This window comes from Manis pentadactyla, chromosome 2, assembly GCF_030020395.1.
Source record: "Manis pentadactyla isolate mManPen7 chromosome 2, mManPen7.hap1, whole genome shotgun sequence".
Lineage (NCBI taxonomy): Eukaryota > Metazoa > Chordata > Mammalia > Pholidota > Manidae > Manis > Manis pentadactyla.
The window spans coordinates 163,518,768-163,662,946 of NC_080020.1; the positions used below are offsets into that span (position 1 = coordinate 163,518,768).

General features: G+C 40.6%; 2 protein-coding genes across 2 annotated transcripts; both read right to left on the bottom strand.

Annotated features, from left to right (window-relative positions):
* Positions 1-1,319: 1,319 nt before the first annotated feature.
* KCMF1 (potassium channel modulatory factor 1) lies at positions 1,320-87,450 on the bottom strand. The gene is made up of 7 exons (XM_036931031.2): positions 87,266-87,450; positions 38,449-38,616; positions 25,232-25,371; positions 11,611-11,712; positions 9,471-9,645; positions 7,322-7,604; positions 1,320-3,428 (listed from the first exon to the last, which is right to left on the bottom strand). The coding sequence occupies exons 1-7, from the start codon at positions 87,279-87,281 to the stop codon at positions 3,167-3,169; spliced, it is 1,146 nt and encodes a 381-aa protein (XP_036786926.1). The 5' UTR covers positions 87,282-87,450; the 3' UTR covers positions 1,320-3,166.
* Positions 87,451-138,209: 50,759 nt separating this feature from the next.
* Positions 138,210-139,317, bottom strand: TMSB10 (thymosin beta 10). The gene is made up of 3 exons (XM_036931149.2): positions 139,163-139,317; positions 138,767-138,881; positions 138,210-138,492 (listed from the first exon to the last, which is right to left on the bottom strand). Exons 2-3 carry the CDS (start codon positions 138,864-138,866, stop codon positions 138,458-138,460), a joined length of 135 nt encoding a protein of 44 aa, XP_036787044.1. The 5' UTR covers positions 138,867-138,881; positions 139,163-139,317; the 3' UTR covers positions 138,210-138,457.
* Positions 139,318-144,179: the final 4,862 nt, after the last annotated feature.

The window sequence follows — 144,179 nt, forward strand, 5'->3', positions numbered from 1 at the left end:
AAACTTGGATGGAGGATATTGGGATGAATTTTTGTGTTACTTCTGTTTTTCTAATTATGTAATCTGCTGTCCTAAGCTACACTTCTTTGAGGCCATCAGGAAATGGGCTTTCTCTTATACTACCTGAGTCTAATTATCAACAAATAACTGAACCCTTCAAACTAAACGTTCGAAGACTCCAATTCTCTGGGTTTAAGGAAAAACCCAATCTAAATCCAAATATTTCACTGTAGCCAAATGCAGAAGTTATATCTTACGACTGCAGCCAGGTATTTCAATTTGTTCAAAAGCATTGAAATATTTCAGGCAACGAAATAAATGAAAAACAATGAGGAAATCATGCAGTAGATTCTGTTTCAGTCAAAACCCAGATCTTGTTCTCTGTGATTAAATATCCAGGACTATGAAGCCCAAGGGTATCTTAAACACAAAGTTGAGCAGGAATTACTTTGGGATTTTTAAACACACTGCATATTCTATCCCAGAAGTTGCACAGAAATAGAAAAATATATATAGTTTCAAACATTCTCTGTAGGTCTTCCTCTTCACTGTAACTTTTCTCAGGTTCTCTGTATGTCGTGACACTAAACTTCATCCAGAACACTATGAGCAGAAAGATTTAAATGATTTCCAAACTGGAAGTAAAGATAAGCACTACAGACTTATGCCCCAGACACTCAAAACTGAGCAAAGAACAGAACTACTCGGAACTCAGGATCTTGGCCTCAGATATTTCAAAGTGCGGCCAAATAAACAATGATATATCGATCTTGTCTCCGCTACATCAAAGTCTTTGAAGTTTTTATTCAGCAATTCCAATACGTTAATTCAGCAACTAAAGAAAAAGGACACAAGAATTTGAAGGGCTTAAATACATTTTTTATATTGATAGTCTGTGTCTTTCTACCCTAAAATAATACATCATTATTGATTACATACAGGATGAGGTGAGGTATTTGTAAAATATCTGGTAAAAAATAATATACAGTATTCTGCATGAGATGGGATCTTATGAACCCTTAGGTCTTCTGAAGTGTTAAATTGATCATCTAAATTAAACTGCCCTAAAAGGACTTACAGTTGTTCCCTCAAACCATGTCTAAAAAGAAAGATGTTACATTTTCCCAGAACTCATGCAGAAAAGGGAAAGATGAACATAATTGGCAATTATTGTTTCTCACATCCAACATAATGCATTCACACAAAACCATGATCTCCAACTTCAGCATAAAAAGAAAAAATATATACTGGATTAGAGATACAAAACCTCTGAATAATAGTTAGGCTAACTCACCGACAGCAAAGAAATTCAAGTGGTCAACAGTCTTGAAAATGCTTTATTGAAATGTGTGACTTATGTGCAGAAGATGTGTTTGAAAAGACCACAGCTTGAAAACTGGTTTTCGAAACGACTCAACAACCAATTGAAAAAAAAAGAAAATCCCTACTGGACATGACTTCTAGTATAACCAGAAGCCTGGTGTAAAATTTTCCTTTAAAACATTTTCCATCACAGAGACTAAAGAAAACAAAGCTATTATTTTGGAAATTACTGGAGTCTGAAGTTTCAGAGGAGAAGCAACAGTTTTTTTAGACATGTGGGGTGACTTTTTTTTTTGGTTACGTTTGGATGAACATGGACTTCACAGTTCTCGGAAGAACACCCAAGGGTGTTTGAGTCGATATGCTTGTTGTGTTGGAGAAACGGAGAAACACAGACGGGAAAGGAAGAGCACAATGGGAGAAAGAGGAGACTGAGAAAAGGGCTCAGAGAAAAGACAACTGGAACAGCACATGATTAGGTTAAGTCTAGTTATAAATTTATCAGAAGCTGTGCGCACCTTTTTAAAAAGTCCTAAATTTACATTCCAAAAACTGCTCCCCCAACCCCAAACCCGCTGTCCCTGCCTTGGAGCTATTGTGAAAATCTATGCACAAAAACTGAAAAAGAAAATAAAAAATATCCCAGCCCCTTCAAACCCCCAAACAAACCCCAAAAAGCTGTACATTTTATTTTTACACATAGGATTAATAATATAGGCATATAGGTGGCATGATTCAATTAAAAGGCTTTACTTTTTATGCCAGAAAAAACCCAATAAATAAAAGGTGCTCAAGTTAGCGTTAAGAATTTGGTTGTACTGTATTGACAAAATCTGGGAAGGCAAATCCTCAAGGCTCCCCTGATACTGATCTGTCTCAGCAAACTATGAAGCAAGTACATAAATAACGCAAAATATGATTGAGAATGTGAGATTTCCAAAAACAAAGACAACATAATTCAGGTTAACTTTGTTCAACAGTGAATAAATGAAATTCATCTACACCTGAATAAAACATATTTAACAATTGAAAAAAATTTAAACAACCACAAAAAGTAACAACTTTAAACAAATAGGAACAGGATTTGTTTTTAGGGCACACAAATGCCCTGCAGCAGATCCCGACAGTAGCTTTACTGGTGTGTCTTCTACAGATGAGTTAGAGAGACAGGCTGAGCTCCATACGGACAGGATGACTAGCACGGCCACAGGACAGTCACACAGGGCGGAGAGCAACACCTGGCCACGGCCCCTGGACTCGCTGCAGAGCTGGCTTTGTGCGCAGGAGGCACACAAAGGAAGGTGATTCAGGCGGACATTATTCAAAAGCTACTTGGTCATGTAACTCCTGCCGTGTAACGATTGAATAATGCTTGGGAAAGCTTTGGGCTTGTATTTTTAAGTTTTACTCCTTGTATTTAATTTTTTAAATAACAAGGTCACTAAAACTCATGCACGCTGCAAAAAACCTCATGCAGTAGTTAAGGTAAACCATCCAAGCAGTTTTTATTCATTAATATTCATAAATACACACAGCAGCTTCATTAGAGATTTCAATTTTCCTCTTCAGTTTGAATGTGGAATATTAGGAGAGCCTTTTGCATGTCAAGGAACAGGAAGCAGAGATCACCCCTGCACTGCTACCTACATTTACCTGCTAGAAGTAAAAATTAGTTAAGTGGAAATGATTATCATATATATTTCCTCTCTTCCTTTTGAATGTACACAATGTAACAAGAGTGACAGACCTGAAATTACAATCACCAAACAAACCCAAGATAGTTGTTGTCCACTTTCATTGGCAAATACAGCACAGAGGACATTGTCTGCGAACAGGGATGTCATCAAAGAGGAGGTGGTGGAGGCTCATTTCCTTTATTACTCTCTTTTAAATTTAGGTTTTCTAAAGCAACATCTAAAGGCATAATATCTACACAGCCCATAGCACCAAAATCGGCCATTTCCCCCCGTTCATCCTCGTCCGAGGACGAGCTCTCTTCACGCACTAAAGTGGACAGAAGGAGCTCTTGGACAAACAGGCTGCGGTCTGCGCGCTCACTTTCCATGGACTGGCGCTCTGTTTCAGACATTTTAGGATCATTCAACCTGTGTGAGTTAAAGAAAAGACCTTATTGGTAAAAAGTCAATGAATAATGGCACGGTCAATTCTGACAATGTCCTACACACTGTGAAAGCACGGGTGGCAAAATTCAGAATCTGAGACTATTATTGGAACATCTTGTTCTAATTTATCACCTTAATTGTGCTGAGATGAATTCCTCACACTTGTAGCAACAGTTACTCTGAGGTGCAAATCTATGCTTTACTTGGAATCAGTGAGAAAAACATATTTCCTCAGAGAAAATTATGAAAATTTTTTCTCAGGAAAACAAAATTTCTCACAGGTAGTATGCTTGGGGAAATAGTGATTTCCCTAACCAGAATTTCACCTGTGGGTAATAAAAAGAGGAAAAGTAGCAACCCTAGTCACATAAACAGAATCTATAATAACTAGAATATTGAAATGAAAGAAAATCCTACAAGTTTTCCTAATTTTATCTATTACTTCCATCTAATTCTTCTTGAAATCAAGGTATGTCCCAAAGCCTGAGAGGGCACCACACACACACACACACACACACACACACACACACACACTCACTCACTCACTCACTCACTCACTCACTCACTCACTCACTCACTCACTCACTCACGCACGCACTTCTCCTACCATGAACTGGGCAAGCAGGGCTGGCCTGCGGTCTCATGGCCCATATGCTCATCTGACACTTGCACTATGAGATCTGCGTTATGGTGGGAAATTTGGTTCATTCTGCATGAAGACAGGAGAGATATTGAGAGCTGAATTCTTACTAACCTGTTAAATGGTTTAAGCAAAATTCTGCTTTAATTCAGTACTGATTTGATTTCTTTACATTTTCAGTAGACAAAAAAAGGGAAACCAGATGGAGCACTCGGGTCAGGAAAAGCACCAAACCACGGAGAAGGTGGTGACAGTGAAGAAGAAGGCACGAACAACAGTTGTGTCTCCCAGAGAACCCAGGTGTCCGTAGAGCCTGTGCTCCCGGACCAGCGGGCAGCTGCTCTCTGCTGTCCTGCCTAGGCTGAAGGCACAGGGGCATCCCAAATAACAGGGCAGGGCACGGACCGGGCACCTTCTATGGGTCAGGCTCTGTTCTAAGTGCTTTTGTGTATCTCTTTTAGCAGCTATGAGCTGGGTCCCACTGTTACCAACATTTCACAGAAGAGGAAACTGAAGCAGAGGTTAAGAGACTTGCTAAAATCTCATAGCTGTCAAGTCAAAACCACTGAATGATTAGATCGATGGCCCAGAAAACAAATTAAAAGACCTAAATTTCAAAACTTGAAAGAAAACAAAGGATCTGGAAAGTAATTACATAAAAGCCATAAAATCCACAGTGAAGGAAAGGATTGATTATGTTTATGGTCAAAACCAAACTAAGAATATCACTAAGTATCTAATGGAATAGGAGATTGACCAATTGATTACATATTTTCAATCAAAAACTATAAAAATGTAAGAACTGAGACACATTCCACGTCCTTTGCTTTGGAAAAGAAAAAAGTATCTCAAGACAAACCTATTAGAGAAAGATAAAGGATGTACAGAATACTATGTACACAGTCAGCAGGCCAACTAGAAACACAGACTGAGGCCCTCAGCCCTTTGGAGAGCATGTACTTCCAATATTACTGCTCCAATTTTTAGGAAATAACTGGGAAAATATTTCATTCCTAAGGAGTAGACAAAATCTGGTACTAGGGGCTAGATTTCCTGATGGGCCAAACTTTGTTTGGGAACTAGAAGTAACTGTGAAGCTTGTAAGGATCTTCAAACTGAGGTTATTAGCAAAAACAAGCTGGCTTCATCACCAAAGACTAGCATCTGACAAAGGCACTTAGCAACTGCTTTCTACAAGGTCAGTGACTTTGGACCCCAAGGAAGCTGTGTCTTGACCATCAGTTCCAGGGCAACATGAACAGGAATTGCCCTGGTCAGAGACCAAAGACAAGGTTTGAGCCCTACATATATCACCTAATAGCTGCTCAACCTGAAACCAGGCTTTCCTCTTGAGGACTCACAAAGCATGTTAATGTATTTGAAGTTCTGAGAAGCCCAACAGTAAATAAACTATTTTTGTTTCTTAGTTTTGCCCAAACTTATTCAGTAGGGAAAAAAATCGAACGTAAGTAACTACGTATGTTCCTTAGAATACATAAAGTTCCAGGGAATATTTTTTGGGAAATACTGCCTTAGCTAAGTCATGAGCCAGGATCAAATGATCCAATGGAAGATGTGGAAAGTGGTTTGCAAGTTGCAAGGTACTGAGCAATGTACAGCAGCAGATGACAGAGGGTGGCTTTCAGGAAGCTACAACCAAAACCCAAGGAAAGCACTCAGAGGCTACAAATACCATGCCCCAGGAACTGGGTGTCTAGTATCAAATAACTACACAGAGAAAATTCCCAGATCAAGCCCACTGAGTTTGGGGTTTGAAAAAAAGAGAAAGAAAAAGGGGTAAGGGTGGAAAGATGTATTTTCCAAAGGGCACTAGCAAGACATTCATTCCACCCACAGGTAAAGGAACACTCAGGGGATGTGCTCTTTGGTAGGTCTCCTTTTTGAGGGGGGTACCTAGATCTAGCAAGTTGGTCTGTCCCTACAGGTAAGGTTACATGGCAGCACGGTCAATCCATCATCTGTGGCTCTGTGATTTATGTTGAAGCAACATTTTCTGGTAATAACTAGAAGAGTTACTGACTTTGCAGAGATAATCCAAAGGTAAATTTCCTGCTTGAAACTTCCCCTTTAGATCTATAACAAATGACAACTTGGCTATATTACAAGCCTGATAGTGAGCCAGGCCATACATGTGCCAGTATTTCATTTCATTCTCAAAATTCTCTCTATAGAGACAAAACTCATGGAATATTGATTGTAAATATTTTGAAGGTCTGGAGAAGTAAAGTGATTTGTTTTAAGTCCAAACTACTAAGTGGCAAAGCTGGGGCTCTAGGCAGGGGTCCTGTTTACAAGGGTATGCAAACATTTCTTCTGCACCCACAATATATTATTTACAAGTACTCACATGTGCCACTGTACTAACAGAGATATTTTAAAGTATGAGATAAAAGAAATATATATAGAAATAGTATTTTCTTATAACATTGTAATTGTCACACACATTACATTTTGGAGGTAATTGATAGATTACACTGATTTTCTTCATCTTATAGTTTTTACTTTCGGTTCCTCTCATTCCACTAAAAACCCTTATTAGTCCAGGTTCATTACCTGCTGAGCCTAAGCACTCATCATGACTTTTAAAATCCTTTCCATTCTTACATGTCACATAAAATGCCAGTGAGCTTTTGGCAGATAAATATACTCAGTTGCTAGCAGTCGTTTTCAGAAGCAAGTAAGAACTCTACTCCATCCAGTAGAGACATTTACTGAGTATTTTTTACACCATGGAAACTTCTTTTTTTTAATAGTTACTTTTGTGTGTGCCAACCGTAAGAATTTAAACCTTGCTTCTTTAGAAATTCTCAGGAGAAAAATCACCACTATGTCATGAAATCCTCTCTTGCAGGAAACTGAAATTGGCAATAAAAAAGAAAGCAATGTTAATTATGATAAATGTACCTAATATGTCCCAAATATGTAATGCCATGGTGATTAAGTTTTATGGGGCAAAATGGAAAAGAAGTTCCTGTTAGATGATGATAAACTGTTAGAACAAGACCACCAGCATTCCTACTTTACCTAGTTACTGTTTTTCATATTCTTGGGGAAGCAGTCAATGTGCAGTTTTTATTAGACCTCTGTGAGTTTTAATGGCCTGATCAAAGGCAGTCTTTAAAAACATATATAAGCACAAAAGAGATCATTTCAGATTGTGTACTGCTAATAAAACCTTACTTCTCAAGTAAAGTTCTACTAATAAGTGAGCTACCTTGTTAAAAGAAATTGGGAATTCTGGAGAGTCTGCTGAGTGCTTTCTGTGCTAGCTGGGTTGGCAGTTGCCGTGGACTGTGTGACGGTGGTGGTGGCGCTGCTTGCGTTGGCGCGCCGCGTGGCGTTGCGGGCTGTCTCCAGCTGCTGCCGGGCTGCCTGCGCGTGCTGCCGTTCCAGCTGCAGCTGCATCTGCAGCTGTTGTAACTGAGAAGCGGAAGGGCCAGAAGAATTAAGCTGTCCTCCTGCAGAACGTCTCACTCCTGATAACTGAGATAAAAGCTCTGCCAATGGAAATGAAGATGGTTAATACCCACTTGAATACTGCAGATTCACTGTCTTACCAGAGGAACATTAAAAAAATGATCAATAAGCAGGTATAGTAACCCAGAGCTTCAGCTTGCAGCTCAGTACCTTTCACAGTGCTTCCTGGAGGCAAGAGCTGTTGTGAATGGAGAATGTAAACTATAGGAGTACTAACCTACCTGCAGTTCTCTTTAAGCAAAACAAAATGGAAAGTTTTTAAAAAGTTATTTTCTCATGGGACTAATTTAGTTATACTTTCTCTCCATATTTTAGTAGATTATAAAGTGGCACCTATTGGTTCAATCATACTATCAACATGAGCTCCATGAAAGCAGAGATCAATTCCACTGTTTACAATAGTCCCAGCTCTTAGAACAGTTATCTGCCACATAGTAGGCACTTATTAGAATTAAACCTGAGAGACCTGGATCATTTATTTCTGTGTCCCTTGCATACTCTCTCTGCCTCCTCTCTCTGGCACCTTCTGGTACTGCCACTTGAAAGTGCCAGAGTAACACTGGTGAGGCTCAGTAAGGCTAACTGGCTCCTGACTGTACACCTACCTACTCAGTGGCCTGTTATGATCCAGATGCTCGTACTCACCAAGAGCGTGTGGGCTTGCCCTTGTGTTTTCATCTAAGTAAGGTGCAGTAACTGCCTCTTCCCACGTGGAAAATCTGTCTAGCTTACATGGAATTGATGATTGCCTTGCACACATTCTCAGGTTAGCAAATGCTCTTCATTATTAAAACTCATTAACAAGGTACGTTTCTGTTTTCTTGCTTACTGTTGTTTTATCCCAGAGGTCCTTAAACGCCATTCTCTCAATTCCATCACTAAAATAATTTTCACTGACAGAAAAAAATTGATGTAATGGAGAGAACTTCTCAATTTTGAGTTTTGCTCCCAGAATTAGAGCCTGCCACCAAAGACGCAAGTAAAACATTTCCTTTGGGTGAACAAATATGTTAAAATCCCCCAAACTGAATTTATTTGGTTTATTGAGATCCAAATGTCCAAAGTACATTTGTAACTAAGATTTTATAATAGGCATTTAAAATAACATTTTATGAATAACATGATTCCTAGTTTCCACCACAGATTTACACTTAACCTGTGTTTCAAGGTGTTGTGCAGGGCACATCATGGCTTCCAGGCACATATCCCACCACGTGCACACATTTCTTAACTGTGCAGTCTCCCAGACAGGTAAGACAACCTGTCTGCACCTGCTGCATCTTTCAGAGTCTCAGGCTAAAGTGATTTCTGACAACTTATTTTGATTCCCAACCCCTGTGTCTCTGCTGCTGGCTTCCCAGGTTGGCCATGCATTAGACTCAGTGACTTAGCTAAGAACTACATGTTCAAATATTAGGGTTTTTTTCCAGTAAGATTTTCCTAAGCTATTAAAATATGTTGTTTGAGTATCTTCTACAACAAGGCAAGGACAGAGTTCTAACTTCACTTTCTTCCATGAGAATGCTTAATTTTTTAGTTTTGTTGATTAGTTTTCTTATCTGTGTACTTGTGGAGGTCGAAACATGGAATTTTGGTCCTTCAACTCTGAAATCTTTTATAATTTTCTTGGGTTTCAATGGAGGCCACAGATATAACATAGAGCCATTTCTTACCATTGTATGCATCTAAGTACTAAAAGAAATGCCAAAATAATATGAATTACTTATGTTGTCTTCTCTTTAAGTATTTTATACTTATAAAATTTGGGAGAATTTTGTGAAGGAGTATAGGAGCATGATAAGAGACTAAAACCACAAATCCCACCCAAAAATTTTATAGTGAGTCCCCTCCCTGGCCTTTCCCTTATTAATGTGAAACTAACTTACCAGCTATAGGATCCATGGCTTCCCTATTGCTTGGAGAATATGAACTCTGAGAAGAAGAAAGTCCACCAGTAGAACTGCTAGTAAAGTGCATGTTTGATCTACGAGCACGGGGACCTCCTAATCCCCGGCCAGGGTGAAACATTCTACGTACATGTCGAACACCACTCGACTCATCATAACTCCAAAGTTAAGAAAAGAATCCAAGTATTTCACAGAAAGAAAAAAATACACCACTTGAGCCCTTGTTAGATAGGCATGCAGATTTTCCTAAACTGTAAGCACTGAAAAACAGCACATTTAATTTGGAATGCTAATATCACATCTATGAGGGCTAGTAACTCTAAAGCAATATAGTTATGTGTATATTGTGTGTGTATGTTTAAAGGGAAGAAAGTTTCTCCAGGTGGGAAGAAATTCCTTGCTAGGCTCCAGCTATAATAACCAGAGAAACACTGCCAGACGAGGTGGAAGGTGTTGCCTGGTCAGATACCTGAGGGGAGACATCCTCTTACCCTGGACTCAGTATTGAATTTCATATGTTTATAATGAAGTAACAATCAGCACCAATTTTCATATCTGGGGAGAGTTGTGCTAATTCATAAGCTAATCAAATCTCAATTATCATCTTTAACGAGAAGGAAGAGCATGAATAATTTAAATTCAAAGTAAAAGAATCCCTTTTTGGTTACTAATCTACCTTCAAATTCTTTTTAGTGCTGCTAATCAGAAAACCAGATCTGAATTTCCTATATAAGTGGACACACAGAGAGTAGCCTCACATTTATTATGTCAAACTTCCAGCTGTCTCAGCCATCTTATACAGCTAAATGTGAGGCAAACTGAAGAAGGTCTCCAGTAGCAAATGGCCACCAAAACTCATAAAGACAACCTCATTTTCATACACTAAATGTGTGTAGAAAAGCCAGATATTATAGTAGGAAAGAAGTTTCTTTCAAAGCAGCAAACAGAATAGCTATATAATGCAGATTAGTTTTTTGCTGGCTTCCCAGTTTTGTGGTTGATGGTTTTGGAGTGATTTAGGATAAGAGTGAGTGGCTCCATTAAGCCCTCAGGAACTACCATAATGTGCATTTTTTCACTGTGGTATTCATGATTGTGGCTTGGGTTCTACAGGATGTGATGTTATGATTACTGCATTTTGTTTTTAAAAAGCAGTTGGGTGTAAAAAAGGGCACTATAGGAAGAGTTCCATTTGATAGTAAAAAACAAAAAGTTCTGAAGCTTAAGAGGCTTGGAGAGAAGCCACTTCCCCATGTCAAACAAAATTACCCTAAGAGCATGTGAAATACCTGACAAATTAGTACGTTTCCAGGATAACTGCTATGCCAACATTTTGTTTTCTAGAACTTAACGGTAATACTCATTAGGAATCTAAAATGTCACATACGCCTTCTCTTATTACATTTTGCTTATTTTAATCTTCTTTTGGTAACTAGAGACTCATAAAAAAGAGTCTCACAAAAATGGATGTAGATGATTTACAATAGCCAAAAAATGGAAGCAAGGTAAGTGTCCATCAGTAGATGAATGGATAAAGAAGATGTGGTACATATACACAATGGAATATTATTCAGCCATAAGAAGAAAAAAAATCCTACCATTTGCAACAACATGGATGGAGCTAGAGGGTATTATGCTCAGTGAAATAAGCCAGGCAGAGAAAGACAAGTACCAAATGATTTCACCCATATGTGATGTATAAGAACAAAGTAAAAGCTGAAGTAACAAAACACCAGCAGAATCACAGAACCCAAGAATGGACTAACAGTTACCAAAGGGAAAGGGACTGGGGAGGATGGGTGGGAAGGGAGGGATAATGGGGGGGTGGAAAGAAAGGGGCATTATGATTAGCATGTATAATGTGGGGGGGAGGCATGGGGAGGGATGTGCAACACAGAGAAGACAAGCAGTGACTCTACAGCATCTTACTACGCTGACAGTGACTGTAGTGGGGTTTTTTGGGGGGACTTGGTGAAGGGGGAAGCCTAATAAACATAATGTTCCTCACGCAACTGTAGATTAATGATTAAAAAAAAAAAAAAAAAGCACACACACACACAAAATAACAAAATGAAAAATTATCAACAACTCTTTCCCTTGTTGCCTCTTGAAAGGATATTAAATCTCTAGGGGCTCTGTGTTCAAGTGTAAGATGAGCTGCAAAGTCATCCGTGACATGATTAGGATCGCCTCCAGGTAATGCTGCACATATTGGACAAATCTGAAATAGAAGTAAAGAAAGCAGCATTAATAGATGAACCCTGATCAGACATTGTTCCGGATGAATATTTTACTCTAAGTTTTAACCAGGCAAAAACACAGTAGATACAGAACTAGTGAAAAGCAGTGGAGGCTTGAACAAGAGCTACAGCACATCAAAGTTGTTTTTCACAACTAAACAGTCTCTCACGGTCAAATTTGAGCTCTGGCAAAGCCTTCTAACAGCCTGGCAGACTCATTTGCATAGTCTAGCAAAATAGTTTCCATAAAAACTTTTAAAAATATGCTACCGAGTGCACATTCATGTCTGACTAAGTCCAGTCTTTAATGGTAAAGACATAGCTTCCCCAAGACAAAGACTGACTTGAGAAACAATCTTTAAATAAGAAAGCAAAGCTCTTACTAAAATGCAACTGCATAAACTTGTATACTTTGAATGTGATATGTTAAGACAGACAATGATTATTGATAATATGTAAATGCACTCTATAAATTCATGAATGGGACTTCCAAGGGGAAAGGACATAGGAGGTAGGACATAAGATTGTGATCCGGTCTAGATTAGGGAGTAGAAGACCAACGTCCCTTGGGCCTTAAGGGCAGGGGAATGAATGAGAAAGTAGGAAAAAAGTGGTAGGTACAGGTACACAGAGCTCAGGGGAGGCTTAATAGGTTGGGAATGTCATTTCTGTAACAGTAGTTTCAACAGAAGTGGTGAATTAGGGGGCAGGACAGAGGAAGGATAGAAAGAATGAGGAGCTTTCAGAGGAAAGGCCCTCACTCTTCCAGCAATCCAAGTGGGCAGATGATGGTCTAAGTGTGGTAGCCAATCCTTGAAGTAAGAACAAGTTTGATATTAGAGAACAGAGCCAAGAAGAAAGGTCTGATGCAAAGGAGCATGACCAAAGGGAGCCCCAGAGATGTACAGTTCATGTTTCAGGCTCGTGCCTCTCTAGGGCTAAGAGTTGAGGATAGGATATGTGATTCATCTTGCCAATACGTGTGTCACATGCCTAAATTCTTTCACCTGGAGTAAAATTCAGGCAATGGGTTGCCCTTATTGCCTGCTTACACTAGAGAGAGAGATGAGGAAGCAACAGAAAGGTGAGAGACTGGAAGGACAACTGGAACACTGAGGGGAAAGCAAACTGCTCTGATTCCTAGGGCCTGCAAAAATACGCATCTTCTAATGATTAGAAAGTAGCAGTTCCCCGAGTCTGATCTGTCCCCAGTTCCTCTTATCAGCCCAGTCAGCTGTCCTGATTTGAGGCACACCTTGCAGATACTGTGGGTTCATTTCCAGATGACAGCAGTGAAGAGAATATTACAATAGAGTCAAATGAATTTTTTGGCTTCCTATTGCATACAGCAGTTATGTTTACACTGTACTGTAGCCTATAATGTAGCAACATTATGTTTAAAAAAACAATGTATATGCCTCAAGTAAAAAAATAGGTTATTGCTAAAAAATGCTAACCATCACCTGAGCTTTCAGCAAGTTATAGCCACAGTTGCAATCCTAATAAATATCATAATAATGGAAAAGCTTGAAATTTCATGAGACTACTAAAATGTGACAAACGGAGACACAAAGTGAGCAAATGCTGTCAGAAACGTGGCGTTGAAAGACTCACTCAAAGCAGGGTCACCACAAACCTTCAATTTATAAAAAACACTCTACCTGAGAAGTGCAATAGTAGTACAATAAAAGAGTGCATCTGGACTCTAGGAACATCCTCAAGAAAACCTAAAGATGCTCATGAGAAATAACATTAAAGCATGACAGTGTGCAAAAGAAGTAGGGAGGTCACAATGACAAATGGAGAGACAAATGAAGAAGCAGACACATGTGTGCCTGTCTTAGAAGTTGCCAGAAAGGTGGCTGGACATTTTTTCTTTGTCAGAGACAAAGGCAATTTTATTTGTTCACAAGTTTTCAGATTACCAATCCTCTACTAGAAATTTAGGTTTTGCTGTCTACCTTCCTGTGCTGTGACATTGCCAGGTAATGTCTGATATACTTTTCTGACTTTTTGTGTGTTTGCATCTTGCCTAGCTAGATTGTAAACTCTGAGAAATAAAGGTCAATGTGATTTGTTTCTTGTTTATGCACTGTGACCAGACTTGCTTAAAACAAAAAGACCAATAAGGTTTGGAGAAGCAGGAACAACCTCCAGTTATTTAAAAATAAGACAAACAAGCCAACTTAGATATTTTTGAGACTCTTCACTTTGCAACAACGAACAGGAGCTGGAGTATGTATAATTTTATTACAATTTGGTAAGACTACATGTGTAAGATTTTTACCTGAAAAATAACCACCAAAAGAAAAAAGCATCTTCTAAGATATTTCCTTTTAGACTGGCTTTTAGATCAAATCTATGCACAACTTGAACTACACAAACATAGCTGCAAAAATTTCAGAACACTGAAGACGTATGCAAATGGTCTTAGATGAGAAAAGTCTTCTTGAGAATATGCATTCCTATAAGGAAGACAGGAATGGAAAGTACAGATACCAAATGTACTAAGAATGTCCTACTAAGATTGATGAGCTCCTACAAACTAGAAAAGCACCTTTGAGATGGGAACATAAAACAGAAATTGAAGATCCTTCAATATTGTATATTAAGTTCAGTTCTGTAACTCAAACTCTTTTATTTCATTATAACAACTGTGCTGAGATAACAGGATAAAGGTACTCAGAACTGCGTCTTTCAGAAATAACACAAAAACAAGCTTTTATAATGACTAGGGATAAAGAATTACCAAAGATAAGGAATTACTGGGGGGAGAATCACCTAGTTTGGCAGCTGGCACAGAAATATCGAACTGATTTAAACCAAGGGGAAGATGCTGCAGCCTGGGCACCTTGAAGCTTTACATTTTATAGCTGGCAAGCTAATTCACGTTTTAGGGTTAACTTCGGTAACTCAAGGTTGTACTTTCTGAGAGGTAATGGCGGGAAGAGGAAGACAGAAAAATGAGAGCAAGTGGGGCAGGGGAAACAGGTAAGAGGTAGAGGTGGTGGTAGGGGTGGGAGCAGGGAAAGACAGACCATTCTGGCACTTGAGGGACACAAATACTGCTTAGTTTTGTTCATGTCTTACATATAATGGTACCTAGTGTCTCTTACAGGACAGGAAAATTCCACACAGAGAATAGGCTATTAACCCTAAAATTATGAGTTTGTCAGCATTAACATTTATATACTTGCATACCACATGACACAGTAGTATCTATTACTCGAACAAGAAAATACTGTGTAACACATTAGCTTAAAATTGTGACAGCTTGTCAACATTAAAGCTTACTGAATTTCAGGCTTACATCAGTGTTTCCTAAATTTGGCTAGGGATATAATTCATCTGGAACATTGGTTAAAAATATAGTTTCCTGAGTGCCTGCCTGGAAACTGAACCTAGGAAGTTTGAGAATCTGTATTTTAACAAGAGTCCCACATTTCTATAATTAGGTAAGTTTGGCAAATACACCTTAAATATATAATGACATTGAAAAATAATAAATATTTACTCTCTTTTGTGAAACACCAAATGTTGGTACTTACTACTTCTTCCCCCAAATTCTTAATCACAAATGGCCTTGCTATTCTCAGTCTTGTCTTTGCTATCACTCAAATCTTCCCCTTCTACATCATCCTGCCACTGAGGGTCACCATCTGTCCTACTTTTTATCTGCAGCCCTTCTGGAAGCCTCTACCAATGTACTAAAATGGTATCTTGTGCCAAAGCATAATGGAGCTTCCATTTTTCGACATGATTCCAGTGCACAGCTGCCAGTGCAGAACCTTAACACAGGTGGTGACTAATGTCTAGGACATACTTTCTGGTGTAAATACCAAGTCACTACTGCATTTATAAATCTTTTTCTCTGTGACAGGCTATGCCCATAAAAAAGTCAACAATCAGCATGCTTGGGTTTTGTTTTTAAACAAGAGTTCCACACATTCTTCCCCATACTCAACCAGTCTACAGTGAGTTCGGATTTCCTCCAGCCTCTTCCCTGAACATTTACACCCACAGCAGACAGCATTCGTAGTGCCTTAGAAACAAGAGGAGGAGTGAAGTCCCCATGATATGATGAATTTTTTCTCCTTTTTTTTGGATAGGCTTCACAAGTTTCTTGCCCATTTTGTTTGCTGCTACAGAAAAATGTATTAAAAAAAAATGCCTATCTGATCCAGCATATAACCTGGCTTTATCTGAAGCTAGTCTGCAGCATTACAGAGAGCCTGGTTTTTCACCACAATCATTCAGAAGATGCTGAGAAGCTAGGCTGATTCTTCATCATGAGGTTGATCCACTTTGATGCATCCTTTTCTCAGACCACAGGAAACTGCCCCTGAACTCGCATTCTGGGGTAACATGCTTCCAGTTAACAACAAACACCTCAAGTGAAATAACTGCCTTGGAATTGACATTTCTTGACCAGGTTTCTGGATCACAGACTTGATAAATTTATTTTATACGACTAATTTTCAGATTCAAGAGAAACATTTTGCTTTTGAGAATATCTCTTCAAAAAATGATTTCCCTGCATCGTCTTCTATTGCTACTTTCTGGTGACACGATATGTTCACCACATTTCTCTGGTAACCATGGACTTATATGGCAACATAGCTTCTTTGTAATTTCTGCCCTTGTTGTGATTCATGCTTGTCCACATAATCATCATGACTAGGTAGGTTCATCCTATTTCAAAAAAACTACATAATCACTCAAACCCTACCCCAACCCCATTCTACCTTTCCCAAATTATAGCTTAGGTGGCAGGATGATAGAGAAAGTAATGTTATTCCTCTGTTTGGGTGCCAAAACTTTTCTTTATTGTCCACAAAACCAAGGGGACAAATATTCTGGCTTTAAAGATTCTCTATTATCTGGCCTCAGTTGGCTGATATGATTCTATTTCTCACCATCTCCTACGACAATCACTGCCTCACCACCCCTCCCACCTTCTTTCTGAACACCATGTTTTGGTTCATGTTGTCTCTTTCCTCTGAATAACACCATTCCTTCCCAGTCTGTCCACTTTTTGAAATCACACCCATTTTTCAAGGCCTACCTCAAGTCACAAAGCCTCTCTGACTCTTTTTGCATTATACACCCACTGTGTCAGACGAGCTAGTTTGGTTTCTAGACAAGTCATAAACTCTGTATGGGCAGAGGCCATGTTTTAAATTTGTTAGGCTGACATCCAAGAACGTGATGACTTCAGAAAGTAGTGTCTCACACTTTACATATTAAATGTAAATGTTCTTGGTTTACTATTTGGAAATCATGAATATTTGTCTTGAGAAAAGCTAGTGTTTCCCTTTCCAAGTTGTCCTTAATAACTGATCCAGGAATGATCTAGAATAGCTTTTTTTCTGACATTATTCTTATGAGGACAAAGAAATGGGTATACTAATGTTCCCCTTCCCTTTCCCCTTTTCGCAGCGGACAACTCAGCTACTTTCTACTCAGGAACCCACACTTTCTCACCTACGAGCCCTTCTGCAGCCTCTTCCTGTGTCCAGTCATTATGTGAAAATTCCTTCCCCTTTTCTCATTCCTCTTCTCTATTACAGCTGTGAGTGAAGCTATGCAGTTAATCATGGCTGAAAGATTAAAAAGTATTGCTCTTCTATCTGAGGAGTTATAGGTTCTGAAGCAAAATTAAGATGTAGTGGAGAACCTGTCCACTGCCCTAGCTCAACTTGACTTCAGAAAAGCTCTGCTGACATCTTCACCCTTATGTGAATTTTCCCAACCACAAGCACAGAAAGTTAAACAGAATTTCAAGTCAAATAATCTTCCTGTGTTGCTTAACACATACTAACATTCTAGTCTAAGGTTATGTATAGGTTTTCCTAAGCTAGCTTTGAAATCAAAGTTCGCCACATGCATGTTCTGCCAACTTACGTGCTTACTGTGACGTTAATAAGCACAAGATGTTTAAAGCACATCTACTAAAATACAGCTTCTTTTTAAGTTGGGGTCTTCCTTTTTCATGATACAATTAAAGCTATGTAAGCTTAAATGAAAACATGCAAGTGAAGCCTTGTGCTGAGTGCTTTTGCAGACTGGGGCACCTTCGGAACTGCAATAAGCAGAGATCTCTTGTGTTACTCTGTACACCTGCATCTTGATTTCCAGTGAAAGGACCTGTTGTGCTATGTGAAGTCCAGGAGAGCTGGTGAAGTCAGTAAGAGTTCTGACTGGTTAAATCTGTTAGACTGTATAATTTTGTTACTATGGATTAACTAATTCATAAAGTATTTACTGAGTATCAAGTCAGTGTTAACTTAATATCCTGGGTTATAAAAATGATCAAGAGATAAGCATAGTGAAATTATTAAGAAGTGAGTTATGGTGAACCCGCCACCATTAGAGTTTGTATGAATTTCACCTCTTTTTAGAAATTGGGGTGTATTTCTCATTACTTATTTAAATTGGGGTATAATTCATATATATGTATGTATGTATCAGCCAACTGAGGCCAGATAATAGAGAACCTTTAAAATCCCCTCTGATGGACTCTTACACCTGGCTCTAGATATATCCCAGGCTTGTTCTATAAGGCAGATTTTTTGATCACCTGCAATACAATGGGTGCTTTTTGTGTGTGTGTGTGTGTGTTTTTAAAATCAATTTCTTTTACTGAGAAGAGATGTCCCAAAAGGAGCTATTAGAATTTAAATCCAACACACACAAAAAACCTTTACATGCATTATAAATCAATCCTTATACCAAAAAAAAAAAAGTTAAAGTTATAATGAATATTAGACTGAATAGTGGAGTTTTGCTTTGCGAATACAGTAAGCACTAGTGAAAATTTTATGCTACATGATCAATAAATAGCTTTTGGGCCTTCTAGAACCATCTGAGTTGTAGCTACTTGAACATTAGTCATCTATTTTGCCAATACAGACATAGGTCCTTTCATGACTTGAGTGAGCACACTGTTAATCGATTAAAATCCAACTTTTTGTTGTGCAGTGGAGCACTGAAACTAACTAATAATTAAGGATGACTTACTTCATGTTGAATTTATTTTTCTCCTCAGTTCCAGTCTCCCTATTTTAATGCTTAGGTTGAACCTGTCACCTGCTTCTGAAGAACAGCATGTGGAATGTTATGGAGTTTTTATATACAAAAGTTTTAATTTTCTTGCAGTTTTATACATGATTTAAAAGTCCTAAAAAATTAAGTTCTGGTTTTAAACAGGTTTCTCAGACAGAAATTTACATTACCTGTATATGCTAATGTCCCGTGAATCCACAAAACTAGAAAAAACATAATTTAGCCACAATGAAAAACAACTCCAAAGGAGTCAGAACTATGCCATTTCTTTATCTTGCCCATAATTCACTCTAGCTGTGATTATCCATGCTTATCTAGAAGACAAACGCCAGTGTTAAGTTCTCCTTTTATGTCTAACGTGGGGAAGGGTCTACTTGTAGACTTTGAGAAAGAAAAAGAAATGGGAACCTCTTATTGCTTAAAGGTAGCAGTAAGAACCTGAAAGCTGCAGGGGGACAGAGGTAGGGGAGCAGTGCCCAAAAGCGAGAAACAATTTTCATGCAGAATCTAAAATGAACTCTACCTAATTCAGTGGGTGTATGTTGTTTATAATGAGTTTAAATTAAGAGTCCAGCAATGACATACAACATACAAAGCTTGTTTTTCTTAAAGGCATAACCAGTTCGTCAAGGGAGCCCGAGTTTGGTAGAGCTTCCCACAAATAAATGATCTCAGCTATGACTATTGAGATTAGCATCTTCAAATAACTTTCTTAACCACTTTGTAAAATCTGAAGGCAGGAAGGGAAGAGAAAGAGTGGTAGGAGGAGAAGAGACATGGCTGTAAAGTCCTTAAAGAACTTCAGGGCCACCTTACAATTTGCCAAAAGTTGCCAGACAGCTCCCATCTTTAATTTACTTCAATACCACCATTCCTACAAATCTTCCTGTAGGCCCTGCAAAACACTTCTGTGGACTGACTTGAAATTAGCTCTCTGGACAATGAACTCGACAAACCAGTATTTCACAGGACAAAAAAGAAACCAGATCAGTAGCCAAAGAAAAACGAATTCAAAATGAATGTTTCTAACACCTGCTGGATATCATGCCCAACACTCCCCTTCACATTAAGCATGCTTCCCATTCTGAGAGCTGCCTGTTCACCCTCAACTACAGGATTAATTCAACACAGAGGGAAGTACAGAGCAATGAAAATCCTACCCAAAGATGATAACAACATACTCTCAAATACTAGGCATGGACACCTTGGAAAAGCTACTATTACATCATTTTCATAATAATCTAAGAGATAACTCTCTTGGTTTTCCAATTGATTCCTTATAGAAATATCTTTAAAAATGTTATATCTCACACACACACGATTATCCTAGAATAAATCTCTAATCCCCAAAGTGTCTCCTATCATTTCCTTCCCTGCTATCAACTAAAAAATCTGCTGGGATGTTGTTAAAGTCTGTATCACCCTTAAAATAAAAAGTAGTACTATCTGTTTAAACAAGTAAGGGGCTCAAAGTAACTATTATTTATAAAACAGAAAGTGTTTTGAATCAAAAGTAATGAAAAGTACAAATGGTAAAAGTAACAAATCCCGATCTTCTATAATCTTTAGCTAAATGCAGTTGAGTAGGGGCAATATGGTTGCCTATACCAACTGTATTTTTCAAATTCTGTGTATTTCTCCACCATTATTAAATAAAATACTGTTGATAGTTCACAGAAAAGCAGACAGCATCCAACTGCATTCTTTGATAAGAAAAACATAAGCAGTAACAGTCAACCAAAGCCTATTTTTTTATTTTAAATACTTGGTTTTTAAATGCTTACCTGATTATAAGGGTAAATGGGTAATTATAATATTTTTAAAAGTGTATTACATAGAAGATTTGTAAAAATTGTGGCTCATTCCACTGGTACAGCTCCTAATAAGAAATATATATGCTGGGAAGTTAGCTCTATATATTATTAAAGTGGTCTTTCAATGAAATAAAGATATTGGAGGAAGTCAAGATTTAACAGTTCTATAGACAATTAAAAAATATGTCACTTGCCAGTCTTCATGCATAAATCATATCTATCATGTTATTCTGGTTTGTAATATATTTGAGCTAATACTTTCTGCTGGTTTAATTTACAGAGCAAATGCATCTAAATGTTTATATATAAAATGCCACAATGATGGTAACTTGTATTCTGTGCTCTATGGCTTCTTTTAATTGACACTTAAACAACTGTTTACATATTAAATAAGTTCCCAGCTAAAACTGATTACTCTGAATCATTAAAAAAAAAAGGACTTAAAAGTCTTTTTATGTCATCATTTTTCTCCATAAGATTTATTGTCTAAAGTCAGACAGACTATGGAAAATTTCTAAAATCATTCTTCCTCCTTCATATTTATTTATCAAATCAATATAACTGGAATACAATAAAACTATGCTATTATAAAATTCAAGCTCAATTTATTACAAACACATTTAGGTCTTCATTAAAAAGGGAAGAAGTATATCATTAACATATACAAAGATCACTAAAAGCTGGAGACTTCCTTAAACCCTTTTCTGGACAGTAATGAAAACAAAGAGTAAATAAATCAAGCAAACAACAGAAAGCAAAAAGGTTGCCATGAATGAACTATTAGAGGATGGCTGCAATTATGAACAGAGTAATACACTGTAACAGATTTCTAGAAGTGAGAAGAAAATGCTGATGAATGAAGTGCTTTTATTTTTATTTTCAAGTATAATGTTCTTTTTATAAATTACAAGAGATTTATTTACTAAACAACTGAAAGATGACTAATTACACATCATCAATTAAAGGTAAAGCATATGTCATTTAAAAACAACATAAATCCTGAAGGCTTTCTAATTTATCTGCAGGGCTCAAAGGTAAGATTTAAGAAAGACTTCAAAGGAGTCACTCTTAAAGGTCTTTTTATGTTCAAACAGTTTCCCACTATGTTTCTTTCACAATCTTAATGCTTCCTCAGCAGATTCACATATGCAATTCCATTTGAGCTCTACTGCTCACTTCTACTACCAGGTTGATGGACTTTGAGAGTTACATACTGTGTTACTTGCCCATTTAATTCTTCCCACAACCAAACCCCAGTTGGTTGTCCCAGTGTATCAAATCTCATGATAATTATGTGCTTAATTTCAAAATCACATTGTTTACCATATTTGGTGTTCACATAAAGATGTCTCAGATCATACCCAGTCTGCTTTTTAAATTTTTAACTAGTAATCACCTTCACTATGCATTCCATGTCAGATGTTGTTTTTCACAGTATTTTATTTTGAAGGGTCCTCCACACCCTCAAAGTCCAAAGCTTTTGAGTACTCTTAAATTAATTTTAAAAACAGAGGCAAACCTTAGGTTGGGGTCTTTAGAGTGCCCAGTTGAAGTAGGAGACAAAAAAAAATATAGACAGGGACTACACAGTTGTTTTAAAAATCAGCCTTCAGTAGACCTTACTAGCTCTGTCAGGTATTAGTAATGCTTACTAATGGTGACAGTAATATGTGCAGTGATACATCCTCCTGTCCCCACATGTTCCAAAGGATGCTGGTTAGAGGAGTAAGATCCTGAAGTCCTATACAAAAGGTACAACGTGGTGGTCTAGAGGACATACGCAGGCAACCCAAGGGAAAAGCAAGAGAGCACATGAAGCATTTAGGAAAAAAAACAGGAACAGGAATAGAAAAGGAGATACAGTCATTTATTATGTGAATATAATCTCCCAAAACAACATGAGTCACTTCTAAACTCTAGAATTCAGAAATGTTTGATTTAACTATGACTTTGGCAAAACATTAGGGGAATGCGGGATATGTAAGAGGGGAACACAGAGTACTATCACACAGACATTTCCACATAATTATAACATATTAGAGCTGACAACATACTTCACGTATGTATAGGAGGCATCCAAAATATTTAACAACTGGCATGGCATAGGCACCAATCCTTCAGAATAGACACGGGACAGTGAATTGTATGTAATACCTGCTAAATGCCAGCCCTGCTAAATGCCAATCCTGGCTCTAGGACGTGACTCACATTATTTGAAGGAGAAAAATCCCTGCACCTTCATATCAAAGAGTCTTGCTCGCTGGCTATTTTTCACTTTGAAATGTCAGGGTGGGGAAGAGAGGAAGATGCAGCATGCAAGCAGACTAAGAGCTGACAGGGAAGGAAAACTCCTTAAAATATTTCCCAAGTACCAATATGAAAAACAGTATGGCCACGACCTCAAACTACAAAAGCCCAGCTATGAGCTGAGAACTTGATGACGGCACGTAACTGAACAAACATGAGAGACAGACCATAAAACCATTTGTACATGATAAGTATTTAATTTTTAAACTGTGTAAAGAGGAGGTAAAGAAGAGAGGAAACAAATTTTTAATATTTACTTCCAGGAAAAAAAAAGGGCAAGACAGCCGGGGAATGGTTCTTGTTTTAAAAAATAAATAACCAGCTTTTCATTCATGGAAAGGACTTATATATTTCTACTGGATTCTCCAGTTTTGGATGTGGAAAACTGGGTAGTTGTCCTGCATCAGTGGGTGATAAAAGGACTATATGAGGGCCTATCAGCTAAGATGTGAAGAATGCCTAGTTTACAAATAAGGGAAACCCCTTCTTATTGTAGCTTGGTAAGGTAAGTACCCAAATTTACAAATTAAATCAAAGAGAAAATTATTTCAAGGCTTCCACAACAACCAGGATGTAGATATAATCAAGTCAGCATTCCTCACACTGGTGTCTGGGACTGGGTCAAAAGGAAGCAAAGTCACCTTTACAGAATAAAAAGAACGAAGTAAGAACAATAGTTAAATGTGACAATAGTGTTCTAAGGCTCCCCAAGGTGCAAGATGAGGGCATTTCTGAGCTGTCTGTAAAATGTGGCTTGAGGAATAGATAATGTAAATTTACCAAAATATTTGAACTATATCCAATAACAACTTTAAGCATCAAACTAGCAGTGTAAATGAGAATGTAAGTGAACCTGCATTACTCATAGCTGTTTAAGAGCAGAGCTAAGCAGAGCAGAATAGGACAGTGGTAAAGAAAGGACTCTACAACCCAGAGGGACTCTGGTTGAATTCAAGCACCTGGTTCTGCCCCTTAATAGCTGTATATCCTTGGACACACTATATTTCTTTAGTTGTAGTTAATATTTTTTTAGTATATTTAGGGGATTAGTTGATACAATGTGTAATTGCATATGCCAAAATTCTCCAAATTCTGTACCCACAATTCTATATCTCATCTCCTACTTTATTATTACCAGTAATATTATTACCAATAATAAAGGGGCAAAGGGGACTCTTTTGGGTACACTTAATCATTTCTTAAAGCTGGATATATGCTGACTCAGATGTCAAGTAAAATATCCAAAAAGCTATCAAGGCAAGACTTTCTATGTGTACTATTCTGGGTCCTTGGTTTTTAGTCACTGGAAAAAAAAATCAGAGTAGGATGAACTTCTAGGGGACTTAAGAGTTTTGAGCTATGAAACAAGAAATCTGATCAGATGAAAACCAGGACAGGTCAGTGGTAAGTTACAATCAGATGTGACAATGTGTTACTCCTTAATATCTGATCAAAAATTTAAAATATTTCCTTGGGAAGGTATACCTTATAGAAGAAAAATTAAGCAGGTATATAGTAAGAATACTACAAAAATGGATGTGTTGCAGGTTGAGTGCTTTAATTTTCCCAGAATGCATTTAGTGAAGACTCCTGAACTGGTCAAGACTCCACATTGTGCAAATTTTAGCAACAGGGCAAGAAAGGCTAATGTGGACAAATTAGGGGCATCATCTTGCATACATGCAGCCTTCCTAGTATATGTAAAATTTGCTTCTAAAAGATAATTTTAATAATTTTTATGCAAACAGTCTTAGTACACTTCGCAAGAAGTAGATGACAGTGACCTAGCTTTATGTTAGAAACAATATACAGGTCTACCTTGTTCACTGTGCTTCGCTTTACTGCACTTTGCAGAAATTCTATTCTTTATGAATTGAAGGTTGTGGCAACCCTGCATCGAGCAAGTTGAATCAGCGCCATTTTTTCAACAGCATTTGCTCACTTTGTGCCTGTGTCATATTTTGGTAATTCTCACATTCAAACTTTTTCATTATTATGGTACTTGTTATGGTCATCTGTGATCGGTGATTATGACTTGCTGAAAGCTCAGATAATGGTTAGCATATTTTAGCAATAAAGCATTTTTTAAATAAGGTATGTAACTTTTTAAAAAACATAATGCTATTGCACATTTAATAGACAACGGCATAATGTAAACATAACTTTTATATACACTTGGCAACCAAAAAATTCATTTGATTTGCTTTATTGAGACACTTGCTTTATTGCAGTAGTCTGAAACTGAACCCACAATATATCTGAGGTGTGCCTGTACTTTACCACATTATTTTAAACCCAAGACTGATTCACATACCACTTCTGTTGATGTTTCTGCGTGTTCAGAAGTAACATGTTCTTGAAGAGATGTCTCCGTATAGCCCATTTTTCCACAATAGGGACAAGTAAAAGATTGTGGCTGCTCTACAGAGAAAGCTTCCCCACCATAGTACAAATCTGAAAAATAAAGTGGAATTGCATTGAGAAATAATTATTATTAGTTTAATATGTAAAATAAAATCATACAGTACTATAATGTTAAACAAAAAACTGTGCTTGAAATCTTCATCAACCACCTCCCTCTGTCAAGGAATGTTTAGGTACCTATTCACAGCTGAAACATCCTTATTCTCAGGGACTCCCTGATATCCCTCCAAAATTCCTTCTCTATATAACTACTAGAGCCGTAAGAGAAAAACCAAGCAAACAGCTTTTTATTCCTTCATTTAATTTTGAAACATCTCTCATTTCACATCTGGTTTCAATTTTATTGTAACTTATCTTTTCTTTATCTCTCTATATACTGTGACAATACCAATGTCAATACAAAGGCTCAGCAGAGTGTATCAGGTAAGAACACAATGACTCAAAGGGAAAGAGCAGATATGCCAACTCCTCAGTGCAGCTATTAGTCTGTAGAACTACCATTCTTGCACCAGGAAGGACCTAAGCATTCATTTCCTGTATATGCTCACTTGAGTGGAGTACCATCACAACATTTGCTGCCTACCATGGTTAATAAATAACGGACCAATTAGTGAGAACCTGGGGCAATAATGTGTTTGCCTCATTAGTACACCTCAAGGAATAAATAATTTACTCCATCAGTAGCACAAAAGGAAATCCAATTGAAAGTATATTTAGTATATTAAGTCATTTCACTACAAAGAACTATCTTGTTATTTAACATGAAACGAATGCCTAATTTAATAGGACATGATAATTTTTGTGTGAAGAGAAAATTAAATAAAGTATTTGCTAAATGATAGATTTATTCACATTCATTATTTTTTCTCTTTTTTAAATTAAGGTATCATTGATATACACTCTTATGAAGGTTTCACATGAAAAACACTGTGGTTACTACATTCACCCATATTATCAAGTTCCCACTTTACCCCATTGAAATCACTGTCCATCAGTGTAGTAAGATGCCACAGAGTCACTACTTGTCTTCTCTATGCTACACTGTCTTTCCCATGACCCTCACACACACCATTTTCACTAATCATAATATCCCTCTATACCCTTCTACATCCCTCCTCACCTACCCTTTCCTATCCCCCTCCCCACTTTGGTAACCACTAGTCCCTTTTGGGGTCTGTGAGTCTGCTGCTGTTTTGTTCCTTCAGTTTTCCTTCACTGTTACACTCCACAAATGAGGGAAATCGATTGGTACTTGTCTTTCTCTGCCTGGCTTATTTCACTGAGGATAATACCCTCTTAGCTCCATTAATGTTGCTGCAAATAGTAGGATTTTTTCCTTCTTACGGCTGAATAATATTCCATTGTGTATGTACAACAGCTTCTTTATACATTCATCTACTGATGGACACTTAGATTACTTCCATATCTTGGCTATTGTAAATAGTGCTGCAATAAACATAGGGGTGCATATGTCTTTTTGAATCTGAGAACTTGTTATCTTTGGCTAAATTCCTAGGAGTGAAATTCCGGGGTCAAATGCTATTTCTATTTTTAGTTTTTTGAGGAACCTCCATACTGCTTTCCACAATGGTTGAACTAGTTTACACTCCCACCAGCAGTGTAGAAGGGTTCCCCTTTCTTCACATCCTCACCAGCATTTGTTGTTCTTAAGTCTTTTGGATGTTGGCCATCCTAAGTGGTGTGGTGATATCTCATTGTGGTTTTAATTAGCATTTCCCTGATGATTAGTGATGTGGAGCATCTTTTCATGTGCCTGTTGGCCATCTGAATTTCTGTGGAGAACTGTCTGTTGAGATTCTCTGCCCACTTATTTTATTTTTTATTTTTTTATTTTGGTATCATTAATCTACAATTACATGAGAAACATTATCTTTACTAGACTCCCCCCATCACCAAGTACCCCAACAAAACCCATTACAGTCACTGTCCATCAGTGTAGTAAGATGCTGTAGAATCTCTACTTGTCTTCTCTGTGTTGCACAGCCCTCCCTGTGTCTCCCCCCACATTGTACATGCTAATCATAATGCCCTCTTTCTTTCCACCCCCCCATTATCCCTCCCTTCCCACCCATCCTCCCCAGTCCCTTTCCCTTTGGTAACTGTTGGTCCATTCTTGGGTTCTGTGATTCTGCTGCTGTTTTGTTCCTTCAGTTTTTCTTTGTTCTTATACTCCACAGATGAGTGAAATCATTTGGTACTTGTCTTTCTCTGCATGGCTTATTTCACTGAGCATAATACCCTCTAGCTCCATCCATGTTGTTGCAAATGGTAGGATTTTTTTTCTTCTTATGGCTGAGTAATATTCTGTTGTGTATATGTACCACATCTTCTTTATCCATTCATCTACTGATGGACACTTAGATTCCTTTCATTTCTTGGCTATTGTAAATAGTGCTACGATAAACACAGGGGTGCATCTGTCTTTTTCAAATTCGGCTACTGCATTCTTAGGGTAAATTCCTAGAAGTGGAATTCCTGGGTCAAATGATATTTCTATTTTGAGCTTTTTGAGGAACCTCCATACTGCTTTCCACAATGGTTGAACTAATTATATTCCCACCAGCACTGTAGGAGGGTTCCCCTTTCTCCACAACCTCATGTGTTGTTGTCTTTTGGATGGTGGCCATCCTTACTGGTGTGAGGTGATATCTCATTGTGGTTTTAATTTGCATTTCTCTGATGACTAGTGATGTGGAGCATCTTTTCATGTGTCTGTTGGCCATCTGAATTTCTTCTTTGGAGAAGGTCTTTTCAGATACTCTGCCCATTTTGTAATTGGATTATTTGCTTTTTGTTTGTTGAGGTGCGTGAGCTCTTTATATATTTTTGATGTCAACCTTTTATCGGATCTGTCATTTATGAATATATTCTCCCATACTGTAGGATGCCTTTTTGTTCTATTGATGGTGTCCTTTGCTGTACAGAAGCTCTTCAGTTTGATATAGTCTCACTTGTTCATTTTTGCTTTTGTTTCCCTTGCCTGGGGAGATATGTTCATGAAGAAGCCGCTCATGTTTACGTCCAAGAGATTTTTGCCTATTTTTTTTCTAAGAGTTTTATGGTTTCATGACTTACATTTAGGTCTTTGATCCATTTTGAATTTACTTTTGTGTATGGGGTTAGACAATAATCCAGTTTCATTCTCTTGCATGTAGATGTCCAGTTTTGCCAACACCAGTTGTTGAAGAGGCTACCATTTCCCCATTGCATGTCCATGACCCCTTTATCATATATTAATAGACTGCATATGCTTGGGTTTATATCTGGGCTCCTTAGTCTGTTCCATTGGTCTATGGTTCTGCTCTTGTGCCAGTACCAAACTGTCTTTGATTATTGTGGTTTTGTAGTAGAGCTTGAAGTTGGGGAGCTTAATCCCCCCAGCGTTATTCTTCCTTCTCAGGATTGCTTTGGCTATTTGGGGTCTTTTGTGGTTTCATAAGAATTTTATAACTATTTGTTCCAGTTCATTGAAGAATGCTGTCGGTATTTTGATAGGGAATGCATTGAATCTGTAGATTGCTTTAGGCAGGATGGCCCTATTGACAATATTAATTCTTCCTACCCAAGAGCACAGGATGAGTAGTTTTCAGGGTACAGGTCTTTTACTTTCTTGGTTAGGTTTATTCCTAGATATTTTATTCTTTTTGATGTAATTATGAATGGAATTGTTTTCCTGATTTCCCTTTCTGCTAGTTCATCATTAGTATATAGGAATGCAACAGATTTCTGTGTATTAATTTTGTATCCTGCAACTTTGCTAAATTCAGATATTAGTTCTAGTAGTTTGGGAGTGGATTCTTTAGAGTTTGTTATGTACAATATCATGTCATCTGCAAACAGTGACAGTTTGACTTCTTCCTTACCAATCTGGATGCCTTTTCTTTGTGTTGTCTGATTGCCAATGGTTAGGACCTCCAGTACTATGTTGAATAAAAGTGGGGAGAGTGGGCATCCTTGTTTTCTTCCTGATCTTACAGGAAAAGCTTTCACCTTTTCACTATTAAGTATGATGTTGGGTGAGGGTTTGTCATATATGGCCTTTATTATGTTGAGGTACTTGCACTCTATACCCATTTTGTTGAGAGTTTTTATCATGAATGGATGTTGAATTTTGTTAAATGCTTTTTCAGCATCTATGGAGATGATCATGAGGTTTTGTCCTTATTTTTATTGATATAGTGGATGATGTTGATGGATTTTTGAATGTTGTACCATCCTTGTATCCCTGGGATGAATCACAGTTGATCATGGTGTATGATCCTCTTGAAGTACTTTTGAATTCGGTTTGCTAATACTTTGTTGAGTAGTTGCATCTATGTTCATTAGGGATATTGGTCTGCAGTTCTATTTTTTTGTGGTATCTTTGCCTGGTTTTGGTATTTGAGTGATGCTGGCCTCAGAATGAGTTTGGAAGTGTTCTCTCCTCTGCTAGAGAATGGTTATTATATCTTCCCTAAATGTCTGATAAAATTCAGCAGTGAATCCATCTTGTCTGGGAATATTGTTCTTGGGTAGTTTTTTGATTACTGATTCAATCTCATTGCTGGTAATTGGTCTGTTAAGATTTTCTGTTTCTTCCTTGGTCAGTCTTGGAAGGCTGTATTTTTCTAGAAAGCTGTCCATTTCTTCAAGTTATCCAGTTTGTTAGCATATAATTTTTCATAGCATTCTTAAATAATTCTTTGTATTGCTGTGGTGTCCACAGTGATTTTTCCTTTCTCATTTCTGCTTCTGTTTATGTGTGCAGATTTTCTTTATTTCTTTATAAGTCTGATTAGGGGTTTATCTTCTCAAAGAACCAGATCTTGGTTTCATTATTTTTTTCTATTCTTTCATTCTTCTAAATTTTATTTACTTCTGCTCTGATCTTTATTATGTCCCTCCTTCTACTGACTTTGGGCATCATTTGTTCTTTTTCCTGTTTCAATAATTGTGAATTTTAGACTACTCATTTGGGATTGTTCTTCCTTCATTAAATAGGCCTGGATTGCTATATACTTTCCTCTTAGAACTGCCTATGCTGCATCCCACAGAAGTTGGGGCGTTGTGCTGTTGTTTTCATTTGTCTCCATATATTGCTTGATCTCTGTTTTTATTTGGTCATTGATCCATTGATTATTTAGGAGCATGTTGTTAGGCCTCCATGTGTTTGTGAGCCTTTTTGTTTTCTTTGTACAATTTATTTCTAGTTTTATACCTTTGTGATCTGAGAAGTTGGTTGGTACAATTTCAATCTTTTTGAATTTGCTGAGGCTCTTTTTTGTGGCCTAGTATGTGGTCTTTCTGGAAAATGTTCCATGTGCACTTGAGAAGAATGTGTATTCTGCTGCTTTTGGGTTAATGTTCTACAGATGTCTGTTAGGTCCATCTGTTCTAATGTGTTGTTCAGTGCCTCTGTGTTCTTACTTATTTTCTGGTGGTTGATCTGTCCTTTGGAGTGAGTGGAGTGTTGAAGTCTCCTAAAATGAATGCATTGCATTCTATTTCCTCCTTTAATTCTGTTAGTATTTGTTTCACATATGTAGGTGCTCCTGTGTTGGGTGCATAGATATTTATAATGGTTATATCCTCTTGTTGGACTGACCCCTTTATCATTATGTAACGTCCTTCTTTGTCTCTTGTTACTTTCTTTGTTTTGAAGTCTATTTTATCTGATGCAAGTACTGCAACTCCTACTTTTTTCTCCCTATTCTTTGCATGAAATACCTCTTTCCATCCCTTCACTTTTAGTCTGTGTATGTCTTTGGGTTTGAAGTGAGTCTCTTGCAGGCAGCATATAGATGGACCTTGCTTTTTTATCTATCTGGAACCCTGTGTCTTTTGATCATTGCATTCAGTCCATTTACATTAAGGGTTATTATCAGTAGATAAGTACTTACTACCATTGCAGGCTTTGGATTCGTGGTTACCAAAGGTTCAAGGGTAGCTTCTTTACTATCTAACTTAACTCACTTACTATGCTTTTATAAACACAGTCTGATGATTCATTTTTTCTCATGCTTCTTTTTCTTCCTCCTCCACTCTTTACATGTTAGGTGTCTTATTCTGGAAACTTTGTGTATCCCTTGACTGACATTCTGAATAGCTGACTTAATTTTGCATTTAGTTAGTTTAGTTGGTCTACTTCCTTTGCTGTGGTTTTATTTTCTCTGTTGACAGTTATTTAGCCTTAGGCATACTTCCATCTAGAGCAGTCCCTTTAAAATACACTAAAGAGAGATTCAAGATGGCAGCATGAGAGGTGAGATGGAGAATTCCTCCCCAAACCGGAAACAGTATGAAAATATACTTAATTGCTACAACTAACCCTAAAACAGCAATAAGAAGGCTGAACCAGATTGCATGCAGACCTCATGAACAGAGGAGACCTCAGGAACAGAGGGTAACGTAGGAAAGCCTTTATCACGTGGGACCCAAGCCCTTCCCCGACCCCAGTTCATGGGCAGGAGGAAGAGAAACAGAGTGGGGAAGGGGGTGGAAGCCTAGAACTGCTGAACACGGAGCCCTGGAGGTCTGCTTTGGGAGCAGAAACCTACAGTGTGTGATGTTCTGGACGCTGGGAAGCTTAGACAGGTAGAGTGCTTGAGAGACAGATTGTGGCCATTTGTGGAGGAGGGGATCCACACCCAGCCGTTCTGGGACAAAGGAAAGGCAGACAGTTTGAGAGGCTCCCTAGTAGTGAGAGGGCTGCTCAAGGAGCGGGGTTTGCAAGGAGCCTGCTGCATGGGGGAGGAGAGAGCTGGACAAGGTTGTCTGGGTGCGCTCTGCCCAGCTGGTTGGGAACTTTGAGGAGCTTCAGGTGCCCCATCCCCTTGGCTGCCTGCTCAGCTCCAAGGCCACGCACTGTGACATGCAGCTTGCTGCACCTTCCTCCTATCCTGCCGCACTGGTTTGCAAACTGGCAGTCACTCTGCTGGCATCAGGCCAGCCAGAGGGAGGCCCCACCTACAACAGCTATAGACACAAAGCACAGAGGCTTACACCTGTGTGCTTGGCACACTGGTTCTGACACTTGAGACAGGCACCGCAGATGGGAATCAACAAACAGGTCTTTTCTCCCCCCAGGCACCAGCTCCGCTCCCCTGTGACTCCCAGCCTCACTCTAGGGGCTGAGCAGCTCCAGAGACTGGAGCTTCTGTGCACTAGTGGGCACCACATACAAATAGGAAACGTCAAAGGAACCTGGTTCAGACCAAAATATCACAAACCCTAGAAAAAGGGCCTAATGAAACTGACTGAAAGAGAGTTCAAAATAAAAATCATAAACATGGTTATGGAGGTACAGAAAAGTATTCGAGAACTCAGGAACGAATTTAAGTCAGAGATTTAATCATTAAGAAATTCCATATCTGAAATGAAACATACAATGGAAGGATTTAAAAGCAGATAAGATCTAGTAGAAGAGACGGTAAATGGAATAGAAATTAGAGAAGAGGAACACAAAGAAGCCGAGGCACAAAGAGTAAAAAGAATCTTTAAAAATGAAAGAATATTGAGAGAACTGTGTGACCAATCAAAATGGAACAATACTCGTATTATAGGGGTACCAAAAAAGAAGAGAGAGAAAAAGGGATAGAAAGTGTCATTGAAGAGGTAATTACTGAAAACTTCCCCAATCTGGGGAAGGAGATAGTCTCTCAGGCCATGGAGGTGCACAGGTCTCTCAAAACAAGGGACCCAAGGAAGACAGAAGCAAGACATATAATGATTAAAATGGCAAAGTTCAAGGATAAAGACAGACTTTTAAAAGCAGCTAGAGAGAGAAAAAAGATCACATACAAAGGAAAATCCATCAGGCTATCATCAGACTTCTCAACAGAAACATTACAGGCCAGAAGGGAGTGGCATGATATATTTAACACAATGAAGAAGAAGGGCCTTGAACCAAGAATACTATACCTGGCAAGGTTATCATTTAAATTTGAAGGAGAGATTAAACAATTCTCAGATAAGAAAAAGTTGAGAGAATTTCCCTCCTACAAACCATGTCTACAGTGCATTTTGGAGGGACTCCTATAGATGGAAGTATTCCTAAGGCTAAACAGATGTCACCCAATGGATAGACAAAGAGCCCAGAATGATTCATAACATACAAAGAATGGAGGAGGAAGAAACAGGAGGAAAAAAAAAGAAGAACCTTTAGGTTGTGTTTGTAATAGCACACGAAGTGAGTTAAATTAGACTGCTAGGTAGTATGGGAATTACCCTTGAACCTTTGATAACCACCAATCTAAATCCTGCAATGGCAATAAGTACATACCAGTCGATAACTACCCTAAATGTAAATGGTCTGAATGCACCAATCAAGACATAGAGTCACTGAATGGACTAACAAAAAAAGACCAGTCTATATGTTGCCTACAAGAGACTCACTTCCAACCCAAAGACATACACAGACTGAAAGTAAAGGGATGGAAAAAGATATTTCATGGAAATAACAGGGAGAAAAAAGCAGGAGTTGCAGTACTTGTTTCACAAAAAATAGACTTCAAAACAAAGAAAGTCACAAGAGACAAAGAAGGACATTACATAATGATAAAGGAGTCAGTCCAACAAGAGGATATAACTATTATAAATATCTATGCATCCAACACAAGATCACCTACATATATGAAACAAATACGAAGAGAATTAAAGGGGGAAATATAACGCAAAGAATTCATTTTAGGAGACTTCAACAGACCACTCACTCCAAAGGACAGATCAACCAGACAGAAAATAAGTAAAGAGACAGAGGCACTGAACAACGTATTAGAACAGATGGACCTAATGGACATCCACAGAACACTCCATCTAAAAGCAACAGGATACACATTCTTCTCAAGTGCACATGGAACATTTTCAAGAATAGATCATATACTAGGCCACAAAAAGAGCCTCAGTATTTTCAAAAAGATTGAAATTGTACCAACCAGCTTTTCAGATCACAAAGGTATGAAACTAGAAATAAATTAAACAGAGAAAACGAAAAAGCCCGCAAACACATGGAGGCTTAATAACATGCTCCTAAATAATCAATGGATCAATGACCAAATAAAAAGAGATCAAGCAATATATGGAGACAAATGACAACATTAATTCAACAACGCAAAAATCTGTGGGATGCAGTGAAGGCCATGCTAAGAGGGAAATATATTGCAATACAGGCATTCCTCAGGAAAGAAGAACAATCCCAAATGAACAGTCTAAACTCACAATTAATGAAACTAGAAAAGGAAGAACAAATGAGGTCCAAAGTCAGTAAAAGGAGGGACATAATAAAGATAAAAGCAGAAATAAATAAAATAGAGAAGAACAAAGCAAAAGAAAGAATCAATGAAAGCAGGAGCTGGTTCTTCGAGAAAATAAACAAAATAGATAAACCACTAGTCAGACTAATCAAGAAAAAAAGAGAGTCTACACACATAAACAGAATCAGAAATGAGAAAGGAAAAATCACCATGGACACCACAGAAATACAAAGAATTATGAGAGAATACTATGAAAAATTATGGGCTAACAAACTGGATAACCTAGAAGAAATGGACAACTTTCTAGAAAAATACAACCTTCCAAAGCTGACCCAGGAAGAAACAGAAAATCTGAATAGACCAATTACCAGCAAAGAAATTGAATTGGTAATCATAAAACTACCTAAGAACAAAAGTCCTGGACCAGATGGTTTCACTGCTGAATTTTATCATTTACTGAAGACCTAATACCCATCCTCCTTAAAGTTTTCCAAAAAGTAGAAGAGTAGGGAAGACTACCAAACTCATTCTAGGAGGACAACATTACTCTAATACCAAAACCAGGCAAAGACGCCACAAAAAAAGAAAATTACAGACCAATATCCCCGAAGAACATAGATGCAAAAATACTCAACAAAATATTAGCAAACTGAATTCAAAAATACATCAAAAAGATCATCCATCATGATCAAGTGGGATTCATCCCAGGGATGCAAGGATGGTACAACACTCGAAAATCCATCAACATCATCCACTACATCAATAAAAAGGACAAAAACCACATGATCATCTCCATAGATGCTGTAAAAGCATTCGACAAAATTCAACATCCATTCATGATAAAAACTCTTAACAAAATGGGTATAGAGGGCAATTACCTCAACATAATAAAGGCCATATATGACAAACCCTCAGCCAACATTATACTTGATAACGAGAAGCTGAAAGCTTTTCCTTTAAGATCAGGAACAAGACAAGGATGCCCACTCTCCCCACTTGCGGAATACAAAATTAATACACAGAAATCTGTTGCATCCTTATACACTAACGATGAAGTAACAGAAAGAGAAATGAGGAAAACAATTATATTCACAATTGCATCAAAAAAAAATGAAATATCTAGGAATAAACCTAACCAAGGAAGTGGAAGACCTATACCCTGAAAACTATAAGACACTCTTAAAAGAAATTAAACAGGACACTAATAAATGGAAATTCACCCATGCTCTTGGTTAGGAAGAATTAATATTGTCAAAATGGTTACCCTGCCTAAAGCAATCTACAGATTCAATGCAATCCCTATCAAAATACCAACAGCATTCTTCAATGAATTAGAGCAAATAGTTCTAAAATTCATATGGAACCACAAAAGACCCCAAATAGCCAAAGCAATCCTAAGAAGGAAGAATAAAGAAGGGGGAATTATGCTCCCTGACTTCAAGCTCTACTACAAAGCCACAGTAGTCAAGACAATTTGGTACAGGTACAAGAACAGAGCCACAGACCAGTGGAACAGGATAGAGAGTCCAGATACTAACCCGAACATATATGGCCAATTAATATTTGATAAAGGAGCCATGGACATACAATGGGGAAATGACAGTCTCTTCAACAGATGGTGCTGGCAAAACTGGACAGCTACATGTAAGAGAATGAAACTGGATCACTGTAATTTACACACAAAAGTAAATTCGAAATGGATCAAAGACCTGAATGTAAGCCATGAAACCATAAAACTCTTAGAAAAAATATAGGCAAAAATCTCTTGGACATAAACATGAGCGACTTCTTCATGAACATATCCCCCCGGGCAAGGGAAACAAAAGCAAAAATGACAAGCTGAAAAGCTTCTGTACAGCAAAGGACACCATCAATAGAACAAAAAGGCATCCTACAGTAATGGAGAATATACTCATAAATGACAGATCTGATGAAGGGTTGACATCCAAAATATATAAAGAGCTCACGCAACTCAACAAACAAAAAGCGAACAATCCAATTAAAAAAAAATGGGCAGAGTATGTGAACAGACACTTCTCCAAAGAAGAAATTCAGATGGCCAACAGACACATGAAAAGATGCTCCACATCACTAGTCATCAGAGAAATGCAAATTAAAACCACAATGAGATATCACCTCACACCAGTAAGGATTGCCACCATCCAAAAGACAAACAACAACACATGTTGGCCAGGTTGTGGAGAAAGGGGAACCCTCCTACAGTGCTGGTGGGAATGTAAATTAGTTTAACCATTGTGGAAAGCAGTATGGAGGTTCCTCAAAAAGCTCAAAACAGAAATACCATTTGACCCAGGAATTATTCCACTTCTAGGAATTTAACCTAAGAATGCAGCAGCCGAATTTGAAAATGACAGATGCACCCCTATGTTTATTGCAGCACTATTTACAATAGCCAAGAAATGGAAGCAACTAAGTGTCCATCAGTAGATGAATGGATAAAGATGTGGTACATATACCAACAGAATATTAATCAGCCATAAGAAGAAAACAAATCCTACCATTTGCAACAACATGGATGGAGCTAGAGGGTATTGTGCTCAGTGAAATAAGTCAGGTGGAGAAAGACAAGTACCAAATGATTTCACTCAAATGTGGAATATGAGAACAAAGGAAAAACTGAAGGAACAAAACAGCAGCAGAATCACAGAACCCAAGAAAGGACTAACAGTTACCAAAGGGAAAGGGACTGGGGAGGATGGGTGGAAAGGGAGGGAGAAGTGGGGGAGAAGAAAGTGGGCCTTACAATTAGCATGTATAATGTGGGGGGTGGGCACGGGGAGGGCAGTGAACACAGAGAAGACAAGCAGTGATTCTACAGCATCTTACTACGCTGATGGACAGTGACTAATGGGGGGTATGTGGGGGAGACTTGGTGAATGGGGGAGTCTAGTAAACATAATGTTCCTCATGTAATTGTAGATTAATGATACCAAAAAAAAAAAAAAGAAAAAAAAGAAAAAAATTAACTCAAAATCGCTCAAGACCTAAACATAAAAGCTAAAACAATAAAACTCTTGGAAGATGACATCATTTTAAATCTTCATAATCTTGGATCAGGGAATGGTTTTGTAGACATGACACCAAAAGGACAACAAAGGAAAGAAATAAACGACAGTATTCAAAGTCAAAACTTTTGTGTTTCAAACCACACCATCAAAAAAGTGAAAAGACAACACATGGAATGAGAGATATTTTCTGCAAATTATCCATCTGATAAGGAACTTGTATATAGAATATATAAAGAACTATTAAAACTTAATAATAAAAGTACATTACCCAATTAAAAAATGGGCAAGGGATCTGAACAGACATGTCTCCTAAATATATACAAATGGCCAAATAAGCAGAAAAAAAGATGGTCAACATCATCAGACATCAAAGAAATGCAAATCAAAACCATGAGATAGCACTTTTCACCAAGTAGCATGGCTATAAACAAATATAGTTAATAATAGGTGCTGCCTAGGTAAGAAATTATAGCATGAAACATTTATACTTTTTCTTATGGACTGAGAATGTTGTCTTATCAGTTGTAGAAAAAATCTTTCTGATAACTATTGCAAGAATATTTGTGTACTGTTAGCAAGAACAGTGTTTAACCTTATTCTGAGGCACACTTCCATTTCATACCTGATCAGTTCTATATATTCTAAATGAGTTTCATAACAAATAAACTATGATTAAGAGAAAGAATTAGAATATAGAAGATTTATGTTATTTTTAATGAATTTGGAGCCACTGGGGTTAGTTTTAGAACATTTTGCCTTTACTTCTTCACAAACACATACATAAAATTCTAAATGATAATCGATTAAAATGTTAACTGAATACATACCAAAATCTACCCTTGTTAATATGCACTGCATTGGGTGGTCAGTTGTATGTCTTGTTGTTGTTGCACCACTTTCATAACAAGATGCACAAAGATCGTAATCGTAGCAAATTAAACACTTATATCTGCGACCTCGAAAATTTCCTTTTAAACATGCATCACAGCTGACACCTATAAAAAAAGAAGAACACGTTAATTAGCAGTTGTACAAGGTCACTCTCTATTTCACTTTTATAAATTTAAAGTGAACATTTAACCCATACTGCCTTTCCTTAATGTCTAGAAATGACTTAGTAAAATGACTGGAGAAATTCCCAACAATGCGGCAGATTTGTTACCCTGATTTACACTCTTAATTTAAATAAAATATTTAGGAAAGTGTAAAGATACCATTTAGAATGCCTTTATGAGCTAGCAAATGGGTAAAAATCAAGTGAAAGAGGAACTGGTAACTGGAATCACTAAAGGTGGTGGGCATTTATTTGTCAAAGGAGGTAGAAATCTGAGCTTAGATTTTCACAGCATTGCAGGACAAAGCACAGGAAGTGAGGACTGAGGTCTGTGGAAAGTTTGAGTGTCCAACAGGCAATGCCTCATGAAACCCAGACACTAACATACCCTCCATGTATTAGCAACCTAGAAATCTTCCCCGGGGATTACGGAACTTGCCCTAGTGAAATTTCCCTCTTCCTTGGGCACAAACCACCAACACCTCCTGAAAAATTGTAACCACAAACCAGTCCAGTGCTCTTAGAAGTGCACAGACCCAATCAGACTACTCAATGCTTCTAAGTGGTTCTCAGGTTAAGAATATAGTTTAATGTGGCCCTAAATTAGCATCAACACCATGCATCTGACAGAAATAAAGCTCTTAAGGATGAGAGTTCATACACAAAATATACACAGAAAACAAAGCACCACCAGAAAGTAGCAGAGAGCAGAAAAAGACTGGCAAAGGGTTTATATCTGAACTGGCTACCAAATAATACTTAACAGGTTAAAAGGAATAAGAGAGAAAGCTTGAAAAGCAGCAGCAACCAACAGATTTGTAAATGAACTGAACATCTACATGTAAAAAAAATTAAAATTTAAAATTCAGTGGGCAGGTTTAATAGCAAGAAAAGCCTTTTATGTGTATGTCATACGCTTGTTTATGCAGAAAACCCAAATACAACTAAATTATTAGAATTAGGTATTTGAAGCAATGTTGCTAAATACAAAAGCAATTCAATGAAATAGTGATTGTACTTCTTAACTCCAAAAAAGATAGAAAAAAATGTATTATTAAAAAATATGCCATTTATGATTCCATTTTTATGAGGCATCTAGAGGAGTCGAATTCACAGGAAAAGTAGTAGAAGAGTGTTTACGAGGGGCTGGGTTGGCAGGGAGTAGGGAGTAGTATTTAACAGGTATAGTTTCAGTTTGGGACGATGGAAAAATTCTGGAGATGGGTAGTGGTAGCAGTTGCAAAACAATGGGAATGTACTTACTAGCAGATGCAAGAAGTTAAAATGATAAAAAAAAATAGTAAGGAGGCACTGAACAACACATTAGAACAGATGGACCTAACAAACATCTACAGAACTCTACACCCAAAAGCAGCAGGATACACATTCTTCTCAAGTGCACATGGAATATTTCAAGAATAGATCATATACTAGGCCACAAAAAGAGCCTCAGTAAATTCAGAAGGACTGAAATTGTTCCAACCAGCTTCTCAGGCCACAAAGGTATGAAACCAGAAATAAATTATGAAAAGAAAACAAAAAAGCCCACAAACACATAGAAGCTTAACAACATGCTCCGAAATAATCAATGGATCAATGACCAAATTAAAACAGAGATCAAGCAATCTATGGAGATAAGTGAAAACAACAACTCAACAGGTCAAAACCTGTGGGATACAGGGAAGGCAGTTCTAAAAGGAAGGTATATAGCAATACAGGCTTACCTAGAGAAAGAAGAACAATCCTAACTGAACAGTCTAAACTCACAATTAATGATGCTACGAAAAGAAGAAAAAATGAGGCCCAAAGTCAGTAGAAGGAGGGACATAATAAAGATCAGAGCAGAAATAAATAAAATTGAGAAGAAGAGAAGGATAAAACAATAGAAACAATCAATGAAACCAGGAGCTGGTTCTTCAAAAAATAAAACAGATAAACCCTTAGCCAGACTTATAAAAAATAAAAAAGAATGGACACACATAAACAGAATCAGAAATGAGAAAGGAAAAATTACTATGGACATTACAGAAATACAAAGAATTATTAGAGAATGCTATGAAAAACTATGTGCTAACAAACTGGGTACCCTAGAAGAAATGGACAACTTTCCAAGACTGACCCAGGAAGAAACAGAAAATCTAAACAGACCAATTACCAGCAATGAAATTGAATTGGTAATAAAAAATCTCCCAAAGAACAAAACTCCTAAACCAGATGGCTTCACTGCTGAATTTTATCAAACATTTAGACCTAACAACCCATCCTCCTTAAAGTTTTCCAAAAAGTAGAAGAGGAGGGAATACTTCCAAATTCATTCTATGAGGCCAGCAAAACTCTAATATCAAAACCAGACAAAGACACCACATAAAAAGAATATTACAGACCAATATCACTGATGAACACAGACGCAAAATACTCAACAAAATATCAGCAAACCAAATTCAAAAATATATTTAAAAAGTCATCCGTCATGATTAAGTGAGATTTATTCCAAGGATGCATGATGGTACAATACTCAAAGAAAATCCATCAACATCATACATCACATCAACAGAAAAAAGGACAAAAATCACATGATCATCTCCATAGATGCTGAAACAGCATTTGACAAAATTCAACATCTATTCATGATAAAAGCTCTCAACAAAATGGGTATAGAGGGCAAGTACCACAACATAACAAAGGCCATATTTGATAAACCCACAGCCAACATCATACTTAATTAACAGTGAAAAGCTGAAAGCTTTTCCTCTAAGATCAGGAACAAGACAAGGATGCCCACTCCCCTCACTTTTATACAACATAGTACTGGAGGTCCTAGCTATGGCAATCATACAACACAAAGAAATAAAAGGCATCCAGATAGGTAAGGAAGAAGTCAAACATGTCATGTTTGTAGATGACATGATATTGTACATAAAAAAAACCCCTAAAGAATCTACCCCAAAACTACTAGAACTAGTAACTGAATTTAGCAACATTGCAGGATACAAAATTAATACACAGAAATCTGTTGCATTCCTTTATACTAATGATGACATAGCAGAAAGAGAATTCAGGAAAGCAATTCCATTCACAATTGCATAAAAAAGAATAAAATACCTAGAAATAAACCTAACCAAGGAGGTGAAAGACCCTCAAAACTACAAGACACTCATGAGTGAAATTAAAGACAACAATAAATGGAAATACATCCCATGCTCATGGATAGGAAGAATTAATATTGTCAAAATGGCCATCCTGCCTAAAGCAATCTACAGATTCAATGCAATCCCTATCAAAATACCTATAGCATTCTTCAATGAACTAGAACAAATAGTTCTAAAATTCATATGGAACCACAAAAGGCCCTGAATAGCCAAAGCAATCCGGAGAAAGAAGAATAAAGCTGGGGAGATTATGCTCCCTGACTTCAAGCTCTCCTACAAAGCCATAGTAATCAAGACAATTTGGTAATGGCACAAGAACAGAACCACAGACCAATGAAGCAGAATAGAGAGCCCAGACATAAATCCAAGCATATACTGTCAATTAATATAGGATAAAGGAGCCACAGATATACAATGGCGAAATGACAGCTTCTTCAATAACTGGTGTTGGCAAAACTGGACATCTACATGCAAGAGAATGAAACTGGATTATTGTCTAACTCCATACACAAAATTAAACTCGAGATGGATTAAAGACATGAATGTAGGTCATGAAACCACAAAACTCTTAGAAGAAAACATAGGCAAAAATCTCTTGAATATCAACAGGAGCAACTTTTTCCTTAACATTATCTCCCCAGGCAAGGGAAACAAAAGCAAAAACGAACAAGTGGGACTAGATCAACTAAAAAGCTTCTGTACAGCAAAGTACACCATCAGTAGAACAAAAAGGCATCCTACAGTATGGGAGAATATATTCATAAATGACATATTCAATAAGGGGCTGACATCCAAAATATATAAAGAGCTCACATGCCTCAACAAACGAAAGGCAAATAATCCGATTAGAAAATGGGCAGAGGATCTGAACAGACACCACTTCAGAGAAGAAATTCAGATGGCCAACAGGCACATGAAAAAATGCTCCACATCACTAATTAATAGGGAAATGCAAATTGAAACCAGAATGAGATATCATCACACCAGTTAGGATGGCCAACATCCAAAAGAGAAGGAACAAAAAAATGCTGGCAAGGATGCAGAGAAGGAGAACCCTCCTACACTGTTGGTGGGAATGTAAATTAGTTCAACCACTGTGGAAAGCAATATGGAGGTTCCTCAAAAAACTAAAAATAGAAATACCATTTGACTGAGGAATTCCACTCCTAGGAATTTACCTGAAGAAAACAAGATCCCAGATTCAAAAAGACATATTCACCCCTATGTTTATTGCAGCACTATTACAACAGCCAAGATATGGAAACAACCTAAGTGTCCATCAATAGATGAATGTATAAAGAAGCTGTGGAACATACACACAACAGAATATTATTCAGCCATAAGAAGAAAACAAATCCTACCATTTGCAATAACATGGATGGAACCAGAGGGTATTATGCTCAGTGAAATCAGCCAGGTGTAGAAAGACAAATATCAAATGATTTCACTCATTTGTGGAGTGTTAACAACAAAGCAAGACCGAAGGAACAAAACAGCAGCAGACTCACAGACTCCAAGAAGGGACTAGCAGTTACTAAAGGGAAGGGGGTGGGGAGGGAGGGAGATGGGGATTAAAGGGCATTATAATTAACACACATAATGTAGAGGCGTCACAGGGAAGGCAGTATAGCATACAGAAGACAAGTAGTGACTCTACAGCATCTTAGTATGCTGATGGACAGTGACCGAAATGGGGTGTGTGTGGGTGTGGGGGGACCTGATAATACAGGTGAATGTAGTAACCGCAATGTTGCTCATGTGAAACCTTCATAAGATTGTGTATCAATGATACCTTGATTAAAAAAAAAAGAAAGTCCCGACCTCGCCTGTGCCTTCCCCAGCATCTGCTGATATGTGCTGTGCACCTACCATGCCCATGCGGGCAGAGCGACAAGGGTCAGGCTCATACTGGGGCTGCTGCTCCTACCCACACAGATTTATTCAAATCAAACAACCCTTGCAACACTTTCAAGTAATTCCTCCCAGAAGTCCTCCACTGCCCCAAATCCAGCCAATGCTACCACCAAGGCATCTGATGGTGCCCTGCAGTCAACAGTCTCCATGAACTCATTTTCCCTTCTGTATTGCTACTGTTATGGGAATCAGGCCAAGAAACATCTATACTTTCTGATCTTCTAAACCCAAACCAAATGGCATCTAGATGTCCAGTGTGACAAGACAAAACAGGCCTTCGCTGAATCTGCTAATTCCACATTTTATTTTATTGACACAGAAAATATTGAGGATCCCAAATTTGATTGGTTTGAAGAACATGTGAGTGTCTGACTACAGGGTGAAGGTCAGTATTAAATCTGTTGGAGTTTCATGTACAAGATGAAGAGAGACAACATCCAAAATTAAGAATTTCCTTAAATGTGGCTTAAGAATGGACACATAAAACTGGTACTGTGAAAATGAGAATAGATTTTATCTTATTCAGAGATAAAGGATGTGGAATAGAGATTCTGTTTTTTCATTTGATTCATTAAATCTGTAAGGCCATAAAAGTTAGGTAATTGAAAAGAGCTTCCATAATCCTATCTATATGTACATTAGAAGGAACTTCTAGGCATTGCTGTACATCCTCAGTGTGTTGTTTCAGCACTGCCAATTTAATGCTGATGTACTCGAGATGAAGTTCGACATTGTTAAGCTATCACTGTTCTGTTGGGAATGGAACCCTTTCCTCAGAGGTTTGGATTTGACACTGCATTTGATTTTTTATATAGTAATTAACATGTGCCAGGGCGATGATGGATTGAATCTACTCCAAATCCAAGCATAATGAGTAAATTTTGCTCATACACTTACTATCTATTCCTATTCAACAAGAGCACCGGATTTATTTAGCTAACCTGGTTCCAAAGAGTAGAAGTACACTGAACTCAACTGATTTCAAAATGCTTTTTATTGCTGCATATACTGAATACTTTCTATAATTTAAAAAAATTATCTGTTTTGAAGGTAAAATTGAAAAATCCTGAAATAAAAAAGATAAATATGTGAAGGAGCTGAAACTGTAAATCAAGTATTTGGGAAGTGAAGACTGGAAGCTTATATAAATTTGGAAAAACTTTTATACTCTTTCTGTAAATACTTTAAAAAAAAACACGATGAAGCAGAAGAGCCATATTTAGAATACTTTATGTTATCAGTCAATATTTTTAGATAGTTAGAACACGGTCCTAAGCCTAAAAACGGGCTTGATTCTGGAAAGTAAATCTTTTCTTCAGAACCGCCTCCATGCACGGAAAGCTTTTTAAAATACGCACTCCCTAAAGTCTTTTGTTTGCATGGCCATGCACTGATGCTTAGATGTTCCAATATCTAATGTGGCTACAGTAGTCTTGATAACTAAAGTTATTTTTTTCCATCTTTAGAAACCTACACTGGAACAACCATATCCAACAGATCTCAAGCTACTTGTGCGTGTGAATGAACATTCCCTTTGTTTCATACCTGAATGCTGTAGGTCTTACTTTGGACTGTATATTGTGTTTGTGTATTTATGCTTTGATTCATAGTAACTTCTCATGTTATGGAATTGATTTGCATTGAACACAAGCTGTAAATTTTAAAAATGGCTGAGGGAAAAAAAAAATTAAAGTCCCTATAGAAAGTATTTTACCTTAAGAGACACAAGAGTTCAAATACTGTGAAATAAAATCTCACCTGAAGAGGCAAGACTGGAGAACCTCTAGGTGTTAGCATTGAGATCTATCGGATCAAAAAAATGTTTAGGTTTCCTTTATCCTATACTATATATACCCTGCAAAAACTGAGTTAATCTAATAACAAAGTACACAACTTGTCCTTGAATAATCTAGCTTTAGCCATACTGTATCATAAATAAATTCAGACAATCACCAGTTTGTAAAATTGTAGCTAACTAGCACAGACTACATAATAGTAAGTTATAGTGGGATATTTGTGATTCCCTATCTGAATAAGTTCGCCTAATAAGGTAAACAAAAAAAAGCAAGGGAATATAGTTTAAACTCAATTTTGACATTGGCATAGGTGAAATAAATGAAAAGAATGGTGTGTACCTGACAACTCCTATCTATAAAAGGTTTATCTCAGCGCATTCATATTCTCAACATTTACCTTTGTATTCAGCAGTTCTGTAAAATACATTAAAGCTATGAACTAAAATCAAAGGAAAGCATGCCCTCTAGTGGGAACAGGTATTTAAAAAGCCGTTAAAATAATATGTAAAGTCTTTTTCCCTTTACTTTCTAATGTGAAACAGAGGCTATTTATTTATTTAAAAATAAAAAGGCCAAAGGTTGACATAGCTTTTTGTTTTGCTTTAATGAAGCTTTTAATTACGGAATAGGGAGTTGGTGGGAAAGGAAGGTCAATAAAAGGCAAGCTATCTGTGAAGAACTCTGAAAAACACAACAGAAGTGGGCCCCACCTGAAATGTGAAGGCCTGGGATTTTACAGCAACTGTCACTGACAATTTATTTTGACTTCTAGATGCCACATTTTGGGGAGAAGACTTCTTTTTACTTCAGTGAATATCTAAGTATTATCTTGTCAGGGCCCATGCATCATGTTAACTTTTTAAAAAAGTGTATGTGTGTATATTATATGTGCTATACAATAATTTTAGGAGGGAGACATGCACAGAGAACTATGCCACTAAAATAGCTTTATAATAATAAAGGACAATTCCCAAGAAGAGGCTCTTTGCATTTTGGTGATTGAAAAATCATGTTCACACTTTGAAGAGGGTCTCAGATGAACCTGAAAGCAATGATGAAATGAACTACTGTAACTCAGTGAAAAGCAGAAGTAGCCAGAATTAAAGAAGATGGCCAAAGGATATTTCTAGAAGCAAAACTGCTGCAGGAAGGAATTTAACACAAATTTTATAATGCTTCTTGGGAAGCATTATAGCTGGGAGCCTAGATCTGGAGTAAAAAGCTTTTCCCTCTCCTATTAAAGAATCACAGAGAAAATACAATCATGCCTTGTAAAAAAAACTAAAGCAACTCTAGGAGTCTATTCCTTACAAAAAAAGCCCTATTATTTTTAGAATCAGCAACAGAACAAAATCTGTATTAAATATACATGTAACTCTACACATGGTTATTTAAAAAAAATCTATGCCATACAGTTAAAGAGAGACTTGAAAGGAGAGAAAATAGGGTAGAGAGAACCCTACAAACACATCATTCAAGAAAATATCTACAAGGTAGAGAAATTCCAGGGCTGAGAGAGGCTATACAGTTGGGGGAGGGCAAGATTCTGAAGAAGGAGAGCAGGGTGCCCGAGAGGAACATTAGCGCAGGGAAACACGGAGAAGCTTGGTTGAGTAGGTTTTGCAGTATGTGCTCTTCACACTTAGACTTGCTTGAAACTGTGATACATTTACCTGGCAATTTAAAACAACCTTTCTGTACTGGGACTCAGCTTTTTGACTTTTACCTTAATGTTTTTGGGTGGAATTCTATGAGTTCTGTGTAACAAGGAGCATCTAGCTATCCTTTCATTATTTACTGAATATCTACTATGTCCCAGGATGCAGCAGTGAAGAAAATATTTGCTAGGGATATAGCAATGAATAAAAATCTTTGCTACACAGAGCTAACTCTAGTGGTATTAGCAGTATTTCCATCATTATTGTGTGCCAAACAGTTTACATGTATTTATTGATCTTGACAACAAAGTCATGAAATATCTGGAAACTGGTAAAACTTCTTTTGTGGCTATGGACGATCCAAAGCTAGTTCAAAAATGCCCATCTTAGTGAACAGAAAGGCAGGGCTTGACATTTTATTTAAGAAATTCCTTATGCATTTTGTCAAAGAGAGGAGTTAAATTCGTCTCTAAAAGTTTTTAGTATAGAGGACGTTGGTCCACTTTGGAACAACTGGTTTTTTTGCCTTTATTTTTTTTAACTGACTTGCTTGCTTTCATAGAAATCCATTCCTGGCCTGTAAATCGAGCCTATCTTAGTAACAATGGACTGCTCATGAGTGAACCTAGGAAGAGCCTTTCAGAACCTCTGATCTGGAACTAGAGAAGATCTTCTATTGCTCAATCTACTATTATACTCAGCCATGATTACAGCTGTTTTCTGACGCATACATAAAATGAAGGAAGAGGAGGTGTGTATAAGGAGTGCCTGGGACAAAGCAGGAATTCAACGAGTATCTGTTGAATGAATCAAGTGAATGAAAAGGGAAGGGGATATTTTCCTAGAATAATAAGAGTTCAAAAAGAGAGTGAGGAAAAGGGATTAATGTGTGTCTCTAATAGACTTCTTGATGTAAGAATGACTGAATGATGAAAGTAGAGTGGGGGACAGGGGAGCTAAACAACAGGTACTTGTTTCCTATAGAAGAAAAGGAAATGAAGTAGGTAAAAACGTACCAAATATTTCTAGGCATCAGCCACCATTTGGCAACAGCCAAGGACAGCTTAGTCGCCAGCTGTAACAAATCATGGGGTTTTTGGGAAACCAGTTTTTGCCAGCCACCATTTTATACATAAAAATAAAAATAAAAAATAAAACCCCAGTATTTTCACATATATGTACAATTCCCTTTCGTCATTTGAAACAATGCACACCTGCACAGAAAGTACTGCTCTGTTTTGAAGGCCCTTCAGGCACGTCTATGGGGGTAAGACAGAGTCCCAGTTCTCCTAGAAGACCAGTGCCCTCAGAGAGAGTGATGACATTTACGACAATATCTAGGGATAATGTGATCATTTTGCAGAGAATTATAAAGAATACTAGTAAAAACTACATTAAATTTAAAATCATGGGGGCTAGTCTGAAAAAATTAAAACACTAAAAAAAAGATGTAACGTAACAGGCAAATCCCCCTCCCCTCCCCTCAACCCAGGGCTGTTCCCTCAATAACCAATGCGTGTTTAACTGACCTTGATGCCTCAGGCATCTGCTAAAGGCTTGGTCACTGAACTTTTGTTCTTTTTTTACAGATGAATAAATGGTGAGCCACAGGCACTAAGTAAACTGCTCCAAAAGCACACAGTCATTAAGTGGCAAATCACTGACTGACTCGTAGAAGGGTTACCAATGGAAGCATGCCTTCTGACAAAAGTAAATCTGTTTAAGGACTTTTTATTTACTATGGCATAGAGATATACATTTAACATCATATTTATAGTTTTTCCCCTTAAGTCTATTTTCTGAGACATTAGTTTGACCAATCACATAACTTTTCTAAAATGAAACCCTGAGGTTGAAGAATTACTTTTGAGGTAGGTACTTATAGGTATTTATCTATTTCCAGAGGTTGATAATCAATCATAGCTCTCCCTAAAGTCACTACTTTGTAAGTTCTTACTCTAAAGTAGTATTTTCTCAACTTTTTGAAAACCCATGCCCTATATTGGTAAATGTTTAAAAACATTACAATCTTCCTTACTTAAAATATCAATAAGCTAGAATCAATGTCTGGACTCTCTTTCAAATCTCAGCAGAACAACAATCATTATGACTATCAAATATGTTACTTTTCATTTTTGGTCTTTTCAAACATTTGAGGAAATCTGCCATACATACATCTTCAGAAAAGTAATCAACAAACTTTGGCACATGACATAACTACATAATGAAATATTAGAACCTGTGCTCCAATGAGCTAGTAGGCTTACACATTAATGTGTTAAGTCTCCACAAAGACGAACTGTGTAAGGATGTATACCATATAACCACTTATGTAAATTTTAAAATACACAACACAATACTCTATATGATTGTGGACACATTCCTATATGAAAGTCATACTGAAATGTGGATGGGAAGGATACACACCAACTGCAAGAAATGATAACCTCTGGGAGGCAGGGAGAGAGGGAAGGAAACAGAATGGAATCAAGATGGGTACAAAGCAGAATTCACCTGTATGTGTAAAGCCTTCTTTCTATGTTTAAATGTTTTATTTAAAAAACAAAGAAACTGACGTGGACAAACTCTCCATCCCATCTCAACTTGTAAAGTAACTTGTAAAGAAGTATGAGAGATGACTTTTGGTGACAGGATGGCTGGTTTTATGTTAAGGTATAAAAATGGGTATAACAACTGACCTAGTGAAATTACGAAGTAAAATTACCTTTTTTTTTGGCACCCGAGATGGATTCTACGTCTCATACTTTTTAATTCCTGCTAAAGTATAAACTAGTCACTGAATTTCAAGATAGGTGTTCACAGAGTGACTTCTCCCAAGCATATCATATGATCTGGCTACACTAAACAACTCACAGGCAATGTGAAGGTGGTGCTGCAGAGCACTGACACCAGGCTCTAGGCACTGTTTAGAATTCCTATCCATCATATACCTGGACGATAAAGTACAAATAGCAGTAGGGAGTTTCTTGGAAAGACAGAATACATGTATTTGTGTGAGAGAGAAGAATGTCATTTCAAATATCTAAAGGGTGAAACATACTTGATGGGATTTTCCCCCTTGGAATTTCCTGGTCTATAGTTTAAACACTTTTAAACTGATTTTTCTACAATTATTTGAGGGATGGGGAAGAAAACTGGAAATCTTTAATATGCTACAAGATAAGCAGGAGGGAAGGAGGAAACACACTTTTTAAATTGTATTTGTTTAATAGTATTTGAGCTAGAAACATCTGCACATGTATTTGTAATAAATTCCCAGTCAAGTAAGGCACACTACAGCTCTTTGTATTATAGTGAAAAAGATTTGTCCTTGTTCAGTATCAGGAGGTAACTGCACATTGATTTACCTTAGCAACATTACTCCAGTCAACAGAAATTTTTGAGTATCTACACTACCCATCTAGTGCTTAAAGTGTAACAGGGAATAAAGATCAGTAAGCAAGCAATTAAAATACAGTATGAGGAGTCAGGGACAAAGAATTATGGGGAAACAGCCAACATAAAAAAAATAAAAGAGAACATCTTTTGGTTGGGAGGGTACAACAGACCTCCATAATTAGTGCCATGCTGACACAACTCTTCATACCAAGCAGTCACTGAGGTACCTTCTCTTCAAAACATTGGAATACAACTTCAGGTCCCTTTGTTCTGCATTCCCTACATATAGAGCAGTTATTCTAAATTCACTCTCAGAAACCCACTATTTTAAGCTTAAGACAAGACTTAAGTCACTGCCTCTTCTCCCCTAGGCTAACCATTTAAAATCTAACAGGTCCTCAAAAATCCAATCTTCCACTGTTACATTATTTGTCTTTAATGTCTGCTCTAGTTCCTTCACTGATTTTAAGTTAAAGGTACCTACAGAAGACATAAAACTCTGGAGAAGACTAGAAGTAATTATCACAAAGTACAGAGAATAATCTGGTATGGGGAGAGAAGAGATGGTGTGTGTCTGATTCAGGAAGCATACTAACCTAATTTTAGATGTTAGATTTGAGGTGCTAATGAGATATGCAAGTTGAAAGATAGTGTAAAACAGTTGGATAGGCTGACCTTTGGGAAATTTCCTTTAAGAGAGGTCAGGAAGAGTGATACATGATGGCGTGGAACAGAAAGAAGGAAAGGACTAACTAAATATAAAGACAAAACAAAGAAAATCGTCAGTACTCATATAGTTTGAAGTAAATCTCTAGAAAATCAAGTTAATTGGTATTCAATATAAGTATCCAAAACTTTTAGATACAAAAACAAAAAACCACAAAATCCTGGCTTTAATATAAATATTATTCATATTTCTTCTTCCTTCTATTTATGAAATTACCAGCCATTATTCTAAGCAGTATGACCCTAGTAGGGCACCACCGAGAAAATGCATCCAGGCTGCATATGTATCAATAATGACAAATATATCAATAATGTCTTGAAATGTAACACTCAAAGGAGCAGTTCACTTGCTAAAGGAGGGTATGGTAATAACTTCAACCTAGAAAATTCAGAAGCAAACTTGAAAAGCATGTAAACAAATGACTTTATCTGCAGGATTTTAATCCTGTGAGATTACTGTCCTCATCAATTAAAGAAAAAAGCATATAGTAATCTCTATATTGCAGGGCTGTCACAGGCACATAAACATTAAATCTTCTTCCCTTCCCTCACATTTCAAGGGCATAAAGTAAAGTAGGCAGCTGGTCATTACTACTGTCTCTCAGCTCCATGCCTACCCTTCTATATATACTCTGCAATGCTGGATCTAGGAGGTGACTCTCAATCAGGGTTATTGTGGATCCCAGGGGATATCTGGCAATGTATGGGAACATTCAGTGGGTAGGAGGGAGATACTGGCATCAAGTGGGTAGAGGCATGGGATGTTACTGAATGCCCTACAAAAAGCATAGGACAGCCACCTGGCCCAAAATGTCAATGGTACTAAGGTTGAGAAACTATGGTCTTGGGTTTGCAAACTCAATTATTCAGACTCCCTTAGCAGCTGGCTTCTGGTTTGCATTCTGCCAATGGGAGAGCCTAGAAGGAGAGAGACTGTGTAAAGATGCATGGGAAGGTGGGGGGTGCACTCTGAACTCCTAAATTCTAGCAACCCCATCCCTTTTTGCAATTATGGAAATGTCTGTATCTATGGTCCATTTCAATAGCTACTAGCTAGTAAAATGCCTTGTCAGCTAAGTGAGCCTAGAAACAGCAGTGGGGGTTTCTTGGAAAGAGAGGATACATGTATTTGTGTGAGAGAGAAGAATGTCATTTCAAACAACTAAAGGGTGAAACATACTCAATGGGATTTTCCCAGTTCGAACTTCCTGGTCTATAGTTTACTGACTTGAGGGACAGTATTGGAATTAAAAAAAAAAAAAAAAAGACAACTTCATAAGGATAGGGTAAATAAGAGTAAACAATAGCAAAATTTTGGAAGCTGGAAAGCAGATGGATGAGTGGTAACTGAGTTAAGACAACTGAAGACAACTGAATCCTAGACTAGGTAAAGAGGAAAGCTAAGAAATAACCCAATTTACATTGAAGATTCTACAAACTGCCTAGATACTGCTGGAACAAGGGTTACGGTTGAGAACTGTTGGAAGCTGGAAGATGTAAAAGCTCTTTGAAATACAGTTAAAATTTCTAAACTGCCTTTGCATCATTACATTCCAAGTAAAAAGTGAAAGTTTATTTACTAAAGAGGGTAAAGCAGAGGGTCTCTGACCTGGGGAGCTCAAGGCACTGTCGATAGCAGCGTAAAGTGCATACTTTACTGGGAACAGGGCAGCTGGAGTTAAGTAAGTAAATCATTTCCAGAAGGAGGATGCAAGACAGAGAGAGAGAGAAAAACACGAGAATATTAAAGAGAAGAAAACTGAACACTAGTCTAGAAGTTTCATTATCCTGAAAGTGAGAAAATGAAAGGAAATAACCAAAGGAGTACTTCAAGAAAACTTCCCAGAAAAGAGGATATATGAGCTACCAGACTGAAAGGGCCCACAGAGTGCCCAACACAATGGATAAAAGGAGACCTACCAATCACATTTCAGAAGAGCAGGCATAAAAAGGAGATTCCAATTCCACTAGCTTCCAGGAAAGGTGCTAGAAGAGGGCAGTAGAGGTCACACACAAAGGCATGTTTTCAACAGGAACACTGTACACTAAAAGGTAATGCATTAATTAGGTATTCATCAGAGTTATGAAGAAAAGAATTCCCAAATTAAAATTCTACACTACAACAAAGAAAGTTATTGTTCAAGTAAGAGGGTAGTATAACAACATTTTCAGGTGTGTTAAGTTTTTAAAAAATTACTTCCCATGCATCCCTTCTCTAGAAACTAGACATATGTATTACCAAAAGAGGGAGATGGAATCTAGGGATAAGGAGACTCAATACAAGAGAGAAGCAATGAAAATCACCAGGAAACTAGATGGAGAAGCGGAAACTCCCAGAATGACAGCCATACAGTAGAGGAGGACAGGTAATGACACTGAAGCAGTGAGTGACACTCAAGAGGCATACATACTGAGTGGTTATCACCCAGATCCTGACATTACAGTATTAACTTGAAATTTAACACATTCAGAAAAGTATACAGGGACCATATATTTGTAAATGATTTATCTGATAAGGTGTTAACATCCAAAATATATAAAGAACACACACTTCAATACCAAAAAACCCCCAGATAACCTAATTTAAAAATGGGTAGAGGATCTAAACAGATATTTTTCCAATGCAGTAATACAGACGGCCAACAGGCACATGAAAAGATGCTCCACAACAGTAATTATCAGGGAAATGCAAATCAAAACCAAAATAAGACATCACCTCACACCAGTCAGAATGGCCACTATGCAAATGACAAGAAATAATAAGTGTTGGAGAAGATGTGGAGAAAAGGGAACCCTCCTTCACTGTTGGTGGGAATGTCAATTAGTGCAACCACTGTGGAGAGCAATATGGAGGTTCCTCAAAAAAACTAAGAACAGAAATACCACTCGACCCTGTATTCCACTTCTAGGAATTTACTCGAAGAAAACAAAACCCAATTCGAAAAAGATATATGCATCCCTATGTTTACTGCTGCATTATTTACAATAGCCAAGATATGGAAGCAACTTAAAGAGTCCATCATTAGATGAACGGATAAAGAAGAGGTTGTATGCATACACAATGAAATATTATTCAGCCATAAAAAGAAAGAAATCCTGCCATTGTGACAACATGGATGGACCTAGAGGGTATTATGCTCAGTGAAATGAGCCAGACAGAGAAAGACAAATACCATATGACTTCACTTATCTGTGGAATCTAAAAACAAAACAGAACAAAATGAACAAAATAGCAGTAGACTCATAGACACTGAGAACTGGTGTTTACCATGGGGGAGAGGTTGGGGTGGGTGGATGGGGTATGTAAGGGGGATAAAGAGACACAAAAATCTCTATCATAATATAAGTTGGTCATGGGAATGGTAGTAAAACATGGAGAATATAGACAATGATTCTGTAAGATCTTTCAATGTTGATATAACTGCACTACACACAATGTAACTGCACTAGTTGAGGTGAGGATTTAATAATGTGGGTAACTGTTTAATCACTGGGTTATATACTTGAAACCAATAATACTGTATATCAACTATAGTTCAATAAACAAAGTATATAAATCACAAACACATAGTATGGTTTTCACAAAGTAAACACATCTTGAGTAACCAACATCCAGATCAACTATCAGAATACTACCAGAACCCCAAAAGTCTCCCTCATGCCCCTTCTAGTAGTAACTACCCCAAGTTACTATCCTGGACTCTAACATCCTAGATTAATTTTGTGTATATGTATGTGTAAATACACATGCGTATGTATCAGTACTTGCAGTAATTTAGCCACTCATGCACATCTGAGCTGCCTGATGTACATATTCCCAGCTGAAGTCAGGCAAGTCAACTCCTTGCCTTGTTTCAGCTCTCGGTAACATAAGTACGTGCCCTTTCTGCAGTCTATTTAGTGCCCTATTTCTCTCATTTTTGTTGATGATTTTGTTGTTTAAATCCCAAGTATAGTGCTGAGGTGACGTCTAGAGTTCCTAAGTGCAAGAAGGCTTCTGACATGACTTACAGAGAAAATCTGTGTTCAACAAGCTTCATTCAGGCATGAATTATAGTGCTGTTGACTGAATTCTGTGTTAATGAGTCAACAATACATATTAAATAAGGTGTCTTTAAACAGACACACATATAAAACAAAGCTATACACTGATCTGTTGAAGAAAATGTGATCAGAAACTTTCAGGAACCTAGCCCTGAATTTCTTCCAGGAGCAATGGTTCAGTATTTGCTAGTTCAGTTTTCAAGGAAACTTTGTAGAACACAACTACCACAAATAACAAGAATCAACTACACATATACACACAATCACATAGTGTTATGTTTTCTTTTTAACCTGAGGGCAGAATGATGCCCTGGGAGTCTGGCCGAGGCTCAGCTGCTGGTCTGGATTTGGTGGGTCATGGCAGTGTGATGAAGTTCCTGGTCTCCCCTCCAGGTCAGAGGTCTGGCTGAGGGCCCCCACCCCAAAGTATTCTGCACTGACTGGCTTCTGGGAGCTGAGGATGGGTCACAGTGATCAGGCGTCCTCTGACCACATCTCTCTGGAAATCCATCTTGGTCCACACAAGGGCGCAGCCCAATCCCCACTCTGTGGGGACCCTGAGCTTTCAAGTTCACTCATGACCTCACTCCATGACTTCTCCAGAGGGCCCTCAGAAACTCAGGGAGGCTGATGGCAGACTTTGCTCAGCTTCTCCTCTCCCAGGGGCTTTCATCCCAGAATGCAAAGTGCCCTTTGCTCACACAGCAAGGCAGAAGCTTGCTGCTCTGTGTTTCGTAACTGAACAATACACTGCTTAGAGAGAAACAGACATCTTGGGGTTTCAACTACAGAGAAAGGCACGAAGAAGATCAAGACAAAGGTCCAGATGTAGTTATGGACATATGTGTGAGTAGGGGTTGTGGACTTGTTAATAGGGGATCTTTGCTTTATTGAGTACATACATTTGTACATACTTCTGAAACATGATATATTTCTCACACATACATAAAAATTATATTCTCAAAGGAAAGGGCTGACCTACTGGCCATACATCTTTAAAAATGGTAAATATTGCTAGATTTGTTGAAAAGCTATAAATTTCTTAGAAGAAAACTATAAAAGGATATTTTTATCACCTCTTGATGGGCAAGGACTTTATAAGCAATTCAGGGAATCTGAAAGCATAAATGGAGGCAGCACACTGTGAATTTGATAACAGATATGCATAAAACTTTAATATTGGCAAAAAATTCCATAAACAAAGTCAAATGACAAAAGATGAGAATATTTTTAACAAACAATGGGCTCTTAAAAATTAAAAGAAAGACCAACAGGAAAGAAAAATAGAAAAATGGGAAATTAGATATACCAGAGAAGAACATAATTCAAATATATTCTTGGTAATTAAAGAAGTATGTCTGAAGTCCTCCAAAATTTTCAATGTCATTCATAAAAAGGCCTAACTCAAGTAAGGCTCATGAAAATCTTAAAGTAGAAAGTTCAGATATGCTAACAATCCTGTGATCACAACTAGCTTTATTCTTAAACTGACCCTCCACCTTCCAGTTTTCCTCCAAAAAATTAAATTGCTGTCATTCTCCAAGAGTTCTAGTTTAGGCACCGGCTGTGGTAAGCATGTAAGTATGCCTAAATTAAGGCCTACACCCTATGCTAACATTTTTGAGCTTCCTAGAACAGTTATTTACATACTTGCTACATCTTCTTTTCACTTGCCCACTTATCTTGCACCATGTTAATTAAGGCCCTGTACCTGAACCTATTCTATACAATGTTTTTATTAGTGACTTAGAAAATGGCAGAAAACATTCTTATAAGCTTATACATAACAGATACTGTTAAAATACTGGGTAATAGAATAGAAATCTAAAGAGAGGTGAATGGGTGTGTCAAAACCAGATGAATTTTTAAAGGAAGTCTCATGAAGTTGGGCCTTTGGATTGAACAGCACTTCATGTGACAAAAAATCCTGGGTGAATTAACAAAGGAGAATTTCAGCTTCAGTATTAGCCTAAGATGAGATATAGTTGCTAAAAAAAAGCCAGCAAATAAGCAAACTTAAGGCTGCATTAACAGACACACAATTTCTACAATGCTTTACTCTTGTCAGACCATGTGAAAAAATGCATTCAGTTCTGGGTGTCTTACTATAAAAAAAGAAACAAATACAGAATATTGAAAGAATGTCAAAGGATCTAGAAACTAAGTCAAGAGAAACTACTAAAAGACAAATGAGCTATTTACAGAAGAGTAGAGTGGGTGATGCAGTGGAGCTGGGAAGCTTCAGACAAAGCCAGCACAAAAAGAGGGAGGGCACTTGGTCTCTGCGCAGCTACTGAGGTCAGAAGCAGGAGACACTTACATACAATGCGGTATCCTGGACTGGATCCTGCAGCAGAAAGGGGTATTAGTGGAAAAACTGGTAAAATCTGAGGAAATCTGCAGTTCAGTGAGTAATAACGTACCTGTATCAGTTTCTTCATTCTGACAAATGTGTCAAGGTAATTATGTTAACATTAGGGGAACTTGGGGAGGGGTGTATGGTTAGTCTCTATACTATCTGCAAATTTTTCATATCATCTAAAATCACTGAAAGTTTTTTAAAAACAACAACAAAGAAACAAGGAGATAGTTCAACAAATGACTTTCAAATACTGTAGTGTGTACCCTGGGTTGTGTTCAGAGATTAGACAAACTGAAATGCACCTCTGAAAGGATTTCTGCATATTTTATGGAATACCAGTACCTTTTAAATTAGTGGTCAAATGAATTTAGTTGGGCCATTAATATCTATCTTGGAATCTGAAAGGCAGAATGTAAAGAACAAAGCTAAGTGAAGCAGATCTATCAACTCCAGGGCAGTAACAAACTTGTATCTGCAATAATGTTATAACTGATTCTTCTACCAGTTTTGAAAAGAACCCCAAAGCCTTCATAACTGAAACCACAGGTCACAACCCAGTGAAATCAGTTTAGTCACAGTGGCTCTCTCTGGGAATACCTTACCACTTATCAGGGGGCATTTTGGAACTCTGGGAGGTATTGTTTAATCCTCAGAATGATTCCAGGCCCTACTGGCCTTTACTGAGGAAAAGGTGCCAAAGATGCTAAGTGTCTGGAAATCCAAGAACTTCCGAGCACTCCAAGATATTCCAAATCTCCCACCATATTATTCGAGTAGGAAATTAAAAAAACAAACAACTTTAGAATTATCTAATCATACTACCAAACTGTTTTCCCCCTTAAACACAAAATATTTTCTGCAGCTATTTTAAACTCTTCTTTTGTAGGTATGCTACAATCCCCTAAATTAAGATTGCTTTTCCTTATTTAGTACTTCACGAAAGACTGTTTAGCATTTCAGAAAGTCTGATGATGCTGTTTGTAGTAGCTGAGTTTCGAGTACAGCATACCTGTGCCAGACTGCTTTTATAGTTGTAACTTTCAAATAGGTAATAGAGAGTCCTCTGACTATATTTATTTCCAAATATTTTTAAGTTAGTACGGGCTTATAAAAGAGAGGGTTCGTTCTAAACACATTAAGGTGATCCTATATATATTTATTTGTGGCAGAATGTTTAGAAAGCTATGCTGGGAAAATTAGTTTTTTTTTGGAGTTGCTATTCTTTCTCTTTTTTACTCCAATATTGTTCCCCAAAGTCTACCACACGGCTATTAACTTTCTTTTTCCAATCCATCCTCTACTCCCCATTGCTTATCAAAGGATATGCTCCCCAGGGGAATTAGGTACTAGAGACTGAATGTTTGGTGTTAATGGGGATTCTATCAGATTTTTTCTGAGACTTCATCACTTCCTTGTTTCATGTCAGGTCATTTCACAGAACTAAGAACTGGATTCAGTTATTAGTTACACATTATTTGTATACTATGCTTATAAATAAGGTCAAACTCAGTGGTGACTGTATGATACTACTTTGTTTTGTTTTATTTTTAGGAGAGGAAGTGAGAAGCTTTTATTTAGAGATAAAGTGAGAGGACAGAGCTCCTGGCTCAGGCCAGGAGGGGACAAGAGAGCACCCTGTATGATACTAGTTTTATTTCTCCATGCTGACAGTCTAATTTGTCTTATATTACCTCTTCATCAAGTTAAGATTATTTCCCTCTTTCTCTTGTATTTTCCCTTTTAAAAATTTCCTTTTTTAATTTATCCTAACAGTTTTTAGCCTAGTATCTACATATACCCTGATGCTTTCATTTTCTTACACTTTTTAATAGGGTATGTCTTCTGATCTTATTTTTTTTAGTGTATTAAATAATTTTTGTTCTTTTTTAATTGAAGTTATTGATATAAAATCTTTAATGGTTAAAATGGCAAATTTTATGTTCTGTATATATATATATTTTAAAATTGATATACAGTCTTATTTTAGTTTCAGGTATACAACACAGTGGTTCAACAGTTACCCATGTTATTAAATAGTCCCCCCCACTAGTATAGCAACTATCTGTCAACATGGAAAGATGTTACAGAATCATTGGCTGTATTCTCCATGCTGTACTACTATCCCCATGACCAACCTACATTATGACGGAAAATTTTTGTGCCCCTTTATCCCTCCTCACTCTCCCCTCCCACCTAACCCCTCCCTGATGGTGTCTATGAGTCTACTGCTGTTACATTACTTCTGTTTTGCTTTTTCATATTCCACAAATAAGTGAAATCACATGGTATTTGTCTTTCTCTACCTGGCTTATTTCACTGAGTATAATACCTTCTAGAACCATGCATATTATTGTGAATGGCAGGATTTCTTTTCTTTTTATGGCTGAATAATATTCCATTCTGTATACGTACCACCTATTCTCTATCCATTCATCTATTGATGGACACTTAGGTTGCTTCTCTATCTTGGCTACTGTAAATACTGTAGCAATAAACATAGGGGTACATGTATCTTTTTGGATCAGGGATTTTGTTTTCTTCAGGTAAACTCCCAGAAGTGCAACTGCTGGGTTGAATGGCATTTCTACTTTTAGTTTTTTTGAGGAACTTCCATACTGCTTTTCACAGTGGCTGCACCCACTGACATTCTTACCAACAATGTAGGAGGGTTCCCTTTTCTCCACACCCTCACCAACACTTATTATTTCTTATCTTTTGGATAGTGGTCATTCTGACTGGTATGAGGTGATATTTCATTTTGGTTTTGATTTGCATTTCTTTGATGATTAGCAATGGGGAGCATCTTTTCATGTATCTGTTGGCCATCTGTGTTTCTTCTTTGGAGAAATGTTTGGTCAGGTCCTCCACCCATTTTTTAATTGGGTTATTTGTTTTTTCAATGTTGAGGCAGGCATATAAGCTCTTTATATATTTTGGATGTTAACCCCTTACTGAATAGGTCATATATAAATATATTCTCCCATCCTGTAGATTGCCTTTTTGTTCTGCTGGTGTCCTTTGCTGTACAGAAGCTTTTTAGTTTGAAGTAGTCCCACTTGTTCATTTTTTATTTTGTTCCCCTTGTCCAAGGATATGTGTCCTAGAAAAATTGCTTGTGTTTATGCTCAAGAGAGTTTTGCCTATGTTTTCTTCTAAGAGTTTTATGGTTTCAAGTCTTACATTCAAGTCTTTGACCCATTTTGAATTTACTTTTGTGTATGGAGTTAGGCAGTAATCCAGTTCTCTTGCATGTAGCTGTCTAATTTTCCCAACACCAGTTATTGAAAAGGCTGTCTTTTCACCATTGTATATTCATGGCTGCTTTATCATGTATTAACTGATCATATATGTGTGGGTTTATATCTGGGCTCTCTACTTTGTTCTACTGATCTATGGGTCTGTTTTTGTACCAGTACCATTATGTTCTGATTATGGTTGCTTCTAGTATAGCTTGAAGCCAGGGAGCCTAATACCCCCAGCTTTGTTCTTCTTTCTCTTGATTGCTTTGGCTATTCGGGGTCTTTTGTGGTTCCATATGAATTTTAGAATTATTTGCTCTAGTTCATTGAAAAATGACATTGGTATTTTCATAGTGATTGCACTGAATCTGCAAATTGCTTTGAGAAGGATGGCCATTTTGATACAGTATTAATTCTTCCTATCCATGAGCATGAGATAGATATCCATTTATTTGTGTCTTCTTTAATTTCTCTCATCAAAGTCTGATAGTTTTCAGAGTACAGGTCTTTCACCTCCTTGGTTAGGATTATTCCAAGGAATTTTATTTCGCTGATGCAACTGTAAATGGAACTGCTTTCCTGATCTCTCTCTCTGCTAGTTCAGTGTTGAATCCAGTTTAGTTCTTACAGTTTTTTGGTGGAGACTTTAGTGTTTTCTATGTATAATATCATGTCATATACATATAGTGACAACTTAATTTCTTCCTTACCAATTGGGATGCCTTTTATCTCTTTGTGTTGTCTGACTGCCATGGCTGGGACTCTCAGTACTATGTTGAATAAAAGTGGTGAGAATGGATATCACTGTTGTGTTCCTGATCTTAGAGAAAAAGCTTTCAGCTTTTCACCATTAAGGATGATGTTAGTTGTGGGCTTGTCATATATGGCCTTTATTATGTTGAAGTATGTACCCTCTATGCCTATTTTGTTGAGTTTTTACCATGAATGGATATTGAATTTTGTCAAATGCTTTTCCATCATCTATTGGGATGATCACATGGTTATCACCTCTTTTGTTGATGTGGTATATAATATTGATTGATTTATGAATATCACACCATCCTTGCATCCCTGGAATAAGTCCCACTTGGTCATGATGGATAATGCTTTGATGTAGTTCTTAATCAGGTTTGCTAATATTTTGTTGAGGATTTTTGCATGTATGTTCATCAGGGACATTGGTCTTTTTCTTTTTTTGTAATATCTTTGCCTGGCTTTGGTATTAGAGTGATGCTGGCCTCATAGAATACATTTAGAAGTATTCCCTCATCTACTTTTTGTAATACTTTAAGAAAGATGGGTATCATCTCTTTTTTAAATGTTTGGTAGAATTCAGCTGTGAAGCCATCAGGTCCTGGAACTTCATTTTTTAATTGCCATTTCAATTTCATTGCTGGTAATTGGTCTGTTCAGATTTTCTGTTTCTTCCTGGGTCAGTTTTGGAAAGTTGTATTTTCTAGGAAGTTGTCCATTTCTTCTAGGTTGCCCAATTTGTTGGCACATAATTTTTCATAGTATTCTCTAATAACTCTTTGTATTTCTGTGGTATCCGTTGCAACTACTCCATTTCTGATTTTATTCGTGTACTCTCTTTTATTCTTGAAAGTCTGGTTTAGGGGCTTATCTGTTTTATTTATTTTTCTCAAAGAACCAGATCTTAGTTTCATTAATCTTTTCTATTATTTTATTCTTTTCTATATTATTTATTTTGGCTCTGATCTTTATGTCCCTCCTCCTACTAACTTTGGGTTTCATTAGTTCTTTTTCTAGTTTCTTTAATTATGAGTTTAGACTGTTTATTTGGGATTGTTCTTGTTTCTTGAGGTAGGCCTGTATTACAATGTACTTCCCTCTTAGAACAGCCTTTGTGGTGTCCCACAAATACTGGACTGTTGTATTTTTATTTTAATCTGTGTCCATGTATTGCTTGATTTCTATTTTAATTTGGTCATTGATCCATTGGTTGTTTAGAAGCATGTTGTTTAGCCTCCATGTGTTTGTTGGCATTTTTATTTTCCTTGTACAATTTGTTTCTAGTTTATAACATTGTGGTCTGAGACAATGCTTCATACAATTTCTATCTTTCTGAATCTACTGAGGCTTTTTTCATGACCTAGTATGTGATATATTCTGGAGAATGTTTCATGTACACTTGAGAAAAATGTGTATCCTGCTGCTTTTAGATGGAATGTTCTGCAGATATCTGTAAAGTCCATTTGATTTAGTGTATTGATCAGTGCCTGTTTCCTTATTTACTTTTTGTCTTGTTGATCTACTGATGTGTGTTAGTTTCCTACAATGTGTTGTAATGTAGTCCCTCTTTAATCCTGTTAGTATCTGTTTTACATATTTAAGTGCTCCTATGTTGGGTGTGTAGATATTTATTTATATCCTCTTGGTGGACTTACTCCTTTATCATATGTATGTTCTTCGTCTTGTTACTTTCTTTGATTTGAAATCAATTTTATCTAAGTAGTGCTACTCCTGTTTTTTTCTCACTATTGTTTGCATGAAATATCTTCTTCCATTCCTTCACTTTTAGACTGTGAATGTCTTTGGTTCTGAAATGAATCCTCTGTAGGCAGCATATACATGGGTCTTGTTTCTTTGTCCATTCAGCCACCCTTGTCTTTTGATTGGTACATTCGGTCCATTTACATTTAAGGTAATTATTGATGGATATATACTAACTGCCATTTTATTAGTCATTTTCTGTTAGTTTTCATTGTTCCTTTCTGTTCCTTTCTTCCTCTCTTATACTCTTCTCTTCTTATTTGATGGTTTTCTTTAACATTGTGGTTGGATTTCTCCTTTTTAATTTTCTGTTTATCTATTATAGGCTTTAAGTTTGTGGTTACCAAAGGTTCAAGGATAGCTTCCTGACTATATAACAGTCTATATTAAGTTGCTGACTGCTCTATTTCAAACACAACCTAAAACTTCTTTTTATCTTCTTCCTCCTCCTCCACACTTTATGTAGCAGATGCCATAATCAAACTTATTTAGCCTTAGGGACATTTCTATCTAAAGCAGTTCCTTTAACATATCCTGTAATGCTGGTTTTGTTATGAATTCTTTGAGCCTTTGTTTATCTGGAAATTGTTTAGTGCCACTTCACATTTAAATAATCTTGCTGGGTAAAGGATTCTTGGTTGAAGATCCTTCTGTTGTAGTACATTAAATATTTCATGCCACTCCCTTGGCCTGTAAAGTTTCTGCTAAGAAGTCTGCTGATAGTCCCAGGAGTTTTCCCTTTTAAGTAATCTTTTTTTCTCTTTCTGGCTGCTTTTAATACTCTCTCCTTATCCTTAATCTCTACCATTTTAATTTTTTTTTATGTCTTGATGTTGTCTTCCTGGGGTTCCTTTTGTTAGGGACTCTCTGAACTTCCATGACCTGAGTGTCTATTTCCTTCCCCAGGTTGGGGAAGTTCTCAACAATTATTTCTTCAAAGAGACTTTTTACCCCTTTGTCTCTCTCTTCTCCTTCTGGAACTATTATATGAATATTGCTTGGTTTGGATTGGTTACACAGCTCTCCTACCATTCTTTCATTCCTAGACATCCTTTTTCTCTCTGCTCCTGAGCTGTTTCTGTTCTCTAATTCCCATCTCATTGACTGTCTCCTCTACTTGCAGCAATCTATCATTCATTCCCTCTGTTTTGTGTTTCATTTCAGTTACTATATTCTTCAGCTCTTGCATCTCTTTGAAGTCCTCCTGAGATCTTTAATACATTTCTGCAGATCAGTGAGCATATTTATGACTTTTACACTTTGAAATATTTATCAAGAAGATTGGTGATCTCCATTTTATTTAGCCCTGTTTCTGGTGTTTTATCCTGTAGTTCTGCTTGGGACATATTCCTCTGCCTCATTTTATCAGGACTTCTGTTTCTTCCAATTAGATGGATCTGGTATGCTTCTTGACCTAGAGAATAATGGCTTTATGAAGAAGGTGTCCTGTGATGCCCAGAATATCAGGACTCTTTTGTTTCCAGTGCCTGCTTCTCCTCTGCTGTGGAGCCCCAGTTGCTGTTGGTGGGCAACATGTGGGATCATGGCTCTATCTGTCTGCTGGCAGTGGTTTGTCTCAGTCTGTTGAGGCCAGTGGTTTGCCTCAGCAGGGCCTATGAAATCAAAGTAGTAGTTTCTGCTGGAATTGTTGTGGGCAGGGCCACCCTCTGCCTGCTCTACAGTGATGGCTGGGCTGCTGGGTTAACAAGGTGGGTGGGGTGTTGCAGGGCAAGTTGCACAGTGGCAGGGTGCATGCCTCACTATGATGGCAAGTCACCTGGTTGTGGAGCCTTGCAGTGCTCGGCAGTGGTGGCAAGCTGCATGGTGGGAGGGCACATGGGCGTGAAGTAGCTGCAGAGGTGAACCACGGGTTAGGCATAGGAGTGTTTAGGCAGCAAGTCATGTGGTGGAAGAGCCCAGTGGCAGCTCAATGTGTGCGGTGGGGAGGGACCCAACGGCAAGCAGGGACAGTAAGTCAGGCGGTGGAGGTCCTGCCACCTAGCAGTGGAGGCAGCCAGTCTTGCAGTGGTGGTACACAGCTGTTGCAATGGCGAGTCCCACTAGCGTCCCCTAGCAGCAGGGAGGCATGCAGCACCCAGCTTGGCTACAAATGAAGAGGAAGGAGCTTTTGGAGCTGGCTCCTGCAGGTTTCTCCCCTGTTGAGCTAAAACAGGTCTGTGAGAGCTGGGGGAGTCTCCCTGTGCCTGCCAGGCAGCGAAGTCGGTCACTGATGGGCTGAGTGAGTTGGCTTCAGAAGCATGCAGGGAGGCGCCTGGGGGCTGAGACACCAGAGAGGGGGATGGAGCATCTGGGGCTCCTGAAAGTGCTTCACAGAATGGGCTGAGGGAGGACTGGGGAGTTATCTATTATCCATCTCCCCATTCTCCTGCAGATACAGCCTTGTCCAACCCATGGCCCTCTGGATCCCCTCCCACTGCTGGCAAGTCTTTCAAACTGCTGCCTCTGTGTCGGAACTTGGCAGGATCAGTTGAGTGTGCCTGTCCTCCACAGGCGGCTGGAGTCTCACACTCCCAGAGTGTTCCAGCTGTCCCTGGTGTCCAGTCCTGCTAATCACCAGAACCCAATGCAATGTGGACTTGTGTTCTCAGAGATATCCAGGACCAGGCATGCAGAGCTCCTGGGCACCTATCCCCTCCCTACTCCTTTCTTCTTCCTCCTGCCTGTGGGCTGAGATTGGGGAAAGGCTGAGTTCCTGCCTGGTTGTGGCTCTGCCACTTTACCCTTATTTGTGTGGTTTTCTCCTCTTCCCCAGGTGTAGATGGAGTATTTTGCAGTCTTCAGTTTGTTTTCAGGTTTAGTTGTATTTGCTCTTGTTGTTTCGTGTGTGTGCGAGGTGGAGGAGGTTTCCGTCTTGTCTTCCTACTCTGCTATCTTGAGGCTCCCTCCTTGATACACAATCTTATACTGGTTTCAAGTATACAACATAGTGACTCAACAGTTACCCATATTATTAAATCCTCACCCCTACTAGTATAGTTACTATCTGCTAACATAGAAAGATGTTACAGAATCATTGGCTATATTCTCCATGCTTGTACTACTATCCCTGTGACCAACTCATACTATGATTGAGAATTTTTGTGCTCCTTTATTTCCCTCACCCTCCCCACCCACTCACTCTGATCTTATTTCTTTTAAACACAAATGTATTTACTATAAGTATAGAAGAACTTAACTACTTCACTGTCCCATCTAAGGTAGTTGATGACTTATCTATTAACTATTTCAGGATAATCAACAGTGTTAAAATATTTGTTATAAAAATAAATGAGGCTCTGGGTCTGAGAGGGTTGAGAATCACCACTTTAGTGGACCTTAATCAGAACTTCTTGAAAACAGATCAGAATTGAAAATTATCAGAGCACACTGCAAACAGAGTACTGTTTCATGAACATTGTTTCTGGGTGATGAAAAAATGTATTTCTAGTTGGACGTCAAGGTCAAGTAAGTCTGCAAATCACTATCAAAGTGCTCCCAAAATAACTGAACAGACAGTGGTTGATAATTATCCTACAAGGTTGCTCACATTGCCTGCTTGTTCCACAAAGGTCCTCTCCCTCCTGGGCTGAGTCTTAACTCTGTAATCTATTTCCCATCTCCAATTCCTCCTCTTTCTTTAAAGCAAAGGTTTTCACCTTCCCCACTTCTCACATGTATGCTTTTAAGTCACTCCCTCAACTTCGTGCCAAGCAAAAAAAACAAAAAAACATAGGCACAACAAAAGGCCAAAAAATGGCCTTTTTAGAAAGGATGAAATCCAAAAGGCAAAAATTAAAGCAGAGATATGTCTACAATAAAAATGAAAATCTTTTGGAGGGGCCAAGAAACCATATACAAGGCAAATGAGACTGGGAGAAAAGTGCTATAACATAAAAAGGTTTAATATTCTTAAGACCAGCAACAGTCAGGAAGAAGAAACAAGCAATGTATGAGAAAAAAAATTAATGCAACAAAAATTTCTAAATGAAAACTAAGTCACACATTTACTCCAGAACCTAGCAATTCTCATTTCTAGGTAAATACCTGGACATTTACTAAATTACCTCATGAATCCTAATAGTTTTTTAAGAGTCTCTGGGTTTTCTAGGTGTGAAGCAGCATTAGCAGAAAGACAGATGGTTTTTATCTCCCATTTTCAAATGCTTATTTATAGTGGTTATTTGATTTCCTGCCTTAATATATTCACTTCATCAGTGGTTCTTAAAGCAAATGATACTACTTCTGAGAGGGCATTTTGAAAATTTTTAGGTGTCACCATGACATTTGGGAGGCCAATGCCAGGGATTCTAGAAACTTGCAATGGTATGGACAATGTTACACAATCAAGAACTGTCTCACCTTTCACATGACTTTCAAATGTCCCAACTGAGAAAACCTGTTTATCATTATTTGAACTTAGAGGTCAATTTTACATATAGATTCTAAGTAATTTTGCATGATTCTAACACATACTGAAATCACGAGTAATACAATTGTTTGGGTAATTGTTTGAACTTGACACTATGAGTAGTTCAAAAAGAAACAGCACTGGTGGCAACATTATTTAAGGGATCTGAACTGCCCACACAAGGTGTTTATTAAAGCTCTGCATTTGAGACGGTCAGATTCACAGTGATTCTGTACAGGGGGTCCAAGTATCTAACCTCTTCATTATTTCCTCTAATAAAATTATGCCTCAGCATTTACATCCTGAAAGACATATTTTATTTTACATTATTTCCTTTTTTCTTTATATTACAGCATTATTGAGATTTCTTTAAAGTATGTGAATAAGACTTGTTTATTGAAAAATTCCAATGAATAAACACAGGAAAAACGATGAGTTGGAAAATCAACATATTGTAACTATTATGAAACAATAGATCCATGCAGCTTACATCAGTGATGGCCAAATAGGGGGACAAGACTGAGGACATCGAACCCACTGAGACACCAGACATTATGGACCTCTCAATGTGATATAGTATTATGGAATATTCAGCACCTATGGAATATTCTGACAGAAACAAACATCTGAATCAAGCCTCTAGACTGAGTACCACTTAAAAGAAACACAGAGAATGAAAGGTTATGTTAACAACATAAAAATGCAACAGAATGTGGGAAGTAACTTTTAAAGAACAATCCAGTTTCTTCAATAAATAGCATTTTTATGGGAGAGGGTGTTATAAATTAGTAGAGATTTTAAAGGACATTCCAACCAAATGTACTATGTGGACCTTGTTTGGATCCTGATTTTAACTAACTTTAAAAAGATGTTTTTGAGACAATTAAGAAAACAGAACACAAACTGGGTATTAAATAATATTAAAGAATCGTTAACTTTGTGAGGTGTGATAGTGGTACTGTGGCTTCATGTACACGTGCACGTGTGTACAGAGCACCCCTATCAGCTAGAGCTAATTATTGAAATATCTGTGGGTAAAAAGATAGGCAGGTCTGGGATTTGCTTTAAAATGTTCAAACTCAAAAGAAGGGAGGGTTGTAGAAACTGATTTAAAAATGACAAAATTATAACATGCTGAACCTGAATACTAGAACAGGAGAGTACATTAACTGTGCTGATCTCAATTTTTAAAAAAATCTTAGAACTGGACGAGATATGAAATCATCTCAGTCCTCTCTTGACTCTAGGTTGCCACTAACCTGTATCAACACTGTGAGCTACTCAATCAGTGCTGAGTTCTTCTACATCATCATCATCCTGTCCGTAGGACAGTGGCAGCCTTTGATACACCCTGGGGAAGGAGAGGTACTCTTCTCCATGGTTATGCTATGATACACTAAGTTAGAAGCTCAATAAAAAAAGGTTAGTTTGGTATATTCTCAAAGGATTCTAATCACTGCTATCTTTCCTGGGCCTTTTCCTTAGCAACACTGTTCTTTTCATTGTTCACAAATTCTCCCTTGTGCTGTCCTGCTGTGGCCTTCTTATTAAATACTTACTTTTTCCCATCCCACTGGTCTAGAATGTCTATCTGCTTCTACTCTGTTCTTCTGCTCTTCTATTCTTCTATTCAGGCAAGTATTTCTCCACAAAGCTGACTCAAATCCCTTCTCGTCAGTCCCCTTGCCTTCATCTGAACACTTAGATTCACCAAATGTCAGAAAATGAAGAGATTATTCATAGCTCTCACTCTCCAATACCTTTAAAGCAGGGAAGCCTTTTAGTATATCCTATATTTTTATACTTCTTTCCCCACTAGAATGCAAATTCCTTGAGGGAAGGGATCATATCTTATATAACGAAATATGCCTTGTATATTGTGAGCACTCAAATTGTATGCAAAGAACTCAGAAATATGGTAAACAGTTGTTTTCTATATCCAAGATGAAAATGATGGATGGCTCAAACAATGAGTGCTTACTATATGCCAGGCACTATTCTAAACATTTTATATATAATAATTATCATATACAGCCATCCTGAGGTTAGTAAGCATTACACACATTTCATGAAATGACACAGAGAGAAATAAACAACATACCTGAGGTTGCAGTAAGTGACCAAGCTGGGGTTTTAACCCAGGCAGCCTAGCTCCAAAGTCCTACTCCTAAATTTACTATTCAGCATCTCAGAAAAAACTTGAGTAAATAAGAAAATTTTATCTACTGCAGAAATCTAGCCTCAGAATATCTGTAAAGTAATAAACTCTCTCTGAGCCTACAGTTTTGGGTCACTTTATCCCAGCAGAATATACAGTAGAAAATGGGCTTGAACAGGAGTCATGGGATCTGAATTCTAGTCCTGTCTGTGATCTCTAGTAGTATGACTCAGCCTTTCATGACAGCAATGTTATCTAGAAAAAAAGGTAAGAAGGTTGATTTCCTTTTGAACCAAAAGGTCTCTTATTCTATCTTCTTCTTACTTTTGTTGGAGAGAAAAGAATTAAAATTAACTAACTCATTATCCAGCTACCAAACTGGCCTAATTCCTACAGCAAGCCCTCCTGGCCTGGAATTGTATTGCTGTAGCACAGGCACAGAAGACACATGGGGCTTCCTACCTCCATGTTCCCCTCTTTCCTACTACTCTGAGAAAAAAGACAAGGTTGATAGGCCCCCCAGACAGACATTTACCCATTTTATTATAGGTTTGGGGGAGAGAAGGACAACATAATCACGTAAGTCTTGCCTTTATGATCGCTAATGATATTGCTGAGCATGAATCCTTCCTACTCATTCAACCAACTGGACTCCAGTATATTTATCCAAATGGCCTACACATCTCCCCTTGAACATCTAACAGACATCTGTAACCTAATATATCTGAAACAGAACTCTGACCTCCACCTTCTGGAACGCCCCTCCCTCCTCCTGCCTTCTGCATCTCAGTAATTATCTGTCTTTTTCCCCACTTGCTTTCACCTACCCTTCACCAGCAAGTCCTGTTACCTCCATGTTCAAAGCTTTCAATTCAAATGCCTCATCATGGCCTACAATGCCCCATATAATCTGGACCCAGTCTATCCTTACCTCACCTTCTCTTCTTCTCATCTTGGCCTAGTCAGCTACAGCCAAAATGTTCCTCAAATGACCTACTTTAGTATACCCTCTGGCTTTTACACTTGAAGCCTCTGCTCAAGAGGAGTCACTTCCTCTGAAGGGCCTTCCTGACCATGCATTTAAAAATAGTTACACAGACCATTTGTTTGCCTTCCATCATGTTCAATCCTTACTCCCCCACTCTGCTTGATTTTCCTCAGAATGTTTATCGCTAACCAAACTTATACTCTATGCTTTTTTTCCTGTTCTCCCCTACACCCATTAAAATGCAAGCTCTACCATGAGAAGACTTCCTCTTACCTTTTCATACTCTATCCCAAGTTTCAGTACCAGTGCCTGGTACAGGATTTGTGAATGTATGAATTTCCCCCATGTCTAGTGTCTGCCAAACTCTAGGTGCTTAGCGATACCTTTAGCTGTTGACATACCTCCTTTGCTTCACAGCTAAATCTTTAGGTAGTGCTCTCAACTTCTCACATTTATTCAGGATATAACACACTACAATCTGGGCTCCAGTCCACTCCTTGGAAAGTTAAGTTCCACAACCTTCCTCACTCCACTAGTCACAGCCAACGAACACTTTACTTCTTTTCTTGACCTTTCTGCAGCAATTCTGACCATATCTTCCTTCCAGAAAATCATCTAAGTTTCAAAGCCAAGAGTCTCTTCTGGTTTTCCTCCTACTCTCCAGGCTAGTCCCATTCAGTCTCTTGCTCCTAAAATGTTAAGTGTTCCCAAGGACTTAATGATGAGTATCCTACCAATCTTCTCAATCCAGATTTCTCCCCATCACCAAACAAGCACCTCTACAAGTTTGGATTTATCTTGGCCTGGACCTCTTCCTCCTGAATTCCAGACTCACATGTTAACTGCTGTTGGACATCTCTACCTGGATGTCCCAGGTACCTCCAATCCAACATGCTAAAGAAATCACTGCTCTTTGCCTTGCTCCCCATCTTCACCCTCAAAGGGTGCTTATTTGTCTTAGATATATGTATGAATCCTGATGAATAGCACTGCCCAACTAAGCAAGCCATAAACCTGAGTTTTCCATGTCTTTTTGTTCTTCCATAATCCCTATGTCTAATCAATCACTAAAGTGTTTCCTATTTGCATGTGCCTACCATAGCAATTATCTTGGGGGTAAGTTACCTGTCCCCTTCTTCCCTGCAAATCAGACTGCATCTTTCTACACCACCAAAATCAGAACCCTGGCTTAAAATTTCCCCAGAATTCATTCCTCATCACCCTATCCTCTTTTTTTTTTTTTTTACTTAAAAAAAAATTCATTTTATCATTAATCTACAATTACATGAAGAACATTATGTTTACTAGACTTCCCCCTTCACCAAGTCCCCCCCACAAATCCTATTACAGTCACTGTCCATCAGCGTAGTAAGATGTTATAGAATCACTACTTGTCTTCTCTGTGTTGCACAGCCTTCCCCATGCCCTGCCCCCACATTATACATGCTAATAGTAAGGCCCCCTTTCTTTTTCCCCGCCCTTATCCCTCCCTACCCTCCCATCCTCCCCAGTCCCTTTCCCTTTGGTAACTATTAGTCCATTCCTGGGTTCTGTGATTCTGCTGCTGTTTTGTTCCTTCAGTTTTTCTTTGTTCTTATACTCCGCATATGAGTGAAATCATTTGGTACTTCTCTTTCTCCACCTGGCTTATTTCACTGAGCATAATACCCTCTAGCTCCATCCATGTTGTTGCAAATGGTAGGATTTTTTTTCTTCTTATGGCTGAATAATATTCCATTGTGTATATGTACCACATCTTCTTTATCCATTCATCTACTGATGGGCACTTAGGTTGCTTCCATTTCTTGGCTATTTTAAGTAGTGCTGCGATAAACATAGGGGTGCATCTGTCTTTTTCAAATTCGGCTGCTGCATTCTTAGGGTAAATTCCTAGAAGTGGAATTCCTGGGTCAAATGGAATTTCTATTTTGAGCTTTTTGAGGAACCTACATACTGCTTTCCACAATGGCTGAACTAATTTACATTTCCAGCAGCAGTGTAGGAGGGTTCCCCTTTCTCCACATCCTCACCAACATTTGTTGTTGTTTGTCTTTTGGATGGTGGCCATCCTTACTGGTGTGAGGTGATATCTCATTGTGGTTTTAATTTACATTTCTCTGATGACTAGTGATGTGGAGCATCTTTCCATGTGTCTGTTGGCCATCTGAATTTCTTCTTTGGAGAACTGTCTGTTCAGCTCCTCTGCCCATTTTTTAATTGGATTATTTGCTTTTTGTTTGTTGAGGTGCATGAGTTCTTTATGTATTTTGGAACTCTATCCTCTTGACAAGGTTCATCTCCTGGCATAAGCCCCTCTCTTTCTGCTCCAGTAATGCTAAATTCCTTATGGCTTCACCTCAACCAAAAACCCTTTCTGTCCATGTCTCTCTCCATGGGATACTCTCCCCACACAATATACCTGGCAATCCATCAGCTACCAGCTCAAACGTATGACTTTGTTTGGCATGCCTTCCTGAGTTCACCCATGAAACTGAGAAACCTCCCATATCTATTCTTTCACTATGCCTTGTAGGTATAAATGCACTGTAGTTCTTAACACACTAATATAATCACCTGTCTCATCTTAGAGAGCCGGGGAACTTCCTTCATCTTTTGTCCCTAGTACCCAATACAATGTCTCCACAAAGAGAAGATATTAAAAACATATTAATTAAATAAATGGTTTGAAGCAGTAGCCAGCAAATCACGGCCCACAGGCCAAATCTGGCCTACCACCTGTATTGGTATAGCTTTCTAGCTAAGAATAGTTTTTACATTTTTAAATGTTTAGAAAAGAAAAACTTAAATATTTGGTGTTGTCTGAAAATTGTATGAAATTTCAGTGTCCATAAATACATATTTATTAGATCATAGCTATGCTCATTTGTTTACATTAGTCTTATGGCTGCTTTCATTCCACAAGAGCAGAGTAGAGCAGTAGCAATCAAGACATATGGCCCACAAAGCCTATCTGCTATCTAGCCCTGTTCAGAAAAAGTTCGCAGACCTCTGAATGAAATATAAATGAACATGGGCTTTAGCTTCTGAGAGAACTTGGCTCAAACACTGGCTATACCACTTACTATCTGCATGACCTAGGACAAATAACCTAACTAACCCCTCTGGGACTCAGTTTCCTAATTTGAAAAACAGGCTTACATATCCTGCTGCGTTGTTTTGAAATTTTACTAAGACTTTTAATTGAAGTACCTGCAGGAGAAACCAGTCCATAAACCTCGTAATGTTGAGAATCCAGGCCTGATTTTGAATACTAACTCTATCACAGACTGTGTGACCTTGGGCAAGGTCCTTAATGTCTCAGTGTATCAATTTCCTCATCTATAAAACTAGGATTATAATATATATCTCAGAGGACTGCTGTGAGAATTACATGAGTTGACACATGTGAAATGCTGAGCACAGTACCTGGCAGACAGTAAACACTCAGTAAATATTAACATTACTATAATGTGGAGAAACAGGAACCCTTCTACACTGTTGTGGGAATGTAAATTGGTGCAACTGCTCAGGAAAGCAGTATGGAGGTTCCTCAAAAAGCTAAAAACAGGAATACCATTTGACTCAGTAATTCCACTCCTAGGAATTTATCTGAAGAAAACAAAATAAAAAATATGTATGCACCCCCTATGTTCATTGCCACACTATATATTTGCAATAGTGAATATATGGAAGCAACCTAAGTGTCCATCAATACATGAACAGATAAAGAAGAGGTGGTACACATACACAATGGAATATTATTCAGCCATAAAAAGAAATCCTGCTATTTGCAAAAAATGGATGGATCCAGAGGGTATTATGCTCAGTGAAATAAGCCAGGCAGAGAAAGACAAATACCATATGATTTCACTTATTTGTGGAGTATAAAAACAAAGCAAAACAGAAGGAACAGAACAGCTGTAGATTCATAGACAATGAGAAGTGACTGGTGGTTACCAAGGGGGAGGAGCCGGGATGGGTGCAGGAGGGGAGAAGGAGTGGGATAAAGGGGCACAATAATTCACAATCACCATAGAAGTTGATCACGGGTACTGCTGACTCACTGCTATGTACATTTGAAACCAACATAAAATTGTATATTAATGACAATAAATTAAAAAAAAAACATTAGTATGACTGAGGTTTGGTTAATATTAGTTTTTCTCCTTCCCACCTCTTCACCTACTCTACCTCCCACTCCTATTCAAAGAAGCCTACATCTAGAGTGGTAAGTCAGCACTTTCAGGACAAGTGGGTGGTTAGGAAAGGGTCTTTGTGGCTTCCAAGTCACTTCGCAATTGTGGTCTCTCAGCTCCTGGATCCTCCTCCCCTCTCTAGGTGCTTTCTTCCATAGAAATCCAGCCAATCCCCAGGCTTCGATGTTCTTTTCCCTACCTTTCCCCCATCCTATCTTTCCTATGTACTAGAAGAACCTGCTGTTCTTCCAGAACCCTGGCTGGTTGCCCTGAAATTATACCTTAGTTCTAGCTCTCACACAATCAGACTATCCTGAATCATCCTTTCCCTTTTTGTTCCTACTGCCACCAATTCATAATTCAGGTCCTTTTACCTTCAAGCTCATTCCATCAAAAAGCCTCAAACTGGTCTCCCATCACAGGCACTACTCTCCTGAACACTGTACCACACTAATCTTCCTAAGACATATACCACTTGTCATCATGCCCTTTCTCTACTTAAAACTTTTGGTGAACCCACCCCCACCCCCACTTCCCATAATCTGTATGGAAAAAGGCAAAGACTGACCGAAGTGTGGTGATCAAAATCCATCCCTATCTACCTTACTCAAACCTTCCTTTCTAATCTTATTTCCCATGATAGAAAATACCACCATCTTAAATTTATGCAGTGCTTTAGCTAACTTAAAAACATTCTTACAGGTGCTGGTATTTCATCTCCACAACTAACCCAAAGGATGACTCAACATCAAAGAATGACTCAGGAGAGTCTGTGGAGAGAGGGTCTCAACAGGCATTAGTATCCTTCTTTTACTAATGAACTAGAAGTCAGAACAAATAGGTCCCTGTTCCACTTACCCCTCAGAATCTTTGATAAGTCCATCTATCTTTCTAATACCTCACTCCTCCCACTTACATACAGGAGCCCTCTGTTTCAGAAGTTCTGGTCTCCTCAGTGTTGTCCCACCCACTTCTCCAACACATGCCATGTTTTCTTAGCTCTGCACTTTACCCCCTACCATTTTCTCACTTGGCAGACACCCCATCCTCAACTCTTATTATAAAAGTACAGTATTATAACTTAGGGAACATAGTCATTAATATCGTAAAAACTGTTATGGTGACAGGTGGTAACTAGATGTACCATGGTGGTCCTTTCATAATGTGTATCAATATCTTATCATGTTATACACCTGAAACTAATATAACATTGTTTGTCAATTATACTTAAATATTTCTTCAAGTCTTGAGTTTAAATACCATCCTTTTGGAAATGTTTTGAGACCCAAAACACATTCTATTCCACTTGCCAATACTATGGGACTTGTAACTGATTTGACATTTAATGCCCCAGTTATATGACAGCTTGTTTATTTTATATACTTAGACTTTCCCATATCCCCCTTCAAGAGGAAAAATTATTATAGTTTTCATTTACCTCACAGTGCCTACGACAATACCTTGTAAAAATGTTTTAGATTAGACAGCCTAGGCCAGTGTTTTTCAAATAGCAAGTCACAACCCATGAGTAGAAAGTGAAATCAATCCAGAAAATTACAACTAATATTTTTGTTTTTAGTGAAACAGAATAGAAAATAGAATACACCTCTCATAGTAAAGATGAGTACTGTTGTGTGAAACTTTTATTTCATACAGATGTATATACTATTGGGTAATATCAAATACATTTTTTACTGTGTGTTATCATAACACACACACACACACACACACACACACACACACACACACACACACACTTTGAAAACTGCTCAAGTAGATAACCCAACTTCTAGGCTTAAAGGTCTTACATTCAAACCAGGGAGGTAACCGGGTTTCCACCAAACCCCACACCATCCAAGAAACATTAGCTAAGTAGAATACATAGATACATGGAGGCTGAGGAAGACAAAGCTTCAAAAAGTGATGAGTACAGGGGAAAGTTTGTAAAGAAATGTTTCTTAGAGATGTTGGAATGTGTTACAATAGTAGATATTTAGTCTCCAGTCTCTGCTACGTGTTTAGCCAAAAAGACCCCTCTATAGAGGAAGGGCTTCTAGAATTTATTTCTCAAAGCACTCACAGTTTAACAGTCTTCACTGCAGCCTACAATACAAGGGTATGCAGGATCTGGCCTGGTGCTATTTCATTTCCTACCCCCTTCTCCCTCAACCACTGTCCTCCAGCCATGTTGGCCTCACTGCTATTCCCAGAACATTCCAAGTTCCAGGCCTCTGCACTTGCTGTATACTCAGCTATATCGTTTCTCCTTTAAATATCCTTCACTCACTCAGGTTTTTCCCTTTACTCTCCCATCTTCAGAAAAATGCTCTCTGACCACCATTTCCAAAGTGGCCCCCACTCTTTATTCCTTTAACCTGCTGTATGGCTTTTCATAACACTGTAACCTCCTAACATTCTATCACATATTTGGTCTATTATGGTCTATCCCAGGGACCCACAAACTTTTTCTGTAAAGAGCCAGATAGTATTTTCAGCTTTCTCTTTCACAACTACTCAACTCTGCCACTGTAGCCCAAAAGCTTAGACAATATATAAATGAGAAGACATGGCTATGCTCGAATAAAACTTGATTTACAAAAACAGCAGGCTGGGTTTAGCCTATAGGCCATATACCCCAGTGAGTGTCATAGGGACAGGAATCTTCTGTTTTATTTTCTGTGGTATTCCAGTGGCCACAATAGTGCCTGCCCGAAGTATACATTCAACAGATATACACTAAGTAAATAAACAGTACTAGTCTGAACTGGGAAGCTATCCTTTTCTTCCACCTCTTCAGGTGACAAAAACAAGGTGTTCAATAGGAATGAGGCCAAGGTCAGCCCCTCCATTTCCCCTTGGTCAGTATCATACCATGAAAAACGGTCCCACAACCATTGTGTGCCTCTGCCACCAGCACTAACCATCTTACACAATTGCCTTTGGTTATAACTAAGTCCAGGTAGGAATGTTAAAACATAAACTGCTGGGCTCCATCCCCAGAAGTTCTGATTCAGTAGGCCTAGGGTAGGGTCTGAGAACCTGCATTTCTAGCCAGGTCCCAGGTTGCTGACACTGCTGGTCCTTAACCACACTCTTAAGAGCCACTGATGACAGCACCCAAATATTGTAGTACTAGCATTTTATACTACTTAAAAAAAAAAGCCACAAATTCCTGATATTCCAGTGATCTGCCCGGAGGGGACTGAAAATGAATAGAACTGTATCACTTGACTGTTCAGTGGAACTGTTGCTTCAGTAAAACACTAGGTCTTTAAATTTTTAGACTATTTCCAAACACTCTAATTTTACTTGCAAATCTAGTTTTAACTGGCTAAAACACAAGTCAAATAGGTAAACGAGAGTATCCACCAGTGGATGGCTAAAAACCTTAATTATGGTCTAAGTATTAGCTCCATAGTACTTGCCCTAAAATTATTAATGAACAATCAGAGCCACCTGTTTTCTACTGTTAGATGCCAAAAGCCTTTTTGATATGGATACCAGAAATCCAATCTCATTACGATGAAATACTCCTTCCTACATAGATTACCAAGCCTAGAGATTACTCTCTTCAAATGATGGCTAGCCTATCACCACTGACAGAATCCACAGCTACCCTCTGAACTCACCATTATAGAAGTCAACAACAGACTAGTAAAAATCTCTCCAAGTTCTATATTTGTCAATGCAGGTAACTTTAAAATAACCCCTCAAACTCATTTAAATCACCCCCACATTATTACTTACTCCTCCAAGCTGAAAAGCCCACAAAGTGATTAGAATGTGTAGCTACTTTATAAAGCAGGTTTCCTTGTGATAGTTTTAGGTTGCTAAAAAATAATTTTAAGGTGAAAAAGGGAGGTAAAATCTAGGTTCTTAGGAAAGAAATTCAAGAAGTAGAAATCCAGAATGTTTACAAATGGACCATTAAGTAGATGGCAATACTGCATCAAAATGTGCCTATAAAAAGAGACAGCATATGATCATAAGATGAATTAGCAGACCCCCAATATACCAGTGTAAAATGTTTCTCATAATTTTTGATGAAAATTTAGCATCTGAATTAAAATATGCTAAGTGTAAAGTAACACTAGATTTTTACAACTTTGTAAGGAAAAAAAAAAAAAAAGAATGTTAAAATAGGTATGTTGCCTACATGCTAAAATGCTATTTTGGATATACTGGGTTTAAAGTATTAAATTATTAAAATGAATTTCACCTCCTTAGTTTTGTTACTGTGGCTACCAAAAAATTTGAAATTACATGTGACTTGCATTAATTTCTATTGGATAGAGATAGTCTACCTCAATTCTACAAGTAAATTTGCTATCTTGTCTTCCTTTGGGTGATTTCTTAAAAGCTCGTAGGAAATGATATGGAACAATGAATGAACATGGAGATACAGAGTATGTTTGACATGTAGTGAAGACCTTTGACTCTGGACTAATATAGGAACACCATGGGTCAGATGGTCATCCACTGCCACTTTTTGGTTCTAATCACCATTGTTCTGAGGGGAAGAAAGGTTAAGTCCCTTCTCTGCGACCACTGTGTATATCCACATCTACAGCTGTACAAACACACTTCACAATTTACATTCATTTCAAATTGCAATGAACTGTATCAGAATCCCTAGCAGTGTTAATAACGCTGAATGTATACCTCTGATTATGAAAACTGCCTGGTACCCACACCTTCAGCTCCCAGCAGGTATTTCATTCTTATAGAAAAGAAAGGACATATCTGTAACAACTCCTTTATATAATATAACCTCTGCATATTTTACTTCAATGTCCTTATCTCCTAATTTAGAAAGCTTCTCGTTTGCTTGCACCGCCAAACATCTACAACCATAGAGGGCATCAAAGGAGAATGCTAGTTGAGGAAGACTAACAGCAAGAAGAATGGCCTAGTTGCTCATCCCAAAAGTTGCTTTATGGCCCTTAGGACTTTGCAAAAAAGTATACTGAATACAATAATTAAATATTTAATCCACCAAGCTCTTTTCTAAGCACCAAAAAGATACTTACAAACCTATGAGGAATAAGCTATTTGAACATATTTTAATATATGCAGATGTGTGTGAAACTTCCATAGTCTAAGGACAATACTGTTAAGGAAAGAAATGTACTGCTGGGCAGAATGAGATATAATTGTGAAACTTAAATGAAAATAAACTAAAAAAAATGAGGCAGGAGGTGCAGATATTGCCAAAACATTAAAATACAAAAATGACTTAATTACCCTGTCATAAAATATAAACTTCAAGAACTAATTCCAGCATACTGGAGAAGAACCACAGCCTAAACAACAGGAAGAATTTAATTCCCAAACATGTGCCTCAAACCCACAAGTATTACCATTTTGCAGCAAGTGTCAACAATGTGCGCGGCAAGCTCTGGAGATGACTTTGAGTGGTACTTGAGTAGGTAGTCCATAAATACCCACTGAATGAATGCCTGAATGAACCCCAAAACTCAGACACATAGTGCAATTAATATGCAGAAACCACGGCCAGTTAATCTGAATCCAGAGCCAGACACAGAACAAAACAGTACTCTCAATTATAGTCCCAGAGTCAGCTCCCCTAACTTATTTTTGCTCTATGTAATTCATTCCCTGATTTTTATGAAAGTAGCAAGTCCTCATTTCCACAATCTCTGCCCATTAACTAGCTTCTCTAGATAAAAACAGAGGACAGCATTCTCGTCTTGCCATTTTTTTAGACTAGTATTAACTTCTCTAACAATCACCCACAGATGTTCATTTCACTAGGCTTCCCAAAGGCCAGACACTATGCTTGATGGTAGGGTACAAAGGTAAGTGTAACACTATACCTACCCTTCAGGTAGCTTGTGGGGGAGGTAGACAAGCAAACAATTACAGCATAAAAAAATGCCTGGAGTATAAGGCAGGAGTGCCACTAGAGGGACCCTTAACTTTGCTGGGTGGCAGGGGAGGGTGACAAGAGTCTTAAAGGAACAATAAACAAAAGTCAAACCCCAAAAATATTGACAAATATGCCTGTGATAGTCCTCATAGTCAATTTACCACGTTAGCACTCTGTAGTGACTCTCCAAATGAAATCCTCTTACTTTAGAGAAGTTGAAGTTCATGACACGGGCACTGAGTACTAGCAAGAAAGGAAAAAAACCCATACAATTCAGCAGAAGATAATGTGCAAACCTAATTAGCTGTGATGTCAAGAGGCTTCACCCATTTACTATCTGTCTCTCCTAGCTGAAAGGTGATTTGACTGACCCAGTCTTGTGACTTCAGTCTTTTTTTTCTAGCAGCAGTGGATTTGCAAGGATCCATTCATACTTTGTTCCCAATATCCCTTGTGGCCACTCCCAAAGTCTGCTGGACTGCTGGTTGGCACTGTGGCCAGGGAAGGCTTAAATTGGCCATGTTCAGGAACTGGTTGGATTCACATTCTGCTTTGTTACTATTCAGAAAGACAACAACTAAAACACAAATTAGCAAACACTGTAGGAGTGCAGTGAGAGAGGTAGTAGGGATGGTACTCTGGAAGGTGTATCGCAAGGCAATTCATCTCTTGATAGTTTCACAGGATACTTCAGTTTTCACCTCCTGGCATCAAACTTTTACATTTTATCAGGCATTAAATTTGGTGTTCTGTTCCTGACTCCCTGTGGCAACAGATCATTTCCAAGCTTCATGCCCACCTTGCTTAACTTTGCTTTGCTGGCACCATCCAGACTTCTTGTCCTTACCATCCCAAGACACCCTCTTTCTTTGACCACTCACTTCCTTCCCATGGAATTTCGGCAGTACATTCCCTTAGGAAACTGCCTTATCTCCTACTTCCAACATGAATCAGGACATGGCTAATATATAAAAATTACCATATTTTTAAAAACGCTCTCCTCTCATCTATACATCTCATATGGGCTCTTTCCTCAACTTTAATGAGTAACTTCAGTGACTGAAAAAGCTATTCTTTATCATTTTTTATGAACAACATCATGGCTCCTGGCAAACACCAGTATATAAAATTAACCTTTTATAAACAAAGATTTTAATTGTGAATACTATTCTACTTTTAACCTTTATGTATATGAAGTGTATGAAATGTTTCCTTTGAGTTCATATTCATGAAAGTAGACCCACAGCGATGTAACAAAAAGACACTATTTCTAGGACAATCCAATGATACCTTAACCTTCACTAAAAATAACTTTTGGAACCTCCAGTTTAAAAAAAACAAACAAACCTCAGCAAATGTATATGGGAGATGTTATACACTGTTTTGAAAATTAAGTTACGACTCATAAGTGTCATAACTTAATTTTCTTTCTTTTAAATGTTGCAAGCCTAAATGAAGGAATTTGGCCATTTCACATTGGAAGCTTCTTAAGTTTCTAGTGTCAAAGTTTTCACTCTTTAAATAAGATTGTTGCTAATCCACCTTAAAATTCTAACTAAAAGAAATTTCTTCCAAATTATATCTCCAATTTAAAAGGAGAGGAAAGCTATATTACATTTTAACTTATATACTAATGTCAAAACATAGGAAAAATGGGCTTCAAAATCAAGTTTATATGAAATTATGAAATCAAAGATCCTAGAAACTGAAAGTTACATTCTTATCTTCTATTGAAAGTCAAGGTAAACGTAATTCATGATTTACTAAAATTGAAAACGTCCTAAGGTCATAACCTTTAACATATCAGAGTTAGAATATAAGTTGTCTGACATGATGATAAAAATCTTTTCAGTGGGACTCAATTTACTTTGCTATAGGAAGGCAAAAATCACAAGCTAATTACCAATCCTAGCTTTGAAGTCCTCAAATCCTGAAAACAAAATTATTGCAATTCACTCTAAGACTGTACGTGTGTTCTTAGTGTCACATAGCATTTTTATAGAGAAGAAAATTCAAATTTAATAAGAGTGATAAATTTCAAAAAACGGTGCAACTTTCAAAAACTAGATTTAATGGTCTACCTACTTTTATACTTTATATTTTGAAAATAAACATTATCAGATGCTTCTGAGAATAACATAATATCACCTATTTATTCACTATCATTTTTACATAAGAAAACCTTCTAAAAGCTAGGAGAAATGTACATCAGGTAAAGTTAAGCACTTTATTTGAAATGTCAATTTTATCCAAAATTAAGAGTAGCCTACAAAAATGTTAAGAAGGCACCAAAGAAAAAAGCATTAGAAATCTTTATAGATTCCCTCTCTGAAACTGGTCAAAATTAGAAAAAATTTGGCAATACTCTTGTCATCAATTTGTTTATCCCTTCCTCATGGGCATCTTTCACATTGTGCTGTGGAAGCTGTGTACACATGCCTCTTCCCTATCATACTTAAGATGAGAAGTGGTGTTTCATTTATTCATTCCCACATGTCTTGGTGTCTGGCAGTGTCTTATACATAGTAGCAATTTAAAAAAAGGTTGAATGATTTAAGGCAATAAATGTACTTCTAACTTCAGGTAATCAATTAGGCTCTAACTCATGCAAGAAACATTTGTAATTTCATCTTAGCTAATAAGCACTGAATAACTTGATGTTTTTTTTAATTTGCAGAGCTATTAAATGGATTTTAAGCTCTCAATAACACTCATATTTTAAATGTACTTAAAATATCTAATGAAACATTAGGGGAAAAAACTCTTAAAAATTAAACAGAAAATGACTGGTTTCACTGTGTACAACATGGAACTAGATGGTGAACATAAAGTGACTAGTCACTAATGTAAAATGTTTACTACTGTAACAAGAACATTACAAAGTGAATTAAAAGAGGCCCTGGAATTCTGGCTGGAAAAGTTGTAACAGGCAAGCAGAGGACATAGTATAGAGACCTGCCATCTCTCCGTTCAGACAGGGTCTGGGCAAGTAGGTGGGGAGGCTGTTCCCCATTCCTGACGAATGTTTATAATTCAGTCTACATAGTGCTCCTGGAAACTGAGGTACAGAACTGGTTCAGTCCATGGAACTCACCTCATTACCCAAAGGAAATGATGGAATGAATACCAAGCTGAGTGGGCCCTTTCTGGACTCCCCAACAATTTAAGTTCTATCAACTCTTTAAAGCTCTAGTTCAGAGCAGAAGTAGGCAAATTATAGCCCACAGGCCAAACTAGACCAAATTTGGCCACCTCATGTGTTTGTAGGGCCTGCAAACTAAGAATGGTTTTTACATTTTTAAATGGTTAAGGTGAAGAATCATTATTTCATGACACATAAAAATTGTATGAAATTCAAATGTCAGTGCCCGTAAGTAAAGTTTTAATTAGAACACGGCAGTGCTCATTCATTTATGTATTGCCTATAGCTGCTTTTACAGTACAATGGCAGAGCTAAGAGAGAGACCATACAGCTCGTCAAGCCTACAATTTCACTACCTGGCCCTTTACAGAAAAACGATGCTGACCCCTGGGCTACAGCATTCCTCTATGTTTCTGGCTGCATCTCCCTTCTCAATGGCAGGCCACGACTTCACAAAGCAGAGACTCAGGTTTACTGATGTCCATCTTGGGGCTGTGTTGTCCAAAGGTACATCATTACATATAACTTAGTGCAACTCACTAGAGTGGGCACAAAACAAATTACATGCAAACAGAAGGCACTGACAAGGAAGCAGCATCCATGAACAACAAGACAGTAGCACAGTTGGGATCTCTTACCAGACTACTACATCCAGTTCTGGGTCACACTACTGAAAGGAAATGAGAACTACAGAGAATGTGGAGGTAGACCGATGATTAAAGAGCTCAAAAATCATACCAGAAAAGAAATTATTTTTAAAAATGGCATCAGTTGGCTCAAAAAAGAGAAAGCTGAGAACTTTAACAGTGAGGATGTCAAACTCTACATTTAGTGATAGATTAAATTTCCACTCATGAAAATGATGGCAGCCTGAACTAATATTCCACAAAACCTGTATGTAATGAATTAGATGTGATTCTTAATGAGACTGACATTACTACCTTAGGCCATAAGCTAGCCCCTTAACTGATAATCACTTGTCAAATATTGTACTAGAATCCAAGTGATGGATTATAGGAATATTCCTTTTACAGAAACATCTGGCATTGTGTAAGTTACAAGAAAAGGTGTGCTATAAATGTTCAGTAATAGTTTCATAACCACATGCCTTTCCACAGGACCAAATGGGGAAAATAGGCTTAAATTACAGCATTTGTGTTACATTCAAGAATGTTAGCACTGTGAGATTTTTAATGACTCTATGAGATTATTGAATGTAAAGGAATATTCCCAGGACACCATTCAATTAGAATACTCAGTCTGGAAATATCTGGATGTTTTCTTGAGGCAAGAATGGGTCTCAAATACCTTACTTCCACTGCTATGATTCTGTAATTTTAACTCTTCCAATTCTTATGAGTAACAGAGCTTGCAGCCACTGCTTACTTTCGCTTTGTCTTGCAGGTGGGTCAGTGTACACGTAACTAGAGTCCAAGATAAACTTTAATATCCCATATTTAAGTTAGATTCTAACATTAACTGGAACTTCTTTTAAACTATACGGATAGGGAATATAGTCTGATAAAGAGGAAAAAACGGGATAATAGACACAGTTTCCTTATAATTCTATAAGCCTAAGTACCTTTTTATTTTAAAATGTCCAACACTTGTACACAGTAAGTGAAGGAAAGACAGTGTATTTCCTAGTTTTGTGACTTCAAAATACAAAATCCTTGAACACAAAATGTTCCTTCAGTCAATCTCAACACTGCAATTAGTAATACAAATTGGCTCTAAATAATTTTAACGAACCTGAGTTTTTCAACCTCGAAATTATAAGGCCTGTATTTCCCTAAGAATACCCTTTCAGCGATGTGAAGCACACATTAATTTGACTCACTAAACTTTCTCCACTCCTACATTACCTATACAGGATTTTAAAATCAAGAGTACACAATACTTTCAAGCCACTTCTACAGTCTTGCATTAACCTTACCTGGATAAAGTTTTCGCCAATATTTTAATACTATTTATTTAAAGACTTGCAGTAGTGAAACAAAGAAAACACAACCCCCTCCCCCTTTTCTAAACCATATGGCAGTAAATTGAAGTTAACTTATTTTTTACCAGCTCAAAGCCTGTACAACGGCCTTTTAACATTTTTCTTTTTGTGCCTGGGGACTGGGCTAACTAAAGCTGTTTGCTTATTTGCGATTGTACCCCAATAGTGTTTTTAAATCTCAAAACAAAGTCCAAAATGCCTCGCGGACTATAAACATACCTCACCGCGGTCATTTACCAAAACCCGGTTTAGGCAGGTAGTGCATGCCGGGCGAGGGGCCCGCGGCCGGCCCGGGGCGAGTCTTGCTCCGACCCGGTGACCGAGCAGGGAGTTTGCTCGCCGCGGCCGGGCCGAATCCGCCCCGGGAACTTGGTTACCCAAGCCCAGGGACGCGCCGAGGCCTAGACGCGAGGCCGGGGCGGGCTCCGGGCGGCGGGGACTTCCCGTCCTCCGGCTGCAGAGCCTTCCCGCCTGCCCCGCGGTGGCCCGCAGGCAGGGGGCACCTCGCCGCCGTCTCCCGGCGACCGGACGCGCTTGTCGGGTCCTCGGCTAGCCCCTTCGTCTCCTGCCGCCGCCTGCGGCCCCGCTGGGTGGCCTCACCGGGCCCTTCCGGGGCGGCGGGAACGCTAGGCCGCGCTGGGGCCCGTGGCTCTGGAGCCGGCCGGGAGAGCCACGGCGTCCGGTATCAGTCCCGAGGGCCGGGCTCCCGCCGGTAACGGGCCCCGCCGCCTCCCCTCCCCCTCCCCCGCCCCATGACAGTGCAAACCCTCCGGCCCGCCCGGCCGCCCCGCCTCCGGCACCAGGCCCAGCACAGGGCCGCGGCCGTGGCGGCGGCGGCGCCGCGGCTCCCCGTCCTCGCCCGCTCGCTCCCGGGCCCGGCGCCTTGGGCCCGGCTAGGGCTCGCCCGAAGTCTCCGCCGCCTCCCGGCCGCCCTCCGCGGCGCCTGGCCCGGGCGGGGTAGGCCGAAGCCGGGGCGCTGGGGGTGGGGGCGGGGGCTCCTCTCACCTTCATGTCGGGACATCCTAGTTCAGACGTTGGCGGCGCGGCCTCTCCCGGGCTCCGGCTGCAGTGTCCCCCGCGGGGTCCCGGCGCTGCCCGCGCCGGCCGGCCGACTCCCACTCGACTCCCGGGCTCGGCCGCGGGGGCGGGGTGGGCAAGGGAGCGCTCCCGCGGCGGCGGCGGCGGCGGCAGGGAGGCGGCGCGGGGCGGGAATGGGGCCGGGCCTGGCCGGGCCTGAGCTCCTCCAGGAGGCGGGTCCGACGCCGCGGCTCCGCCGGCGCCCGCCGTGACTCGGTCACTCTCGGGCCTGCCGGCTCCCGGCTGCGGCGCCGTGCTCCGCAAATCCCGCTCCTCCCCTCCCCCGGCCCACCCCCCGCCCCTCTCCCCCGGCTCCCGGCCGCCGCCTCCTCCTCTTCCCCCTCCTCCGCCTCCTTCCGCCGCCCCACGCCGGCCCCGCCTCTCGCTGCCCGCGCCGGGCCCAGCCGCCCGAGGCCCCGCGGCCGGCGGACACAGTGGGGGCGGCGCGGCGCCTGCCGCGCTCTTCGGCAGCCCGCGGTCGGGCACCCTAACCCTGCCTCAGCCCGGCCTCCGCCGCCGCGCAGCGCGTGGGGAGGAAGAGGAAATGCCCGGCTGCCTGCGCTCGCTGCTCGCGCGTAGAGGCAGCCCGCGTGGCCGAGGGGCGCCCGTGCGGGGCCTTCCTGGGGCCGAGCTGTAGGCACCCTGGGCTGGGCTGAGTTGACTGCCGCCGGCGGCTGCTTACCAGCGTCGAGCTGCTTCCCGAGGGGCTCCCGCCCTCGGACACATGGCTGCCAGGCCGACCGGGGACAGCGAACTGCAGGCCCCGACACAGAGAGGCTACGGACCGCTTGGGGACGTTTGTGTTTTTTCTAAAGCCAGCAGCCCTGAAGGGAGAGGCCGCTGGCTTCCGGACGTCGTCGGGGGTTGCCGGGCCTCGTGACTCGCGACCGGGAGAGGACGTGGGCGCGGGAGGGAAGCAGGGAGGCGGCCGCGCTTGGCTGCTTGGCCCCAAGGCCGCTCCCCTGGAACCATCTCCTTTGAAGCCTCCGTTCCCGCCAGCCCCGGTGTCTGGCGGCACCCGCGCAGTTTGTTCAGCACCTTGGCTTTCCTGAATGTACTGTTTTGAAAACTTGGGGGCGAGGTGCTCCGTATTTGTGTTTTCTTTCTTCCCAAAAGGTTAACTGCTTTTACTTTGTGTGTCTTTAACGTTTTTACCCTGGTCCTTGTCAACGTTGTTTTAACGGCATTATTAATTAAGCAGATATTTATACTGCCCCTTACATTGTGCCAGTTGGCGGCGTGGTTTGGTGGAAATAGCTCGTTCTTTGGAGTCAAGAGATCCGCCATTGGGATCCTAGTTCTGATATCTTGTGTAACCTTGTTTGTTAACCTTGATGAGCCTTCGTTTCTTTGTCTTTTGTTGGTTTGCTTGTTATTTTAATTTACCCTTTTATATTTGAAATTGTTCTGGATTTTGCATAAGATAGAACTATTTCTCTAGGTAAGTTTACTGAAATTGTATTCTAGGGTACTGCTTGCTTTGGGGTTACTCTTAATCCTGTCCTCCATTATTAGCTGTGTGACCTGGGACAAATGACAGCCTCCTTGTGCCTTGATTTCCCCATCTTTAAAATGAGTGTGGTTGCACATGATTATAACAAGTAGGTATTGGGATGATTAAGTGCTAAAATGTATGTAAAATATCTAGCACCAGACACAGTAAAAACAGTTTGTTGCCATATTTAATTAAATCTGATTTTAAGGCACTTCCTGTTTTCAAAGATAGTGAAAGGTTATCTTAAAGTCGAGTAACATGTATTAGGTATTAGGAATTGGTTATTAGATCTACTCAAGGACTGTATTTGGTAGTAACTGGTGATAAACTAGGTATCAGCCAAATGAAGGTTTAAGTAAACATTTAAATGAGAACTTTGTCGCCAGAAATAGTTCCATTGCATGTATGCGTAAATTCAGTCCAGCACAGCTGTGGAAGAAAGAGGTCCACTGGGCCATAGTTGGGGTTTGGTGGAGTAGAGAGAACAGAACTACAAACAAGGCTAGCTAACATCTACTGAATGCTCACCTGTGCCAGCACTTATCTAAGCATGTTAAATATGGCTATGTGTGACCCTGGGTACCAAATCCTTAGGAGCCTCAGTTTCTTGGGCTGTAGAAGCAAGGACAACACTCCACAGTCCTGTGATGAGTGAATGATGTCTGTGAGTATATTAAGTTACAGAGATGAAGGCATTGTCAGTTACATGGTCAGTGATAGTGCTGCAGCAGGTAGGAGAGCCAACAAAAATATTGATCTCCAGGAGGGAGTGAGAGTAAGTAAAAAGGTTTACTTCTTTTGGGGAGTTGTTAGCTAATCCTATTAAGGAGAGCAAATGTAACTGTCTAAACTTCAAAGGAATATCAGATCTTTGACAGTTATGTCATTGTTTTAAGAATGAAAAAAGTGACTAAAAATATTTTCTTCCCTTAAAAAGTAAGCCGGAATATTATGGTTATTTGAGGTTGTCATGACTGGAGGAAACATTTTTCTCAATTCAGTGAGAGGTCAGGCCCTTCAGCATAAAACAACCTTCTGCTTGCTGTCCTGCCACATAGGAGATTTCATTTCCAAAAGATTAAATGCTCATACTGAATTGTCTATCAAATGATTTCTATTTTCCAGAAATGCTCCCGCCAGTTCCCTTTCTTTCCCCACACCTCCTTGAGCTCTCCTTTCTTCCATATTGTGCCTCACCCACCAATCCATCTTCCATACTATGGCTCAAACAAAAACAAAATAATGCATTAAAACACTGGTGAAATCTGAATAAGGTCTGTAGTCTAGTTGTACTAACACCAGCTTCCTGGCTTTGATATTTTTCTGTAGTTTTCTAAGATGTTAACCATTAGAGGGAGCTGGGGGAAATGTACATGGGCCCTCTCTGCAACTTCCTGTGTGTGTATATTATTTCAGAGTAAAAAAACTGTAGGGACAGAAATCAGATCAATATTGCCTGAAGTTTAGGGGGTGAGAGATAGGGATTGACTACAGAGAACTTTCCGAGGTGAAAAGAATAGTCTGTATCTTTATTGTGTTAGTGTTTTGTATATGCTTATCAAAACTTATAAAACTGTACACCTAAAAGGGTAAAGTTTAGTTTTATGTAAATTGTACTTCAATAAACCTGACTTTTAAAAGCAAGCTCTTGTCACCCAAGCCTCCTGTGGTCTCGAGGGTGAATTTAACTTTTCACATGAGGCCCAACAATCTTCCAGCATAATTATTCTGCCAATATACCCTGACATCCTTATGTTACATTGATTCCTGCCTCTGGGCCTTTGCACATGCTCTGCCCTCTGCTTAGAGGGGAGTACAGGAAATTCATGCCCAAATTCAAATTCCCTATACTCTGTTAAAGCCTTCCTTGACTCAGTCATGCCTGTAACTTCTCAGTGTCTTCCTCTGTGGTCACTTAATGCTGTGAGTAATTTTAAATTAGCATTAAGCTCAAGAGCAGGCAACCACATGATTCTATTTCTGAGCTCCAGTAGTGTTGAATGAATGAATGAATGAATGAATGATTTAACACTGGAAGAAAGCTTAAAGTGACTGTTCTCAAAGTGTGGTCCAGAGTCCACAGTACCTTTTTGGAGGATCTTGGATATCTGGGTTTTCTTATACCTCAAACAGCACATGTCAGTAGGTAGAATGAAGAAGCAGATGAGAGAATCCAGCTGTCTTCAATTAAGTCAAACACTAAAGATGTTTGCAAAAATGTAAAACAATGTCACACCTCCAAAGTGTCTTAAGAAAAAGTTGTTTTTAAAAATGTTACTAGGAAATGAGTATGTATTAAAAGATTTCTCAGTTTCCATTCCTAATATAAAAATATTAATAGATAATACATATTTTAAATGTTCTTTGGGGTCAATAATTTTTTAAGAATGTGAAGGAATTTTGAGACAAAAATGTTTGAAAATTTCTGCCTTAGAGACTCTTAAATTATTCATTGTTCAAATGAGAGATGTTGGTAATGGTGCTGACATTTGAGTAGTAGTGTGGTATACGTGGCAAGCCTTGTTACGAGTACTTCATTTATTCGTGCTGTTTTATCTTAATTTTACTCATAGGCTGATGAGGCACAGAGAAGTTAATTGACATGGCTACATACCTAGTCACTCGTAGAGCCAGGATTTGAACCCGTGTGTGTGTCCAGAATCCCTGCAGGTAAGCATGGTTTTCTGCCAACTCCTGGGAGGCCTAGAAAGGGTCAGAAAGGCTCATGTTCTTCGGTTGCCTCACAGTCTCTCTGGCCTTTACTCACACTTGCTTTACAGATTTCATTTCAGATTCTGCACCTCCAAGGACTATCAAGCCTGTCCTTGTGATGCCATGGTTTTTTCAAATCTAACCATGTGTCCCTGTAATTCAACCACCATTCCCCTCTCCTGACCACTTGGAGCTCTAATATATGACTTCCTATTTTCTTATTCTATCACTAAATCTTACACTTCTTCAGGACCCCTATCTCTTGAACTTTTCATATGACTTCTTTTTTTTCTTTTAATCCCATTCTGTTCTTGATCCAATGGGTACCCTAATGGTCAACTCAAAACTGTTCTTTTTCATAACCTTCAACTCTTTACACCCCTCATTTTCAAGCCACACAAGCTCTGCAAATTCCCTAGTCCCGAATCAATTGCATGACTCAGTATCTCCCCACCTATGTCTGATTGGGGTGCAGAACACAGCATGAAAAAAAATGATGGAAGTGTACAGATTGTTGGGGGACCTGTCACAAAACCTAGTGGATCCAACTGCAGTTGGACCGCAGTACCACACTGAGTAGTCCTTAACGTTCAATCAGCACCTTCCCCATCCTCAGATTATTACAAACTTTCACCACTTGGCTTCAACTATTTACTCATCCACATCCCCAATAGATAATGTCACCTGATTGACAGAGGACATAAAGTTCAAAATGCAAGAACTTCCTCTTCCCACTATAAACCTCCATAGGAATCTGTACATGTGTGCTCTGCTCCCTCACCCTCATTCCCATCCCATAAGAACAGATTCCTTTTTCCAGTTCAATCCCACTTCTGCTTAAGATCCTACTGCATCCCACCTTGGGTCATGCTCTCTTGGCTACCACCTTAACGTGTATTTCCAGCTGATTAGCCTTGACTGGCTCATTTCCTTTACCTGAGAAACGCTCAAGCAACCCTACACTTCCTCTGGTTACCACCCTATTCTTTTCACAGTTAAGCTTCCTGAAAGAATTGTCACTCCTCTTAGCTTCATAACCTGGTTAATCAGATTGCTTGGCTTTTGATGTTGTGGGCCACTCACTTTCGGTGACACCACCCTCATCTTCCTGCCCGTGTCTGTGCTCTTCTGTGTGCCCTGTTGGTTGAGTGGAGTCACCTTCAACCTAGTCAGCACCCAAAATGAAACCCAACAGTCATCCTAAGCTTCCCTCCCATTTACCTGGCATGGCTATACAGTCACCAGTGGATTTTACCCATTAAATACAGATCAGGATCACCCTTCTCTCTGTTCCTATGACCCCCAAACCATTCCAGGCTACCACCATCCCTCCTTGAGAGCCAGTGATCTTGACTCATTACCACCAATCAGTCTCCAATGGAAAGCAGACTGCTTCCAGTTAGCTTATTTATTTTTGACTAAAAATTTTTCATAAAAGTGATACATGCACTTAGACTGATGGACAGTGACTGCAATGGGGTGTGGGGGGGACTCGATAATATGGGTAAATGTAGTAACCACATTGTTTTTCATGTGAAAATATCATAAGAGTGTATATCAATAATACCTTAAAAATGTATTAAAAAAGTGATATATGCCCATTGAAGAAATTTTGGAAAATACTAAAAAGCATAAAGAAAAAAATTAAAATTGCTTATAACACCCAGAGATAAACATTGTTAGTATTTTGATGTGTTTCCTTAGAACTATTTATTGGTCAGAATCACAAGTTGGATATTATTCCACTGCATGAAGCCCTTGAATGGCTCACCTTCAGTGTTCCCCGTCTTTTACAGACAGTAACTCACAGTGCCTACCAAGGTCTAAAGTCTGTATGGTCTGCCTGGGCTTCTGCTACCCACCATGTGGTTAGTGCCAGCTGGGTGGCCCTGGCTGCAGTGTGGTCTCGTTCCTGCCTCTGGGCCTTAACATTTGCTTTTCTGTAATGAACATGCACTAGTTTTATAGCTCATTTTTTTCTTTTATATTTTATGTTAAAGAAGCTTGGGTGAAATAAATGGTAATTAGTAGGTGGTAAGTGGAGGGGGATTTAGAGTGAAATGAGCTGTCCTGATTCTTTTTGGAATGGGCTGTGGGGGAGGACTACCACGTGTTTGGAGGGGCAGCAGCGTGTGCATGCCTGTGTGTGTGTGTGTGTGTGTGTGTGTGCATCCGCATGCGTGCAGGTGGGGTGGAGAGGAGATGGGGAAGTGAAGATGAGCCCAGATGACATTAGCTTTCACAAGGAGGCAGGGCGCCTCATTCTCTGCGGACAGTTAATGGCGATAAAGTTGTCACCTTGGGTAGAGCAGGAAGTTGTGGCAGTCATGCCTCATGACCTTCACTTTCTGAAAGTGGAAGGTAAAGTCATGCCATTTTGTGCCTTTGTGCCTGCTAAGTTTCTACTTTAAAAATCAGCTGTAGACCCCTTGGCTTCGAGTGTGTGGTGCGCTTCACTAGATTCACCTTGGTGGGGATTGCTTTATAAACCTTCAGAGTCCGACAATCTTGACTTTGTGAATCAGAATTTCTGAGGGGTGGGGCCCAAGGATCTATATTTGAAAGAACGCCACTGAGGATCCTCACAGTGCAAGAATTAAGATTGGAGAACCACCCCACGAAGTGCTCCCATTCATTTTAGTCCTGGATTGCAGTTCAACTCTTCCCTCCCCCCCTGTGTGCTGTCCTTGCACGGAGTGTCTTTTCATTTACATACTTCCAGTACTGCCCAGAATTCGGCTCTCACACTGGGCTTTGGGTGCTTGTTTGTGAAATAAATGTGTCCAAAACTGGAGCCCACATGTCCTGTACCCCAATCCACAGTTTTCCCTACCACATCATGTTTTATCTCCATAAGCCTCTGAATTCTTCATAAAAGAATTTCCTGCTTCAGCAATGCTTAAAAATCATATGCCAACTTGACTTCACAAACCCACATAGATCCAGAGAAGAATGGGATTTATGGAGGATTTCTTGGTCTAAGGAAGTAAAAAAATGAGGCCCTCTGAAAGTGAAATGAGTAGAATGAACACAAAACACACGAGCAAGCCCCTGCAGCCCACGTCTATTTTAGGTGTGTCACCCTAGTCTCCCAAACCCATGAAGCAGTTAAGATGTACTCTGGAAAAGAGCCCTGGAATGCAACAGTTAATACGGTGGGCTCCCAGGAGGTAATGAGTCAGAACAGAAGGCTTGTGTGTGGCTTGCATGGAGCAATTACAGTGTACCTCCCACAGTATCCAAGGATAAAGATGCTCTTGACACTAGAGGCCAGTGCTTTTAATTTAGAGAGAACTAGTCTAGAAGAACACCAATTCATCTTAGGAGAAATGGGTGTATCTCCCAAGAATGGCTAACATAAGTCTTTATTGAGCACCTTCATGGGGCAAGGGCTGTTCTAGCTGCTGGAAACCTGACAGTGGGCAAACGGCGCAGTACCTGCTCTTAAGGAGTCACAGTATTGTTCTTGATCACTCACCCAGTCCCCAGCCTGTAATTTGATGTGCTTTGTGGACTTGCCTGGCAAGACAGGACTTTGAGTCAATGACTAGAGCCAATTATTTTGCCAGTTAGGCCTCCTGTCCTCACACAGCATTCTAGTTTTGAATCACCTGTGACTTGGGTGAGTGTAAAACAATTAGTTCCCCAGAGTCTGATTTCCTCTGACAAATGGCTACAAAGCAGAGCCTGCTGCTGAGCACAAGACAGCCCCATCCTGGAAACCCTTCCCCACTAGCCGCCAGCTGTCAGGGGTGCCCAGCAGTGCCCCCCCTCAGCTCCATCCCGCGCCCTACCAGGATGGCAGTGTCCTTTCCTACTCTTATGCCCTACTGAGAGGCTATTGGGAGGATTCCTGGAGCCTTGAATTTCTGGGTGTCTGGAATTCCAAAGAGCCTGGATCAGCTGAAACCATAGCACCCAGTGCTGATTTTAAAGAAAAGGGGAGCAGGGACAGCTGCTGGCAAGCGGAGGAGAATGGACATAATGGGAACAGGCTCCTGTGACACTGAGGGCAGCCCCAGGTTCTTAGCTGCCCTGGGAGAAACACCGAGAGCCAAAACCAGCATCTGTAGCCCCTGTGATTCCCAAAGACAGCGTTTAACAGACCTGGCTCTGAAAAACATTCACTCCAGGGCAGATCCAGATTTTGGGGACTGAGGCTTATATATTTCTGAGGGGTGACTCTTAAGAAAGAAATACAAAATTAGACACAGGGACCCAATTTCAGGAAGCAGGGGATCCTGAAGCTTAAGCTTTAATAGTTTGACATAAATCTACTTATCTGTTCATGCTAGACGATAAAAATATCTGTTGTCTGTGATGCTAAAGGATCAGAGGGCCCCCTCTGGATGCTTAAAGAAAAAGCGGCAGGGATGAGAATGACTGCAATGTTTTATTTCCTTGGTCTCGTTGATGAATCACACTTCTTCTTTATCCTTCATACCCACTTACAGGTTTAAATGCTAGGCTCTGCTATACAGGGACCAATAGCTCATTCATCTTTGAATCCCTAATACTTTGCACATAGCATAAGCAAAATATTTGTTGAAGGAAGGAGTGAATGCTCTCAGGCACTGAGAACTGACAGTCTTATATATTCCCTTCTTCCTCCTGGGCTGCCCCAAGGAGGTGGCATGGAATAACAAAAGAGCATGGGCTCTCCAGTCAGCCCTGAGTTCAAACCCTGACTTTTGTCGTATACCATCCTAATAACCTTGGATAAGTTACCCAACATCTCTCAGCCTGTTTCCTTCTCTGTACAATGGAGCCAATAATACTTCCTGCGAAGTTGTGAGAATCAGCTATAATGTCTGTAAAGTGACTGGAATGTGGTAAGTCGTAATAAATGGTAGCTGTCTTATTGTTTAGTCAGGGGCAGGTAAACTGCAGCCCATGGGCCAAATTGATCCACTGCCTGTTTTGTAAATATAGTGTTATTGGAACCCAGCCACACTTATTTGTTACATGTTGTGTATGGCTGCTTTCATGCTACATGGCAGAGTTGAGTAGTTGTGACGGAAAGCAAAGCCTAAAATATTTACCATCTGGCTCTTTACAGAAAAAGTTTGTCATCCTCTGATTTATGACTTCATCAGTTCTCTCCCAACTTCTAGTTGCCTCCTAATGGGTCTGTAAGTCCTGGGAGAGGAAATCCTGGGGCAAAGTATCTCTAAAACCAAAATCAGTCAAAGGGAGAAATAAAGTTTAAAACCCGTTTATTGCATACAACCTGCAGTCTGGAGCCGTCTCTCTTTCCTGCTCCAACAGAAGCAAAAACGAGCATTCCCCCTAACCTCTCAAGTTCAGATGAGCCCTCTGTTGCCCAGGTAATTACCCATTGATAAGGAGATAAACTCTTCTCCACCCCTGAGGAACACCTATTGATATGCAAATGTGAAAAGCCTTATGTATCTCCACCCCTGAATGCCTGTTGATACGCAGATGCACTAATGCCAGGTGAGATATTCTGGAAATATTACATTTTTACCCACAGTGTCTCCCTCCCATTCTATTCTCTACCCTAAGGCTAGATGTTTTTCTAAAGTATAAATCCCATTAGGCTTTTCAAAAAAAACAAAAAAACTTTGTTGGCTCATTTTCTGCAACTCCCTAGTATAATCTTCAAGATTTGTCACAATCTGGCCCCAGTCTTCCTCTGGAGTCTATCTCTTCGCCCGTCTTGCACACCGGCCACAACAGACCACAGAACAGGTTGGGAGCTTAAGAGGTTCTGTAAGTCTGCACGCCATGCCCTCTCTAGGACATCCTTTTCTCTGTTCTCTACTGCTCCAATCAGTTTCATCTTCCTGAGCTTCTCTGTGAAGCCGGCTGCCTCTGTACTCATCTAAATCAGGACAAGGGAAATTAGGCTGCAATAACAACACCCAAATCTCAGTGACTTCAAAGTACAAATAAATAAACAGAATAGCGTATATTGCAAGAGCCCTACTCTGAGAGTGCTCAACAAGCAACTGTGATAATTTTTTCCTCCAGAGAATTAAAAAAAAAGCAGCCTATCTTTTTTTTGACAGTATGGGCACAATGACTAATTACCTTATTAACAGATACTTGGCATTTTGCTTAAAACAAAGGCTCTTATAGAGGTTGTGGTTGATAAATCATTGTCAAAGTGATGCCGGGGTTGTTGTTTGCGGAGTCGAAGAATGAACTTAGCAAACACTCAAGGTAGGAGAACCAGGGTAGAGGCTTTTATTGAGAGAAAATGAGAGGACAGAGCTCCTGGCTCACACCAGGAGGGGACAAGAGAGCCCATGGTGGTGCCTTGTCTAGGGAATTTTAGGCAGTTGAGGATTTTCAGGAACTGATAAAGGGCTTAGGGTGTGAACTTGTACAACCTGCCCTGCCCCCAAGGTGGGCTGGGTTGTTGTCTGTTTGCTAGGGTTGTTTACAGTGAAGTCACGGGTTATGCTGAGATACCCTTCTTTATTTGCAGAACACTCAAAACATTCCAGGCCAAGTTGCTCCTGGCCTTTTGAGCTTTCACTGATCTCACTAAAGATGTCTATATTCCTAGTTTGATATTTTTACCCTAGAGAATTGACTTTGCATAATGCTTAAGAGAGTTTCTATAGGGACTTCTTTGCACATTGTTATATTGCTCTGACTGTAAATATCCTCCCTTGCTTTTTTTGGAGGCCCTCACCCTACTCTGACTACACCCACTGATGCCGGGGTTCTTGTTCGTGGAGCCGAAGAATGAGCTTCACAAACAGTCAAGGTAGGAGAGCAAGGTACAGGCTTTTATTAAGAGATATAGTGAAAGGACAGAGCTCCTGGCTCTCGCCAGGAAGGGACAAGAGAGTCAGTCCGTTGTTGGTGCATTGTCTAGGGGGTTTTATAGGCAGTTGAGGATTTTTTAGAGAATATGAAAAAACTTAGGGGTGGGGACTTGTTAAGTGGTCCCTGAATATTAAAAATTAACTTAACTGTAAGGAATTTCCTGCCTTGATTTCTCTCTGGGACACCTGCGCCTGGGTCAGGGAGCATATCAAAAGACTGCCTACCCAGCCTCCAAGGTGGGCTGAGGTATTGTCTACTTGCTAAAGAATCTTGCCTCTTGAACTTCCTGGGTGTTAAAATGCAATCTTATCTTTAAGATGGAATTCTTCCTGCCTTTTACCATGCTGTTTACAGCTGGGTCTGCATGCTAAGTTAGTTGCTCAGTTTGCAAAATCACCTCGTCAGATCTGAAGGAGGAAAGATAGCACATAGGCCTGGGCCTTTTAGTATGTTTAAGTGAATCTTACACATGGTTACAAATGATTAGCGTAATAAAACATGTGCTACTCTTCTTTATCTGGGGAACATTAACTGATTTCACTGAAGAATGATTCTAGAGCTCAATGTTTAACATAGAGTTTTAGTAGGGGGGTTTGCTTGCATGTAGTTACATTGCTCTGACTGCAGATATCCCACCCTGCCCCCTCCGGAGGCCCTCACTCTATACTGACTACATCTATGGTCCCTGTCTCACCATGGTCCTTTCTCAAAAGGAGAACTTCATTTAAGGAAGAAAGATTGGAAAGTGTGGGTAGATGAACTGTAGCTGAAGAGTCAAGCTTAGAACTGCTTTTGGCCACAGCAAGACCTTGACAAATGCTGGCTAACAGCTGGCTCACTGCTTTTCTTCTCTAATTCTGGTTCTGAGCAGGTCTTCCCCTCAAAGAGGTGGGGTGGGGGTGGGATGGGGGGGAGGCTTGAGTGAGGAGGGAAGGAGGAGGGTCCAGCTTCTGTCTGAATCAGCATGGTGCTTCCATCAGCACACTCTTTCCAGGTGGGCATAAACCATGTTTGACCTGCTCCACCTGGTACAGGGGAGTTTCTCCAGGATTGTCCGCTCTCTATCCATTTTGAATGCGTGTGCTCTGGCCTGCCTCCTGATACGTGGTTGCTGCCCAGCTCCTTTAGACTGACGCTTTAGAAAGTATCCCTCAGTATCTCATCATGCAGCTCATCAGCCCACCTTCATTCTGGAGGAGAGGTTGGGAGCAACTCAGCTCTTTCAGCCCAGGGGTGATCACTGAGCTACCATGTTGCTGTTCCCCCCCATTCCTTTGCTCTATACTCTGGGCCAGGAGTGAACAGCACAGGGACATCCACTGGGCCTCATGTTGTTTCTGAAATCATTGCTTGCCCTGCCCATGGCCCCCATCCTGGGGCTTGGCCTTCCGTTTGAGCTCCTGCTGTTCTGTCTTGCTCCTTCCTTGCCTTCCCTGCTGTGGATAAAATTGTAACATTTCCAGAATATCTCGCCTGGCTTTAGTACATCTGCATATCAATAGGCATTCAGAGGTGGAAAGAAGTATGGCTTTAGTGCGTTTGCTTCATTCCTCAAGGGTGGAGAGAAGTTCATCTCCATATCAATGGGTAATTACCTGGGCAAGGAGGGCTTATCTGTACTTGAGAGGTGAGGGGGAGGGCTGGTTTTGCTTCTGCTGGAGAGGAAAGAGAGATGGCCTGGGACTGCAGCTTGTGAGCAATAAATGGATTTTAAACTTTATTTCTCCCTTTGACTGATTTTGGTTTTTAGAGGTATTTTGCCCTGGGATTTCCTCTCCCCAGACTTACACCTGCACACTGGCTCTTTGAGTTCCGTCCAGAGCACTGGATTTTGCCCTTGTCCCAAACACTGCTGTATCAGAACCCTTGGGGAAACCAGGCTTTGAATCTGCACGGGCATCGTGCCTGAACTTCATGGCCATATCCGTGCCTCATCCCTCACACCTCTGGCCCCAGTCTTACTTTATGTGCAGCCCCAGAACTTTTGATTAAAGTTTGGTTAAATTTACCGTGCTTAAGTAGGATTAGGTGTTGTGGCACCAGTGAGGCGCTGAACATTGTTCCCTTTTGGGAACCCACCTCCCACTCTGATTTCTTTTCCAATCCCTCCCAGTCTGCAACCTGGCTCCTGATTTTGAACTTTGCCTTGTTCCTGTTGCTGGATACTGTCCTAGTTTGTCCTCTACCAGGGTTCTGAATTTTCTTTTGAACCCAGTGCCATGTGGTCTCTGTTCCACTGCTATCCACCATCTCAATGTTGAGGCCAACTCTTCAGAACTTCGACAGGGAGACCTGAGGGATCATTAGTCTAGAAGTGTAAGCAGTGGATCCTCCACCCAATAAAGCTTATTCATGCATGTAGAGCACTTGGTGTAGTCTGGCACAGAGTAAGCCTATATGTGTTACTGTTAATGTTATCACCATATATTTAAAATAGGCAAGGTTTTGCCCTAAGAGAGGAAGGCATTTACATCGCAGTTTAAAATAGTAATCTATATTACTGCCAGGTCACCTCACACTGCACCCCATGTGTCTGGCACATAGGACTCAGTTTGACCTTCCATGAACTAGGAGTCCCTCTTGGTCTATTTCTTTGACTTTACTCTCAGTTTGTGACCCAACGATTCCTTTCAGCCAGTTCAACATCCCTATGAGGTCATCTTTCATATTCCTCGCTACAAGTCCACACAAATGAAGACTGAGTGTTGCTAATTGTCCTTCCTCTAATGACCTAGGGAAGCATGAGGAGCTGGTAATGTGGACAGTGTCTGGTACCCATTGGCTTCTTTCATTGCAAATGGACTGTGGGCAAGAGGCGTCTCTTAGGCAGGGAAGTGGACTCTGGTGAACATGGGCTTTGCAACAGGTACAGGGAAAGGGCTTCAAGTTGTCAGAAGCTGCTGACATGTTGCTAACAGACTCCAGGAAAAGAGGACATCCACCATCTAGGCCACATGGCCGCTGGAGAACGTCACCCAGGGCAGCTGGGAATAACTGAGAAGGGGGTGGAGCCTCACCGAAGGAAGAACAAAACTGAAAGAGAAAACGCAGCTTCCTCAGGGCCTGGTCCTCTGCCTGGCCCAGAAGAACCAGGTGTGAAAGAGAGAATGGATGAGTGGATTCAAGGAGGGAAGGAAAGAGAAAGACAATAAAGAAGAAAATATCACGCAAATCAAATAAATAAACAAGTCAAGAACAAGCTGGCTTCCTGGGACCTGGGACCTGCCTACCTACTCCTTTCCTCCCTCTCTCCCTCCTCTCTCTGTCTCTTTCTCTTTCTTCCTAATGAGGCTATTTCCCATCCTGAAGAGGCACTAACCCTATTCCCACGAGGGTGGCAGTGTGGCTAAGCAGGGCACTGTGTGCAGGAAGAAAACCAGCCGACTGCTCTGAAGTATGGTGTGGGGTTTGCAGGGCTTAAGGGAGAGCCAAGGTCTGCAACAGGCGACTTTCAGGAGTAGGACTGAGTAGAGCACTTGGTTTCAAAAAGGAACTAGCAGGGTTAGTTGGAATGAGGGTTTAGGTAGGATGTGCCAGAATTAAGCAAATGGTGCAAATGTTTTCTCCTGTATAAAGAGATCTTTGGGATGAAATATTAAGGGGGATCAACAATGAATGTGGTTGTTGGTATAACAATGCATAACTGTAAAAGACTTGTTCACATACCATAAATTTCAACCTTCTACAGGGTGAATCCATCAGTTTTTAGTATATTCAAAGAGTTGTGCAACCATCCCCATTACCTAATTCTCGAATATTTCATCACCCTATATCCATTAGCAGTCACTCCCCCCAGCCCTTGGCCACCACCAATTTACTGTCAGTCTCTGGATTTGCCTATTCTGGACATTCATATGAATGCAATCATACAATATGTGTGTGGCCTTTTCTATCTGTTCTTTTACTTAGCATAATGTTTTCAAGGCTTATCCATGTTGTACCATGTATCAGCACTTCTTTCCTTTTTATGGCTGAATAATATTCTATTATATGCATATACCAGATTTTTTTTAACCCATTCATCTGTTGATGGATATTTGTGATGTTTTTGGCTATGTGAATAATGCTGCTATGAACATTTATGTACAAACATCTGTGTGGACACATTTTCATTTCTCTTGAGTATGTGCCTAGGAGTAGAGTTGCTGGGCCATATGGTAGGTAACTCTGTTTATCTTTAGTGAAACTACCAAACTACCAAACTCTTTTCCACCATGGCTGCACTATTTCACATTACTTCTTTCAGTGTATGAGGGTTTCAGTGTCTAATGAACTTGTCAACACTTGTTGTTGTCATCTTTTTATGATAGCCATCCTAGTATGTATGAAGCTATATACCTCAGTGTGGCTTTGATTTGTACTTCTCTAATTACTAATGATGTTGAACATCTTTTTACATGTTTGTTGGCCTTTCATAGATCTTTGAATTCCAGTAAAACTTTATTTAGGTGCTGGGCCATTTTTGGCCTGTAAGCCATGCTTTGCTGACCTCTGATACAATGAACTCTTCCTATGTGGCTATTAAAAAGAATCAATAGGATTATGTGTATTGACAAAGAAGTCTATCAAGTCATTTAAATATTATGTTTTTTAGGGGGGCAAAATTACACAGACATTTGTATGAGCCTGAAAAAGATTCTTAAATGACATGTACCCTACTGTTAACAGCGGTCACACTAAGAGAGCCCTGCTTTTATAATTAGCATAATATTCAACTGGGATATATTTAACTCGAGGTTAGTCTTAATGATATTATTCATAAACTTCTGTTCTACATAGAATATGACAACTTCACAGTCATAACAACAACACAATCGCCTTTACACAGTGCCTCCAAGGCCACAGCATCTCATGGGGATAAATGGGAGTCTAGACAGATCCATGGACAAAGGGAGGTGGGTTTGGCAAGAAGCCAGGTCAGAGCCTTGGTGGGAACGAGGCTGTATCTGAAGTCTGTGGCAGATCTGGGGACAGAGGCAGCCTTCTAGTCAGTAGCCTCATGACACTGAGCAACTTCTAGGTTGAAAGGGTCTCAGGAATGTTACAGCAGCTGCTGCTTTCCGAGTCATCAGCTGCATTTTCATCTAGCTGGGAGCCCTCCTTTCCTTATTTGCTGAAGAACCGCTGCAGGCCAGTTTGGTGCCAGTTGGTGGAGGAAGTGTGTAAGCTCAGAGCCAGAGCAGAAGGGAGACTTGTAAATAGTTTCTCATCCCAGAATATGTGCACCACAAAGGTGAGTGCAAATGGGAGGGGATCTTTATGCAATAAGTAACCTCTGAGTCATATCTGAGTCACTCTGAAGTATGCATAGGAGTTGGCCACATCAACTGAGGCAGAGCAGGAAATTCCAGGCACACCGAAGAGAAGAGATGAGGTCCAGAGATGGGAAATACTGTCAAAGTCACCCTAAGAAGTTTATGAACAGAGGCCAGGCTGAGAGGCCACAGATCAGGAAGGGGAACTAGTAGAGGATTGCAAGCAGGGGAGACAGGAAGTCAAAATTAAGCATTAGAAGATTTTCTTGTGGTAGTGGAGAATAGGCGGGCAGGGCAGTTAATGATGTCTTGTTCAGGTGAGAAGGGATGTGAGCCTGGATTCAGCCCATATGTGAATTTAGCCCACACTGCTCTCACCTCTGAGCCATTCTCAGAGTTGCCCGTTCTGCTTGCTATGTCTCTTCCTCTCCTCTTGGCATGGCTGGTCCTCTTTCAGTCTTTACATTTTAAAAACTCAGGAAGAACTGCCCACCAAGAAAAGTTCACTGACATCCCCCACCACTCCCAGCTGGGACAGGGACCCCCTACTCGGGGCTCTATGAGGCTCTGCATTTCTCTCTCTCTCTCTCTCTGTGAATCCCCTTGCTTCATGATTGTATTTTGGTTTCTGAATTATTACTAGACTGTGATTTTCCTAGGGCAGGGGCCAGGTCTCATTAGTCTTTGGGTCTCAATGCCTAGCACCGAGAGGGTAATTAGTAAATACCTGTGACTGAATGAGTAAACAGATGATGGAAGGTGAAGAGGAGAAATGAGAGATGTTTGGGAGGCTAAATCAGTATGACTTGTTTTATTTGAGGCAAATTAATACTCAGAGACCGAGTTTGTCTTTGCCAGCAATTTATTTAACACATGTTCACTACAGGGATTTCAGGATAATATCTCTTAATAAACCAATAAAGAAATAACATACTCCAAAACAATGATAGATGAATCACACTATTGTTCCAGGCCAGGAGAGATGAAAGAAATAAAGTCCAAATAGTTGAGGTGTACCTTTATACAAGTTGGTACAGGAGAGAGGCAGCTTAGCCAACAAATAGCTAGTGTCTGGCTGCCAGGACAAAAGTAAAAGTCCCTTGTTGCTAGAGCACGTCGCTAGGGAACGAGGGCACAGGTGTAGATGGGCGAGAGGATAACTTCTGGAGCTTTGACCTGCACCACTGCAGGTGTAAGTGTCTTTCACCCTGGCAGGAATTAATTGCCCCAAGGTCAGAGAGCTATTTAGAGCAGCAAAGAGTCACCTTGCCCAGACAGAACACTTCGAATAGACCTCCCAAACTTTTGATATTTATAGTCTGAATGTCCCCTTGCTGTGTTTCCCCATGTTTTTTTTGATAAGCCCCCAGGAGTGCCCCTCAGCAACTGAGCTACCAAATGCTTATCAGGGACAAGAGATGGGATGATGACATCCTTGATGATGACACTTCATTCTTATATCAAAACAACTTGTTGCTTAAAACACAATTTCATTTTTATCGTAAACAAGGGGATTGGAGATCCTATCCATCTGATACACAGCGCTGGTCAAGTGTGTGGGCAGGGCTAGTGGGAAGGGTGGGCAGTGAGAGTGGCTGCTAAGAGGACTCCAGGTTTGCTGGTTTTGGAGTAGGGGAGGTCTGAACTGTTGTTACTCACAATACTATTGACATCCAATGTGTGTGTTTTCTTTTCCACACACTAACCACTTCTCCAACTCTTTGGACACCAGCTGGGTGTTCAACAATTCAATTAAATTCTGACACCATCTACTTAGAGTGTCAGATCCCACAGGTGAAGGGCTCTGTCCCACAAGACTGCCTCTTCTTCAGATGCCAGTTGCAAGTCCCAGGTTCCGACCTGTACTTCTCACCAACCAGCTGTAAATCAGGGTTTCCAAACCCCCTTTTCAGGTTCAGTAATTTGTTAGAATGGCTCACAGAACTCAGGGGAACACTTTCCTTACATTACCAGTTTATTATAAAGGATAGAACTCAGGAGCAACCAGATGGAAGAGATGCATAGGGCAAGGTGCTGGGTGTGAGGGTGGTGTGGAGCCTCTATGCTGTTGCTGGATGCACCACCCAGCTAGACCCTCAGGGTATCCACCAACCCAGAAGCTCTTCGAGCCCCATCATTTAAGGGCTTTTATTACATAGGCATGATTGATTAAATCATTGGCCATTGGTGATTAAATCAATCTCCAGTCCCTTTTCCCTCCCCAGAGGTTGGGGTATGGGACTGAAAGTTCCAAGCTCTAATTATGGTGACTAGCACCCATCCTGAAGCTATCCAGGAGCCGCCATTCACCAGCCATCTCATTAGCATATAAATGATACTCATCACTCTGGAGCATCCAAACGTTTTAGCTACTGTGTGCCAGGAACTAGAGACAAAAGCCAAATATATGTTTATCACAGGAAGTGATAGGGGCATTAATTAAGGCAGGAAATAGGGGACAAAAAGCATATGAGGGAAGGAAGATTATTCAGTTATCTATTACTGTGCAGGGACGCAAAATGACGATAATCACTTATCATCATCTTCCATGGTAATAGAGGTTGACTGGCCATTCCATGGCTGAGCTGACAACCCACAGATACCATGCTTGGCTTTCAGTTTTTGTTTCCCATTCTTGGCTGCATCTTATACATCTGTTGTATCTTAGTGGAGTGCGGAATGCCTTTTACCTTTCTCAGTGTCTTTGTTTCACCAGTGTATTCTGGGAGTCTTTTCTCTTAATCATCACAAGGGGCCTCTTCATATACTTGGACCTCCAGCCTTTGGCATCTTTGTGAAATGAAGTTTCCTATGCGATCCATTCCCTATGCTCAGAGGGCCCCCATGTGAGGGCTTTTTCTTGCATATAACTGCAAACCTGGCATGCACAGGTTTAAACAAAAAGGAATTTATTGGCTCACGTAACTGAACATTCTGGGGGGTGGGGGCAGATCTAACTTTGGCCATGGTTGGATATAAATGTCAGGACCTTGATTTCATTCCCTGATGATTTAGTCTCACTTCCTGTCTCTAGGCTCTATTCCCAGCAAGTTCTCTCTAGATGGCAGCAAGAAATGGCTGCAGCAGCTTCAGCCCATTCCTTTTCTGCTTAAGTCAAACCAGAAAGAGCAAGCCTTTCAACTAGAAGAGCCTGCGACAGCCCCTAGAGTCACTTTGAGGAGGCCAGTGTGGTTGTTTGCTTTCTGAGGTCAGGGGCCATCAGCAGGGTCTTGTGCTGGATAAGGAGGGGTCCTTGGGGGTGCAGGGAGCAACCAGTGTTCACTATGGGTTTGGGAGCAACGCTCTGAAGTACTGTTGAGGTGGAACTCAGGCAGTCCTGGCACTTTTCAGGTATCAGGAAATACTTCTTGGTTGCTTAAAAATATGGTACCACTGAGCCATGACCTGGGACTCTGGGACAGAAGCCACATCCTGGCTTTATGGTCAGTGTGGACCCAAAGGGTGAAGGTGCCTGCTGGCCATGTCAAGACACTCTAGGTGCCTGCAAGGCACAGGCGCTGTTGTTGATATTTAATTGCTGATCTCTTCAGGGAGATACAGGTGAAAGACAAAACCCCCACACATGGGAAAGCTGCAGAGGGTCAAGAAATCTCTTAAGGTTGTTATAACCTAGTCCTTATTCTACAGTTTGCAATTCTTTTTTCTAGGTGGAACCTAGAAGCCCAACTTATCAATTTGTTCACTCATCTAATAAGCATTAATTAATCACCTACTCTGGCCAGACACTGGAGGTTTAAGGATGAATGAGGCCCAGTCTTAACTCTTGAGATGTTTGCAGGCCAGAGCTGGGGAGACTGACACACAAGATCATCCTGAAACTGATGACTGTGAGTAATAAAGGTACAGAGGAAGCGCTCTGAAAGGAAGGAGCAGCGTTTTCCCCCTGGGGCTGACTCACCTGGGCAGTTTCTCGGCACAGTAGATGAAATCATCCTAGTTCACACCCAGAGCATTGCCCTGTATTGCAAATGGGAGGGTAAAGTTGGCTTGAATTTTAAGGAGGGGAAGTTGGCAGTAAGTAGCAAAATTTTTCCAGTATGTTCTCCTTCAGGAAAGGGCCTTTCCTTGCACATGTAAGAAATTACACTGTACAAGGTTTCCCACTGCAGTGGTGGCGTTAACAGCAAAGACTGGACATAACCTTGGCGTTCCACATTAATGCAGAGCTTTGTACATGTTGATCTGGAACATTCTTCAAGACATACTGAGAAGTGAAAAAGCTAATGTTTGAACTGTGTTAAAATATGCTGCCTTTTCCAGAAAAAGGAAGGAAAAATAATGTAAAATTTTGCTGTATATGAATAAACTAGCTCTGGAATAAAACAAGAAACTTATAGTTCCTTTGGGGAGAGGAACTGGGTGTCCCAGGGATGACAAGAGGGAAACTTTGCTGTATACTTTTTACCATTTGGATTTTTAATGTTTATCAATGTTAAAGAAAAAGCACCCCTCTCTACTCTCCTTAGTTGGGAGCAGGGAGGGGCTGGCAGTTTGTGTCTTTGGGAGGGTGCTCCTGGCTCATGTCATCCCAGTGACCCCTTTATTCTCCACCACAAAGGCCATCTTTGGGCATCTTTCTTCAGTGGACTTGGTGTGAACTTTTAGTGTTATCAATAGCTGCTCAACCTAATATTAGCTTTCATTTCCTTTCCTATCCTCTATGAAAGGCTTGGTGCTTCAACAGACCTCAGGGCTTGGTCTGTGTAAATGCTGATTCTCTGACTCGGTCCCAGATGCTGGCAGCTGTGTGGACATACCAGCATCTTAAGCGCTATTGTCTGACAACTGTAGCTGTTTTCTGCTAAGTTTGCTCCTTAGCTGTTTCAGTTGTCAGCTCTTCCTGTTCCAGTGAGGAAAGTCCCCTTTAAAGCCATGTGCTTAAAACTGAAACCCAAGTGTAACAGCCTCGGCCTCGGTTACCACAAAGGCGGGTCTCAAATACTTCCTAAACCCTTGCTGATTGATGTCCTTCTTTGGAGGGAGTTCAAGGCCAAGAAGGCGCAAGGAACCTAGCTCCTATTAGTTGCTAAATCTAGATTTGTTTTCCCTCCAGGGAGGGATTATTGTCCCCTCTCCTTTTCCACCATGCTGTTTCTTTTGTGATTCACATTTTAAATTTAGTCAATAATGGCAATGTTTTTTTAAAGGCAAAAAGAAGCCATGGAATGATTTCCCCTCTTTTTCTCTCTCAAACCAAAGAGGAGGGTTGAAGAGCTGACTGTGGTTCCCTTAGAGACCTTAAGGAGAGGGTTAGAGTGTGTCTTGGGGCCCAGGCAGGTAAAGCAAACTTGAGTAGCCACCCAGGAGAAAATTAATAGTGGCAGTGAGGGTGCTGTAAGAGCGTGAGATGGATGCCCTTCACAGGAGGCAGCTGCTACTCTGTACATACATAGCATGTTGCTTCATGGGATTTTTTTTTTTTTTTAAGGAGGGAAGGCATATGGGATTTTGATGAAATTCCCTGCATCTTTAAAATATTGTGAGTGTCCCAGGCAGGCCTTCTGTGTGCATACTGTGCCCCAGGAGACAGGCTGCTCTTCTGTCTGATTGCTCTGGGCTCCTCTGTCCGAAGTCTTCAGTCTGTGGGTACAGCCTTAAGGTGGGCGCGTGATGCTTGACCTTTGTCTTAGTCCTTTGGGGCTGCTGTAACAAAATACCATGGACTGGATAGCTTGTCAACAACGGAAACTTATCTCCCACCACTCTGGAGGCTGGGAAGTCCAAGTGCACAGAGCAGGCTGATTCAGTCTGAGGGCCTGCTTTCTGGTTCATGGATGGCCTCTTCCTCACTGTGTCTTCACATGGCAGAGGGGCAAAGGTGCTCTCTGGGGCCTCTCTTATAAGGGTACTAATCCCATTCAGGAAGGCTCCACCCTCATGACCTAATCACCTCCCAAAGGCCTCACCTCCAAATACCATCACCTTGGCGGTGAGGATTTCAACATACGAATTTTGGGGGATGCAGACATTCAGACTGTAGCAACCTTGTACCAGACAAGTCCCCCATGCCCTGTGGAATCAAAGGATTTTTGATCAATGTGGCTTTTTCAGAAGAGGTCAGCCCTGGAGCTGAGTGGTTTTAATACTTATTTTGGTTGTTTTCGCTGTTGCATCTGTGTCTCTCCCATGTAGCATTTCAAAATCATTTAAAATTGCTTGTGACTTTATAGACTATTTAGTGATTTTTTTTCCTATTTACTCTTTTGGTAACAGCTATATTGAGATTGAATTCATGTGTCATACAATTTACCCACTTAGACTGTACAATTCATGACTTTTAGTATATCCACAGTTGTGCAAGCACCACCACAATCAGTTTTAGGACATTTTCATGCCCCCAAAAGAAGCAGAGCTAGCAGTGACCACATTTACTCCCCAGAAGAAATGTTCCCTAGCCCTTGGCAACCACTAATTTCCTTCAGTCTCTATAGACTTGTCTCCTCCGGTCACTTTGTACAAATGGAATCAGGGAGTGTATATGGCCTTTGTTCTTTCACTTTGCTGTGATGTTTAAAATGTTCATCTGTGTTGTGGCATGTATCAGCACTTCACTTCTTTTTATTGCCAAATAACAATTTATTGTATGGATATATTACATTTTGTCTATCCATCAGTTGATGGACATTTGGGTGCAGGGAGCCACCTTTTGGCACCTGTGAATAATGATACCATGAACATTTGAGTACAAATATTTTTGGGTGGTAAAATACACATAATGTAGAATACCATTTTAACCATTTTTTATTATTGTAGAATATTTTTTTAAATGATAAAATAATTTTCTTATTATATAACTATTGGTTTTGTTTCGTCTTCTTTTAAAATCTTTGGTAATAATTTTTTCATTGTGATAAAACAGATGTAACATACAATTTACCTTTTTAATAATTTTTAAGTGTACAGTTCAAAAGCATTAAGTACATTCCCATTGTTGTGCAACCACCACCACCATCCATCTCTAGAACCTTTTCCTTTTCCCAGACTGAAACTCTGTCCCCATTAAATGCTAACTCCCTATTCCTCCCTGCCCCCAGCCCTTGGCAATCACCATTCTTCTGTCTCTATGAATTTGCCTATTCCAAGTACCTCATGTAAGTAGAATCACACAATAATTATCCTTTTGTGACTGGCTTATTTTACTTAGCATAATATCGTCAAGTTTCCTTTATGTTGTAGCATGTGTCAGAATTTCATTCCTTTTAAGGCTGAATAATATTCCACTGGAATAAACCTAGGGATGGAATTACTGTGTCATACGGTGACTCTGTTTAACCATTTGAGGACCTGCCAGACTATTTTCCAAAGTAGTATCATTTTACATTCTCATTAGCAGTGTGTGAGGTTCCAATTTCTCCACATTCTTTTTTTTTTTTTTTTTAATAATTATTTTTTATTGAAGGGTAGTTGACGCACAGTATTACATTACATTAGTTTCAAGTGTACAACACAGTGATAAAACATTTATATACATAATTCTAGGTTCCAGCTATCACCCTACCAAGCTGTTACAATATCTTGACTATATTCCTTATGCTATACATTACATCCCGGTTACTTATTTATTTTACCATTGGAAGTCTGTCCTTTTTTTTTTTTTTTTTGTGAGGGCATCTCTCATATTTATTGATCAAATGGTTGTTAACGACAATAAAATTCTGTATAGGGGAGTCAATGCTCAATGCACAATCATTAATCCACCCCAAGCCTAATTTTCGTCAGTCTCCAATCTTCTGAGGCATAACAAACAAGTTCTTACATGTAGAACAAATTCTTACATAATGAATAAGTTACATAGTGAACAGTACAAGGGCAGTCATCACAGAAACTTTCAGTTTTGCTCATGCATTATGAACTCTAAACAGTCAGTTCAAATATGAATACTCATTTGGTTTTTATACTTGATTTATATGTGGATACCACATTTCTCTCTTTATTATTATTATTTTTAATAAAATGCTGAAGTGGTAGGTAGATACAAGATAAAGGTAGAAAACATAGTTTAGTGTTGTAAGAGAGCACATGTAGATGATCAGGTGTGTGCCTGTAGACTATGTGTTAATCCAAGCTAGACCAGGGCAATAAAACATCCACGTATGCAGAAGATTTCTCAGAACAGGGGTGGTGAGGTTCTAAGCCTCACCTCTGTTGATCCCCAATTTCTCACCGATGGCCCCCCTGCGACTGTGCCTGTCTTAGGTTGTTCCTCCCTTGAGGAATCTTACCCGTCTCTGGCTAACCAGTCATCTTCCGGGGCCATACAGGGAAATGTGAAGTTGGTAAGTGAGAGGGAAGCCTTATTGTTTGAAAAAGTTAGCTTTTTACTTCTTTGCATATTTATGCCCTGTGGCTTCTATGCCCAGCATTTGTCTTGAGGTATCTTTACCACTCGGAAGAATTATGATACTTGGTAAATTTGATATGAGGCACGAATTCTATTTAAGGGTTGTAATTAGGAAGGAAGAAGAAAAGCTATAGAAGTAGCAGGCGGAAGAAAACATAGGAAGTTTGATTATTTCTTTGACATATCTTCTTGTAGAGTAACTTCAGCATGTATAGGTTTTAAGCTACTACTTAAATTGTGCACACACATTAACATAATAGGAGTATAGTGACATAACCAAAGCATATCTGTAATTACCATCCATCTCCAGTGAAACCAAGAAAACCAGTTAGGCACCTTAGGCATTTGTGAAAACTTATCTATGATATGGTGGATATTGTCCAACTGAACTTGAACAGTCTAAGAGAAATCAGACAAATTAAAACAACCCATTCCTGGGGAATGTTCACATCCCTTGTGTTCTTTTAACAGTAAATAGTCTGTAGTTGTAAGATTTTGGAGCGCTACAATTTGCACTTCTCCTAATTCTTGGTTGAGTTCCAACAGTATAGATCCAGTCAAATTTGTTGTTTTACTGTATGCACAGGCCAGCTTAGATATCTCCTTCCTCATTCCCATGGCAAGTCCAGGAACTGGTGGGATGAGTGCATCTACAGCTGTAGCAGTGCGTGGATCGTTGTTGGGGTTTTTTGATGATCATCTTCTGGCATGAGTCTTCCAGAGAGTGCTGATGTTGGAAGTTCTTTTTCATATCGTATCTTAGTTCATTTTCGGGGTAGCCCAATTAGGCTTTGATCCTCTGTATAAACACAAACAGACCCTTTGCCTACACTTTTATATGCCCTTTATACCCTTGTGTAGAACTCATTGGAGGTTACCACACAGGAACTGCCCTTTTTTTTTTTTTTTTTGCTTTGTTTTTGGTATCACTAATCTACACTTACATGACGAATATTATGTTTACTAGGCTCTCCCCTATACCAGGTCTCCCCTATAAACCCCTTTACAGTCACTGTCCATCAGCATAGCAAAATGTTGTAGAATCACTACTTGCCTTCTCTGTGTTGTACAGCCCTCCCTTTTCTCCTACCCCCCCATGCATGTTAATCTTAATACCCCACTACTTCTCCTCCCCCTTATCCCTCCCTACCCACCCATCCTCCCCAGTCCCTTTCCCTTTGGTACCTGTTAGTCCATTCTTGAGTTCTGTGATTCTGCTGCTGTTTTGTTCCTTCAGTTTTTCCTTTGTTCTTATATTCCACAGATGACTGAAATCATTTGGTATTTCTCTTTCTCTGCTTGGCTTGGTTCACTGAGCATAATACCCTCCAACTCCATCCATGTTGCTGCAAATGATTGGATTTGCCCTTTTCTTATGGCTGAGTAGTATTCCATTGTGTATATGTACCACATCTTCTTTATCCATTCATCTATCGATGGACATTTAGGTTGCTTCCAATTCTTGGCTATTGTAAATAGTGCTGCAATAAACATAGGGGTGCATCTGTCTTTCTCAAACTTGATTGCTGTGTTCTTAGGGTAAATTCCTAGGAGTGCAATTCCTGGGTCAAATGGTATGTCTGTTTTGAGCATTTTGATGTACCTCCATACTGCTTCCCACAATGGTTGAACTAACTTACATTCCCACCAGCAGTGTAGGAGGGTTCCCCTTTCTCCACAGCCTCGCCATCATTTGTTGTTGTTTGTCTTTTGGATGGCAGCCATCCTTACTGGTGTGAGGTGATACCTCATTGTAGTTTTAATTTGCATTTCTCTGATAATTAGCGATGTGGAGCATCTTTTCATGTATCTGTTGGCCATCTGTATTTCTTTTTTGGAGAACCGTCTGTTCAGTTCCTCTGCCCATTTTTTAATTGGGTTATTTGTTTTTTGTTTGTTGAGGCGTGTGAGCTCTTTATATATTCTGGACGTCAAGCCTTTATCGGATGTGTCATTTTCAAAGATATTCTCCCATACTGTAGGGTTCCTTTTTGTTCTATTGATGGTGTCTTTTGCTGTACAGAAGCTTTTCAGCTTAATATAGTCCCACTTGTTCATTTTTGCTGTTGTTTTCCTTGCCCGGGGAGATATGTTCAAGAATAGGTCACTCATGTTTATGTCTAAGAGGTTTGTGCCTATGTTTTCTTCCAAGAGTTTAATGGTTTCGTGACTTACATTCAGGTCTTTGATCCATTTTGAGTTTACTTTTGTCTATGGGGTTAGACAATGGTCCAGTTTCATTCTCCTACATGTAGTTGTCCAGTTTTGCCAGCACCATCTGTTGAAGAGACTGTCATTTCGCCATTGTATGTCCATGGCTCCTTTATGAAATATTAATTGACCATATATGTCTGGGTTAATGTCTGGATTCTCTAGTCTGTTCCATTGGTCTGTGGCTCTGCTCTTGTGCCAGTACCAAATTGTCTTGATTACTATGGCTTTATAGTAGAGCTTGAAGTTGGGGAGTGAGATCCCCCCTACTTTATTCTTCTTTCTCAGGATTGCTTTGGCTATTCGGGGTCTTTGGTGTTTCCATATGAATTTTTGAATTATTTGTTCCAGTTCATTGAAGAATGTTGCTGGTAGTTTCATAGGGATTGCATCAAATCTGTATATTGCTTTGGGCAGGATGGCCATTTTGACGATATTAATTCTTCCTAGCCACGAGCATGGGATGAGTTTCCATCTGTTAGTGTCCCCTTTAATTTCTCTTAAGAGTGACTTGTAGTTTTCAGAGTATAAGTCTTTCACTTCTTCGGTTAGGTTTATTCCTAGGTATTTTATTTTTTTTGATGCAATTGTGAATGGAATTGTTTTCCTGATTTCTCTTTCTGTTGGTTCATTGTTAGTATATAGGAAAGCCACAGATTTCTGTGTGTTGATTTTATATCCTGCAACTTTGCTGTATTCCGATATCAGTTCTAGTAGTTTTGGGGTGGAGTCTTTCGGGTTTTTTATGTACAGTATCATGTCATCTGCAAATAGTGACAGTTTAACTTCTTCTTTACCAATCTGGATTCCTTGTATTTCTTTATTTTGTCTGATTGCCGTGGCTAGGACCTCCAGTACTATGTTAAATAACAGTGGAGAGAGTGGGCATCCCTGTCTAGTTCCCGATCTCAGAGGAAATGCTTTCAGCTTCTCGCTGTTCAATATAATGTTGGCTGTGGGTTTATCATAGATGGCCTTTATTATGTTGAGGTACTTGCCCTCTATTCCCATTTTGCTGAGAGTTTTTAACATGAATGGATGTTGAACTTTGTCAAATGCTTTTTCAGCATCTATGGAGATGATCATGTGGTTTTTGTCTTTCTTTTTGTTGATGTGGTGGATGATATTGATGGACTTTCGAATGTTGTGCCATCCTTGCATCCCTGGGATGAATCCCACTTGGTCATGGTGTACGATGGTTTTGATGTATTTTTGAATTCGGTTTGCTAAAATTTTGTTGAGTATTTTTGTATCTACGTTCATCAGGGATATTGGTCTGTAGTTTTCTTTTTTGGTGGTGTCTTTGCCTGGTTTTGGTATTAGGGTGATGTTAGCTTCATAGAATGAGTTTGGGAGTATCCCCTCCTCTTCTATTTCTTGGAAAACTTTAAGGAGAATGGGTATTATGTCTTCCCTGTATGTCTGATAAAATTCCGAGGTAAATCCATCTGGCCCGGGGGTTTTGTTCTTTGGTAGTTTTTTGATTACCGCTTCAATTTCGTTGCTGGTAATTGGTCTGTTTAGATTTTCTGTTTCTTCCTGGGTCAATCTTGGAAGGTTGTATTTTTCTAGGAAGTTGTCCATTTCTCCTAGGTTTCCCAGCTTGTTAGCATATAGGTTTTCATAGTATTCTCTAATAATTCTTTGTATTTCCGTGGGGTCCGTCGTGATTTTTCCTTTCTCATTTCTTATACTGTTGATTTGTGTTGACTCTCTTTTCTTCTTAATAAGTCTGGCTAGAGGCTTATCTATTTTGTTTATTTTCTTGAAGAACCAGCTCTTGGTTTCATTGATTTTTGCTATTGTTTTATTCTTCTCAATTTTATTTATTTCTTCTCTGATCTTTATTATGTCCCTCCTTCTGCTGACCTTAGGCCTCATCTGTTCTTCTTTTTCCAATTTCGATAATTGTGACATTAGACCATTCATTTGGGATTGCTCTTCCTTTTTTAAATATGCTTGGATTGCTATATACTTTCCTCTTAAGACTGCTTTTGCTGTGTCCCACAGAAGTTGGGGCTTAGTGTTGTTGTTGTCATTTGTTTCCATATATTGCTGGATCTCCATTTTGATTTTGGTAATTGATCCATTGATTATTTAGGAGCGTGTTGTTAAGCCTCCATGTGTTTGTGATCCTCTTTGCTTTCTTTGTACAATTTATTTCTACTTTTATGTCTTTGTGGTCTGAAAAGTTGGTTGGTAGGATTTCAATATTTTGGAATTTTCTGAGGCTCTTTTTGTGGCCTAGTATGTGGTCTATTCTGGAGAATGTTCCATGTGCACTTGAGAAGAATGTATATCCCGCTGCTTTTGGATGTAGAGTTCTATAGATGTCTATTAGGTCCATCTGCTCTACTGTGTTGTTCAGTGCTTCCGTGTCCAGTGGATCTATCCTTTGGGGTGAGTGGTGTGTTGAAGTCTCCTAGAATGAATGCATTGCAGTCTATATCCCCCTTTAGTTCTGTTAGTATTTGTTTCACATATGCTGGTGCTCCTGTGTTGGGTGCATATATATTTAGAATGGTTATATCCTCTTGTTTGACTGAGCCCTTTATCATTATGTAGTGTCCTTCTTTATCTCTTGTTACTTTCTTTGTTTTGAAGTCTATTTTGTCTGATATTAGTACTGCAACCCCTGCTTTCTTCTCACTGTTGTTTGCTTGAAATATGTTTTTCCATCACTTGACTTTTAGTCTGTATATGTCTGTGGGTTTGAGGTGAGTTTCTTGTAAGCAGCATATAGATGGGTCTTGCTTTTTTATCCATTCTGTTACTCTGTGTCTTTTGATTGGTGCATTCAACCCATTAACATTTAGGGTGACTATTGAAAGATATGTACTTATTGCCATTGCAGGCTTTAAATTCGTGGTTACCAATCGTTCAAAGTTAGCCTCTTTAGTATCTTACTGCCTAACTTAGCTCGCTTATTGAGCTGTTATATACACTGTCTGGAGATTCTTTTCTTCTCTCCCTTCTTGTTCCTCCTCCTTGATTCTTCATATGTTGGGTGTTTTGTGCTGTGCTCTTTCTAGGAGTGCTCCCATCTAGAGCAGTCCCTGTAAGATGTTCTGTAGAGGTGGTTTGTGGAAAGCAAATTCTCTCAGCTTTTGTTTGTCTGGGAATTGTTTAATCCCACCGTCATATTTGAATGATAGTCATGCTGGATACAGTATCCTTGGTTCAAGGCCCTTCTGTTTCATTGTATTAAATATATCGTGCCATTCTCTTCTGTCGTGTAGGGTTTCTGTTGAGAAATCTGACGTTAGCCTGATGGGTTTCCCTTTATAGGTGACCTTTTTCTCTCTAGCTGCCTTTAACACTCTTTCCTTGTCCTTGATCTTTGCCATTTTAATTATTATGTGTCTTGGTGTTGTCCTTCTTGGATCCTTTCTGTTGGGGGTTCTGTGTATTTCCGTGGTCTGTTCGATTACTTCCTCCCCCAGTGTGGGGAAGTTTTCAGCAATTATTTCTTCTAAGATACTTTCCATCTCTTTTCCTCTCTCTTCTTCTTCTGGGACCCCTATAATACGGATATTGTTCCTTTTGGATTGGTCACACAGTTCTCTTAATATTGTTTCATTCCTGGAGATCCTTTTGTCTCTCTCTATGTCAGCTTCTATGCGTTCCTGTTCTCTGATTTCAATTCCATCAATGGCCTCTTGCATTCTATCCATTCTGCTTATAAACCCTTCCAGAGTTTGTTTCATTTCTGCGATCTCCTTTCTGGCATCTGTGATCTCCTTCCGTACTTCATCCCATTTCTCTTGCGTATTTCTCTGCATCTCTGTCAGCATGTTTATGATTCTTATTTTGAATTCTTTTTCAGGAAGACTGGTTAGGTCTGTCTCCTTCTCTGGTGTTGTCTCTGTGATCTTTGTCTGCCTGTAGCTTTGCCTTTTCATGGTGATAGGAATAGTCTGCAGAACTGGGCGAGTGACGGCTGGAAGGACTTCCTTTCTTGTTGGTTTGTGGCCCTCCTCTCCTGGGAGAACAGCGACCTCTAGTGGCTTGTGCTGCGCAGCTGCGCGTAGACAGGGTTTCTGCGTCCTGCCCGGCTGCTATGGAGTTAATCTCCGCTGTTGCTGTGGGCGTGGCCTGGCTCGGGCAGCTACTCCAAAATGGTGGAGTCGCGTTGGAGCAGGAGCTGCTGGGAGGCTATTTATCTCCGTAAGGGGCCTCCCTGCTCCCTGCAGCCCAAGGGTTAGGGTGCCCAGAGATCCCCGGATTCCCTACCTCTGGATTAAGTGACCCGCCCTGCCCCTTTAAGACTTCCAAAAAGCACCCTCCAAAACAAAACAACGACCACCAAAAAAAAAAAAAGAAAAGAAAAAAATTTTTAAATTAAAAAAAAAGTTTTTATTAAAAAAAAAAAAAAAAGGTGGGCGTTCGTTTTTCTTTATTCTCCGGTGCCAGCCTCAGGCCTCTGCTCACCGGTCTTTCTGCCCTGTTTCCCTAGTATTGGGGTCCCTATCCCTTTAAGACTTCCAAAAAGCGCTCACCAAAACAAAACAGCAAAAAAGCAAAAAAAAAAATGGTCGCGCGCTTTTCTTATGTCCTCCGGCGCCCGGCCTCCGGTGCCCGCTCACTGTTCTTGCTGCCCTGTTTTCCTAGTATCGAGCGCCCTGCGCTCTGGCCCGGATGGCTGGGGCTGGGTGTTCAGCAGTCCTGGGCTCCGTCTCCCTCCTGCTCTGCCTATTCTTCTCCCGCTGGGAGCTGGGGGGAGGGGCGCTCAGCTCCCGCCGGGCCGGGGCTTGTATCTTACCCCCTTCTCGAGGCACTGGGTTCTCTCAGGTGCGGATGTGGTCTGGATGTTGTCCTGTGTCCTCTGGTCTTTATTCTAGGAAGGGTTGTCTTTGTTATATTTTCATGGATATATGTTGTTTTGGGAGGAGATTTCCGCTGCTCTACTCACGCCGCCATCTTCCGCCCCTCCCCAATTTCTCCACATTCTTGTCAACACTTGTTATTATCTGTCTTTTTGATTGCAGCAATTCTAGTATGTATTTTATTTACTTTTTAAAATATTTGGGATGGTTGGAAAGACACAATTGAGAAAATAAAGCCACCCAAAGTCTTACTATCCTACCAGAGGAACTCACTTTTAACTCTTTGGCCTTAACTTCTTCATTTCTATATGTAATAGATATAATCATACTGTGTGCTTTGTTTTGCAGGATTTTTTTATTTTGCCTACCAAAAGAGAGTGTTTTTCTCTGTCCTTAAGTATTATTCTACAACGATCATATAGTGTAAGGTAGTGAAGTGCCATTTTTAGCTGTGTCCCTTGCTATGCAGGGAGTATCTCTCAATGCATATACTTTGATAGGGATCCAGGTAGACACTGTAGACACTGAAAGGTGGCCAGACACTTTGCTCCTGGCAACTAGCTGCCATGTGACCAGGCGCAGCCAATCCAGAGCCTCCCCCAGGTAGAAGAATCTAGAAGGACTGAACCAAAGATAGCAGACAAATAGAGACTATGCTCAGTAGCCACCACAGTAACTAGCAGGTCTATCTGACTCCAGACCTTGAACTTTGAACCACTACCCAATTTAAGGCTTTCATTGAGATTTCCTCTGCATTTCCTATGCCTTTGATTCTGTGCAGGGAACAACAGAAGCAAGGCCAAGGCAGTGGCTGGGGGCGCCCCACCATCTCCAGTGCTGGGGACTTGTTATGACATTTTTAATGTTATATGTTAACATGGTAGTTGTCAAGAATATGATAAAAAGCATTAGGGAAAGACTGTGAAATCAAGGCTGGGGGCTGGCATTTTTATAAGCTGGCTCCTATCCACATCCCATGGCCCAGTCCCTTTCCCAGGCCTGCCTCCCAGGAGTTAGAACCTGGTTTCTGCCTCAGCCCACATAGTCACCCCACCAGGACAGCCCACAGCCACAGAAGCAAAGCAGCTGTGTTCTACCTTCTTTATAACTTGCTTCCTCACGATCTGGGCCAGCTTTTGAGCAGAAAGCCCTGGATGCACAGCCTTGACTGCAGAGAACAGAAAGACAAGCTTTCTTTTGAAGAGAATCGCTCTGTCACACTGAAGTAGATAGAACAGGTCCCAGCTGGCAGAATTGTCACCAGAAAGAAGGACCGGCCCACAGTTCAATAAGTCTAAAATGCAAATTATGATCTGGGTAGATGTTCCCTCTTAACTGTTTTAAAGTTGGCATCTAAGCTGGGGGTGGCTTGCTGGCCAAATCCAGCGTGCCACCTGTTTTTATAGGACCTGCAAGTTTAAAATGGTTTTCACGTTCTTAAATGGCTGAAAAAAAAAAAGAGGAAAAACAAAATTGCAGAACTTGTGAAAATTATATATAATTCAAATATTAGTGTTCATAAATTCTTATGGGAACATGGCCATGCTTGTTTATAAATTGTCTATGGCTACAACAGCAGAGCTGAATAGTTTGAACAGAGGTTGTATGGCCAGCAGAGCCTATTTGCTGTCTGTGCCTTCACAGAGAAGAGTTGTTGACTCCAGACCTGAGCCTTCAACTTACCTTTTCAGGCCATCTCCAGCACTTTGACAACACCCCAGGATGGAGAGGGGTGCTAGGCGGCAGCACTGCTTGAAGCTGGGCTTGGTAATGGCTCTGAGTGACGGATCAACGTCTAATCCGGCTAAGCAGGTGTCAGGTTTCAGCTGCCTTTATACATTTTTAAATAAAGCCATTTTGGCCAGGTCCCCTTAGAGGCCTGGGGGGCCCACTTTGGGGCCTCCTTTGCCTGGGCACTTAAGGGAAGGTAGAACTATCGTCTGAGGAGAATCCTGGCCCTTCTGGCAGGTAGGACTTAGGAGAAGAAGTAGGTCCTCTTTGTGCTTTTCTCTTGGCTGCTGGTCACTGCCTGGGAATCCCCTTCATGGTATGTACTTCCTTCTGCACAGCCCAGCTTTGGGGGAATGTGGCAGATGGCTGCATTACCTTCCATTCCCCTCTGTTCTCCAAACCACCACCTCTATTACGACTAACACCACCATGGCCACCATCATTTCCTTCACCACCACCACCATTCCCATCACTGCTACTCTCACTGCCTTCTCCACCTATTAGCTCTTAATATTGGTCACGTCTTGGTGTAGCTAAGGGAATAGTCCCCAGTGTATCCCCATGGATCTGAGGGGGCCCAAAGCTAACACATGGGAAAACTCGTGCCTAGTAAGCACCCAATAAAAATGAACTAGTCTCAATTACATCCAAGTGTTTAGTATCGTGTCTCATTTCTATCTCTTTTCTTCCTCTAAAAATACAGTAAATATTTATATGATCGTATGATCAGGGCTCTGTGTAGGGAAAGAAAAGTATGGTAATTAACCCACATTGCAAGTGCTGGGTGTGAAAGGGAGGCTGGGAATGGCATGGGAAGGGGTGAGGTAGGGAGGAATGGAAGGGGATGGAGCTGTCCACACGGAGAAGCTCTGGGTATGGCGGCGATCTCTCATGTCATCCTTGTTACCAGAGACGGCAAAGATACTTTTCTTCTCCGCTCTTCTTGCATATCAGAAATGTCATTTGCAAGAACTGCTGCTCTCTGAGTCAACTCTGTTATCAAGGAAGGCATTTCAAATGCTGGCTTATCACACCCTGTTCTAAGGGAGAAAACATGAATATGCTGTTCTTGAAAAAATATTTTTTCCTCTTTTCTCTAAGGCATTTCTTGTAAAGTTATGCCGAATGTTTTTGACGAGGGCTGAAGAGCAGTGCATGAGAGCCGCACCTTTACTCAGGAGGCTGACAAGGCAGGCGTAGCTCATTCTGTGTGTGAGTGCATCTCAACCCACAAACTCGGGGTACAAGAAATGTAATTTTCTGTATTTTAAAAAACTCAGCCTAATTCTTGTTTTTCAGTTAGGGCTTCTTCCGCAGTCAATCGTTTGGGGGAAGTTTGATCTCTGAGGAGTGTGGAGAGGATCACGGCGTCGGGGTGGGTCCTGGGCTGAGGAGGGTACTGCTTCTTGCTGTTGTCCATCACGGAGCCCGCTGAGGCGGGCATCCTCCTCCTGGTCCGTGAAGGTTGCTGTTGTACCGTCACTTCTGACTGCGGGTCCCCACACGCCCGGTTCTACTGCAGAGGAGAAATCTGGCTACTCTTCCTCGTGCACCAGCCAGCCAGCCTGGGATGAGAGGGTCTCGAGGAAGTCTTGGGCCTCTCCCCACTCCTGTGTCCCTGCCGCGAGGGGACTCTGGAGCTCCCCTCCCCAGGCTCCACCCACAAAGGGACGGGTGAGTCTCTTCGCCCTTTGATTCTCACGCCAACCTCTCTGGGTTCCTCTCGCTGCCCCCCTCCCAGGCCTCTCCTGTAGCTTGTGGACTGCTATGGGTTAAATGTTTGTGTTCCCCCAAATTCATATATTGAAGCCCTGGCATTTGGAGGTGGGACCTGGGGAGAGGTGGTTAGGGTTAGATGAGGTCATGAGGGTGGTGCTTCATGGGGGGATTAGTGCCCTTCTAAAAAGAGAAAGATGTAAGACCTCTCTCTCTTCGGCACATACGAGAAAAGGCCACGTGAGGACATACGGAGAAGACAACCGTCTGTAGACCAGGCAGCTCTCACCAGACCCTGAATCTGCCAGCACTTTGATCTTGGACTTCTTAGCCTCTAGAAATGCAAGAAAAAAATGTTTGTTGTTTAAGCTTCCCAATCAATAGTATTAGGTTATAGCTGCCCAAACTAAGACGGGGTCCTTCTTCGGTCTTCTTCACCCTCCTGCTTCTCTGGCTCTTCCCTCTTACTCCAGGACATTTTTTCCCTACTCCTCAAGGGCAAAACCTTACCAAAATGATTGAATAGTCTTCTAAATCATCTTTGCATTTTTGAAACTGTAAATTCAAGACTCAGATCCTTGTGTTCTTGGCTCCTCTGTAATAACTGTCCCTTCAGTGCGGTGAGGATGGGGGACTAGCTGCCTGGGCAGGGAGAACCAGAGAGTAGCAGCAGAGACCAGGGGAGAACATCTGGCTGCTTAATCACAATGCTATCCATCAGTTTAAGTCTCATATAGATTTTAAATAGACTGTTCTTAGAATAGTTTCAGATTTACAGAGAAGTTGAACAGATAGTAAAGGTAGTTCCCATAATACGAACCTTCCACACGATCTGTCCTTTACTAACATCTTGCATTAGTGCAGTCCGTTTGTTACAACTAATGAACCAATATTGATATGGTATTATTAGCTTATGTCCATAGTTTACATTATGGCTCACTTTTTGTGTTGTGTAGTTATATGGGTTTTGATCAATGCATGTACTGTAGCCACCATTGAAGTTTTACACAGAATAGGTTTTAATTTTAGTGAGGTCCAATTCTTCATTTTATTTCTTTCATGGATTGTGCCCTTATCTGTATCTAAAAAGTCATTGCCATGCCCAAGATCATCTAGGTTTCCTGTTATGTTATCTTCTAGAGGTTTTCTATTTTTGCACTTTACATTAGGTATGTAATACAGTTTGAATTAATTTTTGTGAAAGGCATAGTCTGTCTCTAGATTCATTTTCTTACATATGCATGTCCAATTGTTCCAACACCATTTGTTGAGAAGACTTTTCTCCCCTGAATTGCTTTGTTTTTTTTGTCAGGTGATTGTATTTGTGAGGGTCTGTGCCTGGATTCTTGATTCTGTTCCATTGATATACATGTCTGTTCTTTGGTCAATACCACACTGCCTTGATCACTGAAACTTTATAGTAAATTTTGAATTCAGGTAGAGTCAGTCCTTCAACTTTGTTCCTTCTTGTCAGAATTGTGATGGCTATTCTATGTCTTTTGCCTTTCCATATAAACTTCAGAATCAGTTTGTAGATATCCACAAAAAACTTGCTAAGATTTTGATTTTGATTTCCTGGAATCTATAGGTCAGGTTGGAAAGAGCTGCTGTCTTAACAATATTGAATCTTCTTCCATGAACATGGACTCTCTCTCCATTTATTTAGATCTTTGGTTTCTTCCATTAGAGTTCTGTATTTTTCCTCATAGATCCTATATTTTGTTAGATTTATTTAGTCACAGGGCCAAACTAATGATCAGAGTTGCTTACAATTCCTCTGCAATCCAGAGCCCATATTCTGAACCACCCTCTTTATCTAACTCAAACACCAAGACAATATTTCTCTTGCCCCAAGACAATATTTCTCTTGCCCTAAAATCAACCCAAGGCAAGTACCAGTTTGGTACATTTTTTGGGAGAAGCTATTAATTATTCAGTTTCTTTAATAGATGTAGGCATTTATTTTATCTGTTTCTCCTTGGGTGAATTTTGGTAGCTGTATCTTTCAAATAATTGGTCCATTTCACCCAAGTTATCAAATTCCTGAGCACAAAGTTGTTCATAATATTCTTTTATTATCCTTTTAATGTCCATGGGGTCAGTAGTGATGACCTTTCTTTCATTTCCATTATTAGTAATTTGTATCTTTTCTTTTTTTCTTTCCTAGCCTGGCTAGATGTTTATCAATTTTATTGATCTTTTCAAAGGTTGGTTTGGTTTCATTGATTATATCTATTTTCAGTTTCCTGAAATCTCTATTTCTCGATTTCCTATTTTCAGTTTCATTGATTTCTGATCTAATCATGACTATTTCTTTTTTTCTGCTTGCTTTAAGCTAATATTACTCTTCTTTCTCTAGTTTTAGGATGGAAACTCAGATTGCTTTTTAAATCTTTCTTTTCTATTATATGCGTTCAATGCTATAAAATTCCCTTTAAGCTCTGTTTTCATTGCATTCCACAAATTTTGATAAGTTGCATTTTCATTTTCATAAAATACTTAAAAATTTATCTTAAAGACTTCTTTGACCCATATGTTATTTATGAAGTATGTTGTTTAATCTCCAGGTATTTTGGGATTTTCCAGGTATTTTTCTTTACTGATTTCTAGTTTAATTCCACTGTGGTCTGATAACATACTTCATATGATTTCTATCCCTTTAAATCAGTTGAGATGTGTTTTATGGCCTAGATATGATCTATCTTGGTGAATGTTACATGTGAATTTGAGAAGAACATTTATTCTACTGTTGCTGAATCTAATATTCTGTAAATGCCAATAAGATATAATTGATGGATGGTGCTGTTCAGTTCAAATATACCCTTACAATTCCCTGCCTGACAGATCTGTCCATTACTGATAGAAAGGAGTTAAAGCCTCTGACTAAAATAGTGAATTTGTCTATTTCTCATTGCAGTCCCATTCGTTTTTGTCTCATATTTAAACACTCTGTTGTTAAGTAGCAACAGGTTAAGGAAGGTTATATCCTTATATTTATCATTATGTAATGCCCTCTTTATCTCTGATATTTTCCTTGCTCTTAATTCTGCTTTGTCCAAACTTAGTATATCTATTCCAGCTTCCTTTTGATAGTTTTAGCATGGTATGCCTCTCTCCATTCTTTTACTTTTAATCTGTGTCTTCACATTTAAAGTAGATTCTTGTACACAATATAAAATTGGGTTTCTCTTTAAATGCACTCTGACAGTCTGTCATTTAATTTCTGCATTTAGACTATTCACAGTACTCTGATTGTAAATATAGTCAGATTAATATCTACCATGTTTGTAAATGTTTTCTATTCATGGCACTTGTTCCCTTCTTTATTGTGGTAAAATATACATAAAACTTACCATTTTAACTGTTTTTACAATTCAGGGGCATTAAGTACACTCACAATGTTATTTAACCACTGCCATTATCTATTTCCAGAACTTTTCACCTGATGTTCCTGCTTCTTCTGTTTCTTTCCTTTGTGACCTGAACACAACTCTCCTCACTCACCTGCCCCTCTCTTCTGTTCCAACCTGGATGTTTCATTTCTTAACTTATCCCTTATTTGTGAATTAAAAAGACCTCTTAATTGCCAGGCTTTGAGTACACACACACATATACATACACCCCACCTTGTACCAGAAGAGATTTAATGTGACTTAAAAAATACATACAATGCACCCCAGAAGATGACTGGTTAGCCAGAGATGGGTAAGATTCCTCAAGGGAGGAACAACCTAAGACAGGCACAGTCGCAGGGGGGCCATCAGGTGAGAAAATGGGGATCAACAGAGGTGAGGCTTAGAACCTACCCCCTGTTCTGAGAGAAATCTTCTGCATACGTGGATGTTTTATTGCCCTTGTCTAGCTTGGATTAACACATAGTCTACAGGCACACACCTGATCATCTACATTTGCTCTCTTACAACACTAAACTATGTTTTCTACCTTTATCTTGTATCTACCTACCACTTCAGGATTTTATTAAAAATAATAATAATAAAGAGAGAAATGTGGTGTCCACATATAAATCAAGTATAAAAATCAAATGAATATTCATATTTGAACTGACTGTTTATAGTTCATAATGCATGAGCAAAACCGAAAGTTTCTGTGATGACTGCCCTTGTAATGTTCACCATGTAACTTATTCACTATGTAAGAATTTGTTCTCCATGTAAGAATTTGTTCGTTATGCTTCAGAAGATTGGAGACTGATGAAAATTAGGCTTGGGGTGGATTAATGATTGTGCATTGAGCATTGACTCCCCTATACAGAATTTTATTGTTGTTAACAACCATTTGATCAATAAATATGAGAGATGCCCTCACAAAAAATATATATATATATATACACACTTCCAATTGTAAAATAAATAAGTAACTGGGATGTAATGTATAGCATAAGGAATATAGTCAAAATATTGTAACAACTTGGTATGGTGATAGCTGGTACCTAGAATTATCATGTATATAAATGTTGAATCACTGTGTTGTACACCTGAAAGTAATGTAATACTGTGTGTCAACTACCCTTCAATAAAAAATAATTATCTAAAAAAAAAAATACATACAATGCAACACGATTTTTTTAAAAAGAAAGAAAGAGAAAGAACGCTGGCCAGGGAGAGAACTGCAAGGATCAGCAAACATAAATACCCCACTCAAACTTAAAATCCTGAATTAAGAATTCTCAATTAAGAAAACATCTGAGATCCATGGCATCTTCTCCTCTTATAAGCAGCATGGAGCACTCATAGGCCCAAACCTGTTTTCCTCAAAATGCCTTCAGATCTGCCCTCCTGTCTATCTTCTAGTGGTGGCCAGAAGTAAAGACAATGAAAAGGACCCATGTGTCTAGGTGTGGGACACATATAAAAGACTTTACTGGCTCAAATCAGGCTTGTGTTAAGAGGTGCCTGATACAAGAGTGAGGGAGGGTGGAAAGGCAGCTTTGGAGTGGAGGAAAACAGGCCCAGAGGGACCCAGCAGAGGCCCAGGAGGCTCCACACCATCTTTTGGGGGTCTTTGGAGTATCTGCTCTATGAAAGTTGCATCTCCTTTTACTTATGCTAAACACCTCTCAAGCTTAAAGGTTCTTTGGTAAATGAGCTATGGAGTGCTGAACAAAAATGGTTAGCAAGAATAGTGTGCAGGAATCTGCAGGTGGGGAAACCCCCTGAAGAATCAGGGACCTCTTGGGAGCCCAAACTTAGCTCTGAAGTGGAGTCAAAGCAGGTGGAAGTTTTGTGAGAACTGTGAATAGACCGTGGTCCAGAACTCATAAAGGGTCCTCTGCCCCCAACCCTCCCACCGCTGGTGGCTTTTGCAGGCCTCAGAATCATACTGAATCTCAGCATTCCTGGGCATTCTCTTTTTACCAGTGGTTGAATTAAAAGGGGACACTAGTGAGAACTTGGCATTCCTCCCAATCCTCTCATGGCACCTGATCTACAGGACTCACTCCAGTACCAAATGAAGGAATGAAGAGCAGCTAGTAACTCAAGGAGCACACACCTGGTGTGGGGGGACAGTTTCAGAGCTGAGGCTTGGCCCCACACATAAATATCCCACACACTCATGAGTGCAGAACTAGTTGGGTGGAGGCTTGGGAGTGCCCAGGAGGAGGGCATTAGTTACATCAGAACATGGGGGAGGTCATATTTGAGCCTTGTCTCCGAGGATGAGCAGATTCCTGCCAGGAGAGAGGGAAGGGCGTTCAGACAGAGGAATAACATTATAGGGGGATGTGTGACCTGATTAGGGAATGGGGAGAGGTCAGTTGTGGCCAGAGAAACAGGAGTGTTTTGAATTTGAATTTGGTGTGGCCCTTAGATACTACACTACTCCCCAACTTTTTCTGGTTTTGCTCAAGATCATGGAACAGAACAGAATGTTTCAGTTCTCCGCGTTTCAGAATCGGCCACCAGATGGTGCTTTTCCCCGCCAAGGACTCTGATCTGGCACAGAGCCAGGACCTGCATCCTGGTGATCCTGGAACCTGCTTAAGACTGCCTGCAGGTTGGAGGTTTGAGTTCGTTGGTGTCCCTCTAACACTGCATGAGCGAGATCTGCTCTCCCTCTAAAACATCCAGCTCTTCTCTTAGAGAGAATGGGGTCACAGAGAAAGGAGTCCTGGGCCAGGGAGGAAGAGGCAATCCTTGAAATACAAGCAGCCCAGATGGCGTTGACACTACGCAAGGACTGGGAAGCTGACCCTGTAGTGCCCTATGTCCAGGGCCCCGGTAGGGACCAGGGCAGCAGCCTTTCCTTGGGAGCCTGGCCACCTCGTGTCATGCAGTGATGATGATTGGGGTGAGGGGCACCTCACCTTCCAAATCATCCAGTGAGAAGGACTGGAGGCTGACAGCAGCCCCCTCCTGCTGCTGGCAGGCTGGAGGCATGCCTCTTTTGGGTAGTTGCTAGGTGTACTATTCAGAACCAGTACCCCATGACCTTACATAAACCAACATGCTTCAGGGGCTGGGGAAGTGGTGCCTGTGAGTGAAGCTGGGGGTAATTACACACTAGAGGGAGTGGCGGGGCTTGGTGAGAGCCCAAGAGTCTCTCAATGGCATTCCAATTCCAAATTTCTTAAAACACTGTGCTGGTCTAACAACACACATCTGCAAGCTACTTACATTTAAAATGCCAGGCCCAGGATAAAGTCCAGACTCCCTGGCATGACTCTGGGGACACCTCACAACGATTCCCACCCTCCTTTTCCATCCCCGACTTCCACTCTCCCCCATGCACTTATGCTCTAGCTTGACCCATGGTGCGGGCCCCTCTATAGCTTTGCCCAGGACATGTGTCCTTTGTCCAGAAGGCCTTTCTCCCAGGCTGAGAGTCAGGACGGGGTGCCACCTAACTCCAAGGGGTAACTTCACTTTGAAGCAGATAGCGCCCCAGTGCCAGGGGAGTTATGCAACGCTGCCACGGGGCGCACAAGCTGGCACTCAGTGTGGCGGAACTTTCTGGAATCACTCCTCTCTGTGGACAGCTCCACGGTGAGCCACCAGCTGGCTCTTGTCCACACTTCCATGGGCTCTGCACTTACAAGTGGATGACAGCCAAGGAGCTGGTTTATGCATGTATTGGTGGCACCCTCCAATCGCAAGCTGCTCCAAGTGGTCCCTCGACCTCTTGAGCCTAGTAGAGGCGGGCCTTGAGGTGCGTTTCTACCCCGTTCTGCCCCACAGCTGAATCCGAACACCCTTTCCATGTGGACAGGGTTGACTCAAACTGCTACCAGAGCCATAAGACCTTCTACTGATGTTTAAGCTGTAAAATAACAGCCCGGCACACCCCGTTTGCCTAGACCTGCTCTGGATCCAGGAAGCCATGGACTAGGCCTGGCGTCTGAGTGGGCCAGGCAGACAGCTTCCCAGAGTGTGACTGAGAGGTTCCGGAGAGACCCATCTCAGCACCCTGAACCTGTGGGTGGAGGGGGCAGTGCAGCTGTGGGAGGGCCTCCGATGCTCCAGCGCCTCCAGGGGAGTTGGGCAGAGCAATGGGAACAGCCCTGGCTCAGGCCATTCATCTGCCTTGTTTCTGTCATCATTAGGGCCGCTAGAATTTTTTTTAAGAAGGGCACAAGGGGCAGCAATCTTATTGAAAGAGGATGAGATGGGAATTAGGCAGGCACCTACAGATTGGCTTTGTGCCTAATAAGGACACTGCTTTTGAAGCTTTATAAGAACAGCAACATTTTCTAGAGGTGTCTTTATCACCTTTACATCATTTACATGAGGATATTCTTATGTGCTTATTTATGAGGTTGATGAAGATTAGAGTGGGAATTACTCTTGTGTTTTATCATTAAAGAATATGTTGGCTGTTAGTATGAACTGGATACACCCTGTAGAAAAATTCATATTCTATAAAGAAAGAATTAATCTATTAATCATTTACTGAGAACTTTCTAAAACCAGATATAGCTGTTGGAATTCATAAAAAAATGGGTTCCTCTCAAGAAAAACACATATTTTTTCCTTTCATCAATGAACATGCTGAAGTTTGACAACACATTTCCTGATATTGAAATACCCTGCATTCCTGTAATAACCTTTAATTAGTAGCACTGTAGTAGTATTTTAATGTACTTCTTGTATTAAATTTGCTAGTGCATATTTTATTTGGAATTTTGCAATGAGAGTCACAGAAGATTTTATTTTTAGGATCATCTTGGCTCTGTAAAATGTATTGGTAAGCATATGTCCTCTTCTAGCTACTGAAACAAATTTTGAGGTATTGAAGTTACTGCTTCTTTGCAGCTTTGAAAGAAATCATCTGTGAAACCATCTGGGGCCTGGCACTCTTCTAAGTGGCAACAAAGTGAGAGCGTGTGTGTGTGTGTGTGCACATGTGATGTTACTCAGTGCCTGAAAGTTTATAGATGTTTTTAAAATAGTGGACTGCCAATATTAAACATACTCTTTAATTGTTTAGTTTTCCAGCTTGAATTTTACTTGGATATTAACACCATCATCTTATCTTTCCTACAACTGTTGCAGATGTGTCTTTCTTGAGAAAATATGATTGAAAATGGTTGTGACCCAGTCTGAGAGTCATTTATAAGGACTTTTTTAAAAAACAATTTATATTTATGGTAAAAAAAAATCTCTCTTGTTTTATTTCTGTCATCTTGAGGTTACGCTTTTTTTATTTAAAAAATGCTTCCTTGTTTAGTCATTTGTTTATCTTTCTGTAAATGAACTGTGCTTTGATTTTTATTTTATATAGAATTGAGCTCAATTCTGCATATAACAGAAGCCAGCGATTTAAATAGCACAGACGCTTTTCTCTCTCCTTGCTATGTCTGGAAGTAGGCATCCCAGGCCTGGTGTAGTGACTCTGAGGTCCCAAGCTCAGGACTGAAGCTCCTCCCAGTTTTCTGCTTTACCATCCAATACACAGTGTCTATCTTTGGGGTCATTTTCTGGCCCTGGGTTGGGGTGGCAGCTACACTTCTGCATTCTATATGGCCCACTGCAGACCAGGCCTGATATGGCATGGATGAGTGCCTAGATCCAGGGAGACAATGCCTTCTGGAATCTGGTGAGTGTGAGGATGAAACGGAAAGTCTAACTCAAACACTGTGATGCTTAATTTTGTATGCCAACTTGGTTAGGCTATGGTGCCCAATAATTTGGTCAAACATAGTCTAGATGTTGCTGTGGAGGTATTTTGTAGATGTGATTAGTATTTATAATCAGCTGACTTGAAGTAAAGGTGATTAATCTCCATAATATGTGTGGGCCTCATCCAAGCAGTTGAAGGCCTTGAAAGGAAAAATTGAGGTTTCCCAGAGAGGAGGGAATTCTGCCTTAAGGCTGAAAGAACTGCCTGAGTTTCCAGCCTGATGACCTGCATTATGAATTTTGGATTTGCCAGCCCCTACAATTGCATGCTCCAATTCCTTAAAAATCTCTCTATATGCACACACACACATATGCATATACATGTACATGGGTGATGTGTGTGTGTGTGTGTGTGAGTGTGTGTCTGTCCATCTTTAATCTCAAGGCCCTTGTCCCAGCCCTGGTTTTTAGCAAGGACACTGGGAAAAGGGCCATGGTGACAAAGAAGTTAGGTCTACTCCACCAGTTCAAGTCTGCCTACCCCGGGGTCAGACTCAGAGTAGCCCATGTAGTCCCCAGGGGTTAAGAGGTTAATATGGGGCCTTCATACACCAGTTCAGCACATGACTGTGGTGGACATTGACAGGTTGGGTGCTTACTATCCATTTAACCTGATCTTAATAATAGTCCCCAGTTTTCATTTGGAAATCTATTTGAATTTTATATCTTTGTATGGTGGCAGATGGTAACTAGATTTAGTGTGATGATCCTTCCCTAATATATACAATATCAAATTATTACGCTGTATGCCTGAAACCAACATAATGTCATATGTCAATTATGCATCGAGAAAAAAGAAAAAAAAATCTACTCCCCCTCCACTTGATGTCCCTGTGATTCTAGTGAGACTGATGGATCACCTAACTCCAGGGGTAGCATATGACCTAGGTTTAAACCAAGCTCTGTTTTCCCTTGTCCTGGCCAGTGTGATTGATTCAGTGATGGACATCTGACCTATTTCAGGCCAAAGAAAGTTAGGTTCAGGGTTTTGTTTGAACTGGATTAAGAGAAGTTCTCCCTTTTCTGCTGTTCTTACACTTGGGACAAATGTAGCCTTTGAGCTACAGCAGCTGTTGTCACTGTGAGGTGGGAGGGTCACGCTGAGAATGAAGAAGCAGAATTGAGGGATGGAGAGACAGAAACCAGGTCACTGTAACATCATTTGAGCCACACCTGAAGCAAAACTTACTCCTTGGATCTCTCACTTATATGAGTACATAAATCCTTTTTGCTTAAGTCAGGTTGAATAGGATTTTTTTTAATAATAAAAAAAAAAAGTAAGTATCCTCATGGTACGATTATACACTCTACTGATTTTTTTTCTAAGAACAAGCCAGATCAAATAACCTAGCAACTGGGTATCAGGAAATAAAATAAAGGACAGCTTGGCAAGGGATAACTTTTGGACAGAAAAAGTGATACAAAGAATAGGTTCTTTTTATTCACAGATTCTCAGATGAAGGTATTGGGGCTGCACAGATGCAAGAGTGAGGGTTTTTCTTGGCAGAATTGCCTTCATAGAGAACAATTTCTCCACCCCGTAGAAAAATTCTTTTCTATGGTTTGGTGCTTGATAACCTTAAATAGTATTCACGAGACCAGTGGTTTTTATCTTCTAACCAATAACCAAGTACCTGTGAGCCAAGTCCATCTGGTTTTGTTGACTTCTATGAATCACTGATAGAACATTATAGACACAAATGCCATGGAAATTCAGAGTAAATGCTGACTAACTCTAGAGCTGAGCCAGCAGGGCCATCTTCGTCTTAAGGGTTTAGTCTTCTGCATTTCACAGGGGATACAGAAATTAAGCTTAGTACCGTTTAGTTTTAAGTCAGAATATAGAATTCCATGATGCCATATTTTGTCATTAATCTGGGTTACCTGTTTATCTTACCTGTGAGAGGATGAGGTCCAGAAAAATCCATTTTGTTTATCCTGAGCAACTACCTAGCCTAGGACCCAGTACTTAGCAGATGCTTAATAAATTGTGGTTGAATAAATGGAGAGCAATGGATCAATGAATAGCTATAGCTTCCCCACTTTGGCTGGCCCCAACTATCTTGTTGATTAGTCAACCCAGCTCCTTTTCACTCATCATGTCCAGCTTCCACCCGGACTCCCAGGGTTTACACTTCCAGGGGTTTGCCTGATGGAGGTTCTGTGACACTGATATCATGTGCTTCACCCGGCGTTTCCCAGGGCTCTGAGCCGAAGATACTCATTTCATCATGGCCTCGTTTTATTGTCTTTCTGTACAATGTGTTGGCCATAAAATTAATTTATGATACTTATTTGGGGACTGTAAAATCTCTCTCCAAAGCAGTAGCATGTCTCTCAATGTACTTTCTGGGAAATGTCCTGGTTATAGGATATTTTGGTCTTCCCCTTTAGAACTTGAAGCACAGAAAGGAAGTTACATAGACAAGCAAAGTTTCTGTTTGTCTGTTAGATTACAACTTCTGGAATTGCTCACATAATCTGAAGTTTTATTAATGCGAAGTCTTTTATATCTGCCCTGCTTTCCTCTCCCCATACCTGGTGGTGTGGTGAAGACAGCTGGCCCAGGCTTGCAAAGATCCAATTGTTAAATCTCCAGAAGGCAGGCAAGCCAGTTGTTAAATCTTGGCAGCTTGAAATTGGCAATATTTACACCACAGAAATCAGCAAATGCTACAAATCCTGCCATTCTTCTTTCCTCTGCCATAACACCACCTTGTCACAGATAGGGGCTGCTCCTGTAGCCTGGCTCTCAGAATGGAAAAGACATGTTGAACAGGAGCAGAGCTTCAACTGGTGGATATGTGAACAAAAAGATACGTTTTTGTTGTTGTAAGTCAGTGAGAGTTTTGGAGTTACTGTGGCACAGCTTATCAAAAGCTGACTAAAATGGCAGTCTGGACTATGAGTGTTCCCACCCATACACAGCATTAGCATGAAACCAGGAACTTCAGGTGAACACTGATACAACTGTGTTGTAACAACAATTCAAAACCCAAGAGTATATTGCTATGAATAAAGCTGCCAGGAACATTCTCGAACATTTGGTGGACACTTGCACTCGATTCTCTGGGGTTTAGAGCTAGGTTTGGCGTAGCTGGGTCACTGGATTCAGCTTTAGTAGATGCACACCATCAAGATGGTCTTGAGATTGGTGTCAGAAGTCAGGGAGGGGGTAGTCCTGTGGCACTGAGCCCCTAACCTGTGGGATCTGAAGCTAACTCCAGGAAGATAGTGTCAGCACTGAATGGAGTCATAGAACCGCCAGCTGGTGTCTGGAGAATCAGAGAACTGCTGGCTGTGGAAAACCCACATATTTGGTGACTTGAAGTGATCTGTGAGTAGAGTGTTGGAGTAAAGGAGAAACTGAAGAGTTTCTCCTTCACATCTGGTGGGAGTCGTGTAGTTGGGGTAGAGGAGAAACACAGGAGTGTTTTTCCTCTTCAAGGGAAATGACAGGGTGGGGGTGGGGAAAGGCACGGGAAGGGAAGGAGGAGAGCAGGTGTTTGCCTACAGGTGGGAGAGCAATGATCTGGAAGATTGGGAAGTGTGGGGAAGAGAAGTCGCTTCCTCCTCATCTAGACCAGGTGCTCCCTGAGGGGCCCTCCATCCTGGCCCCAGCGCATACAGCAGCAGGCACTCAGCACATGCTTATGAATAGGAGGTGGCAGCAGGGAGCAGGGATCTTCTGCAGCGCTGAGTTCCCTGAATGCCCTAAGAAAGGTAGTGAAGTTTCAAGCCCTCAACCCTACTCAGAACACAGAGGCCTAATTGTTAAGGCTTATGTTAGAAATGAAATAAGAAAACAAAACTAAGTCAGTTGTGCTTAAAAAGAAACATGACGATTTTACTTTAGCTTCAGAGCAAGCCTCAATCATTTTGTGATTGGGTTATTAATTGGTTCCTGAGTTCTTTGATTGGAGGAAAAAGGCATAAATCAGTAATTCAGTGTGATTCTCCAAGGGTGTCAACATTCCTGGGTGGTGAGGAATAGAAATGGTGGGGTGGGCAGGCGAGGTGGGAGAAAAAGCATGGGCCTGGGTGCCTCAAAGGTCTCTAGACTCCAGCTCTGGTCCCACTGCTCTCCCGCCCTGCTGTGGCTCCCATGTGACTTGTAGGATCAACCTCAGGGAGGGGCGTGGGGCCTAGGAAGGTCATGCCAATACCTGGCCTCTCGGGCCTGCCTTCTGGGAGGTTTAACATTCGGGCCACAAGATGTCCAGATGTGCACACCTGCATGCAGCTGGGGATTCAGGATGGTCTGGGGAAGGCCGGACTTACCTTATATATGGTGTAGTGTGATAGGACTTCTGAAAGGATAGCTCAGCCCCCTCCCCTAAGTGAATCTCCTTCTCCCACCTTGCCCTAGCCCTGTTGCATCAGCTCACTGCCTTGCAGTAGACAAACAAAAGTGCTCTTAAGTCTCCTCCTGAATTTTGTCCTCTGAAATTCTCAGGAGGAGCGAGGCTCTCATCTGCATCCTACAACCCCAGAACAGAAAGAATTTCAGGGGAGGAGGTGAGGTAGTCATGGGAATCTTCTGAGAGTAAGGGGCTCCAGAAAGTGGGACTGGAGCTGCTCTCTGCAGTGACCCCCTGGGGTGGAGTCTGTAGGATCTGAAGGCTGAGAGCCTGGGATCTGCATCCCAGGTAGAGCCCTGGAGTGGAGGTTGGGTCTTAGGTGTAGCGTGCCCAGATAGGACTCTATGTGCCCCTGAAGGGTGTCCATGGAGCCCCAGAGGTGGAGGACAATTTTGGGGTGGAGAGAGGAACCTCTCAGCAGCCAACCTTATAGCAGTTCCAAATAAAGATCAGCTTTTCTTGTTCCGTCTTCTCATGCCTCATCTCCTGATCGCTTGCTTATTCCACTCCAGCTTTTTGTTCTTCCTCAGATGGTCCAGCACATTCTTACCTCAAGGCCCCCTGCTCTTGCTGCTCCCTCCTTCTAGAGAACACTTGTCCTGTTGCCCTAGCATCCATTGTTCTCTTCCTCCCCTCCCTTAGGTCTGTGCTCCAAGGCCCCCTTCTCGCCCTTCTCCTCCTCCCAGAGGCCTTCCCTGACTCACCTATTGAGCACTGCAATGACTCTAACAATCCCCTCCCACCTGGCACACTTACCCCCTACCAGGCATTATTTTTCTCAAAAACCCTTCTTAGCAGCAGACATTATACTATTGTTTGAATACAGTAGCACTGCCTGGTTTCCTTGTCTTTAATCTCCCAACAACAGACCCCAGGGTCTACTATTAATAATAAAAGGGTCAATTATAAATATGCTTGCAGTAGTGAACATTCATGAAACGTCTGACTCCATAGATATCCCAACATCAGGTTATAGGGTCCCTAAAAAGCACACGCTTGGCCCCAAATTCGGGCTCCATTACTCACTGCTGTGTGACTTTGGCAAAGCCTGCCTCTTGAAACCTTAGTTTCCCTATCCATAAAATGGGATAATCACCCTACACCTTAATAAGAGTTTCTGAGAATTACAGCTCCTAGCACAGAGCAGACCCTCAGTAACGGTTAGCGTCCCTCCCCGCTGGCCTTCCCTGCACTTCCCTTCCTTATTGCTCTTCCCCAGGCCCATCTACTCTCCACAGCAGAGCGCGAGTCACTCCTTTATGCATAACAGGCAGTGAGGGACTCCCTTGGCCTCGGTGTCCCTGACTCTAGTCAGCTGGCGCCTGTCTCACCCACTGGATTTTAAGTTTCTGTGGACAAGAAACGCACCTCATTCGAATTACCTGCCTTCTTCATCCAGTGTCAGCCCGGTCAAGCAAAAATGTGGGACAAATCACTAAGCACAGTGTCTTCTCCTCTGCTTAAAAAATAACACTCTAACCCGGGAATCACTCGCCATTTCTTCTGCTCCGGAACGCCCTGCAGGGGGCACTCCCTCTGCCTCTCGCCTCCGGGCTGGTCCTCCCCTTTCCGCTCTGGTCCTGCGGGTGTGACCCTGCGGGGCCGGTTGCCGGCGCCGGCCCTCCCTCCACGTTCCCACCCTTCCCACCATCACAGCGCCCGAGGCTGCTCGGCCAGCCCTCCCTCTAATGGCTAACGCTTTTGTGGAAGCTTCTGAGCTAGGGTTAAAGACAAAAAGCTACGCCATCCCCCTCGGCTCCTCTAGTTCTGATCTTCCTGCTGTTGTTTCCCCGGATCCCACCTTTTTGTTCTAATGCCTCCTTTAAATCCCAGGAGAAAGCCTTTTGGCAACTTTGTGACCTCGCCCAATTTCCGACATTGCAGATTTTCGGTTTCCCTCTTCCCAGACTTTCAATCAGTTTTCTTGTGTAAACCAGATACAAGGCCAGAATTTAACAGCGGGGCTATAAAAGCTTATCAAAAACATATCATGCACATAGCGTATCACGCATATTCCAAAACAGCTTCCAGGAATGGCAAAGTGGGCTTAAATTGTACACGAACTGCGTTATAAGCAAGAGCTAATAAACTAATAACCTAGGAGATCTTATGGAGAAGCAGTAAAGTCAAAATTAGCAGTTCCTCCTAGCTAGCCCATCCGGTGACCCCCTCCCCCGCTCTGCGGCAGGAACTCCACTCGGGCGCGTGGGGCTTTGCTGCAGCTGCCCCGCCCACGCACACCCAACTGAGACTCAGACCACGCCAGCCATGCCACGAGGTGTTTTATTTTCATTAATCATACAAATAATTTTCTATAGTATCCCGGGGCAAAACGGAGAATTTGGCAGTCCGATTGGGGGGGTCCCCTCAGAGACCCACAGGCCGGTGGCATGGGCACGGAGTGCCCGGGTTCACAGTGCAGCTTGTCGCTCGTGTCCATCTTGCAGGTGGTTCTTTCTCCACATCACGACTGGGGTCTCGAAGATGATGGGGGTGGAGAATCCTCCAGGTTCTTAAGAAATTTCACTCCGCTTCTCCTGCTCAATGGCTGTGAACAGCAGGAAAGAGTCCGCGGCTATAAGGACACCTTGCTCCCCCACCAACGAGGCGCTTACAGACCTGGTGTGGGCGACGTACCTACGAGGTCTGGGGACTAAGAAAGGGTCTTGGGGCTGGGGAGGGACAAGGCGCTTTGTGTGAAAGAAAAGGGGCTGGGGCCTCCCGCACCGGGGGCATTGGCTGGGTGGGGGTGGCGGGCTGGGTTCTCGGAAGGGCGGGGTGCGGGCCCGGGCCCGTGGACCGGAAGGCGGGGGCGCACTCACTCTCTTTGGTAGGCAGGGTGTTCTTCTCCTGCGTCTCCGTTTTCTTCAGCTTGGCCTTATCGAAGCTGGCAATTTCCCCCATGTCCGGCTTGTCTGCCATTTTCTTAAAACAATCCTAGTGGGCAAATGAAGGCGGTTGGCCGGGGCCGGGGCCAGCGTCCCCTTCGCGCTCTCCGCCGACGCCTCTCGACGTGGCACTCCAGCCGGGGCGTTGCCGGCAGCCCCACGGCCGAGGATCAGGGCGCGTCCCGCACCCCCCTCCGCAGCCCCAGGGCGTGGTCGGCCGGCCCGGGCGTCCCGTCGGGGAAAGAAGCCTGTTGCGGCGGCGGCGCGCCTACCGGGAACACCCGCTCCGACCCCACCCGGATGGAGTCCCCGTCCCAGCTCAGGGCTCACCCAGGAGTTCCGCTCCGAGCCCAAGAACCCGATACTCCTCCCGGAGCTGCTGCAAGAGACAAAAGAGCGGCGCCCGCCCCTCGCCTTATATACGCCGCGCCCTGCCCCCGCCCCTCGCTCGCCGCAGCGGGGGCGGTGCTGGCGGGCGAGGGGCTGGGCCTCCGCTTCTCTGCCGCGCCTTCCGCGGGGCTGCCCGCGGGGTTGGGCGTGGCTCTTCCCGCGCGCGGGGTCCCTGCGCCCAGTGCCGCCTACGGCCAGGATCCCGGCGTGGAGGCTGCGGGCCGTGCCAGCGCGCGTGTCAGGCCTTGGTTATCTTTTGGGGCCGCACTTCCATGTCCGGGAATCGATGCTCACCCTCAGCAGGGGGGTGGGGGAGGGGCGCCGGAGCATGTGTGGGTGGGGGGGTTATGGGTGTGAAGGTGCGGGCGTGCACGCGCGTTCTGCTGCAATCTGTGCCCTCAGGAGACCCCCTCCGCCCCCGTCCTAGTGCAGTACCCACGTCCTTTGCCTTTATCTCAGTAGAACTCACCCCTTCTTCCCTTTACCTCTCCTTGGAGAGGCTGAGCCCTTGGGTGGTCTCACACTGAAAATCTGAGCCGAGCTTCGTGGAACTGAAGAGACGGGGCAAACAGGTTTCACTGCTCTGCTCTGTGTGAGGGTCGTTGTCGGTGTCGTCTCCCTTCTCTGAGCTGGGCAGCTCTTACAGGCGGGTGCTCCTTAAATGCTCACAAGATTTGTCTGAAGGGCGGTGGTGGGAGCCGCAGTCCCAAGAGGGTCCGCCGAGTTCCTTTGACAGGGCTCCTAGGAAGGCTCTGTCCGAGGGTGCCGTTTTCCGTCTTGAAGTTAACCTTGAAGATTTCCCTACAAATGTTTTTGTCTACTAACGTTATAGGAGCGATAAAATGCAATTGTTCAAGTAATTCATAAAAATCTATTTTCAGCCTGTGCAGCATAGATAATAAGTTCCATAAATTAACAACCCAAGGATGAAGCTGGTCCTTATTTTATTTGTCCAGAACTTTTCTTTTCAAGGCTCAAGGAGTACTAGCAAGCTGTGCTAAAGTGGAATTTGGTAGAAATATCCTAAATTCTGCCTAGTCCTTCCTGATTTTATTTGCTTTTCTCACATTCCCTCGGTGTTGGGAATGGAAGGAAAAGTGCTTATGAATTTGATATAACAAACTCTTTGTGTGACCCGGGGCCAGAGTTTTCCTGCACCTCAGTTTTTTTCTCCTGTAAAATAGCTTTGGCAGGAAGCTGAAGATAAAGAACAGGCATTAAGTAGAAGCTTAAGATGGCAGTCCCTTTAGAATGCCACACTCAAACTTAATGAGTGTATCAGTCAACTGCTGATACAATATGCTGTGTCACAGACTACCCCCCAAAATGAGTGCTTAAATAATAATTTATTCTGGCTCATTCTTCTGTAGGTCAGCTGCTGCTGGGTTGGGCTAGGCTGGGCTTGGCTCCAGGTTCCCAGTTGGATCAGGGTCTGCTCCACATCTGGACCAGAATCTAGCTGGTGCTTGTTCTTAAGGTGATAGCAAAACAGCAAAAGGGCTGTAGCTCAAGACAGTGTAGAAGTTTTGAAGTGTGTGTAAAAGCATGTCATGTCACCTCATGTCTGTTAACATCCCATTAGCCAAACTCACCATCAAAGGTGTGGGGAAATTTATTCATCCCATGGTAGGAGAGGGAGGGGAATGAACATTTCCTGAATAAAAAGCCAACTTCATGGTCCCAGTACGGTAATAAAGAGCCCACCTAAGTGGTTTAATGCAATAAAAGTTTACTTCCCATGCATGCAGCAATATTACATGCTTATGTTTCTCCTCAGGCAGCTCACCAACATGTAGTGAGTCGGGCACCCAGGCCTCTTCTCTTGTCTGTATGCCCTCCTCTAGGTCTTGGAAGTTTATTCCATCCAGCCAGTGGATGGGAAAAGAGGAGAAGATAGAGGACTGCACCAGAATTTTATGGACCAGTCTTAGAAGTAGTCTCCATCACTTTCTCATCTCTTCAGCCAGGGCTTAGTCACATGGGCTTAATGAACTGCAAGGGAGGCTGGAAAGTATAGTCAAGCTGTACACCTAGGAGAAAAAGACAGCAGGGTTGGGTGGACTTGGAGCAGTCTCTGCTATCCACTATTGAAGGATCTGCCAAATTTAAGCATGAAAATACCCAGACATCCAAGACTTCAACTCTTTGGAAGGTCTCACTGGTACTTGATTCCTTTTCAGATGCAATGCCAAGCACTGTTTACCTTCCTGGGCCCCACCTTTGGCCTGAGCATGGGAATCTTCTATTCTGTTGTCCCAATTTGGACTGATGGTTGAACTCCAGTTCCAACTTCCTTTTATTTGGGAAATAAAATGATCTATTTATTAACAGATACAGCTGTAGAGACACACATTTCAACACATCAAGCTTGCAGGATTCCCAAAGAGCTTTAAGCAGACTTGCAGGCATTCTTTATTCTCTTCTCACTCAGTGCAGCTCTGTGGTCCATGTCTATGAAAGTGGGTAGCCTGTTTGCCATTTGTTGCTTAAGAACAACAGTTAAGTCTTAGTCTCCTCCAATCCCATGGTTAGTGTTTTTAAAACATCTGCATATTCTTTGAGACTTCTTCCACCATTTCTTGAGTATAGACTGTCCTTCGTGACTACAATATAGTAAGTCACAAGAAATACATATTTGGTTACTTAGATGACCAAATATGTATTTCCCAGGTTTATTTGTTCTTCATCCACAGTTCCTAAGGACACTACTGCAGTCTTAAATGGGAAATAGGTGTCTTCTCTTGTTAATGAGAGACTTGTGGACCCCACCCAAGGGCAAGGGCTGGAGGTTGAATCAGCCAAAGGCCAATAATTTAGTCAGTCATGACTATGCAGTGAAGCCCTCACAAAAAAGGAAAGCTTACACTATTTTTGGGTCTTGCTTTTCTGTCGGAGAGAGAGCTACTCCACTTAGGGAACCGAGCCAGGCCCCAAGCTCCACGAGGATAGAAGCTCTTTTATTTGGGACCTTTGCTGTGTATCTCTTCATCTGGCTGTTAACTTCTAGCCTTTATAGTATCCTTTATTAAACTGGTAAACATAGGTGTTTTCCTGAGTTCTGTGAGCCGCTCTAACAAATTAATCAAACCTAAGGGGAAGGTCATGGGGACCTCCAATCTGTAGCCGGTAGGTCAGATGCACAGGGAACCACCTGGGGCTTGTGACCAGTGTCTGGAATGGGGGTGTAGGGCAGTCATGTAGGACAGAGCCCTTAACCTGGGAATTGGATGCTGTCTCCAGGCAGATAGCATAAGATTTGAGTTCTCGGACACCCTGTTGGTGTTTGAGACTTCCTTGGTATTGTGTGTGTGTGAAGACCTCCACCCCTGACCCACCCCACAACACACACACATAGGAATTGGGGCAGGAACCTGAAGGAGTTGCAATACTGTATTACTGTGTATAATACTATTGCTGTTGTTATATATAGGAAGGAGAACAACCCACAATGACTTAATAAAATGTGGCAAAAGTCATGCTTTTAGACTCATGAGACTACGACATTAAAGGCTACATGGTTTTGCCTGATACTCTCTCTCTGGATGTCTCCACACACTGAAAAAACCAAGTATCTTCAAGGAAAGACCATTTGTAGGCATTCCAGCCACAGCCTCCGCTGAGGGCTGAGCTGATAGCCAGCATCAACCACTAAACATGCAAGTAGAAGAGCCATCAAAGCTTTCAGACTGCCCCAGCCAATGCTGAGTGGAGCAGATACAAGCTGTCCCTGGCCAAATTGCAGAGTCCTGAACAAAATAAAGGTAGCAGTTTAAAGGCGCTAAGTTTTGGGATGTTTTCTTATGCAGATGGAAAAACTATAACTTTATATCAAGGCGTCAGGGTCTCAGGCCCCATTTGGGGACTTTTTCCCCTAAAAATCTTCCATAGTACTCACACATATACTTATGCAATAAATATTTATCAAATGCCATGAAGTGTCTGGCAGTGTTCTGAATGTGGAGGATAGAAAGATGAAGAGACTCTTATGATATAAGCCTAGTGTACTAAGTGAATGACTCTAAGTCAATCAACAAACTCACGCTCGTGCATTGCATTTACTTAGGACTAGGGCATCATTTATGTTTGACAACATTTCAGTCTGCTGCCTGGAACAGATTGTATACTCCTCACAGATGGTATAGAGAAAGCTGAGCTGCTCAAGTCCGATTACATTTCCATTTTCGTTGTTGAGAAGGATGCTTTGGAAAAGTAGAGCAAATAAGAGGGACCTAAGGGGGTATTGATGACTGTCAACTTGGGGTTGGGGGGAGGGAATCCTCTGGAGATTTGCCATAGGACATCATCCCTCAAGCCTTTTCAATTTGACATTTAAAAAAAATCAGAGACTTGAAAGGGGTGATAGATAGAATGTTGATTATACCAGGAAGGATGCAATTCTGTAAACACTAATGCAAGCTGAATCCTGTGGAAAAGTGGACAAAATACAGTGAGATGAATTTGATAGGGACAGATGTGAAGCCTTCGTGGCCTGACCATAAATCCTGCAAATGCAGGTGGATACTTTTAATATGATTACCTCTCCAGCAGCGGTGAAGGAGGAAGGAAGAGCTCAGCCTAGATTTCCTTTGACGGTAAGGATGACATTCCTGCTTCAAGGCCTTTGTCCTTGATGATCAGAGATGATCAAACCAGTGCTGAAATGCTCATATGAGATGCTCTTCTTAGTCTAGGTATTCACATATCGCACCTTCTTATTTCATTTCAAAAGCTGCTTAAGTAGCTCTCCTTGACCACCCATACAGAGTAACACCACTGTCATTCTCTCACCTTCTACCTTCTTTCATTTTTCTTCATAGGACCTATCTCTATCAATCATGGTATATATTCATTTCTTTGCTTATTGTCTATCCCCCACCCTAGGAAATGGGAGACCTCCTCTGTTTCGCTTAGCACTGTATCCCCAACACCAAATGCAATGCCTGACACACTGTAAGTG

Coding starts and splice junctions, on each gene's coding strand:
- KCMF1 (XM_036931031.2), bottom strand. Junction 11,713..25,231: donor CAGAAACATCAACAGAAGTG/GTATGTGAATCA, acceptor CTTCTATTTCAG/ATTTGTCCAATATGTGCAGC. Junction 9,646..11,610: donor ACAGAGCCCCTAGAGATTTA/ATATCCTTTCAA, acceptor CTTTGGAGTTAT/GATGAGTCGAGTGGTGTTCG.
- TMSB10 (XM_036931149.2), bottom strand. CDS start 138,866: ATGGCAGACAAGCCGGACATGGGGGAAATTGCCAGCTTCGATAAGGCC. Junction 138,493..138,766: donor CACCCTGCCTACCAAAGAGA/GTGAGTGCGCCC, acceptor TGCTGTTCACAG/CCATTGAGCAGGAGAAGCGG.